General features: G+C 44.9%; 1 protein-coding gene across 1 annotated transcript; it reads right to left on the reverse strand.

Annotated features, from left to right (window-relative positions):
- Positions 1-1,693: 1,693 nt before the first annotated feature.
- MCCC2 (methylcrotonyl-CoA carboxylase subunit 2) lies at positions 1,694-73,394 on the reverse strand. Its single transcript, XM_075270846.1, has 17 exons — positions 73,179-73,394; positions 72,461-72,527; positions 70,191-70,275; positions 69,191-69,292; positions 67,204-67,331; positions 64,551-64,663; positions 61,192-61,305; positions 56,020-56,084; positions 49,547-49,646; positions 49,211-49,306; positions 38,148-38,220; positions 36,772-36,848; positions 28,851-28,917; positions 11,012-11,168; positions 10,424-10,538; positions 3,936-4,021; positions 1,694-1,904 (listed from the first exon to the last, which is right to left on the reverse strand). Exons 1-17 carry the CDS (start codon positions 73,308-73,310, stop codon positions 1,787-1,789), a joined length of 1,695 nt encoding a protein of 564 aa, XP_075126947.1. The 5' UTR covers positions 73,311-73,394; the 3' UTR covers positions 1,694-1,786.
- Between the last annotated feature and the right edge of the window lie 70,785 nt (positions 73,395-144,179).

Here is a 144,179-nt window from a genome sequence, read left to right on the forward strand (position 1 = left end):
CTATTCATTAAAACGTCAGAAATTCAGTCCTTATCTATTTAGAAAAGATAATCTCCGATAGTATAGTAAAAGTTTAACTCAGAGGTCGGTAAAAAAGTTGCTTCTGTTGTAGGTATGAGAGTGACCATGTAGAATCCAGATCAAAAATACACAAGAACTGGCTCACAATGCAGGTACCTCCACTCTTTCAGTGTGAACAACAGACAGCTATATGTCTTACTAGTACGCTTCACATAAATTAGATGCCAGAATCTACCTGAGTTTAGTCTAAATTGCTCAGACACTAAAGTAGTACGTCCTGCAGCAACAGTGTCAGCTGTAGTAGATGAATCCCATTCAATATACAACTCCTAGTAACAATGTTGCATCTTGGACACAGGACCCTACGTTATTCCCGTACTGGCATCTAATTGCTATGTTCCAACTTTCTCTTAACGCGTTTCCCTTAAAAGTTCATCAGGAGGTCACAATACTATAAGCGCTGCAAAGACCCATAACATACGGTAATAACCTCAATGGTAGGCCCCGTTACTTGTGAGGGATTCATGAGGTGCCATGAACTGCGGTTTATTATTGCATGCTATCGGGGGGGGGGGGGGGGGGGGGGGTTGTTTTTTCTTAACATTGAGGTCTATGGGCAACGGACATATAACGGACAGTAACTGATAGCCATCAGTTAGTTCGTTTGTATCCATTATGATTGGTGTCCGTTTTTGTTTTTTTTTTTAAACACCTTCTGAGTGGACACCAGCGTAGTGTGAACCCTACCTTAGGGAATCTTTGTTTAGTTAGCTGCTCAGACGAGCAGGATTTGTGCTATTTTTTTGCCTGAAGCTAAGGCTTGTTTATTTTTCTGCCAGTGTCTTTTTGCAAAATAAATGCACAGGCTAAAAACCTGCTGAACCTGATTTTGGAGTTGCAATCGCTGAGCCTACTCCCCCGACTCTACCAAAAACAGTCCATCTGCATTGGAGGCTCCATAAAAAAATGATGCTAAAACAGGGCTGCATGACAAATACGTAATGAACTCCAACTCCATCTCTAGGGTTTGAAACATTTCAGAAATACCAAGAACTTTTTCTAGGTGTTTCATACTTGTTTTCGGAATAAAATGAATACATTTTTTTTTTCTTTCTGTTGCCTGGACGAGTGCTGGACACCTACCCTCTATCCTTATACTGTATTATATCCACACATGACATGGGGTTTCCAGTCTGTGCTCCCCCTGTGGATGTGGAACACATTCTTTCAACCTTAAGCGGTGAGCAGAAGAGGAAAAAAAAAAAAAAAAATTTTGGTTGACGAACTCATTGGTGGAGGTTTATGAAGACCATTTTTTCAATGAGGTCTTCAGATCTATGGGCCTTTTAGGAAATTACAAGGGTTGGGCAAAAAAAAAAAAAAAACTATTAAAAATTGTGACCTTTCATGCCTTGTATAACAAAAAAAAAAAAAAAAAAGCCATACAAGGCATAATACAATTTGGCCCATTGTCATATTTCGGAATGTAGGCCGTCATTGTGACATCGTCTGTCAGATAATTATTAGTCTACTTACAGTTGTCTTTATAACACAAGACATCCAGTGGCAGAATCAATTCCTAATATAATTCCCGTCTTCTGATTCCAGCTGTCCTATACAGTACTAGTGATGCAAACTTACTATAAGTACAGGCAACAAAGCTGACAGTGAGTCTTGTATAAAAAGTTTATTTTACACAAAGAGAATATATTAGAAAGGTCACTGGTAAAGTTCTTGTAGTGGACACAAAGATTCTGGAGTGAAATCACATTCTAAAAACTCCGAACTGAGTCTTCTGTGTTGGTGCATTCAGCGTTGCGCTCAGACTGAGTCCTAGGACCAACCTGGTATCAGCAGGATCAATAATTCCATCATCCCACAACCTGTAGATACAGTGAAGACCGTTATATCACCAGCAACATTACAGGGCAAATACTGTAGTCACATATACACAACTGCACACAAGGATATGGTTATTTGCCATTGCAGAGAAAAGGAATTTATTGCCACAGCGTCTGCACTGCCTTATTCTGCTTAGTGTCTGCAAGCAATATCAGGTCCAATCTGCTGCTGTTTTCAGACATGCCCAGATGATGAATCTGCTGTATACTGCACAAGGAAGAGATATTAGCACCTCGCCCACACACTACGTCACTATTAATAAAGATCATGCCACGTATGAAAACCACAGTGCCAACTCTGATAAATATCTGATGGGACTGAACTACTGCTGTACCATGTGACTGATGAACGTCACAGGGAAGAAACTGCAGCGCTTGTGATCAGGAGGGATCCTGGGTTTTGGACTTCCAAACACATATATCCCACATAGATCATCTATACAAAAGCCCAGAAACACTTTTTCCAGCTTAGCTTGCCACTGCATTCATATTGGCATTACCGTGTATTTCAAGGTAAATTTGCATCTGCCTATGTATTTCACTTTACTAGGAGTCGACTAACTGCTTCTTTCATTATACTATGGGAATTCAGTGTCTATTTGGGAAAAACTATCAGAATTATTTAATGATCATCACAGTTAACACATTTTGCACACAGTATAAAATATTCATCGCATGGACTTTTCCAGAAACCCTCTGAAATAGAATGTAATTTAGTGAAATTGATCAGCCCATGTATACTACATAGGCAGAGTGATAAATGTTACCGGGACGGGAGGCTCCTAATGACTCTCATAAATACGCTGTTCAATGAATGTCGGCTCCTAATCTGATTTATAATTAAAAGACATGCAAATACTGAGCAAACACATTGCATGGAGATGGCAGTGAGCTGTGTTACCTACTGGGCTGGGCTTACTAACATCAAATGTGACCGTGTCACTCCATCACAGTATTCCCTACAGACACCTTCATTGGATTGGAAACCTTTTGTGCGTTATTGGAAGAAATACCAAAAGCTAAACCTGCTATACACAGTGGAGGTGGCAATTCTGTGACCGATCTATTATTCATCAGAATGCAATCTATCAGCTCATGAGGACATTGTGTAGTCTGTGAGACACTTTGTACCAGAACAACAATAGGTCATACCAGAAAACAATATACATTACACAATGGGGCAGATTTAACGTCTAAAAGTACAAAATACACTAAATAGTATTGGACTGTCTCGGATTGATCAAAGGGTCTAAAATGCTGTTAATAAATCTGCCATATTATGAGAATGAAGTCTAATTTCACATCACTTATTAGTTGGCATGATTTACACCAGAAATATGCACCAAAATTTGAAGCGCGGTGTCACATCGTAGGCCACACCCACTTTCTGGAGGACGCAGGGGGACTTTTGGGCTTCTGCTCTATTGAATGCTGGGGGTCCCAGTGGTTGGACCATCATCACAATGTCACTTACTCCCTATGCTTATAGAGGTTTCCCACTTTAGAAATGTTTTATGGCATATTTTATGGTTACACAAGATCCTTAAAGGTCTGACACCTGAAGTGTCTGTAATGACAAAAGCCCTTTAAGGTGCTTGTGTAACCGCAGAATGTGCCATAAATGTCTCTTAATGTACTATACATTAGGAAACCCCTATAAGGTTTATACATGGAACTGGAAGCAGCCGTTCACTTACAGCTGTAAATGCAGAGAAGTTTTTGAGGTTTCGAGAAATACCATACAAGAAATACAAAGATAAACTTAAAGATTCACGCCAGATTTAATGTGCCCACTGAAGGCATTAGGTTCTGACAAAATCAGACACAATCTACATGTTAATAGGACAATATTAACCAGTTATTACTTCTATAAAACTGTGAGTATTAGCCATGTATGTTGAATATGTGCAGAGTACCATCACCATTGGATCCAGTTCCAGTGATCTGCTAGACAGTAACTTTGAAGTCATCAACAATGTTTGACCCCCAGCGGGCATCCATGTACTATCTCACCTGGCACTGGAGTAGTAGGGATTCCCTTCCTCTTCAAATCGTTTGATTATTGGATCTTTAAGAGCCGCTTCTTCTGCTTCTGAAAACTGATAATAGAAGAAAAAAAACACACACAAAAATATAATCTCTCTTTCACAAAGCACGACACCAACCCCTCCCCCCCACCCACTTCAGATAAGAAGGGACATAGGACCCCATTACCGCCTCCATCTTGATAAATTCCTATACTGCCTATTAGATAAGAATTCTGGGGCATCTTTACATAGAATTCAGCATGGAGTCTCTCCTCTGCTATTCTGCATAGTAATGGACAAGATGGTGTTCCCATTGTCAATAGTGCCCTCAACACCAACATAACACAGACTGAACAACATGAAAATGGCTCCGGCAATTCCCATATTGACTAGCTGAATGGTAACACAAAGTTCTCAATGTATACATTTTCAGGATGAATAACAGAGGATTGCAATAACAAGTAAAGATGCTGCAGAATTGTTATTTTATGGAGGATTCATCAACCCATTTTAAAAATAGTGTGAATGTAAAGAACCTTGTAACATATCTTTTTAAAGAAATATGCTTTCTTCTATATTTGTATTTATATATGTTTTAAGTTGTACAATGCAGCTGAAATGCAATTATCTTAACACATACATGCAAAAAAACGCAATCACACCATTAAGGCTAGGTTCACACCTGCGCCCTGTCTCTGTTAGGAGGTTACAGCCCTGAATCCACTGAAAAAATGTAGAGAGAAAAGTGCTGCAAGCAAGCACCGCAATTTTCTGCCTTTTTTAGGCAGAAACCAGTGTAGACTATGGGAACCTTGTGTAACCGCTTTTTAAAGCAGATTAGGTTTCCATTTGTGGGGTCTCCAAGGGGCCCCCAGAAAAGCAAGAGTGAACCTAGCATAAAATATAGAACATCATGGAACAAGAATTAGGGGCATTAGGGGCTCACAATGTACATGTCTTTGGGGTATGGGATGGAAATCCACACAAACATACAAACTCCTTGCAGATGGTTTTTTGCCCTTGGCAGGATTTGAACCCAGGACTCCAGCGCTGCAAGGCTGCAGTGCTAACCACTGAGCCACAGTGTTGCCCCAACAGCTTTTTTATTACCCTACATTATGTGTTATCATTCATTCTATAACATGACACTAAATGCATATACTAGGGGTACTGATCAAGGTTTCACATTCATTTATAGAGATTTGGTAGCACTGACATATTTGGGAATAAATACCCATTAATACAATGAATGACTTTCATAACCATGGAAAAAGCAGCCCAGCAGTCTGATGCCATACAGAATATGACCCCAGGACAAACAATTACTACTGTAATATGAATCAAACATGCAGACAACATGTGACACTATCTATAATCTTACATAATGATATTAGTGCAGAAAATCACATTACTGTCACAGGCTGACAAACCAGGGGGCCACGTCATTGCAGGTTTAATAAGGCACATAAAACAGGAAAGTGTAATTGTAATGTTCTCACATTTGAAAATATATATACTATAGAGAGAGGAGTTTAATCATTTTATTCCCCCCAAAAAGTAATATTTCCAATATATCCACCTAGGTACATAGTATTAATTCCATTTTGTCTAACATGGATTGGGGGACAGAGATCGCACCTTCCCTCTGCTCATACGTAAAGGCTGCTATTGCCCTCGCCATTCGATGACTTCAACTTCTGAATCAGTCCCAGTTCAGATGCCAGGAACAGTCTGAACCCACTGACCCCAGACCTGACAGTATGGCGGGAAGTTACATCACATACTGGGAAGGAGTTAAAGGGAACCAGTCAGTCAGCATAAAATCCTAACAGACTCCCTATTACACACAAGTATGTTTCATTGTGAAACAATATGGAGTGTCACAGTACACAATCTAAGAGTAAGTTCACACGGGGTTTTTTGATCAGGATTTTTTTAAATCAATGGGAGCTGGTCAGTTCTTTTTTCCAGGAGTCATTTGTTCCCGCTCCCAGGAAAAGAAGCGACATACTCATTCTACAGGCTGTTTCTGCCCGAAGACACTCCCTCCTCCCGACTAAGCCCATTCATTTGGGCCTAATCCAGAGCGGAGTGCGCGACTGGATGCCAGTGCACTGCCCTGGCATCCAGTCGCAGCTACCCATATTTTGGACCGGAACCTGAGGCAGCCTCCGGTACAAAAAACCCTGTGTGAACTTACCCTAAGAATGAGCCAGGATAGAGGAGAATAGTCATAGAAGTGGCCCCGTGGAGACTTCTTGCCTTCTGGCTGGAATGACAGCTCTCTCCCGATACATAAATACAGAGAGCCCTGTAGCGGACACCTCTGTACCTATTATTTTTAGTATAGGCCATCAAGATCACAGTCCCAGCTATATCCACAGCTTGCCCTCTACTAAAAGAAATTTTCCCATCATTAAGTGATGACGATAACTGATCCTGAGTATAAAGCGGCCGCGGCTCTAGTTTAGCATTGTATTGCCACATTGTAGCTCTGTAGCCAAGCCCCAAACACAATATTAGAGGAAAAAGGCTGCAATAAACAGAATAGCAGAAACGCAACAGGTAAAATTCTAAGCAACATCCTTAGCACAAATTAATATCTTACACAAAACAAAGTATTTCAAAATCTTTTCATCCAGACCTGAAAGCCCATTATTATCTGATGCATCATATCGGATATATCAACATATAAGGACACTCTACCCAGCATTCAGGATACACACATAGTTCCCCAATATTCAAAGTGGTGGTGAGCAGATGGCGAAAGAAAAATAAATATTAGTTTTGAGCCGCTAAGACACATTTTTATGGCACAGCAGTACAATAAAATTGTCATCATGGATCTTATATTTATTTTGGGTCTAAGCACTCACTGTGCCAGTACAAGCGACACCACTTCACCCTCTCCAAGAGGCCGGGCACATATGTCTGTATTAACAATAATACAATCTGCTATGTGAGATTTTAAGGGTAAGATAAAGAAAGCCTATTTCCACTGAGCACAGTATATACTTCTATATACTGTAATCAGCAAGGCACAATACTTGTGACTAATGAACTTTTTGATGTCTGCAAACGTGCACAACCTCGAAAACCAACGCCTAGCCAAGTCATTTCTAGCAATCGATAATATGGGGAGTTCAGTAAGTGACCTGTGCCAGCCTTATGGTGTCCTAAAAGTCATAAACAGAGTCAGAAATTCTCATCACACTTCAACAAAAATAATGAACTTTTTTTTCCCTCTTGCCACTTTTCATAGTTCAAGATTTTTACCCATTTATGCCTACAGTTCCATTATTACAACTCAAAAAAATTCAACCTCAGGCATAAAAGGGTTAAAGAGGTGTGAAGCCTTTATAAAAAAAAAATTAGCACATTTCAATTTCAGGAACTTCAGCTTAAGACAGGTGTATGAAATGCCAAACTTCTTAAAGAGTTAATAAAAGCCCTATTTATTTTTTCATAAAGAGTGAAAGTGAAAGAAACAAAACTTTACTATATACTTCACTAAAGAAAAGTGCCTGAGTCTTTAACGATTACCATTTTCGCACGCAGTGGACCGCCACCAGATGCTGATGCAGGGTATTGGCCCTCCGTTGCAGCTTCCCACTGCTGATCAGGCTTAATCATCAGGGAATCTAGAGCCATGGAATATGCTGCAAGATGGAGCAGGACGCTTCTTTTTCCCACTTCCTGCTTAAGTCTCTACCTCCCATTGAAAATGACTTGTAAGTCTCCGTACGCCTATGTAGGCACACACTCTCCCTGATGTGTACGATTATCCCCTGACCCTGGTCTATAGTCTCTCACTCTGCCAAATCAGTATCCCTACGCTATGCTGAGGAGGTCCAAAAGACCGAAACAGCGCTGTCTATAGCTGGAAATCTGTTCCTTTTGGAATAGAAATACTAATTTGGCAATTAAATCCGCATCAAGTTAGTAGGCTTATTAACTGAGTCATGCATGATGTTAAGGAGGCTGCCCTCTAGAGGGCGGCATACAGAGGCACTGTTCTCCTAATTACATCCTAGAGAATAGATTTGCATATTTTTTTACCCAGAATCCCTAGCAGAGCAGGAATGACTTGTAAGTCTCTGTACGCCTGTAGGCACACACTCTCCCTGATGTGTATGATTATCCCTTGACATTGAAAACAATAGGAGGCAGATTTTGGGGGGAATCTGCCCTGGATTTGGCGGCAAAATCTACCCCCAAATCCCACCATGTGAACATGTGAGGAAGAACAGATAAGGCTGGATTAGAATTCCTGAAAAGACCTTGAAGACTCACCTCTTTAGGAAGGCTTACAATCTCCAATAACACTATTGTCACCACCCCACCATAGGAACAGTTTCTACCCTCATCTACTATCTCTATCCCCCTTCCCTCATAGACTGTAAGCCCTTGCGGGCAGGGCCCTCTATCCCACTGTGCCAGTTGGTCACTGTTAGTATTATAACCCTTAAGTGTACAGCACCATGGAATTAATATAATCTAACAGGAAAAAAAAAAAAGTTTAAAATTACACTTCAGGGTAGGACCAATATTTTAAATTGGAGGGTTCACTATGTTAGTGCAGAGCAGTAGTTCTCATGCACTGTACTTTTAATAGCAGCCATACTGAACCCTCCACTGGTTGTCCGATTCAAGTCTATGGGACAACCCTTGCGGTATTTCCTACGACCGCTATTAAAAGGGCTAAAATCAATGTCCATCCTATGGATAGAACAAATTTTAAAAACGGGATGGTCCCAGCTATTCACCACATTATAACTACATTATATAGAAAATAGTAAGGAAAAGCTTCACTCCAGAACTACTCCACAGCTGTTTCTGACAAGCAGTTAATATGGATATCATTTATTGTCAAACAGATAAATTTTAGGCTTTGTTCACATCTGCGTTCGGTATTCCGTTTGGGGAGTCGGCATGAGTTTATGAACTACTTTTCTGTCCGCATGTTCCGTGTGGACACCGCACAGAAAAGACACAGACCCCATTATAGTCTATGGGGTCCATGTGCTTTCATAAGCTCACCACTTGCCAATTCATTCAGTATTCCGTTCGGGGGGGGGGGGGGGGGGATTCCCATACGGACTCCCCAAATGCAGAGGTGAACCGGGCCTTATATGAAATACAAATATTGCAGGATGAATACAGGGACAATGGCTAAGAACAATATGGTTTGGTCAATCAAGCATTGTTTACAGAGGTTCATAAAATAAAGATATGTAAGGCAGGGGAAAGGAGTCAAACCACAAGGAGACATGACGTCCAGAAGCTGGGGAGCGACCTGAGGACAACCACGTCTGCCATACCAGCTCCATGTGTTCAGCCATGTGTAATCTAATAGAATTAAGCTCTTCACAAAGAATGGAGGCATTGATCCTGCCAGTTGCCATATTTTAAGTTAGGGAAGTATTTTTCCTCTGTTGGGGTAATTGGCATCTGCCTCTGAGTTTTTTCACATTCCCCCTGGAATAACTTGGTATATTTATCGGTGGAACTTGATGAGTTTGTGTCTTTATCCAACCTTAGATATTAAATTACCTGCTAAGTTAGTGACAGGAGTCCAAAATGAGGCAACAAAGGAGATAAGAAAGATAGCATGTAGTCTAGTTGGAACATATGATTTGAGGAGGATTTTCAAAGATCATTTCAAAAGGGACATCTCTCAACTACCCCTATAATGTTTCATAGCAAATTTACCATTTCTTTAGTTAAAGTTGGAAGGGGGCAATTCATGAAACTATAAAGTTGTAAGTTGTCCTGTGAAGGGGCATAAATTGCAGAAGATTCCAGGATAGAATATATGACCTAGGTACTGGGCCATACCATGATAAGAAAGTAGGTATGAAAACACTTGCTGAACCCTTATACTTTCATATTAGGGGGTTCATATTGAGCCCTAAAACTCAACAGTTATGCAACTTAAGCAGTACATCTGGATCTCCACCAGCGGAAATCTCCAGGGCACCGTTCCAAAAGGAAACGGTTGGTTCTGAAGGACCTGTGATCATGACATACCACATCACCTGTCATCATGAGTATTTTGTTTTTGCTACTCATCCTATCAGATGAGGTATATCCTTGGGTGTTTGAGACTTGGAGACAGGTCCTCTTTAAAGGGTCATTGGTACAAAGCATATCAACCCAGCTCTGCAGATAGAGGTCACCTAAATTTCCCCATATGAATCTTCGGTTTCCACTTTGTCAATATGCAATGAGCGGTTACTGTTGCTACAGACAGGCAAACAACAATGCCCCTGTCCAGGAATCAAGCCCCGGAGACTATCCACTTGACAGTACACTGGAAAATTCAGTGCAACTGTGGCAGTGTAAAGATATGTAAAAATGAAGGGGTTAAAGGATGACAGGCCCTCTTCTTAACAATTAATTAATTTTAAATATATATAAGAAATAAAAAGTGAATTAACCCATACATTAATACAAATTGGTGTCGTGTCTTACCGTTTTCCCCTCTCTTGCTTTCTGGTCTTTTGCAATTGTGGCTAAAACAGTAGCAGCTTGTTCCCCACCCATCACTGATATTCGAGCATTGGGCCACATATAAAGGAACCTGGGACTGAAATCAGAAGACAAAAAAAGTGTCAACTTTGCTTCATAAAGGATAATGGAAAACAGGTTGGTGAGTTGTTCGGGTAATGTGCTGTCTGGTAATAATTTCTTGTGTTCCCCTATAAATAACACTCCTGAAGCATCTTATTGACAACTTGACATTGTGTCGCTTTGTTGCCATTTCTCCTAAAATGTAAGAGTATGTTGACAACCGGGTATTATCATTCACTTTTCACTTTGTCAATACGGTGTGTTTTTACACAGTCTGGCACTATCAGCAATGAGTGGATAATGTCAGACTATGTAGAGGCACATCTCCATCTGGATGACAGTTTTACAAACCTGCAAAATTACAGAACATCTTGAAGGTGCGGCTGCTGTGCCATAAAGGTATGCTTGCCACTTATAATTCATAACCTGCAATGTTTTTACAATACACCGATTATTGCCTTTTTTAGTTGCACCATTAGAACCACTAACCTGTAAGCTCTGCCGCACATCCCATAATTGCCGGCACCATAGGAGCCTCCAATAAGTACAGTAATTTTTGGTACACTGGCACATGCAACTGCAGTCACCATCTTTGCTCCATCCTTGGCTATTCCCCCAGCTTCATAATCTTTACCAACCATGAAACCTGAAACACATATGTTCACCAGATATTAACTGAAGTCAGAATTAAGTGCAATATAAAATTCCCGTGAAACTCTGTCCGTGTGACCTGGAATTACTGGCTTGTACATTATACCAGGAGAGACACCGAGTATTACAGTCATCTATGTCAGTCCCTGCCTCACAATGTTCTATAGGGATTACAACATGGGACAGTAAATCAATGGGACTCATTGGCATCAGATTATTATAATGCAGGGAGTCCATTAGCCGGTATATTGTCCAGGCCGGAAAATCTGGCTCATACATGAAGTCTATTTTGCTGCAATCTATCTTGCCCTAATTTGACAAACTCTGCAGAATGTTTGAAAAATTTGGTTCATAACCACATATAACATGGAATGACTGACATATAAATGCAAAATGACGCAAAGTTTGGTCAAAATGAGCTCAACGAATTACAAACCTCAACACTCTTACTTTCCTGGTGGTCTGCACATTTCCTAGCTGAAGGTGGCTCCATCTTTCTTGATCCCCAGAATGGCTTTAGTCTCATTCTTAGACACCAGCATGACTCCCCTTCTTTGATTCCCAGCACAGAATCCCTTTAAATTGTGAACCTCAGCATAATTCTGCTCTCATTCCTCGTCCCCACTATGGTATTCATTTAAAGAGGACCTTTCATCAGATCGGGCACATGCAGTTGTATATACTACTGGAAAGCTGACAGTGCGCTGAATTCAGCGCACTATCGGCTTTCCCAATCTGTGCCCAGTGTAAAGCGCTATCGGTCCCGGTACCGTAGGGCTTTACAGTCAGAAGGGCGTTTCTGACACTAAGCCAGGGGCGCCCTTCTGCCCAGCAGCGCCTATCGCGCTGTGCTCTAAGACTGTGGAGGAACTCCCCCCTCCTCTCCTGATAACACTCGTCTATGGACGAGCTGTGTGAGCAGAGGGAGGGGGCGTTCCTCTCTGCTCACACAGTACAGCACGATAGGCGCTGCTGGGCAGGAGGGCGTCCCTGGCTAAGTGTCAGAAACACCCTTCTGACTGTAAAGCCCTACGGTACCAGGACCGATAGGGCTTTACACCGGGCACAGATCGGGAAAGCCGATAGTGCGCTGAATTCAGCGCACTGTCAACTTTCCAGCAGTATATAAAACTGCATGTGCCCGATCTGATGAAAGGTCCTCTTTAAATCAAAGCCCTCAGTTACCCCTCTAATTCATAGTCCATGATGGTGGTCCTGAGCATAGTATCCCTCCTGGATCACAGTAAGGCTACTGCTCTCATTCCTGATTCCTAGCATTGCTTCCCACACATTCCTAGACCCAAGCCTCCATTTCCATTTTACCTCCCTTTGTCACTAACCTGGACAATATTTGCTGACATTTAAATGGGACAATCTCCATCTTTACGGCCAACCTAGTAAACTCCCAAGAATACCTATTTTGGTTTGGGTATGCATAAAAACCATTAGTGTCCCAATTTCTTAGATTATCCTTAGATATGCCGGGCACCTCTGTTGCAGATTGTATTGACATATGACAAGGTCTCCTCGCTCCAGTGTGTTGCCGACGACTTTACTCCCTAGATTGCCTTTACAAGGCTCTTGCTCTTCCTTATATAGTCCAGTGATGCCGCACATCACGGAGCTGTGCCCACATTGGACTCACAGTTAATACAAGTCCAGGACAAAAAGTGGACATTAGTTGGAGAAAGGAGAAGCCCGCACAGAGAAAAATTGGTCATTGGAGAATAAAAAAAAAAAAAAAAAAAGAAAAAAACAACTTTTGAAAGGAAACCCCTTCCCCAAAGGAGTAATTTTCTGGAGAATCCTTAAAGGGTATTTGGAAATGGGTTCTCTGAAATGGAAAATGCATTTAATGTCTTGTGCTTATGCCTTTAAATCACTGCTTCGCAAAGTGGGCGATAATGCCCCATTGGGGGCGCTGGAGGCCTACAGGGGGGCGGTAAAGGACCCAGAGAAATTGGGGAGTGTTGAAGCGCTTTAGGGAGGCGATGGCTAATTTGTGTTTTTCTAATATCTTAAACTAAGATGAAAACCTACCTACCACACTACAACGATTATCTTGTTCTTATCCTTGTCCTGTTTGATTGTATAAAATAAATTACTTATCATGGCTTTTTTGTTAGGTAGTCCATGAGCTAGCAAATTTTAACAAGTTTTTGATAAGCACGATTTGAGCAATCCTGTATGAAGCAACAGGATTGTCGATACTTGTTCTAATTTGTGTGAACGTGGATTTAGTGCTGTGGCAATACTGCTAACCAAAAAGAGAAATCGTTTGCACGTTAAAGGTATGTTCACAGGGAGGAAAAGGTCGCGGAAACCTTTTCCACTGAGTGAACATTCCACGCCACTTGCTGCGACGGAATGTAGATGCAGCATCGGCATTGTTGCGGTATCCCACTCCTGTGTAGGCTCGAATGAATGGGCCTACACTGGAGCGTGTCTCGAGCCATGGAGGATTCAGTTGAATCCGCGGCAAGATAAGGCAGGCTGCTTCTTTTTTCTGCTACTAGCTAGCCGAAAAAAAGAAGCAAGCAGCTCCTATTGAAGTCAATGGGAGCCGTTTTTGACAGCGGATTTTGGAGGCGGATTCCGCTTCAAAAAACACCGTGTGAATATACCCTTACCGAATGCAGTGGCTTACAGCTGTTTTTGAGCATATTTGAGCCTGATATTAAGAAACATGTTAAAAATCATCAGATTCACCCTTCACATTAGGTTAGTTTTAAAATTTAAATTGAAATGTTTGTTTTAATTTGAATAAAAGTTTTTTTTAAAATATTATTTATAAAAGTGCGTTTTATTGCTCTCATAAGAACAGTCTTATTTAAAGAGGACCTTTCACCACTTTGCAACCTGTGCAGCTTTCTGCCCCATGTTATAGATGCAGCTGCATAGACTGTAGTGCACTTTGAATTACCTCCCTAGCCCCCCTCGTTTTGGAGCTGTGAGCCCCGTAAATTTTGGCGCCCTGTATGGTAATTAAGGCTTTAGTGTCAGAAGGGCGTTTCTGACGATAAAAAGAAAAGCTACGTCAGTCTGACACTGTCCAATTAGCAGTGGACAGTGTCGGAGCTGCTTCTCCTGCCTAATCTCGTGAGTTCTCGTGAGATCAGGCAAACGTCTCTTCACAGGGCTGCACAGAAGACCCGGAGAAGCGATCCAGGCTGAGCACTGAAGTGGATGAAGGAGAACTTCAGTGACATCTTCACAGGTAAGTGAAGAAACCCCTAAGCAATGAGCATAACTGCCCTGTACACCCTGTGGTCCTAGGTCTAGCCCCTATACAACGAGCATTAACCCCTATAGCCCCCTATACAACGAGCATTAACCCCTATAGCCCCTAGGCAATGAGCATTAACCCCTATAGCCCCTAGGCAATGAGCATTAACCCCTATAGCCCCCTGGCAATGAGCATTAACCCCTATAGCCCCTAGGCAATGAGCATTAACCCCTAGGGGGCTATAGGGGTTAATGCTCATTGCCTAGGGGCTATAGGGGTTAATGCTCATTGCCTAGGGGGCTATAGGGGTTAATGCTCATTGCCTAGGGGGCTATAGGGGTTAATGCTCATTGCCTAGGGGCTATAGGGGTTAATGCTCATTGCCTAGGGGCTATAGGGGTTAATGCTCATTGCTAGGGGGCTATAGGGGTTAATGCTCATTGCCTAGGGGCTATAGGGGTTAATGCTCATTGCCTAGGGGCTATAGGGGGTTAATGCTCATTGCCTAGGGGACTATAGGGGTTAATGCTCATTGCTAGGGGGCTATAGGGGTTAATGCTCATTGCCTAGGGGGCTATAGGGGTTAATGCTCATTGCTAGGGGGCTATAGGGGTTAATGCTCATTGCTAGGGGACTATAGGGGTTAATGCTCATTGCCTAGGGGACTATAGGGGTTAATGCTCATTGCCTAGGGGCTATAAGGGTTAATGCTCATTGCCAGGGGGCTATAGGGGTTAATGCTCATTGCCTAGGGGGCTATAGGGGTTAATGCTCATTGCCTAGGGGGCTATAGGGGGTTAATGCTCATTGCCTAGGGCCTATAGGGGTTAATGCTCATTGCCAGGGGGCTATAGGGGTTAATGCTCGTTGCCTAGGGGCTATAGGGGTTAATGCTCATTGCCTAGGGGCTATAGGGGTTAATGCTCATTGCCAGGGGGCTATAGGGGTTAATGCTCGTTGCCAGGGGGCTATAGGGGTTAATGCTCGTTGTATAGGGGCTAGACCTAGGACCACAGGGTGTATAGGGCAGTTATGCTCATTGCTTAGGGGTTTCTTCACTTACCTGTGAAGATGTCACTGAAGTTCTCCTTCATCCACTTCAGTGCTCAGCCTGGATCGCTTCTCCGGGTCTTCTGTGCAGCCCTGTGAAGAGACGTTTGCCTGATCTCACGAGAACTCACGAGATTAGGCAGGAGAAGCAGCTCCGACACTGTCCACTGCTAATTGGACAGTGTCAGACTGACGTAGCTTTTCTTTTTATCGTCAGAAACGCCCTTCTGACACTAAAGCCTTAATTACCATACAGGGCGCCAAAATTTACGGGGCTCACAGCTCCAAAACGAGGGGGCTAGGGAGGTAATTCAAAGTGCACTACAGTCTATGCAGCTGCATCTATAACATGGGGCAGAAAGCTGCACAGGTTGCAAAGTGGTGAAAGGTCCTCTTTAAAATGTAAGTCTGAACTTAGAAACAGGATAAGACTTTAGGGGGCACTAGAAAATAATTGGTTCTCAAAGTGGGCGGTAGAGGAAATAAGTTTGAGAACCTCAGCTTTAAATGAACATACAATGAGAATTTCTATAATTCCTATTTAACATCTAATAAATGACAAGTGTAATGTCTTCTTGATACACAATACAGGTCTCAGCTGTGTCGGGAATAGCAGCACAAGCTCTTCAATACGATTGACTATTATTAGAGATGAGCGAACAGTGTTCTATCGAACACATGTTCGATCGGATATCAGGGTGTTCGCTATGTTCGAATCGAATCGAACACCACGTGGTAAAGTGCGCCAAAATTCGATTCCCCTCCCACCTTCCCTGGCGCCTTTTTTGCACCAATAACAGCGCAGGGGAGGTGGGACAGGAACTACGACACCGGGGGCATTGAAAAAAATTGGAAAAAGTCATTGGCTGCCGAAATCAGGTGACCTCCATTTTAGACGAATAGTGGATTTCAAATCCGGGTCATATGAGAATGTGAACTTTGTGACTATGAGACAGGGATAGCTGTACAGGCAGGGATAGCTAGGGATAACCTTTATTTAGGGGGGAATGTTATTAAAAATAACTTTTTGGGGCTCTATCGGGTGTGTAATTATGATTTTTGTGAGATAAACTTTTTCCCATAGGGATGCATTGGCCAGCGCTGATTGGCCGAATTCCGTACTCTGGCCAATCAGTGCTGGCCAATGCACTCTATTAGCTTGATGAAGCAGAGTGTGCACAAGGGTTCAAGCGCACCCTCGGCTCTGATGTAGCAGAGCCGAGGGTGCACAAGGGTTCAAGTGCACCCTCGGCTCTCCTACATCAGAGCCGAGGGTGCGCTTGAACCCTTGTGCAGCCTCGGCTCTGCTACATCAGAGCCGAGGGTGCGCTTGAACCCTTGTGCACACTCTGCTTCATCAAGCTAATAGAATGCATTGGCCAGCGCTGATTGGCCAATGTATTCTATTAGCCTGATGAAGTAGAGCTGAATGTGTGTGCTAAGCACACACATTCAGCTCTACTTCATCGGGCTAATAGAATGCATTGGCCAGCGCTGATTGGCCAGAGTACGGAACTCGACCAATCAGCGCTGGCTCTGCTGGAGGAGGCGGAGTCTAAGATCGCTCCACACCAGTCTCCATTCAGGTCCGACCTTAGACTCCGCCTCCTCCGGCAGAGCCAGCGCTGATTGGCCGAAGGCTGGCCAATGCATTCCTATGCGAATGCAGAGACTTAGCAGTGCTGAGTCAGTTTTGCTCAACTACACATCTGATGCACACTCGGCACTGCTACATCAGATGTAGCAATCTGATGTAGCAGAGCCGAGGGTGCACTAGAACCCCTGTGCAAACTCAGTTCACGCTAATAGAATGCATTGGCCAGCGCTGATTGGCCAATGCATTCTATTAGCCCGATGAAGTAGAGCTGAATGTGTGTGCTAAGCACACACATTCAGCACTGCTTCATCACGCCAATACAATGCATTAGCCAGTGCTGATTGGCCAGAGTACGGAATTCGGCCAATCAGCGCTGGCCAATGCATTCTATTAGCCCGATGAAGTAGAGCTGAATGTGTGTGCTAAGCACACACATTCAGCACTGCTTCATCACGCCAATACAATGCATTAGCCAGTGCTCATTTGCCAGAGTACGGAATTCGGCCAATCAGCGCTGGCTCTGCTGGAGGAGGCGGAGTCTAAGGTCGGACCTGAATGGAGACTGGTGTGGAGCGATCTTAGACTCCGCCTCCTCCAGCAGAGCCAGCGCTGATTGGTCGAGTTCCGTACTCTGGCCAATCAGCGCTGGCCAATGCATTCTATTAGCCCGATGAAGTAGAGCTGAATGTGTGTGCTTAGCACACACATTCAGCTCTACTTCATCAGGCTAATAGAATACATTGGCCAATCAGCGCTGGCCAATGCATTCTATTAGCTTGATGAAGCAGAGTGTGCACAAGGGTTCAAGCGCACCCTCGGCTCTGATGTAGCAGAGCTGAGGGTGCACAAGGGTTCAAGTGCACCCTCGGCTCTCCTACATCAGAGCCGAGGGTGCGCTTGAACCCTTGTGCAGCCTCGGCTCTGCTACATCAGAGCCGAGGGTGCGCTTGAACCCTTGTGCACACTCTGCTTCATCAAGCTAATAGAATGCATTGGCCAGCACTGATTGGCCAGAGTACGGAATTCGGCCAATCAGCGCTGGCCAATGCATTCTATTAGCCCGATGAAGTACAGCTGAATGTGTGTGCTAAGCACACACATTCAGCACTGCTTCATCACGCCAATACAATGCATTAGCCAGTGCTCATTTGCCAGAGTACGGAATTCGGCCAATCAGCGCTGGCTCTGCTGGAGGAGGCGGAGTCTAAGGTCGGACCTGAATGGAGACTGGTGTGGAGCGATCTTAGACTCCGCCTCCTCCAGCAGAGCCAGCGCTGATTGGTCGAGTTCCGTACTCTGGCCAATCAGCGCTGGCCAATGCATTCTATTAGCCCGATGAAGTAGAGCTGAATGTGTGTGCTTAGCACACACATTCAGCTCTACTTCATCAGGCTAATAGAATACATTGGCCAATCAGCGCTGGCCAATGCATTCTATTAGCTTGATGAAGCAGAGTGTGCACAAGGGTTCAAGCGCACCCTCGGCTCTGATGTAGCAGAGCTGAGGGTGCACAAGGGTTCAAGTGCACCCTCGGCTCTCCTACATCAGAGCCGAGGGTGCGCTTGAACCCTTGTGCAGCCTCGGCTCTGCTACATCAGAGCCGAGGGTGCGCTTGAACCCTTGTGCACACTCTGCTTCATCAAGCTAATAGAATGCATTGGCCAGCACTGATTGGCCAGAGTACGGAATTCGGCCAATCAGCGCTGGCCAATGCATTCTATTAGCCCGATGAAGTACAGCTGAATGTGTGTGCTAAGCACACACATTCAGCACTGCTTCATCACGCCAATACAATGCATTAGCCAGTGCTGATTGGCCAGAGTACGGAATTCGGCCAATCAGCGCTGGCTCTGCTGGAGGAGGCGGAGTCTAAGATCGCTCCACACCAGTCTCCATTCAGGTCCGACCTTAGACTCCGCCTCCTCCAGCAGAGCCAGCGCTGATTGGCCGAATTCCGTACTCTGGCCAATCAGCACTGGCTAATGCATTGTATTGGCGTGATGAAGCAGTGCTGAATGAGTGTGCTTAGCACACACATTCAGCTCTACTTCATCGGGCTAATAGAATGCATTGGCCAATCAGCGCTGGCCAATGCATTCTATTAGCGTGAACTGAGTTTGCACAGGGGTTCTAGTGCACCCTCGGCTCTGCTACATCAGATTGCTACATCTGATGTAGCAGTGCCGAGTGTGCATCAGATGTGTAGTTGAGCAAAACTGACTCAGCACTGCTAAGTCTGCATTCGCATAGGAATGCATTGGCCAGCCTTCGGCCAATCAGCGCTGGCTGTGCCGGAGGAGGCGGAGTCTAAGGTCGGACCTGAATGGAGACTGGTGTGGAGCGATCTTAGACTCCGCCTCCTCCAGCAGAGCCAGCGCTGATTGGCCGAATTCCGTACTCTGGCCAATCAGCACTGGCTAATGCATTGTATTGGCGTGATGAAGCAGTGCTGAATGTGTGTGCTTAGCACACACATTCAGCTCTACTTCATCGGGCTAATAGAATGCATTGGCCAGCGCTGATTGGCCGAATTCCGTACTCTGGCCAATCAGCACTGGCTAATGCATTGTATTGGCGTGATGAAGCAGTGCTGAATGTGTGTGCTTAGCACACACATTCAGCTCTACTTCATTGGGCTAATAGAATGCATTGGCCAATCAGCGCTGGCCAATGCATTCTATTAGCGTGAACTGAGTTTGCACAGGGGTTCTAGTGCACCCTCGGCTCTGCTACATCAGATTGCTACATCTGATGTAGCAGTGCCGAGTGTGCATCAGATGTGTAGTTGAGCAAAACTGACTCAGCACTGCTAAGTCTGCATTCGCATAGGAATGCATTGGCCAGCCTTCGGCCAATCAGCGTTGGCTCTGCCGGAGGAGGCGGAGTCTAAGGTCGGACCTGAATGGAGATTGGTGTGGAGCGATCTTAGACTCCGCCTCCTCCAGCAGAGCCAGCGCTGATTGGTCGAGTTCCGTACTCTGGCCAATCAGCACTGGCCAATGCATTTCTATGGGGAAAAGTTAGCTTGCGAAAACGCAAACTGACAGGGATTTCCATGAAATAAAGTGACTTTTATGCCCCCAGACATGCTTCCCCTGCTGTCCCAGTGTCATTCCAGGGTGTTGGTATCATTTCCTGGGGTGTCATAGTGGACTTGGTGACCCTCCAGACACGAATTTGGGTTTCCCCCTTAACGAGTTTATGTTCCCCATAGACTATAATGGGGTTCGAAACCCATTCGAACACTCGAACAGTGAGCGGCTGTTCGAATCGAATTTCGAACCTCGAACATTTTAGTGTTCGCTCATCTCTAACTATTATATGAAGTGTTAGGCTACTTGATAGTAAAAGAGGAGTTTTTAAAATATCTGAAGAGCTCTAAGCATACTCCGATGGTGTAGGAAGAATTCTCTATAATAAGGCAGTGAGGGACAGGAAGAGAATGTACAAAAACCCCATAATAAAACCATACAATAAGCCTTACCACAATAGGCCGTGTCACTATGCTTGTTTTGTATATATTATATAATATATTGTATTAAGTATTTGGTGTAAGATTTCTCGTTTTGCCATGCGTGTCCCCACATGCCACTATTTGTTTAATTCTCCCCTCTACCCAATTTGCAGTATGTATGGTAATATGTATTTTTATTATGTAAATAAATATGCCTTATTCTTACTTGGTTGTGGGACTTTGTAAATTTCTGGAACTTTAACCATCTATATGTATAAAACTCAAATTCTGTAGTAGTCTGCCCTATACAAATCCACAGTTCTCGCCCGATTTGGGTGAAATTTGGCACAGCCCCTCTCCACCCACAGGAGCAGAATACTGCGCACGTTACATCTCGGTAGTGTCCCCCCACCACGAGATTGTGGCCCCTGAAGTTAGGCCCTATACATATAATGGGGAATTGTGAAAGTGCTGAGGGGAAAACAACAGCTGTGACTGACAGGCATGGATTATAGCGACGGCGCCAAAGAGTTGCTGCTAAAGGGCCTGCACCACCACACACAACACACAAACATTTTGCAAACACCATATAAACATCACACAGACACCAACCCACTAGCACAACACCACACACGCCACAACACACCACACAAACACCAGAGCACTTTAGACACACACAACACAAACACCACCCCACAAATACCACATGCACGCCCACACACACACACACTCAGATGGATGCACACTATACACACGGACGAACAGAGCACACGTAACTGCTGCACGCATAGACACTTGCACTGCACACGCACAAACACATGGATCACACGCTTACATACATGCATAAATATACATGGATCACACACGTGCATGCACACACGCATACATACCCATGGATCACATTCATGCACAGACACACACACACTTTCACACGCACTGACAAAACATGTCTGGTATCCTTAGTGGCTGCTTGCACACTATAGTATTCTTCACTGGCCTCCAGGCCATGGATTTGGCAGTTCCATAGACTTCTTTGTGCACAAAGCTGTGAATTTTGCAGCTCCATAGAAGTCTATGGAGATGTAGAATAATGTGCAAGCAGCCTTACTGAGCAGCAATATTGGTCAGGTGAAATCTGCCTGATAGTAAGATTGTCATTATTGATGTGAAATGTAGAAAACAGGGCACTCACCCGCCACGGGATACATAAAACATTCGTTTTTATTTCATCCTCTTTAAAAAAAGGTCAAACCTTGACCATCGGGGTACAGAAGAGGGAATGATGCAAAGAAACAAACAGCGACGATCGTTTCGTGCTTAGCGCACTTCGTCAGGCTGACGAAGCCTGGAAGCCTGACGAAGTGCGCTAAGCACGAAACGATCGTTGCTGTTTGTTTCTTTGCATCATTCCCTCTTCTGTACCCCGATGGTCAAGGTTTGACCTTTTTTTAAAGAGGATGAAATAAAAACGAATGTTTTATGTATCCCGTGGCGGGTGAGTGCCCTGTTTTCTACATTTCACATCGATATGTCACTGCCTGTCTAGGTTTTTTCACAGTGAGCACCACCCTGGGATTTAATTTATTCCATGGTTTTTTGGCCGTTACAGCCGGAAGATTTGCCAATACTGACACAAGATTGTGAATACAAGCGTTGTCGCAGTAGTGCCGCTGACTACTTTGTTCTTTGCAATATAAGATTGTCATTATTGCTGACTATACAGGAGCTTTCATCACTGAAGCTGCTGAGGTAAAGTGAAAGCTGAGCTCTTATTGGTTGCTATGGGCAACTCCACAAGTCTGCCTGTGAGGCGGTTTTCATTACTGAGATGTCAGCTCCTTCAGGTCATAGTATGGGTCCATTCATACGGAGGAAAATGATATGGAATTTCAGCGCTGAAAAAAAAGCCTCTCATTGACTTCAATGGGGGGGGGGGGGTGTTTCTGCTAGAACAGAGTTTTTTGGCGAGGAAAAAATCCGCTTCAGGAATTAAGAAATGGTTTTTTGAAGCGGTTTTTGGAGCATGTTTTGAGGGTTTTTTTTCAGCACAATGCATGGACCCTGAAAAAAACCGCTAGCGTTTTTTTCTGTGTGGTTTTTGCCAATTCTGTGTCCAAATCCCCAACGTGGATTTTACGCCACCCATTGACTGCGTTGGTTTTTGCAAGTGGAATCCGCCTGAAGGAAGCCTTTTTTTCCGCAAGTGGAAAAATAAAGCGAGTGGAACCCATAGAACTCTATGGGGAGGTGTTTTTCCACGTGGATTCTGACGCGGATTCAGCGCCAAAAAAGGAAAATTACGCGAGTGGAAAAAAAAGCTAGCCAAACCCATTGAATCAATGGGAGGTTTTTTTTCGACTCTGAAAATTCAGCGATAAATACAGCGTCATTTTCCTCCGTGTGAATGGACCCTAATACTCTGTGAGGCCTGCTCTGTATTTACTGTTCCTCCTATTATATCTCTTAGTGTCAGGAGTTGCTTCCAAGCGACATGCCCTTCAATTTTAAGTGTCTGCAGTTCCCAATCCATCTTGCATTTGCTATGACTTTAAAGCACGGGCTGGAAACGCAGCACTAAAAGCGCTGCAGGTACAACTGCGGCGTGAATGCATCGCGGTTTTTCCCACAGTGCTTAGAATAGAAAGTTCATGGAGTGTTCCTCTGTGGACTTTCTGTTACAATTATATCTACGGGGAAGCCACCGGTGTTTCCGTAGATATAATTGACATGCTACGATTTTCAAAACCGCAACGGTTTTGGAAATCTTAGCGTGTTCGTGCTGCGATTTTTTCCACAAAGTGGGGATGGGATTCATGTGAAGTATGCAAGTACTGTAAAATGCCACACGGGTAATTTGCGACATTTCCGGTCCGTGGGGCCCCGGCCTAAGGGTAAGTTCACACAGGGTTTTTTGGTCAGGATTTTGAGGCCGTATCCGCCTCAAAATCCTGACCAAAAAGACGGCTCCCGATTTGTTCCGACACCTGGAAAAAGAGGCGAGATATTCATTCTTCAGGCCATTTCATCTCGCGGCATCCGCCTGAAGACACTCCCTCCCAACTACGCTCATTCATTTGCGCCTAATCCGGAGAGGAGTGCGCAATTGGATGCCGATGCACCAATATGAAAAAAAATATATAATTTTTTTTAAAAAGTATTAAAAATTCAAATCACCCCCCTTTCCTTAGAACACATATAAAAGTAGTTAAATACTGTGAAACACATACATGTTAGGTATCCCCCGTGTCCGAAATCGCCCGCTCTACAAGTCTATAAAAATATTTTTCCTGTACGGTAAACGCTGTAGCGGGAAAAATAGTCAAAAGTGCCAAACCACCATTTTTTCACTGTTTTGATTCTGATAAAAATTTGAATAAAAACTGATCAAAGCAATAGCATTTCCCGAAAATGGTAGAACTAAAAAGTACACCCGGCCCTGCATAAAAAAGACGCCCTATGCATCCCCGTACACTGACGCATAAAAAAGTTACGGCTGTCAGAATATGGAGACTTTTAGGAAAAAATTTTTTAACACAGTTTTGGATTTTTTTTTTAAAGGGGTTAAAATGTAAATAAAACCATATAAATTTGGTATCCCTGGAATCGTACCGAAACACAGAATACAGGGGACATGTCATTTTGGCTGCACATTGAACGACGTAAAACCGAAGCCCGTAAGAAAGTCGCAGAAATGCATTTTTTCTTTAAATCCACCCCATTCTGAATTTTTTTCCAGCTTCCCAGTACATTATACAGAATAATTAATGGTGGCATCATGAAGAAAAATTTGTCCCGCAAAGATTAAGACCTCATATGGCTCTGGGAGCAGAGAAATAAAAAAGTTATGGGGTTTAGAAGGAGGGGAGTCAAAAACGAAAAACTAAAATAAAAAAATGCCATCGGCGGGAAGGGGTTAATTTGGAGAGCCCCCGTTATTCACATGGACAGTTGTACGTTGCTTGCTCTTCTGTGGGTAACCCCAAAAATCTTTTCATATACGGTATGCACCTGAAAGTAAAACCAGTAACATTGTTTACCAAAAAGCACCACAATAGATAGTTGTGTAACTGGAAACCAATTTTACTCTTTGGTCCTTGAACTACTTATAGATTACACTGGAGGGAGGGGGGAAGGGCTGCACTATGTGGTTAATTGGCTTTAAAGGTTTTATATGTTTGTGTAAGGGGCAGAAATTTTAATTTTTGATAAAAAAAATAGTTTTAAAAAATTGCTGTAATAGTTTATACTACATAACATGTATTGAATATATAAAATCAATAAAAACGTTGAAATTAAAGAAAAAGTTGTTGTTCACATCAATGTTATGACAAATTAGGAAAATGCCAAAATAATAAAAATTTTAAGTGGAAAAAAAAGATTTACTGTAGCGCTCTGAAAATGTCAATTTCACTGTGACACTGAAAATTTTACTTTAGCTAGCATAGCCAACACGTTAACATATTTTACGCGAGCGAAGCCGCAGGTATTCTACTAGTTGGAATATAAAGAACAGATACAGCTTTGTTATATGCCCTGTTTGTGATCTGATCAGATCCTGCTCAACTCTGATATTACTACCGAACTGCAGGTACTGCCTTGAAGATTCAGTAAAGTCCACCATTGTTATGTGGATTTAATAACTACAGCGTTCCAAACCTCATTACATCACCAAGCACAATGCCATGTGTTGGATGGAGTGGTGTAAAGCACGCAGTCACTGGCCCGAGGACCAGTGGGAACATATTCTGCGGAGTGACAAAATAGGCCTCTCTGGCAGTCTGAAGGACAAGTTTGTGTTTGTTAAATGTCAGAACATCATTAATTGCCTCATCAGTGACCTCACAAAAATTCCTCCAGACACTCCAAAATCTTGTAGAAAGCCTTTCCAAAAGAGTGGAAATCACTTTATCTGCAAAGTGAGGATCCATTCCATATTAATAGGCATGCATTCAAAATGGGAGTCCAAACATTTCTGTCCACATAGTGCAAAGTGCTCACACAGTAGTTGCTGAAAGTTGATAGAATTTATAGCTTCCTCACATTCATTGTAAAGGGTGTCTAGTGGAGGAAGGGGGGGAGGGTAAGGTGCAGGCTTGATGAATGAATAGAGAGAAGAGTCACTACTTGGGGAGGAGGGGTGGGGGAGGATAAAGAATACAAGGGCTCTCCAAGTTTGAAGATCAAGCTCTGCAGGCCAGGATCGCTAGGCAGGGTAGCTGGGATCCAGAAAAGTTCTCCATCATCAACCGACAGATATTTTGAGTATGTGTCTAATTTCAGGAAATGATGCTGTAAGCTCCGCTGAGGTAGGGAACAATGTACGTAAACAAACTCATTAGATATTGCTTAAGGGCACCATGGCAGTATATAAAGACATGTTCTACAACTGGTAGGTAGAGATGACCAAATTTTTCAAAAATTTTATCCGGCTGCTTCACTGAATTTTCCCAAACTATTTGACTCAAATTAATTTGAGGCAAATCGCATAAAAAAAAAAACAAAAAAAAAATCTATTTCCTGGCTGCAGAGAGCCTGTATAGTGGTGCAGAACACTGAGCCTTGCAGTGACACGCATAGGGAGTCTGCTGTGGTAGTGAAACAATACTGTGAGTCAGTATAACACACACATAACAGGTGTCGCTCTTACAGCCACTGCACACTTCCCTTATTTGGCCACTAACGGAGCCAAAAAAGCAATTAACTCAAGTGTGAACTCAGCCTTACAGGTCGATATTAGTGCCCGGTATCAAGAACCGTGTAGAGGCCCAAGATCCTGAAAGAGTGCACTCCTTTTACGCCGTCATCAGCTGATTCCTCGAAGATGTCTACAGTACCTGTTCTATTAATCGCTTATACAAGTCAAACCCGCCTGACAGAGTGGAGGCAGCGTCAGCAGTAAGTTTGTCTTGATGTCACTGATTATTTTGCCCTTCCTCTGATCTGTCAGAACAATAGTGATTACCACATTAGAGCTACTGTTCTCCCAGGCCACTTTATGGTGCCTCTGCATATGTTTACACAGGGCTGTGGTGCCAACAATGGCACCCTGGCCACACTTCACCTTCTGCCAACAGATTTGACATATGCCCATGTTCAACTACCTTGGTGGCTTAACAAAAAACTGCAACACTGCTGAATAGGTGATTTTACCCCCAACACTCCGCACTGACTGACTGCTACAGCCACTGTCTTAGTGTACCCATGCACCACTGCTTTCCAGACAAAGTAAGCTCCGGGGAAGCGAGTGGTCTACCTGGGCACGTTTAGATGCGGACCTCCCACTGCCTCCACCCTACTGACTCCAGGCCACGCTATCAACTTGCTGTCTCCGCCACTGCCTCCTGCACAAGCTGCCACCCTCTTCTCCCTATGATAATAAAGCCCCTTTGTCATCCGGCTCCCAATTGCAATCAGTTACACCATCATCAAGCATGTTACTGATGTCCTCCTCAATGGTCTCTGAGCCAGGAGCCTGACCGCTAACAACACCAGTTCCCACGCCACTCTCCTCTTCGCTACTTGCCCACCTACCAGAGGAAGCGACGGAAGCCTCCTACAGGTCTGGCTGGGAACTAGCTGCTAACTGTCCTGTAGTAGCTCACAGCATAGAGTACTTCTCTGGCTGAGGGAACAGAAAAGGACAGAGGTAGGTTGAGGATACATGAGGACACAGGGCCTGCTCCCGGGCCATGCCAACTAAGGGTTGTGTCTGATGAACCCACCGACTCTTGGACGGAGGTGTCTGAGGTGACTTGGGATGAAGTGGATGACCAAGTCAACCGTTTTACAACCGTTGTGTCTTGACCAGAAACCCGACCGCTAGCTGACTCTGGAAGCTCAGGCCTCTGTAAGTGACCCCTGTTGCCATGCCCCCTTACTCTGCTGCAACCTGTGCCAGAAACATGTAGGCTTGTGCCCCTCCCCTGTTGAAAGCCTGTCACTTCTCTATCTAACATACTGTTAGATCAAATGGGTAAATGAACAGATAACTGCTTTATAACAGATAACTGTGGAGTTTTGATTTTTCTACCACTTTCTCTAGCGCCTGCTGACGTCTCTCCCTGATCTAACAATGGAAAATGCCTGAATCTAAGATGGTGGAGTGTATTTATAGGGCTACGACATGACAAGGCTGGCTGCTGATTAGGAATGCGGGATCGCCTACAATGCCATATGTGCTGCCAGAGTTTCTTGCCCCATGTCCTAACATGTGCAGCAGCCATTTTTGAAAAAATTTGATCCGTTACCACAAAGTGTGAGGAAAATGTTTGTTTTTTTATATTTCCTACCCACTGGCTAACACGGTACGAGAACAAAAAAACTTGATAGTCTTCAGTAGTTGATACCTTTTTAATGGCTAACTAATAATGATGACAGATTACAACTTTTCGGACCTCTCGGATCCTTTCTCAAGTAAATTTACTTGAGAAGTCCGAAACGTTGTAATCTGTCATCATTATTAGTTAGCCATTAAAAAGGTATCAACTACTGAAGACTATCAAGTTTTTTTTTTTTTTATATATTACCACAAAGCGTGAGGAAATCCGGATTCAATGTGAATCAAATTTTTCCTGAAATTCGTATTGAATTCCACTTAGTCAGCTTCGATTCTCTGACCTCTACTGGTAGGGCATGCTGGAAGTGCTGTAATGGTTTTTCAATAGCTGTAAAATCATAAATTGATGGCCAAGGATTATAAAAAAACAAAAAAAAAAAAAAAAACATATAGCACTCATTCTTCTAACCCATGTGACAGAAGTTGCAGAATGCAGCCGTTCTACACTGTTTCTGTAACTTCTGTAAATTTGCAGAGTTGCTTCATTTTTCATTTTAGCTGCACTGAAACAAAGGATAAGTAGTCTGTAAACCTGAGCATCTCCTTCAATGATGGAAGCAATTGAGAAGCTCAATTTAAGCTTTGTTCATAGCAAAGCGTTACAGTTATGCCAGAAGGCTATTTTTTGTTATTGAAAATACTGAAAACCACCATAGAGCCATTAATTCCAGTGTGAACAGAGCCTTAGGATACGTATTCCATCTAAAGTCTAAAATCACACGTACATGTGGAGGCTGACAAGAAGCAAAATACAGCAGCCAAATTACAGGAGACAAAGCAAATGACACAACTGTAGTATAATAGGCTGAGTTGGAAGGATTTATTCCTGCCTGAATTTTTCAGCTGCTTTGCGCTATTCCAGCGTTGCCCATCCTACCAGATAATGGAACGTTAATAGAGCCAAAATGTTACATGTTATAACCTTTCTGGAATAAAGCCTCTCAAAAGGAATTAAAGTCTGCCGTGCTGTCTATGTAAGACTACGTGGAAGGATTTTTGTGCGTATATAGTCACCTGTAATGTTTTGCAAGAAAAGGAGGGGAATGTTTCTCTGACAGCACAGCTGAATGAAATGAGTTCCCTGTAAAATGAAGAGAGAAAATTGGTACAGTCACATTAACGTTATCATACAGATATAAAGGCAATGCATCGACTTTTATTAAAACCATTAATCTCAAGCACTAACAACTATGGATGTAGAATAAACTGTCCATAACATAGTTTAACCAGAACATAGTCATTTTTACCATTCATGGTGATACTCTCCTTTCCCTGCATGCAGAACCAATAGTGATGACTTTTTTTTTTTCTTAAACAATGTTTTGCACCATTTCTCACTGATATGAGGCTTTAATGGTGCTTTGTTAACCTTTTCGCTGCCAAGGGTCTCTGGAAATTTTGCACCTCCAGTAGCCAGAGCAATTTTCACAGTTTTGAGATGGACAAATCAAACCTAAATTGCAACATTAAAAAAGCATCCAACCCCCCATACCTATATATTTTCTTAAAGTAGACACCTGCAGCATTGTCAGAATGCCACTTGGTACTGTATACGAACAGGCACCTTCATGCAATTTTGATTTAAAGTGAATGTTTTATGAAAAAATGCAAATAAATGTATATTAGTTGTTAAAAGCGGAAACCAAACAAAAAATTAAATGCACCAAACCTCCTAAAAATAAGAGTTCAACATGTGCAGAGTTCATACATATCACTATGGCCTGAACCCGCATGCACGTGTCTTCAGAAAATCGCTAGAACTGGAAGGAACAAAATTCTGCTTTGAAGCTGGAAATGTTAAAAAAGTATCATCCTATAAAATGTAGGGATTACACACCATGAAAAGTAAGTGAACCCCTAAACCCTATATATTTTTTTGAAAGTAGACAACCTGAAGATTACAAATGTCTTAATGGGTCATCGATAGCCACATCCACCTTCATGCAACTTTGCGACCAACACAAATAATTTTTTGAAAAAATATGCCAAAACACATATTTGCACCTAAAACTCATGTTCAATCTCACATTCATATATAAAATACTTTTAAAATAATAGCTTATGGTGTATACAATGTGTATATATACTATATGTACCGCAAACATCAACTACAACAAGAGCTCGGACTCCCAAAAACACGAATACAGAAGACAAGCAGGATTTTGCTGTTGTTCACTAATATGTTAAAAAGCTATACTGCACCTACCAAACTGTGACTGTGATACCAAAATCTAACTTTTTTCAGAGTACACAGCATACCGTATATAAAAACACAATTTAATAGTTTATATATACAACCACCTTCATTCAACTTTGCCGCAAACAGAGATTGCTAGCAAAAATTGCGCAAAAATTCAAATTTGCCACTAAAGTGCGGCTCAAGAAATCCCTTTATGCAAACATAATGTACTGTCCATAAAACTGCAATATGTGAGGAGTTCATACATACCACATATGTATATATTTACAGGGGCGGGTGTTAAAGAATCGCCAAAATCGCAGAAATGCGCCATCCCATTTTGTGCATGCAAATTAAATAGGACTTTACATAAAAATGTTATTTTCCATCCCCCTATAAAAAATTTAGCAACCTATACGTTCATCTCTAGTGATAATAGTTATTACTATTATTTTAGTGTGTAACGGACATCACTAGAGACGTATTTTACTGTAGAAAGCTCAGGTATAGACAGGACAGGGATTGGGTGAAATGTAAACTTTATTTGCGACTTTATGTATATGTTGTGTAAGTGTTTGGTGCGACTTTTTTTTTTTGGCTTGCGACCTGGACAATGGTAAATGTCTGGGTCACAGTGCCAACAAACTTCCTGGTTATGTTCAGGAGGTATAACATAAGAATACCCCACTAGTAAAGCTCAGGGGGGAATTACATTATAACTGTATGTGACAATCAGAGACAAATGTATAGTATACGCTCTGATTGGCAGGAGAAGGGTTAATAGGAACAATAGAGTCCCTGCCACCCCCCTCCTGCTGTCACATACAAGTTATGCAGAGAGTCTGATCGTTTCTCTGTCTCTCTCTCTCTGCTGCACTGCTCCGTGTCCCTCTTCCTTTCTTGTTAGATCGCAAATTGCTTGCTTAGACAGGAGGGGGGGACACACTTTGGAGCTCTATATCTTTGGACTGCATCAACATATCTTGATGCTTTCAATTGCATTTTAAAGAGGAGAATCTCATCTTTAAAATGATATCAAGACCTCGATGATTGGATGTAGAGTTTTGGAGCAATTCACTGTTGAAACGCTGTCGGGAATTGAGATCTGCAGTTGGATCTCAATGCCAAATAGTGTTTTCAACAGTGAATGGCTCCAAGACTGTACATCCAATCATCGAGTTCTTTTTAAAGTTTAATTTTAAAGATGAGAGTCTCTTCTTTAAAATGCATTTTAAAGCATCAAGATATGTTGATGCAGTCCAGAGATATCGGCATTAGTAGGGAGGACGTACTAAGTATGTCCTCCGCTACTGAAGTGCCACCTTGGGAGCATGTACAGTGTACGTGCCTGGCAGCGAAAGGGTTAATGTCAGGGCTGTAATAGTATGGCGCTGTAAGACCATATTACTTCCTGCACTCGGCTGTGTTGGATGCCATGATCAATAGCAATAGCCGGGGGAAAATACCCTCTCTCCTAGACTCCTCGCGATAAGATTGTGGGTTCTGAGGGGTTGCCATGGCAGCCAGGAAGCTGAGCCGTGGCCTCCTGACTGCCTATGAAAAAATCCCATAGGAACTAGTGTGTGATGTTCTGCAATATTATGTATTGAAAGACATTGCACTAGGGATCTGAGATGTGAGCTTCATGTCCCCTTGTGGGACAGGCAAAAAGTAAGAAAAAACAAAACAAAAAAAACCCCCACAGAAACATAGTAAAAACACAGAAATATATAGGGGCAACACAGTGGCTCAGTGGTTAGCACTGCAGCCTTGCAGCGCTGGAGTCCTGGGTTCAAATCCCACCAGGAACAACATCTGCAAGGAGTTTGTATGTTCTCCCCGTGTTTGCGTGGATTTCCTCCCATTCTACAAAGACATACTGATGGGAGTGAAAAAAAAATGTACATTGTGATCCCTATATGGGGCTCATACTCTACATTTAAAAACAAAACAAAACACACAAACATAAATAAAAGTTAAAAAAAATAAAATAAAATAAAACACCTTTTAGGGTTAATTCACATGTAAATATCGTGTGGCTTATTTTGGCACCGGAAAAAAAAGCTTCCTAATTAGGAAAACAGCTTCAAAAATAGCAAGGTCATGTCACTTCTTTTTCTACTAGCAGAAAAAAAAAAGCTAGCTGTTCACATAGGGCTCCATTGTAAAGGGGCTCATTTCATTTTGCTCTTTTCACTCATCTCCCCCCTCCTCCCCCCTCACTCTTTTTTTTTTTTTTTTTTTACCTTTTCCTTCCTACCCTCCCGTCTGCCTCACCCCCCTCCTTTACCTTTCTCTATTTTCAAATTTTATATTGATATTGTTATTTCTGGCCTCTTTATGCTGAAGCGCATCTTTGCGCTTGGGCCTGATCCTGACTGTTTTTCGTATACCATGGACAGCTGTTATTCTATGGATGGTCATGGTCTTTGGTCTTATGCTCATTTTCTCTGCTGTTCTCCTATTTTGCCTATGGTACTGTTGTTGTTCTCTGTACTTTGAAAAAATTAATAAAGTTTAAATTAAAAAAAAAAAATCAGCCTCTTAGGCCCCGTGTGAACTCGCGGGTATGTTCACACAGTTTTTTGCAGGCGGATTTTGACGTGGAATCCGCCACACAATTCATCTGGCAAAAACACCTCCCGTTCATGCCCCATCTTCACGCGGATTCCACGATTCGAGACTCCCTCCTGACTAGGCCCACCCATCCGAGCCTAACCAGAAGCGGGATGCCGCTGCACTGCAGCAGCATCCCATCGCGGCTAGCTGCGTGAAAAAGCCACATTGTGGAAAAGGCTTCTGCTGTGTGAACTAACTAACGGGGATATAGAGTTTCAGTAAGCAGGGGTATATATTTTTATTTGTTTAGATTTTTTTTTCTACTTTTACATTTTATGCTCTTGGGAAGGGGTGGGGGAAGGGCATCATGGCCACTATCTGAACTATATAGACTGTATTCACTGAGCACTATATATATATACAGAGATTAGTAAGGCAGAGACTGTTATAACCCAGCTTTGTTTTCTCTGTGGCCAGCTCCTGTCTACACGACTTCAGGAACGTCCTCGCACAGTTATATGTGGACCCGCCAGACATTGAAGTCATCCAGTGGTCCACATAATATACATATACACCTGTAGATGTACCACCGTTTATCAGCAGGATTAGAGGCTTGCAGCATATTTCCATGCAGCCCTTCAGGTCCTTAAAATAAAATGGATTCTTTTATGGACTGGCACTCCAGAAGTGTTCATATCTCTGGATTCATTGTGATGCTAATACATCTTGCGCTGTGAAGAGCTGTGAGTTACTATATACATAATGGGTTAAGCTAATATTGGTCGCTGGTCCCAGCTCTTACAATTTGAGAACATGCTTGACTTGTTATAAAACAGGTGCACTATGCAGTGATAGACTTGACAGATGAACTTGCTACCGGCAAATTACATTTTCAGTAAAAGGGCACACTCAGCCAGAATATTAAAGTTTCATTGGGTGTATGGCACAGCTGTTCAGTGAACAAAACAGCACAATAAGTGGGGTGACATTGTGCTCGAGTCAATAGCATATGCTATTCTTCATTTAAGGGCTGGTCTCTAAATTGTCAGCTGAGTTGTCCAGTACCCTTAAGGCCTAAGCCATGGCAACTGGCATGAGAAATGAGGTTATAGAAGATTGTTGTATTGAACAGAAATACCTGAAAATAATATACAATATACCTTAAAGTAGGTTGCATTCATTTCCTTCTATAGGAATGTCTAGACATCTTAGTGACAGTCCGGCATCCCACACTGGATACCAATGACAAGCAAACGTCTACTTAGCTGCCAAGCTCTTCTAAATGGTCACCATCCATGGACTATTTTTTACCTGTCCAATTCTATTCGTAAGCTGTTCTTCTGTCCTGCTTCCAGGAAATTCATGTATTATACGTAGATAGCCTCACTTTATGAAAGAGACTCAACCCATTATTCCCAGTAGGAGATTGCCCCTTGCAGTTACTCATTTGGTAGTTTTCCCTTTTTCCTAATGAGTAATTCCCAAGTCACAAGAAAGTCCATGCAGGGGGTTCCTTGTCAATTTACCAAAAGCTTAGAATGCTATGGAATAAGTTGAGTAAGGCATGTTCACACCTGCTTATTTTTGTTCAGTTGTTCTGATCAATCATAGGATCAGAACAACGGACTGAAAAACTAACATAACAAATGATGCCAGCAGAGCATGTCTATATCCACCGTCAAAAACATTTTAGCTCTCTTCTGACTCGTTTACTTTTGAGATGGAAGGTCCTACATGTACAATTTTATCGTGAATGGCAGATTGTGGTTGAAGTGGGAGCGGCCTTTTCAAGGAGTGTGGTTATTACAAAAGTGAATAGCTATATTTATTACAATCCAAAGAAATAATAGTAAGCCTCAGGTTGTTACGGTACAAACTGTTGCACCAATTTTATTTATGCTACTCAGTAGACGTATTAAATATTATATTGATTTTATTTTTATTTTTTTAATGTAGATTGTGAGCCCCACATAGAGATCACAATGTACATTTTTCCCTATCAGTATGTCTTTGGAATATGGGATGGAAATCCATGCAAACACGGGGAGAACATACAAACTCCTTGCAGATGGTTTTTTGCCCTTGGTGGGATTTGAACACCAGGACTCCAGCGCTGCAAGGCTGCAGTGCTAACCACTGAGCCACCGTGTGGCCTCTTATATTGATTTTATTGTGCAATTTATTTTTTTTTTAATGGTTACAGCGATACAAAATCCGTCCGTTACTTAACCACTTCAGTACCGGGCCATTTTGTGGTCCAGGAGAAGACATTTTCTCATTCAACTAATTTTTGCATGTTTTTTCGGGGACACAGGGCTTTATTTTTATGTTGTTTTTATTTTCGAATGTGTTTTAATTTTTTTTTTATATCTGGGGAAAATATAAACAAAATAGGAGGGAAATTGTGTCTGGTTTTCACTTTTCTTTATTTATTATTTAATAACACAAAGTGCCACTGAAAAACTTTATAATATAGTTTTTCCTCTCCTTATGGTAATTTTTATTTTGTATGATGTTGTCGGGGGAGGGGCTATAATCTTTAATAACGGCATTTTATTGGCGTATTATTTTACTTATTTTGGTAATTATTTTATTTAAAAAATTTTTTAAACTTTATTAATTTTTTAATATTTTTTTTTCAGATGGTGTCCCCATAAGGTCATAAGAGACCTTTGGGGACATCGGATCACTTTTTTTTTGTATTGGAGGCTGATTTCTCCTGCAACTGGGGCTGGTATATTTAGCCCCAGTTGCAGGAGGAATACAGCCTCCTGCACGTTGTATATACGGGACAGAGAGCTGATCTGGGTCCTGTATACACAGCTATCGAGAAGGCAGGGAAAGGAATAAACCTTCCCTGCCAACTCTCTGGGAGCTCCGGCTGAAGTTACAGCCGGCTCCCAGTGAAAGCAGCTCTACAATCTTGTGCAGCTGCTGTGTTCTGACAGGACGTACCAGCACGTCCTGTCAGAACAAGGCAACCACTATCCGAACGTATATAATCTATGGGCGGTCCGGAAGTGGTTAATGATGGCCATTTCAGATAGTGTATTAGTAAAGAAATTATTATTAAAACTTTAGTAATAACATTTATTTAAACACACACTATTGTATTGCTTAACTTTAAAGTGGTTGTCTGGAGAGTTAAATTTACCTTCCTTCCTCCAGCAGACCCCGGGTCAATCTGCTCCCTCCATTCTCTCCTGTTTTCACAGGTAATTGCTATGGAGAGAAGAAGAAAGAAGGAAGAAAGAAGGAAGAAAGAAGGAAGAAAGAAGGAAGAAAGAAGGAAGAAAGAAGGAAAAAGGAAGGAAGAAAGAAGGAAGAAAGAAGGAAGAAGGAAGGAAGAAGGAAGGAAGAAGGAAGGAAGAAGAAGTAGTAATAGTAATATACTAGGGACTGTGTTTACTATAGTTAGCCAGCCTCCACAGCACAAGTAACTACCTATTAAATCAGGAGAGGAGGGACGGCGCCTAGTGACCTGGGAGAGGGGCTGCTTCTATTCACATGACCGAAGGTTGGAACCAACCTGGAACCTGCACATCCAGCATGAAGAACCTACCCAAAGGAGGAATGTAAATGTAACTCCCTGGGCAACCATTATTGGAAAAGAGTTGTTAACCTGGGGAGGTATTTATTTTACTTACTGATATAGCCACAACATATTCTGCAGCGCAAGGCAACAATGCCAACCCGCAGTACGTTTTCTAGCCTATTAAAGGGATGTAGTTGATGATCTATATTTATGCATAGGTCGATATCAGGTCAGTGGGGTTTCGATATCTGCCAATCCCACTAATCAGTTGTTAGAAAAGGTTGTAAAGCTTGGGCGACCATTGAGGCCTCATTACCGATTATCAAACACAGGGTCATACATTGTATTTTGTGAGGCTGTAGTCAGTATATGTGCTATTGCAGCTCAGTCATTCATTTGAACAGGCTGCAAGGCAGTAAGAAGATATTCATGGAATTACTAATGGCCCTTTGAAGACAACCATAAGGCTGATATAGACTCTTGGCAAAAACAAGTTTGACACCCCTGATCTACAAGGTCTTTAGCAGCAATATCTTAAGGCAACCCAAAGTGGATCATCTGTAACTCTTTAATCAACGCTTTCCCTATGAAACAGAATATCTTTGTTATGATTTAAACCTTTGGAGATGCAGTAACCACTGTACATATTACATAATACTTGCCTTTTTTGCAGATTCTGAGAAAAGGACACCATTATTTCCAATAATACCAACTGGGTAACCAAATATTCTTGCAAAACCTATGAGAAAATAAACAGAATTCATTTAACAAATATGCTACATTTTGCTGCTCTTACCAAGTATGCCATACATTGTTTCAAAGCCAATGGTGCCACATTCATATATTGTAGACTAGTTGAAGATTTTTGGTGTGGCCTTCATTCTGAGTCTACGCCTCAGTACAATAAACTTATGTCAGAGGGGTTTTCAAAACCCACCATCTACATGTAGAAGATTTTTTCCACAGCAGACTAAACAGTATTGTTTGGCTTTTAGAATAGTCAGCAAGCCTATTGTGTAGATTGGTTGCAAATGTTTAATGTGTATTTCACACACTGCAACGCAAAGATTGAATTCTCTGACAAAATCCGCGTGGAAGAAATGTAGGCGAGTCAGAAAAACTGCCATGTCTGAGCTTATCCTTAGAGTCATAATCCATAAACCAGATTAATTTCTTTAATAATCTCATAAAATGAAACTGTGGAAAACCATCAGACAACCATGAGAAGAAAATGGATAAAAGGAAAATAAATAAAATTAACAGCGTAGTTAAAGATAAATAAAATAAACTCGTTTGAAGAGGCTTCTCGACCATCAGATGTCCTAGCTGCCTTGTCCACTCTCAATCTTAAACTTTTCACGACATACGTAACTGGGATCTTTCCCCAGGACCCAGCCTTATAGATAGATTGTATGTTTCAGGTGACTCTTGACTTGTGTTTTTCCCCTATGTATCGGTGCCTCTGTCGCAGAGATATAGTCTTTTCTATCCTCATGCAAATGAGCTCTATGGAGCAACAAAGATGTTCCTGATGCTCCAAAGAGCTCATTTGCATACGGACAAAAACCCCCCCCCCAAAAAAACGAAGGTACCGATTCACAAGTGGAGAACACAGACGACCCTCACCTTTTAATCTGCAGGGCTGACTTGATATGCTGGGTCCTGGTGACAGACTCCAGGGTTTAGTCTTCACAATAGCCTGTACACCTCAGTTTTATTGTGTATGCCCCCATTCTGGTGTATGTGCAATGAAGCGGAGATGTACTTGGCATTACAGAACAACTGCACAGACACTATGTAAGTACAAAGGTTTTTTGTTGTTTATTTCAATAGGGGTGTGAACAGCTTTGCAATAGGGCTATTTCGGACACTAAACGCCTGGTCCATAATCACCTGTGGGTGTATTAGTGTCTCAAATAGCTCTGACAGGTTCCCTTTAAATGGGAAAATTCCCATTTGCAGAGAAAAGATAGACATCTTATACAAATCACATCCAACAATTACATAATACTGAACAGAAAGACAGACATCGCTGTACCTGTAACTAATGTGTCTCCATAAAGTGCTTTAAACTCATCAAATTTGCTTCCATCCACAACCCGAGCAATAACCTATAAAAACAGAGAAAATATGCAAAATTTTTCAACTCAGCAAAATAATAAGTTAAAATACAAAGGTTCATCACCACAAAAAAACGTCTACAATGTCACTACAAGACATTCTCCAAGAAGCTCATACCAACCACTTAGCAGCTAACATTACGTCTTGAAGGTCTACAGATCTTTTTACCTGACCACTGCTCCTGAGGTGAAGTGCTCACTCACTGCTTCTATCAAAGTGCTGGTTATAGGTAATGAAGTGAAGTGTATGGGACACCGCTGCAGTAACTCATACCTGACACCATGAAAGAGATGGCTAGCATGCACTGAAGCTCCACGTATGTAAAATACCAGGAGATATGCTCAAGCTCCAACAGCTGATCTGCAGGGGTTACTGACAGTCCTTAAAGAGGACCTTTCACCACTTTTGGGCACATGCAGTGTTATATACTGCTGGAAAGCTGACAGTGCGCTGAATTCAGCGCACTGTTGGCTTTCCCGATCTGTGCCCGGTGTAAAGAGCTTACGGTGCCGGTACCGTAGTGCTCTATGGTCAGAAGGGTGTTTCTGACCATTAGCCAGAGACGTCCTTCTGCCTCGCGGCGCCAATCACGCTGTGCTGTGGAGCCGGGAGGAACGCCCCCTCCCTCTGCTCACACAGCTCGTCCATAGACTAGCATTATCAGGAGAGGGAGGGGGGAGTTCCTCCCTGCTCCACAGCACAGCGTGATTGGCGCCGCGAGGCAGAAGGACATCTCTGGCTAATGGTCAGAAACGCCCTTCTGACCATAGAGCACTACGGTACCGGCACCGTAAGCTCTTTACACCGGGCACAGATCGGGAAAGCCGACAGTGCGCTGAATTCAGCGCACTGTCAGCTTTCCAGCAGTATATAGAACTGCCTGTGCCCAAAAGTGGTGAAAGGTCCTCTTTAAGCTAAAGTCATCAATTTTATAAAAGTGGATAATCCCATTAATACTGCCCCATATTATTAGTGCTAGAGGAGTACCTCCATTAAGAGTCCCATTAATATATGCACTTATCCTAAACAACGAGTAACATTGAATGTGCAACTCACTTGTCCCCCCTCCCACATCTTGTATTCCTTCTCCCACCAGTCATTTTTCCATCCACTCATTCGCACTACTGCTCAATGTGATGCCTCCTCCAGAGGTAACTACATCCACTTTAAATACTTAAAAGTGTACTTGCCATAAAATACCATCAAGCGTCCCACAATCTATGGCTATGTCACAATCCGCAGTTTGTTGACCACTGTACTGAAGAATTTGTTGGATCTCTATGCATGATAAGGACCAATGCATCAGAATTAACGCCTACACATATGTATTTCATAAGGGGACACACCATGCCAAACCACCTTCAAAAGTTTAAAAGCTAAAAAAATTAAATAAAATCACCGTAGACAACTCAGCATTGTCAATATGCTAGGAAGGAAATTGTCCCGAGATGTAATGGAGGATGGGGGGGGGGGGGGACAGATCAGAGAATCAGCAGAGAGTGTTGGCTACATGGGAGACCATGGAACTGAAACCGAGCATGTCCCTCATGGATAAAGTTTCCAGTAAAAACTGCACTGACAATACTTTTTACATCACCTACACCAATGATGAGACAGAGGATACTAATTTTGGGTTGGAGTGCTTCTTTTTAAAGGGGTTTTGTGGGATAATTGAAAAACTAATGAGGGGCCAGGGATGAGGTTAAATATAAAGTAATGACATTTACCTGTTTCCCCTTAGGTTTTGGCAGCATGCCCGCCCCATTCCCTCTAGTCCTCAGGTGACCAATGTGACATATCTGTCCTCAGTAGTCACATGTCTGCTACCAGTGAAGTCACTGCTTATAAGTCACCGACACCCCACAAGTGAATGGTGAAGCCACGGATTCACTATGGTGGTCGCCTGAGGAACTACACTTCTGGCTGAAACAGAGCGAGGATCAGAGAGAAAGGGTCAGTTCACACAGTTTTTTTGACACTGAATCCAACTCAAAAACAGCCTCCAAAAAACGCCTCCCAATAGAGTTCTATTGGGAGGCTTTTTTTTGAAGGCCGATTTTGAGGCAGATTCAGCATCAAAATCCTCGCCAAAAAAACTCCTTGTGAACTGACCCAAAAGAGGACATGCTATCCCGGTTGGGCTTTGCAGTCTAATAAAAAAAAGGTTTAAGGTTACTCTGCTGATCCCGTCATGGTCTACATCAGGGGTCTCAAACTCAATTTACGCGGGGGCCGCTGGAGGTAGTGTCTGGGTGAGGTTGGGCCGCATCAGGTTTTCCACAAGCTATGCTCGCGGCAGCAAATTTAGCTCCGCCCAATTTTAGGATGTCTCCGCCCATTCTTATTCATTTTTCATGTGCCCCCACACAGTATAATCCTCCTACAGTCACCCGTACATTATATGCCCCCACATTATAATGTTCCCTTCCAACTGTCCCACAGTATTACGTCCTTCTCCTGGTGCCCCAGTTTAAACTGGGGGAAACTAGAGGGGACATGAAACTTGGGCAGCTGGAGGGGGACATAAATCAGTGGGGGTAGTTGGAGGGGGACAGTAAACTGGGGGCAACTAGAGGGGGACATTAAACTCGGTAGGCTAGAAGCAGACATTAAACCGTAGGGGTAGCTGGACGGTGACAATAAACTGGGGATAACTAGAGGCAGACAGGTCCCCCTCCAGCTACTCCCACGGTTTACTGCCCCCTCCAGTTGTCCCCAGTTTAAGTACTCCCCTTCATCTACCCCCAGTTTCATCTCCCCCCACCATTTCTCCCCCAGTTTGATATCTCCCTTCATTTGCATCATTTTATGTCACCCCTCCATCTGTCCCCAGTTTCATGTCGTCCCTCCATCTGCCCCAGTTTCATGTGCCCCCTCCATCTGCCCCAATTTCATATCCCCCCTTCATCTGCCCCCATTTTCATGCTCCCCCTCATCTCTGCCCCCATTTTCATGTACCCCCTCCATCTGCCCCCATTTTCATGCTCCCCCTCATCTCTGCCCCCATTTTCATGTACCCCCTCCATCTGCCCCCATTTTCATGCTCCCCCTCATCTCTGCCCCCATTTTCATGTACCCCCTCCATCTGCCCCCATTTTCATGCTCCCCCTCATCTCTGCCCCCATTTTCATGTACCCCCTCCATCTGCCCCCATTTTCACACTCCACCTCATCTCTGCCCCTAGTTTCATGTTCCTCTTCCATCTGTGGCCCCAGTTTCATGTCCCCCCCTCCATCTCTGCCCCTAGGTTACCGACACACACACACTCCACTGTGCATCTCACATTCCTCTCAGTACTACATCTCTTCATATTCCAGCCGATACACTAAGACACGCCTCCCTAGTCACGTGACGTCTGACATCACACACAGGTCCTTGAGTTTTAAACTTCAGTAGTACTAGCTTTCCAACGATCACCCATCACTTTCTATTGCTGTTATAAGAGCGGGGGAGTGATTGGAGGAAAGTTTAAGTAAAACACTAAAGGGACATAGTGGGACATGCAGGGAGCTGCGCGGGGGCCGCAAACTATCGTCTCGAGGGCCGCAAGTTTGAGACCCCTGGTCTACATAGTACAGATGAAACAGGAAATGTCGCCTGGCGTGCTGGGCTTCAGTGGCTTGGGTGAGAACTGCAGCATATCAATGGACTTATATTTACACGAATCATAAACTGCCAATGAAATAAGTCATTTACAGGAGAGCTAAAGAGACTATAAACTTATTTTGAAACTGCTGTAAACAATTAATTGTAATTAATACTGTCATGACCTGTCGGTAAAGTAAATTAGGTGTTGTTCACATATAGCCAAATATGGAAGCAGAGGAGAAAATGAACAAAAGCTTTGAAATCCTCAAACTAGCTGAGGGAGCCAGTGTGGATGAGATGATATATTTCTGTCTGAACAGACTACACACCGTGCTATAGATTAATTCTAAATGACGCCATGGGACGTCAAGATGTTTTTGTTGTTTGCACCTTAACTTCAGTCATTTCCATATTAACCTTGCTATGCCGGGATTGCAAATGAAAAACAGCGGGATATTTTCACACCTAGTTATGAGCGCTGAAATAGCTTGGACAGTGCATGGCATACAAATGCGGTCACATGAAACTCACCATGGCACATCAGGTTTATACTAAATTCTAAAGGTTTTTGGGTCCCAATCTATCTTTAGTTAATAAAACATTATAATTTCTTAAAGAAGCATATTCATGTCCTCCGTCACACATGGTTTTATATACCACTAAGACAGCCGACAGTGTGCTGAATTCAGCGCACTGGATGGGTGGAGGGTACTCTCAAACCCTAAGGCCTAGTTCACACGGGGATTCTGCATGTCATATTCCGTCGCGGCTTTCCGCTCCGGAGTAGGCCCAAATGAATGGACCTAGTCTGGAGGGTGCTGTCGTGAGGCGGATGCCAGGGCTGAATCAGCCGCGGAATCTGCCTGAAGAAAGGGCAGCTCGCTTCTTTTTTCTGTGAGCGGCAAACTGGCAGTCTGCATAGACCTCCATTGTGAGGTGGATTATGACGTGGATTCAGCGCCATAATCCACCCCCTCTTGGCCCATGTGAATGGGGCCTTAGTAAAGGATACAGCCAGCTACCTTCAGGATACAACAAACCTATTAAATAAACTATCCACTAAAGGTCCCCTTCCAGATGGAACTATCCTGGCCACCATGGATGTAGAATCCTTGTACGTCAACATCCCACACCAGGACGGTGTAAACACCTGCCAGTTTTTCATGGAAAAGTGAGTTATGAATGCTGAATCTGTGGTGAAACTCACAAAATTCATCCTCATCCACGATTACTTTTCTTTTAGTGACTGCATCTACTTACAGAAGACCGGCACTGCAATGAGGATCAAAATGGTGTCACAGTACGCTAATCTTCTCATGGCCAAGATTGAGAGCAACTTCCTATCCACCTGTACCACCAGGCCTCTGGCCTACTATCGCTTTATTGACGATATCCTAATCCTTTCGAGTGGGTCTGAGGAACAGCTGATAACCTTCCATGAACAATTCAACCAGTTCCATCCCACCATTAACCTGACGCTCAATCACTCCTTCTCTGAAATTAACTTCCTGGACATCGTCATCAAGATACAGGACAACAAAATTGAGACATTGCTGTATTGGAAGCCGATTGACCGCCCAACCTACCTAAGATGGGATAACTTTCATCCAAAACACATATAGAACTCCATTGTGTACAGCCAGGATATCCGATACCATCGTATATGCTCAGATGCTGTGGATAGGGACAAACACCTTGGAGGCCTCAAAAACACATTCTTGAAGCAGGATTACCATCCAAGAACAATTGATAATCAAATCACCAGGGCCACCAAAATACCAAGATCGGATTTATTAAAATACAATACCAAACAGGAAAACATTTGGGTGCCTCTGGTCGTCACATATAACCCACACCTGGAGAGACAGAGGAATCACATGCAAATTACATCCACTACTGCAAAAAGACCACCGTCTAAAATCCATATTTCCAGACCTCCCTCTCCTGTGCTGTAGACAGCCACCAAACCTCAGGAATATGGCGATTAGCAGCTCATTGTCACCTCCAACCACAATAGGAACGTTTCCATGCAGACAGAAAAGGTGCAAAACCTGCCCTCACATACTGACTACTGATAAGATAAAGATCCTCAATTCTAACAAATACTACAAGATCCCAGGTAACTTCACCTGCAGCACACCTAATGTAGTGTATTTAATAACATGCACCAAGTGTCCCACTGGGGGCCTGTATGTAGGCGAAACTGGTGGTCAGAAACTTAGAATGCGGATGAATTCACACCGCCACATGATTACAGAGCAGAGAATGGACCTCCCCGTGCCAAAACACTTTTGCAATCAAGATCATAATATCACCAATGACATAAAAATTTTGGTTTTAAGAGGAAATGTCAAATCCAAGAAAGACAGAAAAGTTTATGAATATAAGCTGATGACTTTGTCTGACACACTCCAGGAGGGGTTGAATCTGTCACATGAGTTTATGGCCTTTTACAGGAACAAGCCCTCACATCACTAATCAAAGCATCCATAAAGCCACTCATTGAATTGATAAGGGCCATGTGAACAGATTATTTGTTTACTTGTATGTACCAATGACATTCCCCCCTGCCACCTAACATTCTATTCCTAGGTGTCTCTTTTTGCATAAATATGGATGCTTCAGAAATTGTGTTTAAACTATGCCTGAGGAAGGGATCTAAGAATAATCCCGAAAGCTTGCAACCTGTCAACATTTTTAGTTAGCCATTAAAAAAGGTATCAACTACTGAAGACTCTCAATTTTTTATATTTCATATCCACTGGCTAACACAGTACAAAGATATTTTTTCCTTATACATTACTAAACAGCTGATACTGGCACTAGGGTTTGGCTGTCAGCATTTTAAACATTTGACTTTGGAGTTTGTGGCATATTTGTGATAAGTTTTGTAGGGCTGGACCCCAAGTAAGTACACTATTTCTTGATACGGGACACATTAGCTCTGATAAAAGTACTATCCTATGAATACATGATAAATGTTCCTTGTGGGACAACCCCCTTAAATAAAAGAATTAAAATAGTATTCCTATTAAAAAGAAACATTCACCAAAATCAATAAAGATAAAACATTCAAATATTTTTTTTAATTCAATATGTAGAAAATCAATTTATTAGTTCTTTACAGTCAAGACTAAAGATAAAGTTTAACATTCATTGAAATATTTTAAAGGTAATCTGTCACAGTGAATATGGTGTCTGAAGTGCTGTAAGCATATTATAGAGCATGAGAAGCTTATATAGCAATCTGCTCAGCGGTTCCATCTTTCGAACATGTTGCCTGCAGATGGCAGAGCATACCCAGAGTGACAGATTCACTTTAAAAGAGGTTTGGTTGTCTTTCCCCAACAATGCAAAGGAAGAAACAGCTGGGAAATAAGAAGAACAAGAACAAAGTCAAACAAGGACGCATAAGGACTAACACCCCCTCATTCACAATGAGTCAAAGGCCATACAATGCTGCAGGTAAAACTTGGGTATTACTCTCAACATTGTACTGCAACTAAGAAGGGTTTCCGCAGTGTCCCACTATGAGTTGTCACCCCTAATGTGCCCATGATCATCCATGGGTGTCCACATTTATGTGGCACTTAAAATCATTGTTTACTGGCAACACCCTAATTTAATTTATATATATATATATAGGCCATGTGTAATATATATTTGGTGTGGAATGTATTCTCTAACCTGTTATATACATCAATGTGTAATTGGCTGATTGGGGTCTAGTGTGTTAGCCCATTGTATGCAAATACCTCTAACTAGTGAGGACCAGTGAGGACAATGGGTGGAGATAATCTGATTGTGTCCCCAAGAAGATGTTGGATGGTGCATTGTCCATAGTAGACAGGGAGTCTGCTCTCCTTGGTATAGGTGAGGGGGGAAGGATTTGTGACTCAGCCCTTCCCACCCACAGATATAGGATGTAACAGTCTTAGTATATAGTAGATAGCTGGCAGTTAGTATGTGTTAGCCGGCCTGTGCACAGCTCTGCAGAGAGCCAGGATTTAGTTACAGGACCAAGGAACCAAAGCTATCATTGGATTGGGACTTCTGTGGACTTATTGTTATTACGGTTGATGTGACCGCCGCCGGCTACTAACTTTGTGGATTACAATAAATTGCTGTTGTCTCCCGACCTCTTGCGTCCGTGTTGATTCAAAAGACCTTCCGGAGGAAGACGTATACTTTTGCTCCGTGACAACTGGTTGGCAGCGGTGGGATCAACAGCGGACAGCGAGATGGACTACAGCAGCTCAGCGATTAATGGAGCCACAACCTCAGAATACAGGAACTGGACTATGGCAAGTCTACAAGTAAGGGCCCGGGAACTAAACCTGAGTTACCAAGGAAGAACGAAAGATCAACTGATCGAGGCACTGGAGGAGATGACCCTGCAAAGCGACCGTGAGGAGGGCTGCCCCCAGGAGACAGTAGAGATACGGGAGCGGCAGGTACAGACCCAAAAGAGCAGATGGGTTGTTTTGTATGAGGAGGAATTGGCAGTGCTGGGGCTAGGAGCAACTGCGGAGCAAAGGAGTAGAGCATTACAGAGGGCTCAGGAAACGGAGAAGGAGGAACAGAGAATGGCGCATGAAAAGGAAAGAATGGCGCATGAAATGCGAATGGCTGAGATAACTACGAGGAATAATCAAACGTCGACCCCCAGCCCAACAGTGAGAGAACCACCATATGTCTCACATAAACACTTCAAGACCTTTGATGAAGCGGCTGGGGATGTTGATGGATATTTTCAGGACTTCGAACACCAGTGCCACCTGATGGAAGTCCCAGAGAAGGATTGGGTCCGGAATCTGGTGGGGCACCTACGAGATGGGGCTGCGGAAGCTCTCAGAGCCATGGACCCTAGTGATCAGCGGGACTATGAGGCCATTAAAAGAGCAGTGCAGAAGTATTATGCAGTCACTCCAGAGACCTACCGAGTTCATTTCTGCTCTTTGCCTTACAATGGGGGAAGCTCCTTTCACATGTTCGCCCACAAGTTGAAGCAAGCATGCAAGCGCTGGCTAGAAGGAGAGGGGGCTGTCACAGTCGATAAGGTCCTCCAAGTCATACTTAAGGAACAGTTCTTTTCCCAGTGCCCCGCTGAGATCCGTGAGTGGGTGCTGGAACGGAACCCAGCCACAGTTGAGCAAGCTGCTTCTCTTGCAGATGAGGGCCTGACCATCAAGCCGCAGTGGAAGAGGTTGTTTGCAGAGGAGCGGAAAACTACCACAGTCCGCCAGACACCCTTCAGCCAGCCACCCACCTTTCGTGCCCGGCCTCAGGATTACAATTCCCCCTCTACCCCTGCCCCAGCCCATCGGCCTCCAGCTATGAACAACCCTGTCCCTAGACAACGACCTACTGGAAGAATGCTAGAGCGCAGATGTTTTGGGTGCGGGCGGCCTGGACATTTGCAAGCTAGTTGCCCTGTTAACATGGGGGCACGGGCCACCATGGCATCCCGGCCTATTCACTACCTGGGAACCACCCCTAGGACAGAAAGTTTGGCCCCATTTCCAGATGACTCCATGAATGACCCATCTGTTCCACCTCCAGGGGTCTATGGGATTCAGCCTTCCGCCACACATCCCGCAAACCTTCAGCGGAAGCACTTGCAGGAGCTCCTACTGGATGGCCGAACAGTTGTTGGATTCCGGGACTCGGGAGCTTTCCTAACGGTAGCGGACCCCCGAGTTGTGCGACCCGAGGCCCTAGAGGAGGGCCCTGGCATTTCTATCTAGTTGGCCGGGGGTACTCGGAGACGTATTCCTAAAGCTACCGTGGAACTCGACTATGGTTATGGACCAAAACGATGCACAATTGGTGTGATGAGCGGGCTGCCGGCCGATGTTCTGTTAGGCAACGATGTTGGAAATCTACAGTGCCACTTTGTGGGAGCAGTGACCCGAAGCCAAGCTCAGAGACACGCCAACATAGATCCACCGGATTTTCTGCCAGATGCCAGCCCTTCAACCCTACAACTTTACCATTCAGTACCGCCGAGGGAACCAACACCAGAACGCGGATGGGTTATCCCGGCAGGAGGACATATGAGCTATAGAGACTGATGTGCATTCCCCAATTTACCTGTGTAGGCCAATTGTGTCATGCACATGTTTTGAGAGGGGGAGGGGTTGTCACGGGATGGTTAGAGTCTATACTATAGGCCATGTGTAATATATATTTGGTGTGGAATGTATTCTCTAACCTGTTGTATACATCAATGTGTAATTGGCTGATTGGGGTCTAGTGTGTTAGCCCATTGTATGCAAATACCTCTAACTAGTGAGGACCAGTGAGGACAATCGGTGGAGATAATCTGATTGTGTCCCCAAGAAGATGTTGGATGGTGCATTGTCCATAGTAGACAGGGAGTCTGCTCTCCTTGGTATAGGTGAGGGGGGAAGGATTTGTGACTCAGCCCTTCCCACCCACAGATATAGGATGTAACAGTCTTAGTATATAATAGATAGCTGGCAGTTAGTATGTGTTAGCCGGCCTGTGCACAGCTCTGCAGAGAGCCAGGATTTAGTTACAGGACCAAGAAACCAAAGCTATCATTGGATTGGGACTTCTGTGGACTTATTGTTATTACGGTCGATGTGACCGCCGCCGGCTACTAACTTTGTGGATTACAATAAATTGCTGTTGTCTCCCGACCTCTTGCGTCCGTGTTGATTCAAGGTATCCTCCGGAGGAAGGACGTATACCTTTTGCTCCGTGACAATATATATATAAATTATTTTTTTCAATTACACACAATATCTCTGTTCCTAGTGGAGAATTTGTTTTTCTCTAGCAAACCGCTCTTCATGTGCTCTATTCCTTTATGATCCACTAATTAAAAAACCTGAAGTTGAAATCACGTCTTTCATGTCCTTATTTTATAAACCACTAGAAAGCTGACTGTCTGCTTTCCGGGTATGTGCCCCGGTGGTGTGAGATGTCAACGCAGTTAGTTTCAGCATCAACATCTCCCAAGTGTCAGAAGGGCGCTCCTGATAGATCAGCACCATCGCTGGGCTGTGAGTAATGCCCCTCTCCTGACAGTACTCATCCATTGACTTGTACTGGGGTGGGGGCTTTCCTTACAGCTCAGTATCATCACTGGACTGTAAGGACCCCCATGACAGTACAAAGCTATGTTTAGGGTACTGTCAGGAGGGGAAGGGGGGCATTCTTCACATCCCAGTGATGACGCTGAGCTTTAAGGAACACCCTTCTGATAGTTGGGAGATGTTGATGCTGAAACTAACAACACTGATATCTACAGCTCAGGGGCACATAACAGGAAAGCAGACAGTGCGATGAATTCAGCGCACTAATCCGCTTGCTAGAGGTATATAAAACCGCATATCAAAATAAAGTATTCTTATAGGTTATTACCTCTCGGACATCAAAATTCTTCTTTAAATTGTCACCAACAATCCCGTAGAGTTCATCTGCAGGAAACAATGGGTCTTCAGGCTTTTCTATAGTCACCTTAATAAATGACATAAGAAAGAACAATAAGGAGATGAAAGTAATCTACAGCATTACAGTCAGAGTAAAGGATAGTCACATGTTTTCACATAACTTGTGCTTTTGTTTTTTTATTTCTCAAATCAGAGACATAGCTACAAATGAAACAAAAATGAAAGAACGTTCTATAAAATACCCATTTTTTTATTATAATATGTTACATTCACCAAAATACATGACAACAGAAGATAAATAACTTACATCAAGATTCTTTCTGTAGTTTAAGCTTCTTACTATTTTCCGAGCCAGGTGAAGGGCATGGTTGTCATCTACAGCATAGTGGTCAGTCACACCAGACTTTCTGAATTACAAAACAGAAGAAAAAAAACTGTAATAAGGCAAATATTGTGGATGTAATGCTTTACCTCTGTACTGGCAGGAAACAAACAATACAGGGTTGACTTTGTGAAAGAGGGAATGTTCCTTCCAAAATAATACATTTCCATCAAATCTGATGACAATCCCCATTCCATACATGTGATCAGGGTTTTGGCTATAAGTATCATAGCCTTGAGAAAAGAAGGGATGGGGGAGAGACATGGCATTTTTTAATATGTTAAAAGTATAAATAAGGTTCGAAGAACTAAACACAAGAACAAGGGGGCACAATCTGAAATAACTAAGGAGGTAAGATTTGAAGCAAAATTAGGAATTATTTCATTGAAAGATTTAAAGAGTAGTTGAGGTTTAGCGAAAACTTTCAGCATATCTGGTTGGGAAATCTTCAGTAAGCGAAGAGAACCCTCTCCCTCAAGTTACTAAAGTCCCAGACCATAGAAAGTTTCTGCATTCATGATTGTCGACTTGTAACCAATGGCAACAAATCAAACAATAGCCTAGCACCATGATGGTAAACCTATGGCACGGATGCCAGAGTTGGCACTCAGAGTCCTCTCTGTAGGCACCCATCTGTGAAACAGATTATACTGTGTGGGGCTAGTATGCAGCAGATTACACCATATGGAATCCACTGTGGAGCAAAGTATACTGTGTATTGGACACTGTGGAGCAGATTGTACTGTGTGGGGTCTCTTCACTAATTTATCACATAGTATCTGTTTTGTAGGAGACAAGTGATTATTATAGACCACCGTAACCATCCACAATTTTGAATGTGCACAGTATTAACCCCTTAGCGACCCTTGACGTAACTGTACGTCATGGGTCGCATGGAGATGTATGGAGCAAGCTCACACGCTGAGCTCGCTCCATACACGGCAGATGCCGGCTGTATCATACAGCCAGGACCTGCCAATAACAGCAGCGGTCGGTGCCCGAGCCGATCGCTGCTGTTAACCCTTTACACACTGCGGTCAAACGTGACCGCAGCGTGTAAACGGCGCCGGCGGCACGGGCGCCGCCATGTTTCGCCGATCGCCGCCCTCCTGAACGTCACATGAGGGCGGTGATCGGTTGCTATGACAGCCGGAAGCCTATTGAAGGCTTCCAGGCTTGTCTCTGCACTAGATCTATTAGACGATGCCAGAGGCATCGTCTAATAGAAGTGCTGGGATTTTCCTATTCACTGCAATACTGTAGTATTGCAGTGAATAGTATGAGCGATCAGACCCCCTAGGTTTCAAGGTACCTAAGGGGTCTGATCATAAATGTAACAGAAGAAAAAAAAAAGTTTTTAAAAGTATTAAAAAAATAAAAAAAATATAAAAGTTCAAATCACCCCCCTTTCCCTAGATTAGCTATAAAAGTAATTAAAGAACATTAAACATAAACATATTAGGTATCCCTGCGCTCCAAAATGCCTGAACTATTAGAATATTAAAACATTTATCCCGTACTGCGAACGGCGTAGCGGCAAAAAAAATAAAAATAGCCAAAAAGCGTTTTTTTCAACACTTTGCCGCCTATAAAAATTGAATAAAAAGTGATCAAACCATCAGATCTTTCCCCAAATGGTATCAATAGAAACGTCATCTTGTCCCGCATAAAAAGACACTACAACCAGCTCCATACATGGAAATATGAAAAAGTTACAGGTGTTAGAACATGATGACACAAATTTTTTTTTCTATTTTGCAAAGTTTATCATTTTTTTAAAAGTATCAAAACATTTCAAATACTATATAAATTTGGTATCACCGCATTCGTACTGACATGTAGAACACAGGTAACATGTCATTTGTACCAAACAGTGAACGCTGTAAAAATTAAACCCATAAGAAAATGGCACATATGCATTTTTTCTCCAATTGCACCTCATTCTGAATTTTTTTCCAGCTTCCCAGTACATTGCACAGCATATTGAATGGTGCCATTACAAAGTACAATTTGTCCCGCAAACAATAAGCCATCATGTGACTCTGTGAACTGAAAAATGAAAAAGTTATGGCTCTTGAAATGTGAGGAGGGAAAAACGAAAATGCGAAACCAAAAAATGGCCTGGTCCTTAAGGGGTTAAGGTTAAATTGCCATGTTGGCCCTTTGTGATAAATTAGTGGGTTTTGGGTTGCAGTTTGGGCACTCAGCCTCTAAAAGGTTTGCCATCACTGGCCTAGCATCACTTAGGTGGGTCTAAGGGCTCGTTCACACGGGGCATGTGACCGCGTATTTTGGTCCTGATTCTGATGTGGAAAGCCGCGTCAGAATAGGATCAAAATGCGCCTGCTGCGACTGTCGCAACTTCCTGCTCCGAAGTAGGCCCAAATGAATGGGCCTAGCCTGGAGGGTGCTGTCGCAAGGCAGACGCCGAGGCTTCTTTTTTCCGTGAGCCGGAACATACCGCTCACGGAAAAAAGGAAGCTAAAGGTCTACGTAGATCTCCATTTTGAGGTGGCAGATTCTGAGGTGGATTTAGCGTCAGAATCCGCCCCCTCTTGCTCCATGTGAATGAGCCCTAAGAAAAGGGCAGAGCAGAGGGAGGGGGCGTTCCTCCCGGCTCTCACAGCACAGCGCGATTGGCTGCGCTGTGAAGAAGGACGTCTCTGACTGTCAGGAACGCCCTTCTGACCATAGAAGAGCTACGGTACCGGACCGTAAGCTCTTCACACCGGGCCCAGATCGGGAAAGCCGACAGTGCGCTGAACTCAGGGCACTGTCAGCTTTCCGGCAGTATATAACACTGCATGTGGGCAAAATGGTGAAAGGTCCTCTTTAAGTTACACATGCCTGGGATAAACACATCTCACGTGTCTATCCTAAGATGAAAAGGAAATAATATAAGGGCAAAAGGCAGGCTATCAGCTGGCATACATTTCTCTTCCGGCACACAGCTTGGCAGAGATTGTGCCACAGATATGTAGAGGTGTGCACTATGTCATAAATGAGATGCATCTTCTGCTGACTAGGATTATGGTGTTAAACGCCAGTCTTCATAAATCTGCCCCAATGAGTCTTAATATTAACGTTATTTATAAAAATAAAAAAAAAATGAAAAATTAAAAAAATTGTATAAACGTACACAATGCTGATACTTTTACTAGAGTATACATAGAAACAACATACTGAAGCTTTGACACTTCACCCCTCAGTGGTTGATCAGTATATAAATACAGGGACTGGCAGGCTTGTGTATTTAGTTCCCTTGAACATTAAATCAAAGGTTTGGGCTAGAATTGAGATCTCCATTAATAATTCATTACATTTGCTGCACATTCCTTCATTTACACCGGACAACACAACAGATTGCTCTGGGGGAAATAGTAATTGAATTTACTGGTGACGACAGCCGAGTTCTAAGTTTCAGTGTAGAAAAACAGCAAGGCAATCGTCCAGACATTAAAAGGAGGGAGCTGTATAAAAGAATTATTACTTAATAATATATTATCACGTGCACGTAATGTTCTCAAACTATGGACCGTGCACTGACTTCATAAAAGAAGTCAAAACTAGATGAAAATGGTTCACAGTGGGGTAGTTACTCCAGGATACATTTATTATTGAAAATGGTTTCAGGATCTTCAAGATTTTTGGTTTAAAGCTTAATTAAACTTACAGACAACTTTCGATTTTCTGGCAGCATTTCTGTCATTAATACATTTTGTGCTTTATACCTTTAACAACACATTTTGGATCCTTTCTTTGAAATCCTGCATTCCCTCTTCCCCTTGCTCCTGTATTGACTGCTGTTTCTGCCTTTCACTGAATGTTAGGGTAACTGCACACAACTGAGTTTCCCGTGTGAATCTCTATCCATGTGATAGCCACATTTACCAGCTTGAACTTCACGTTGGGTGTGGGACTCCTAGCAGTAACGTTGTCTATGATGCTAGGAGTCCCTGCCTCCCCCTGCCTGTAGTTGGTACAGGGAGGTAGAGATTCCTACCATCAAAGATAACTAGAATGCTACGAGTCCCCCTCCCCGCATTAAGTTCAAGCTGGTAAATCTGGTTAATTCACGGGTCAAACTAGCTCAAGTTCAAGCTGGTAAATCTGGTTAATTCACGGGTCAAACTCGCTTGTGTCCAGCTACTCTTATTGTGTATGGAGTACGGGGCTGTGTAAGATGTAGAGAAAATGAGGCGAGGGTCACTACAAACAGTTATACCTTGGACATCATAAGCTGTACAAACTTGCTTTTGGTGTCATATGAAAGAGGAGATTCTCCTCTGCTGCCTAAATTATTTCCATATCCATCCATCCATCCATCCATCCATCCATCCATCCATCATATACTTCCTACAGCTCTTTTATATGAGACCAAAAGAACATTTGTATGTTTTAGAATGTCCAAGGTATAAGTGATTGAGTGACCCTCCCCTTATCTTCATTTTCTCTGCCTCTTACACAGCCCCATACAGTAACATTCAGTGAGAGGCAGAAACAGTTCTCAGTACAGAAACTAGGAAAAAAAAAGTTTAAAAATACCAGATTTCACAGAAAGTATGCAAAATATGTTAATACAGTCTACTCCAAAATTTATTTATGACACAAATAGTGCCAAAGGAAAAAAAATATATATCAAAAGTTGGCCGAACGTTTAGGTACACTTTAATGCAACAACTGAACTTTTAGCATTTTCACATGCAATAAATGAGGTTCTCCGCAAAGATTAAAAAAAAACCCTCAAAACACGTACAGCCAAGGCAACAAAGGAGTGACTCAAAAAGAATCACATTAAGATCATGGAGTGGCCTAGCCAGTCTCCAGACCTTAATCCCTTAGAAAACGTATAGAGAGAGTTAAAGCTCTGAATTGCCAAGCGACAGCCTCAAAATCTTAAAGAGGACCTTTCATCAGATCGGGCACATGCAGTTTTATATACTGCTGGAAAGCTGACAGCGCACTGTCGGCTTTCCCGATCTGTGCCCGGTGTAAAGCGCTATCGGTCCCGGGACCATAGCACTTTAGTGTCAGAAGGGCGTTTCTGACAGTTAGCCAGGAACGTCCTTCTGCCTTGCGGCGCCTATCGCGCTGTTCTGTGTGAGCGGGGAGGAACGCCCCCTCCCTCTGCTCACACTGCTCGTCCATAGATGAGTATTATCAGGAGAGGGAGGGGGCGTTCCTCTCCGCTCCACAGTACAGCACGATACGCGCCGCGAGGCAGAAGGGCGTCCCTGGCTAACTGTCAGAAACGCCCTTCTGACTGTAAAGCCCTACGGTACCGGGCCGATAGCGCTTTACACCGGGCACGGATCGGGAAAGCCGATAGTGCGCTGAATTCAGGACACTGTCAGCTTTCCAGCAGTATATAAAACTGCATGTGCCCGATCTGATGAAAGGTCCTCTTTAATAATTTAGAGATGATCTGCAAAGCGGAGGGGACCAAAATATCTCCTGACGTGCGCAAATCTCATCATCAACTACAAACAATGTCTGACCGCTGTACGCGCCAACAAGGGTTTTGCTACCAAGTATTAAATCTTGTTTGTAAGAGGGATCAAATACTTATTTCTCTCTGCCAATTGCAAATAAATTTATACAATGTGATTTTCTGGATTTTATTTTTGATACTCTCACTGTTAAAATTAACCTAACCTTAAAATTATAGACTGTTCATGTCTTTGTCAGGGGGCAAACTTACAAAATCAGCGAGGGATCAAATAATTATTTCCGCCACTGTTAGGGTTCTTTCATACCTGCGCTTGTTGTCCGGTATGTATATTCTGGGTTTCCGTCTTCTGCCCTAGTGCAACTGGACAGGGGACTGAAACCCAGCGGTCAGTTTTAAAACCCACTCACTTGAATAGTCTTGTAAAGGTGACCGTCTGTGTGTGTCTTCTACCGTTTTTTTTTTTAGCCAGACACAAAGTCAGACATACAAGACTTTGTGTCCGACTAAAAAAAACAAACAACTGGTTTCCCCGCAGACAGGCAGAGGACACACACCTTTGCAAGTTAAGTCAATTTAAACCCATTTAAGTGAATGGGTTTTAAAACTGACCGTCAGGTTTCCGTCCCCTGTCCAGTTTCACTGGGGCAGAAGACGGAAACCCAGAATGTACAAACTGGTCACTGGGCGCAGGTGTTAAGGACCTTAAAGTATCAGCTACATCAGCTCAGTAAGAGCAATGGGAGGGAGAAGTCAGACAGTATTTATAAGAGTATGCAGGTGGAGGAGACTCTTAGGACGGTATTCAGATGGATAATCTAGAAAACTAATACAGTAGTTTCTAAAATCGAGATCAAAAATAAGAAGTTATAAAGTACGAGGAGTAAAAAACATAACCCAAATCCCTCTTCTGAGGTAAGATAAATCAAATAAATATCTATGTACTTACCTACAATGCAAATCTGCCCCTCCTAAATCTTCAGCAGATACCTGTTCCCCAGTAGCTGCTTTCACCTGGTGCCAAGGAAAAAAAAAAGATGACAAGTTGGGACTTTAAGGATCTTTCTCCATCCCAAAAGAAAGCTATACAGCATCTAGAGATCTCCAAAAACACCACTTATGACAAGATCATCCCTCACAGCAGATTTCCTGTAATAGATTTTCAGTTCACCATATACAATGCACACCAGCCAACTTCTTTGAGAGGCCTACACATTTATTCTTTGAGAGGCCTACACATTTATTTTTCCAAAAGTATTTCTGTTACAAATAAATAGGCAGAAGAATAAACAATCAGATCAAAACAAAGTAATGCCATCAGAGAACCAAAAATACGAGAAGACAACTAAGCAACATGAAAATCAAAACATAAGCAGGTAACATCCAATAGGGAAAGCTGGGTAGTAGGGGTCAGAAACCAAACCTATCGCTGCAGGAGTTCCCAAGTCATACCCAGCCTGGAAAACACCTTTAGGCCGGGGTCCCTTGGTGGAGTAAACGCAAAGATTTTGCCGCAGCGTTATACAGTACCTGCAAAGTGACTGGGTTTCTGGCTAGTCCCATCCACACATTGCAGAAAAATATTTGCAGCTGACATGCTGTGTTGTTGTAAATCACAAATGTCAATTATACCTATGGAAACCCCAGTGGTTTCCAAATAGGTAGAATGGAAGCAGCGGATTTCACATAAAGTCCACAGAACTGCAGGATACAGTCTATTGTTTGTTCTGTATCAGGGAGTGCAAAAAGTAAATATATGAAATAATAATAATAATAATAATAATAATAATAATAATAATAATAATAAAAAACAAATAAGTGAACAAAAGTGTCTAACAAATGCCAATGCCTGAAGATAGAATAAAAACTCTTAAGAATACCATAAAATATAGAAACTCCAAGAGTTAAAAATAAATGAAAATAAAAGAATTGTAATAGTGATGGCTCTACTTGCCATGGACACCTGGAATACAGATATACTGCAGAGTCTGCATTACACCCAAGGTGTCTTATGTTTTTTTTCTTTTATCTGCTCCAGTTAATGCTTTTAAAGAGGACCTTTCACCTCCTGGGGCACATGGGGTGTAATACACCACTAGAGAGCCAACAGTGTGCGGAATTCAGCGCACTATTGGCTTTCCTGTTCTGTGCCCCCGGTGAAGAGCTATCAGTGACAGTACCATAGCATTTCACTGTCAGAAGGGTGTTTTTGACAGTCAGTAAGGAACGCCCTTCACATTGTCTATAGCGCTGTACTGTGAGAGGGAGCGTTGTTTACTGCCCAGCGATGACGCCCCCCCCCTCCCCTCCCCACCACCACACACACACACACACACACACACACACACCAGTACTGGTCTATGGACAAGTACTATCAGGAGGGGAGGAGGCGTTCCTCACCCCTCTCACAGTACAGGGCTATAGGCACTACTGTGAAAAAGGGCGTTCCTGACTCATTGTGAGAAACGTCCTTCTGACAGTGAAGAGCTACGGTATCGGCCCCGACAGCTCTTCACCGGGGGGCACAGAACGGGAAAGCTGATAGTTCACTGAATTCAGCACACTGTCGGCTTTCTAGCGGAATATAAAACTGGATGTGCCCCAGGAGGTGAAAGGTACTCTTTAATAAATGTCCACCAGTGACTACTATTGCAGTGTGACTGCTCTGAATATTCCAATACAGTAGGGTCATAGTTCATAACCATGAAAATTTTCAATGCACTGATCCTCAAAAGGGAGTATAAATAAATGAGGGGGATCTTATGCAAATACACCTAAAAATGGAATTGTGGATGTTTCCTGTTTGACCAGGGACAGGCTTTCAACTGTCCTGAGAATGGGGATGCAAAAGTTGAGAGGTATGCAGTATATGGCCATGAATCAGAACTGTGCTACCCAACGTGAGAGTATAGGATATGACAATGCGTATGGCATATAGCATGGGCCCAATACTGTACCCATGTAAAGCGCAGATCTCATTGTAAGATGGAGATTTGTTAGATTGCACGAATGAAGTAAAGCGAGAAAAAACTTGATAGACTGCTATAACTGGAAGCGTAACTAGATGAAGACTGCCATGTTATGCCTGTATTCAGATTCTAGGAACGTGGGTTTAGTCAGCTATCATGTGAGTAAATGTAGTGATGTTTTTCACAACTATCTATATGATTATTATTATCTAGAAAATGTCTAAAAACACTTCTTACTGTCCAACTTATTTCTTTCTACTCTTTACCATCTGCCTGCAAATTCCATCTACAGTAAAAATGGGAAACCGCGGCCTGTGACTAAAATAGAAAGACCTGGTGGCAGATGGTGAAGATGGGGGACAATCAAGCATTATTACACTTAGGCGAGTCATGTAAAACAGATGAAATCTGTCAATTACTTCTGTAAGTTCTCTCTACATTACTTTCCCATTTCCACCTACCTGCTAAACTAAATAGAGCAGGTATTCAGGACTCTAGGAAAGAGAAGTAACAATACCTGTGACAAGACAATGGTGGATGAAATTAAGGTATCCCAGCACTAGTTATAATTCAGAAATTAATAGAAAAATTTACACACGACGACAACTGTGCATTTTTATTTATTTTTTTTTGTTTTCAGTTTGGGAAGAAATGTTATTTAATGTGATTGTTCCAACATCCTCCTACTAACATTATAAATGTGAAAGTTTGTGTGTTTCGATGTTTGTTCCTCAATCACGCAAAAACGGCTGAACAGATTTGAATGAAATTTGGCACATAGATAGATTGTAACCTCGATTAACACATAGGCTACTTTTTATCCCAGTGATTGACATGACTTCACGACTTATAAATTTATATTCACGTACTATATTGCACAGCTCTCGCAGCAGTTATCTCAGCTTCTGATAAAGCCAGGTCTGTTATCTTTCTGTGTAAACACTTGGCTAACCCTCAGTCCATTCTGTACATGCATTTGCATATTATCTGATCTGCTCCCGACAGTGCTGACACACTGGATGGGAAAACACCTTTAACCTAAATTGGCAGTTTGCTACTTTTAAACATGCAGGGAAAAAGAAAATCTAATTTGTTGCAAAACTCAAACAAAAAGATAGCTATGAATGTGGCCAGAAGACAACAGAGTTCTCCTCAAGCAGAGCTGATGGGGATCATCGGCTCCAACAACATACTATTAACAACTGCCGAAACAGCGGAGTAGGCGGATTATCAACGCCAACAACATACTCATTATATGGCTTCCCAGTGAGCTGCTGAGATGTCAGGAGAAATACAGGCACGGCGTGAGGAACAAGTTCAGCAGCAGGATAGCTTAAGAGCTGCCGAAACGCCGGAGCAGGCAAACCATCGACTGCAGCAATTTGCTGAATAGCGGTGGACCATATTCGCCAACAACACACAGACGAAGTTGAGGGCAGAGGCTAGTAACAACATACAAACTAGCCACAGGTTAGGAGATAAGTGTCTAACCATGGAGCGTCCCACTGCTGAGAGACCCACCTGTAATAAGAATGTGGACCTGTGTGCCTTGTTTAAAACATAGTAAAGCATGCTTATGTTTCAGTTACATTCAATCTCTGCAAGACTGGTGGAAATAGTAGAGAAAAGTGCTCGGCTATTTTCAGTCTTAAGACTTTAAGGGTTAAAAGAATACAAGTGACCATCTCTCCACTGTAATGGTGAATACAGGACCCTCATTCTAATTGTTAATGGTCCCAAAAAAATATATATATATAAATAATTTATACTTCACCATGGCTCATTCATTTTTTTATTTTTAACTATTTGACAGAGTGTGTTATGGCATACAATTTAAAATCAATAAAAAAGACATATACAAGAACATGAAATGTAATGAATGACAGACAAGTTCTTTTAGTATATATCCTCAGCCTGCCCAAGATTGGATAAGAGCACGATCCTTTGAGGTCCTATTACTGCTTTACATCAATGATCATCTCTCTGCAAGTTTAATTGAACTGAATGCAGAAATCAATTTTCAGTTCGCTGCAGTGACCCAGCGATTTCCCTAGAGCCCAGAGCGATGCGGGACACGTGCGGGAGGCAGGGGCTGGAGCGGCGCCTAATTAACACTTGAAAACAAATTCCACTAGAAAAGGAAATGGATCAATAGGATCCCTGCATATTTATCATTGTAAGACAGCTATAGATCCGAATGGCATTTACCATGCATAAGTTTCCTTTTTCACCATCTTTACTACAGGGCAGGTGGTCTGCAGAGAGCTTAACTTCTCCATGTCTAAATCCGGCCACATAACATAGCATAGTGTTTTCATAAATGTGACTTTTGCAATGATAAAATGGGCGCCAATGTAATCAGACTGTTTACCGAGTGTATTTTACCATCACAAACACCATACAAATAAACAGAATAGTTTCCGAAACAGGTAGAGAAAAAAAAAAAAAAAACACAGCTCCTCAGGAAAAACATTTTTTTATTTTTTTTTACACAAATCCCGTTCCCCTAAAAACATACATTTTGTAGTAAAATACTGCAGTGACCAGAATGTACAATAAATGAGATCTAGCCCTAATATAGTTATCTTTTATACTGAATGTTTATTCCCACACGATCAGTTGCTTATATGGGCTGCGGCACTTCACTATATATCAGTCACAGCGCTGTATACTCTGTAGTGGCTGTTACTAGTACTGCAGTTTTCTGCAGCCAAGTCTCAGTGAAGGGCAATACAAGGCATAACCACTACAAAATGTTTAAAGAGAAAGTTCAGGAAAACCTGTATATATAGCAAGAGTTTCAATAATTTCCATGCTAGAAAGAATTTGTATCAGGGATGTTATCTCAGAACAAGAACTGTCATAAGGTACATGAATACAATCAGGATGCTGATACAAAAAAAAAAAAAAATATATGCCATGAAACTCTGCCTAGTCCAGAGGTTTGCATATACTATTTGTAGTCTATATGAAAGATATACAATTAGGAATCATTTAGGCATTTTAATCCATATATCACAGAGTTAATATTTTACGTTATACAATCAAATTTTCTTGGCCTAAGAATCATACAAAATATGAAAGGATATGATGGAAACACTTTACCACCAAAATGTTTAAATCATTTTGTGCTAATATGTATGTTTACTTACCAATGGAGGTCCGCCTAAGAAAATGGTTCCCTGTTTTCGGACAATGATACTTTCATCGGCCATAGCTGGTACATAGGCTCCTCCTGCTGTACAGGATCCCATCACTACTGCAATCTGCAAGTAAGAACAGTATAAATATTACTGAACATTATGAGTAACAAAAGCACAAAAATATATAAAAATGTACCACAAAACTCAACCTCGACTATAAAAAAAATCATATTTCTGAGCATTAGAATTTGAGTTTTCAGCCATACCGACTGTTTATATGTCCGATGTTGTCCTAATTTTTGTTTGTCTCTGGTTTTATATACAAAAAACTTTTTCAATTTAAATCTACATTTAAAAAAAAAAAAAAAAAAACTCGATATCCTGCAGAGCCCAGGAGACGAACTATAAAATCCTCTCCAGGTGGTACAGAGTTCCGGTTCTCCTCAATGCTATTTATCCCTCCGCATCCGATAGGTGTTGGAGATGCCTCTCTGCTCAAGGCACGATGGCCCACATTTGGTGGGGATGCCCCCTCCTGCGTCCCTTCTGGGCTGGGGTTAGGCGGGTTATTCATCAGGTAACAGGGGTAGATCTGAAAGATGATCCCGCTCCTCTTCTCCTCTCCTTGTTCACGCGCAAATTTAGAAAGTCAATCCGTAGGCTCTTGGGGTTTATGTTGGTAGCTGCCAGATCTGTTATCCCCAGACTCTGGAAGTCTCAGACCCCTCCCACACTCCTTTCCTGGCTGAAGGAATTCCTGCATTTACGTACTATGGAGAATTTAATGGCCCAGCTTCGCCCTGATGAAGGGCATCACCGTCAGACTTGGCTGCTCTGGGACTACTTCTACTATTCCGCCGACTTCCGATCCCTCTTTCCCTCTGTACCCTTGTGAGAATGCTGTCTGTCTGTGTTTTTGAGTCTTGTTTACATGTTTCTTTGCATTTGTTGACATTGTTACTTGTCAATCTTATGTTTTATGCTTTTGTATATTTTGGCTCTGCTGCGTCAGAGATTTTGCTTGCCCCCCTTATCCCCTCCCCTCCCTTGGCCCCCCTTTGGACCTGGAATGTTGCCCCTGGTCTTTTTCCCTTCCCTCCTCCCCTTCCTGTTGCCCCTTTTCCCTTTGTTGTAAAAAATTCCTTCGAAAAATTTTCAATAAACTTTAATGTTAAAAAAAAAAATTAAATAAAAAAAAAAAAAAAAATTGGCATTTTACATGCTCCACCAAAAAGAGAGGACACTGGTTGTGGTAAGGCTATATGGACCCATGCCTAACAAAGCTCCATAGCTGTATGCACTGGGCAGTATATAAAAGGGCTCCACCAGAGAACATGCCATACATTGATAAATGCTTCATTTTGTGATGCCTAATAAAAGTAGCAGTAATGCTTTGGCAAGGTAACCATAATATTAGCCATAAGACCGATGAAGCAAAAATATTTTGCAGACTTAAAATTTTGGTAGGTCTTATAGTACAGAGCATCCTCTAGGCCTATCCTGCAAGAGCAAAGAGTTGGACAGATTCAATATAAAGTTGCATCGTTTCAGAACAACTCATCATATTAGGAGATCAACCAATCCTGCCATAGGAAGAAACACTTTTTGATAACTTGAAGAAAAAAAAAATTGTCTGACCACTGTATAAGCAATGCCGCCCCTGCTATTTCTTGTGTCAGCCCCTCTACCTGATAGAATGTAAGCTCTTGTGAGTAGGGCCCTCAGTCCCATTGTGTGAAGTGACTTTCTTTATAATGTATCTTTTTGTCTGAACTTGAACCCTACAAATTGTACAGCGCTGCAGAATATGTTGGTGCTATAGAAATAAGATGTATTATTATTATTATTAACTTTCCTGTGGTATTTCAGACTCCTTGATCAGCCTTTTTTCCTACAGGTGCATGGTGTACACAGTCCCTGAAGACATTTGTGAATCCACTCTGCTACCAGCTGGGGATTTCTAGATTTAGGGGGCTCAGATCAGTGCCTGGTTTTCCCCACTCCCATTTGTGACTCACGCAAAAGCCGGTCTACTATTACTACTACCACAGCCTGCATCTCAATGCTATTCCTATTCTTTGCAGTCTTCAATCCCACTACTACTTAGATCCCTGCAGTCATGCACTCCCTTCTAGCCTCTCCACTCCAGAAACATACTTTCATCGGTACCGCTAAAATCCAATGCAGACCCCATTATTCCCAGTGTACATTTTACTCAGTGTCCTCCAATAAAGAACATTATTCATAAACAGAGAATTCCTCTGATATGATTTCCATCACTTGGTATAATCTTAGTATGTTCTAGATCTCTGAGGTGACGCTGGGTTCACACCAGCGTTCGATCTCCGTTCTAAGGTTTCTCAGAACTGTGTGTCCGGTTAAAAAAAAATTGTTTCGCTGCTGAGAGCATAAAACGCTCACCGGCGCTCATAGCCGGACACTTTTCAAACCCATTCAAATGAATGGGTTTGAAAAATGCCTGCAGGTTTCCGTCTCTTCGTCCAGAAGATAATTCCAGCAAATGATCCCGTACTTTAAAACTTAACTTTAAAATAGCCTATGAGTAAGGGGCTATTTTAAGGTCCGAAACGCGTCAGCCAGACGCTATCTTTTTTGGCATTTCCATCATGAGCATTTTAATGTGAATGGAGTGTACCATTTTCTGAATGACTTTACGATAAAAGTTAAGTTTTAAAGTAGGGAATCGTTTGCTGGAATTATTTTCTGGACAAAGTGGTATATTCACCTCAGGCTGAGAGGTTGCTACATCCGTGCAAACTCCCTCTTTATCAGCAACTACAGAATGGACACTATATTTATACCCCATCAGGACACGTGAGTGAGCTGACGCACAAATGCATTTTTTCTGGTTTCCGTCTCTTGCCCAGTTTCGGGCAGGAAACGGAAACCTGCAGAATGGAGACTGGACTCAGATGTGAACGAGCCCTGAGCTGGATTTATCTACCAGTCATCTCTGTTACTGTATTCTTTCCTTCCACAGCTCTGTATTTCAATAACATTTCTTTAATTTTCCCATCAACAGATACTCAAAAGGAAATAAGACTATTAATATATAAGGTGCATTTCACTAAGAATTTCCTGGTCTCCTCTATGGAAATATAAAAAAACTTTTTGTTTTTTTTTATATTTCCTACCCACTGGCTAACACGGTACGAGAACAAACATTTTCCTTATACTGGTCTCCTCTACTGAGTGTTCAGCTTCTGGTGTTGTGAAGTACCACATAATATAACATTTCTATGCTACTGCAGAACTGGATTATATCAGATATCGGGTTAAAGGAATTTCACTGTATATGCAATGTTACATGAAAATGGAGCCGAAAGCAAACTTAACACTGAAGTCACCTGAGAAATTCCTTGCGATGACATCTTCGCCTGGTTGTAGAAAATTCGACCAAAATGGTCACGGTCTGGGAATACATCTGCCTGGCGAGGTAGATTTGCTCCCCCAGAATCCACTGCGAATAAAATTCATGTGAACATGAGAAGCTTGAGGGGATAGGACACATATTCAGGTTTTTTGTGAAAAGGGAATTGAAAAAATCTGTCCTTTCCATGTTTCGCAACCTTTAATATATATCCACATCTGTTCTTTGCTTCAAGAACTGCATAAGAAAACCTGAATGTGTGGCCTTACTATAAGGCCACACGTGTTAATGCAACAATTTTGGCTGTTGCAGAAATGAAGTGGGAAAGAAAAAGTTGCACTTCCCAGTCCCAGCAAAACCAATGATATTTAACTCCAAGAAAATAATGCAGCAGTGTATGTTTTTGAGATAATACAGCAAGCTCATTTTATCACATGAAACAGTGACCTTCCCTGTTGCCTTCTATGGAGTGAGGAAAAAACAGAGGGGGCAGATTTATTACTAATACTCTCTTCATAAATTGGCGGCACCAGAATGAAGATTTAAGCTAGTTAGGAAATGGTGTAGATGTCCATTATAACTCAAGCCAGAAAACTGTCGCAAGCAGGGTGTAGAATGGAGGTTGTGACACACATCTGACACAAGTAAGCGCCTTGCACCAAATGTGCGCCAGAATATGATCCCTCTACGCCACAAAGCTGGGGATAAATCTTCCCCAGTCTGTCTCTTTATCGCAATTTTAGCCCTACTGATTTCTAGTAATAATCTACAATGGATTTTTTTCATTTCAAACTGTATCTCATGTGGATGTACCTTGAGGGATAATTCATTCAGATTATAATTGTAAATTGTTAACTGCATGATACTGGGTAGGAATCATATCCCGATAATGAAGTGCCATCACGCATTTGTCCTTATAGCCACCATTTAACTAATTGCTTTGCAGACAGAGCTCTGGGTCTTCAAACTATAAGTGTTACACCTGACATTAATGTGAGCTGAGCTACAATGCCCAACCACTATACACTATATCCTCTCACTTGGCCTTTTATACAATGTAAGCTCTCGAACAGATTGTAAACTCTCAGGAGCAGGGCCCTCACTCCTATTGTTTGATATGGCAATTTCACATTATAATGTCAAAAATTGTCTGTTCACGTGTCTTCTGATTTCTAAAGTGCTGTGGAAAATGTTGGCACTATAGGAATAAAGTTATTATTATTATACTGTCAAGTCTGAGAACATGAATCAAGATTCTTATACTTTATATTGTAGAAATACTAATTTTTCCTTAATGAGGTTGCATGGATCTGAGACAAAGGATCTTGAAGCCCAGAGGGAGCTTGTTTACCCTGCCTCGTGGTGAAGTCTTCAGGTTACAGCAAGGAGGTGTCTGGCTGGACATTGAAGTTTGGAGCCAATGGGAGATGGACAACTCAGGAATGCCAAAGGGGGCAGTAACCACTCCTTTCTTTGTCTCTAAAGTGTGTGTACTTTCAATAAAGAGCCAGTGATGCTGAGGTGGGCAAAGAGCATGGCTGGTTTGATACGGAACTCTGTGTCTGTCTCATTATTAGCGATTTGTGCACAAACATGCTCATTTAATTTGGACTGACTGATTAATCCAAGATATAGTCAATTCGACTTTGATAATACGGCACATAGAGCTATCTGCTTTCAGCTCTGTACACTGTGTATATAGTATAGGATAGTGACAAAATTCCCAAAAATTGCTGATCTCAATGGGGAGTGTTGACAGCTGACTACACACAGAAGATATTTATGGGTTATCATAAGGACTGGCCATAAAAAAATACTGGAAAACCCCTCTTATCCCCCTTGCACACGACCATATGAATGGTCAGTGTGCCATCACTTCTATGGGCCCCTACACATGACCATGAATTACACGGTCCCATGTGTGGGCCGACAGAGCCGTAAAATATGGATCAGGTCCTATTCCTGTCCGATTTTGTGGCTCCTATTCATTGAATGAAAGGGGCTGTGGAAGCACAGAATCCGCGTGTCCCTCGTGTGCTGCCCGTACCATTCACATGGTCGTGTGCAACAGGCTTAAAGCTGATGCCATACATTGCAGAAAAACTGTTATTTGTTGCAGATTTTGGCAAGGCTTCTTGAGCCATATAAAAGGAAGCTCTTATACGTTGTATAATCCTTTCTACTATATCCACTCCTAGTTTTAACTCAAGAAAGCCACAGAAAAATCTGCAATGCCAAAAGTGGATTTAGCAAAAGTGAGAAATATAAATGCGTCCTTTATATTTCCTATTCCTTTTGAAGTTATTCTTGGCTTTGGCTCAAAAAACAACATTAAAAAGAAAAAAAAAAAGGCCGCTTCTCAGCAATATGTGGCTTCAAGGATATTCCCACCTCTTCCATCTATGGCACATTCATGGTATTTGCCATAAGCGTTGGCTAGATCCAAAGCTGCAGAGCCAGAGTTTTATAATTTACCTGTACAGTTGGGCTCAGTTTAAGAATAAAACCAACCTGAAATTATTCAGCAAAGAGTTGTGAAGCTAGAATGGCATGGTGTTATAAAATACACAGAGGTGTTCCAAGGAGTCAGACATGGCAATGAACTGTTTCTAACTATAAATCGCTCTTACCTAAGTATACACAAGGTAAGTGGTTCTGCATAGCAATTTCTTGTGCTCGGAGGTGCTTCTTCACGGTGATAGGGTAGTAGGTGCCTCCTTTCACAGTTGCATCATTGGCTATGATAAGACATTCTATCCTGTGGGAAAGAATAGCGGCAAAATCACTTTCACATCATAATAGTCACATCACAAGATCATGGTAACCTTTAGAGCTTTTCCAACATAGACGCTAAAGGAATATTATAACTTATAAGTTTATGAACCCAGCCTTGAACTAACTGTTCCAATGCCCATATCTATGTCTCGAATGGCAGCCCCATCTTTTAGCAAGAGCAGCCCTCATTTTAGGCCTGCTGTAAGCAAAATGAACACTCACTGGCTGCACTCCAGTGACAACTGCTTATTGTGTTGGTTGGGGGGGGGGGGGATTTGTGCAGGAACCATTCATATGAACAGGGAAGAAAACTCATTTACAGAATGAGATTATCTTAGATCATCCAACAGAAAGCAAAAAGTATTTCACACAATTGTTACAAGTGCATATTAAAACAATTTACCTGCAAAGAACATTTATCGCAGTCTCTGAATTGAGATCGGTAAAGACTTTCTAATAAGCTCAGTATACAGAGAGGAGATGCTGCCGTGGCCATTTATATTTACAGTATACAAAAATAATAAGCTGTCCATATATTGCATCCATTTGCAAGTCATATAAATCGTTCACATAATCTCGCAATAGTTTGCAAAACAAAGTTTTCAACTTTAAATAGACAATGTAGTAAAAAGTATTAAAAGAAGTTTTCCCATGACTACAGCCATGTTTAAAAGGGATTCTACCACTAAAACACATTTTTTTCTAGTTAACACGTCGGAATAGCCTTTAGAAAGGCTATTCGTCTCCTACCTTTGGAAGTGCTCTCCGCCGCGCCGTTCGCTCAACATACCGGTTTGTACCAGTATGCTAATTAGTTCTCTCGCAGCGATGGGGGCGTCCCCATTGCAGCTCGAAAACCGACCGCAGCGCCGCCTCTATGGTCTTGGGTGTCCTCCCCTTCCTTCTTCAGCGTCCTGTCGGACGCCTGCGCAGTACGCTCTGTTCGGCGAAGATTGCCGAACGTACTGCGCATGCGCAAAATTGCAGTGCCCGCACTATGGCTGGGACCGCAATTTCGCGCTTGCGCAGTACGTTCGGCAATCTTCGCCGAACAGAGCGTACTGCGCAGGCGTCCGACAGGACGCTGAAGAAGGAAGAGGAGGACACCCAAGACCATAGAGGCGGCGCTGCGGTCGGTTTTCGAGCTGCAATGGGGACGCCCCCATCGCTGCTCCTGCAATGGGGGACACCCCCATCGCTGCAAGAGAACTAATTAGCATACCGGTACAAACCGGTATTTTAAACGAACGGCGCAGCGGAGAGCACTTCCAAAGGTAGGAGACGAATAGCCTTTCTAAAGGCTATTCCGACGTGTTAACTAGAAAAAAATGTGTTTTAGTGGTAGAATCCCTTTAAATTTGTGGACAATTGAATCTTAACCATTTTTACCAAATATAAATAATTAAAATTTTGTGGCGTTTTAAATATTTTCTCTAATCTTCTTAGCGGTGACATCTGTAGTCTTCAGAGGTTTCCAATAGATATGACCATGAATGCAGGAACTTTCTATGGTCTGGCACTTGCCATGATTTCCTTATTGTCACAGAGTTATTATCTTGTGTATGCAATGTCCTTGACTGCATGCAGTTTTCCTGCCAGCCGTATTTCTGACAAGTGCCAAACCATAGAAAGTTTCTGCGTTCCTGATCATAACCACTGGCAACCTATGCAGACAGCAGACTGTCACCACTAAGGGTATGTCCACACATGATGGAATTTGCCACGGATTTTGTCTCTGAATCCAGGACAGATTCCGCCTGGAATACTTCTCAATTTTGATACATTACAATAAACATAAATCCACAGAGCATGCTGTATTTAAGATTTATGGAATCTGCTTACCCAGATACACGGCCAATGCCAGTGATGAGACCTCCAGCTGGAACCTCTTCATTACCATACAACTGGTAACCAGCAAACTGAGAGAATTCCAGGAACGGAGACCTAATACAATAATAATATAGTCAGTGTTTGGAATCAATTAAATAGGGCTGAGCTGTACTACTAAACACATCCTATTGGGAAGACTAGCACTGCATAGCATGCAGAATAGTGCAACAGACTGTGATTCATGAGAGAGACAGGAACAGAAATCTTGACAAGCCAGAAGCAAAGACCACTGTAAACTTAACATAAGGCCGTTTTTAGCTAACATAATACAGAACAAGGACCAAAGACCATGTCAGTATATATGGTTTTGTCTCAGTCTATAGAGCAGGTGGTGTGATTGTTGCTAAAGAAACAGTTCTAGAGTTGTCCCAGAATTACCTCTACAGATGATAACGATTTTCCGTGCTACTGTTTTCCTCATTACCCTTCTCTTGCAGGTGGGTTGTAGTTTCTATACTGTGATATAAATGTACAATGCAACACTCTTGTGTGCTCTGGAGCTGAAACTGTCCCATCCAAGCAAAGGGAGAGATTCATCAAACCTGGTGTATTGTACACTTGGCTTGATGTCTGCGCTGGCAGAGGATGTGCTTAATACACATTATAAACTAAGCAAATTCACTGGGAGTGAGTGTGTGTGTGTGTGTGTGTGTGTGTGTGTGTGTGTGTGTGTGTGTCTCAGATGAAATCTACACCATCTCATAGCTGGCATAGATTTCTGTCATCATTCACAATGCAAAAGTGGCATAAATGATGACTGTGGTGCCCCTGGTGGGTTTCTCCTATGCCCTGCCCACTCTGTGAACACAGCATCACACTATTTTAGTGGTGCAAAAATGTAACAGAGAATATGAAATAATTCCCACATGGTTTCTTAACAAAAATGTGAGATTCCTACAAATCATTTATGTGACTCTGGCCATTTTCAAGTTGTCACCCTAAATCTCCTTACCCAGGATCTATAAGTCTGTCGATTCTTTCTCTTGGTAGAAGTTTCCCTCTAGATGTATGTAGTGTTCGAGCTTTTTCTCCTCCTCCTGTAATAAAACATTAAAAAAAAAAAAAAAAAGCAATAAAAACAAAGCAAGAGATATTGCAAGGTGATCAAGGTGCTGTATTCTTAGAAGCTAGTAAAGGAATAGCTTTGCTGAGTACTAGAAGTAAACTTCGGAAAACTCCATTACTGATACAAAGAAGCTTTCCAGATTTTCTGGATGATTTCATTTCACTTTAGTTGAACTTTGATAAGACTGAACTATTCTCTACCAAGTGAGCCCGGCGGACTACTTTTTGTAATGTAAATTCATTATACCAGCAGGTTCATTTCTCTCATTTGCTCTGTATTAAATACAATGTAATGTTTCTTAGAAAGATTAATCTCACACTGTTAGCAGTCAGGTCAAAGTGTTCTTTAATGAAATTACTGAGGCAGATCTACAAACTAAATGTCTAAGGGTGAATTCACACTACGTAAACGGCAGCTTATTCTGAACGTAAAACACGTTCAGAATCAGCGGCGTATAAAGCAGTTCCCATTCATTTCTATGGGAGCCGGCATACGAGCGCTCCCCATAGAAATGAATGGGCTGCTTTTTTCACTATGAGCACTCCCATTGAAGTGAATGGGAAGTGCCGGCGTGTACGGCTAGCTCTGCTCATGCCGAGCCGTACACGCAGCGCTTCCCATTCACTTCAATGGGACTGCTCGCAGTGAAAAAAGCAGCCCATACATTTCTATGGGGAGCGCTCGTATGCCGGCTCCCATAGAAATGAATGGGAACTGCTTTATACGCCGCTGATTCTGAACATGTTTTACGTTCAGAATAAGCTGCCGTTTACGTAGTGTGAATTCACCCTAAGACTGAGACCCCACGGTGCAGAAACGCAGCTTTTTTTGTTGCAGATTTTGTTGCGTTTTTTTGAGCCAAAGCCAAGAATGGATTGAGCAGACCGGGAGAAATATAAGAGCTTCCTATATATTTCCCATTCCTTATGTAGCCATTCTTGGCTTTGGCTCAAAAAAACGCAACCAAATCTGCAACAAAAAAAGTTGTGTTTCCGCAATGTGGGGCCTTAGCCTTAGACTGGCTTCACATGAAACAGATTCACTCTGTGAGATATGGACTGGATGTATTACTTATTTCCTGGACCGAACCCGGCTCAGGATTCAGTCTGGATACTACAGCAAACATCTAGTCCTTACGTCACAGGCCAAATCTGTCTGTTTGAAGACAGCCTGAAGATAGAACAGTACTGATTTTTTTTTCTCATAACTCCAGTTGAGAACTTCAAGAAACATTTATTTCTATACCAAAAATCAAGTACATAACATGTGCATGGTGTGTTACATAATCCTATTCATATAAGATGAAATGTTCCTTTCCTTAGGGCTAGTTCACACAGGGCTAGTGACCGTGTATTTTAGTCCTGATTTTGGACGGGAAGCCGCGTCAGAATAGGACCAAAATGCGCATGCCGCGACTTTCGCGGCTTCCCGCTCCAGAGGAAGCCCAAATGAATAGGCCTAGTCCAGAGGATGCTGTCGCGAGGTGGACGCCGTGGCTGAACTAGCAGCGGCGTCCGCCCGAGGAAAGGGCAGCTCCCTACTTATTTATGTGAGTGGGAACACACAGCTAGTGCAAAAAAGAAGTCTAGCGTTCTACATACATAGGTCTACATGCATTTTGAGGGGGCGGATTTTGAGGTGGATTCGGCATCAAAATCCACCCCCTCTTGCCCCGTGTGAACGTGCCCTTAGGCTGCGTTCCCACGGAGTAACATGCAACGCATTCAGACACGTATACACGTGTCAGAGTGTGAGCACTCAAAAAAGATCCCATTCACTTCAATGTGTGCCGGCTTACGGGCACTACATATTGAAATTAGAGATGAGCGAGTACTGTTCGGATCAGCCGATCCGAACAGCACGCTCGCATAGAAATGAATGGACGCAGCCGGCACGCGGGGGGTTAAGCGGCCAGCCGCCGTCAAAGCGGAAGTACCAGGTGCATCCATTCATTTCTATGGAGCGTGCTATTCGGATCGTCTGATCCGAACAGTACTCGCTCATCTCTAATTGAAATCAATGGGTTAAAAAGCCTCCCATCACACTGACTTTTCCCAGTGTACTGTGAGGTTATAAGAGTACAACTGTGTGGCTCTCGCCTTATTTTGTACTATATATGAAATGATTAGACTTCCAAATACACTAGGAATACTTACCAAACCGTATCTTCTCTGCTTTGTCCTGCAGCTCAGTTACTAATGCCTTCATTCTATTATAACTCTCCTAATGAAAATAACAAAAAGGAAACATTATTTTACAGAGTCTGAAATAACATGATTATTTGCAGAATGAAGTCATACAAAGATATTATATCACCGTCATCCCAGTGATGTTTAGAGGATTGTCCTTCACTAAGGCTATGTTCACACTACAGTTAGAAGCCCTTTATGGTTGATGGGGTGTGACACATAGGTATAGTATAGATTTCAGGAGAGATGTGTCTAGTATATATGGCTTTGTGCTTGTGCCCTAACTACTATGGGCATCAGTGAAGAAACCTATGAAAGTAAGAAGTCGTCCATCTTCAACCATAATGCACTGCAATGTTAGATGGAACTGTGAGGCTAGTGTGACTGGTGTCTTACAGTATATTATCAGTATGGTACCCTGTAATGGACATTTATTACCGCACACACCTGACAGCACAGAGGCATACAGATACCTGTCACTTATATGGCTGCAATGTGTGACACTCCAGCTGTTGTGAGACTACAACCCCCAGCATGCACACAGCTAGTAAGGGTGGGAGGTGTAGTGAATATCCCAGCCTGCTGCCCCCTATGTACAGGACACAAGCACTGCACACCTGTCCTCTAATATGACTGTCCAGGTTCCCCATTAGTCTCTATGACCCTGAGCCAGTGACAGGCCTACCTGGTAAGCCGGGGAACTAGAGTCTGGTGTGGAGCCGACTGTGGCCACTTTATCTCCGTGGTAGAGTCGCCGGAGAGAGCCCATAGAGCAGCCTCTCAGGAGAGCCCACCGGGCCCACATTGTATACTGCATGGATATACGGGGACCGGCACAAAGACACAGCCCAGGCCGCTCTGTGCTCTCCCTGACCGGGCAAGTGCTGAGGAGAGGACGCTGGTGGTCACACCTCCCACCTGACAGGGGCGCAATGTGACTGGATGGAGGCGCAGCTGCACACCCACTGCCTGCACCAACCAGCCCCGGCCTGCCATCACTTCCTGCCCGCCCTCTCTCTTCTCAGGGCGCCTCTGTAAACAGTGTGTAGGACGTATATAGGACGTATATAGGGTGCATATAGGACGTATATAGGACGTATATAGGACGCATATAGGACGTATATAGGACGTATATAGGGTGCATATGGGATGTATATAGGTGTGCATATAGGACGAATATAGGGTGCATATAGGACGTATATAGGGTGCATATAGGGTGTATATAGGACGCATAGGGTGCATGTAGGACGTATATAGGACGCATATGGGGTGCATATAAGGACGCACATAGGACGTATATAGGGTGCATATAGGACGTATATAGGGTACATATAGGACACATATAAGGTGTATATAGGACGCATAGGGTGCATGTAGGATGTATATAGGGTGCATATAGGACGCATATGGGGTGCATATAAGGACGCACATAGGACGTATATAGGACGCATATAGGGTGCATATAGGACGTATATAGGGTGCATATAGGACGCATATAGGATGTATATAGGGTGCATATAGGACGTATACACACCTCCCAACTTTAGAAGAGTAGAGAGAGGAACAAAATGTGCGGCGCCACAAATTTAGCCCTGCCCACTTTTATCTTGACTCCGCCCATTCTCTTTCATTTTCATGTGTCCCACACAGTATAATCCTTCTACAGTCACCTGTAAGTTATATGTTCCCCCTCCATCACTCCTTCGGTTTCATATACCCCCTTCATCTGTCCCCAGTTTCATATACCCCCTTCATCTGTCCCCAGTTTCATGTCCCCCCCCCCTCCGTATTTGCCCCCAGTTTCATGTCCCCCATCTCTGCTCCCAGTTTCATGTCCCCCATCTCTGCCCACATTTTTATGTCCCTCTATCTTTGCCCCCAGTTTCATGCTGTTCTCCCCCCCTTCATCTGCCCCAGTGTCATGCCGTTCTCCGCCCCCCCTTCGTCTGCCCCAGTGTCAAGCCGATCTCCCCGCCCCCCCCCTTCGTCTGCCCCAGTGTCATGCCGTTCTCCCCCCTTCTTTGTCTGCCCCAGAGTCATGCCTTCCCCCTCTTCATCTGCCCCCAGTTTCATGGGCCCCCATCATTATGTTCCACCTTGATGTTTAACACAAAAAAACACTTATACTCACCTTCCAACGCTCCCCCGCCGCTCTCTCCGCAGTCTCACTCACATAGTTGTAGGCGCGATGTGACGTCATCACATCGCACCTACACATGCAGGAGCCGGAGCGCAGTGTTAAAGCAGGAGCTGAGCTGACCTGTGACAGCTCCTGCTTTAATCGCCTATGTATTCAACTCATCGGCGTCCTCCAGACGCCGTTGAGTTGAAACCAGGACATACCTCCCGCCGACCGAGACCGCAGGACAGGACACTGAATCCGTGAATGTTCCACGGAATCCGGGACAGTTGGGAGGTATGACAATGGGTGTATCTGTGAAACAGCTGTAGGGCCAAACTGCTCATTATACCCCATGATATGTTCTGTGAAGGGTGCAGTTTCCAAAATGGGGTCAAGTTTGGGAGTTTCCAGTGTTCCAGCAAAATCTGCCCTCCAAAAGCCAAATAGCGCTCCTTCCATTCCATGCCCTGCCATGTACCCATACCGCAGATTATGGCTACATATGGGGTATTGCCGTGTTCAGGAGAAATTGTTTAACAAACTGTGGGGTACTTTTCTCTTTTAACCCCTTGCGAAAATGAAAACTTTGAGCATAAAGTGACATTTTAGTAATTGTTCATTTACACATCCCAATGTTAATAAAATCTGTGAAAAGACTGAGGGTTTAAAATTCTCACTATACCCTTTGATGAATTCTGTGAGGGATGTAGTTTGCAAAATGGGGTCATGTTTGGGGGGTCTCCTTTGTATTGATACTCTAGGACAGGGATAGGGAACCTTCGGCTCTCCAGCTGCTGTGAAACTACAACTCCCATCATGCTCCATTCACTTCCATGGGAGTTCCAAGAGCAGCAGAGCAAGTATGCATGCTGGGAGTTGTAGTTTTGCAACAGCTGGAGAGCCGTACGTTCCCTACCCCTGCTCTAGGGGCTCCGCAAATGAGACATGGCACCTGAAAACTATTTCAGTACAATCTGCTTTTCAAACACCCATGTGCTTTTCAAACACCCACACTGCCATGTGCCCAAATGTCACTTTACACCCACATTTGGGGTATTTCTGTGCTCGGGAGAAATTGCATAATAAAAGGTGAGATAAATTTTCTCCTTTAACCCTTTGTGAATATTATGTTGGAAGGTGAGTATAAGTATTTGTGTTAAACATTGAGGGTAACGTAATGTAGGGGGCCTATGAAACTGGGGGCATATAGGGGGGAGGAGAACGGCATCACATTGGGGCAGATGAAGGGGGGGACAGCATGACACTGGAGCAGATGAAGGGGGGAAGGAACGGCATGGCACTGGGGCAGATGAAGAGGGAGAGAACGGCATGACACTGGGGCAGATGAAGGGGGGGACATGAATCTGGGGCAGAGATGGGGTGGACATTAATCTGGGGGCAGAGATGGGGGGACATGAATCTGGGGGCAGAGATGGGGGGGGGCATGAATCTGGGGGCAGAGATGGGGGGACATGAAACTGGGGGCTGAGATGGAGGGGGACATGAAACTGGGGGCAGATAAAGGGGTTATATGAAACTGTGGGAGAGATGGAAGGGGGAATATAATTTACAGGTGACTATAGGAGGATTATAATGTGTGGGGGCACATGAAAAATGAATGGGAATGAACGGAGTCAACATAAAAATGGACGGAGCTAAGTTTGGCACGCACGCCGCATATTTTGTCCCTCTTTCAGCTTTTCAAAAGTTGGGAGGTATGCTGTGACATCACAATGGGTGTAGAATGTGTAAAGTTCTCAGTGTCGGCCATCTTGTGTCACTAGAGCTTGACAGCTTGAAGAAGACAGACGATCAGGTAAGTAACTCTTCACTTAGTGCTGACTCCTTCACACATTGTGTTGTTGGGCAGAGGAGGGAGGATCGGAAATTTTTTGTAACTCAAATTTTTATTGAAAATTTTTCCTGTTTTATACAATAAGAAAAGACAATTACAAGAAACAAGGCGAACATCCGCCCTGCGAACAAAAAAGCACACAGTGCAACACAAGAAAAAATAAAAACAAAGAAAGCAACATAGAGAAAAAAACAAAACAAAAAGGGGGGGGAGGAGGAGGGAGTGGGTTAGTGGGACAGGTGGGTGGGGGAGAGGACTAAACATAGAGGGTGAAAGGGTAGGTAGGGGTGAGTGTGAGCAGTCAGGAAACCAGCGAGAGCGCTCGTCAGGTCAACCATACCACAGCCAGTTGGGAAGGGCTCGGGAGCAACCACCGGTCAAATACTTGAAATGAACAACAAGAGTATCAATCAGAGGAGGGGTCAGAGCCCAGGAGCGTCCGGTACTCTGCAGACTGTTGAAACCTGAACCAGTAGAACCAGGTTTTGATGTACGCCTCAGTCGTACCATGCAGGAAAGACGTGAGATTTTCCATGTGCATTATCTCGTTGACCTTCGAAATCCAGAGGGAGAGAGGAGGAGGATCCACTCGTTTCCAAAAAAGGGGGATACAAGCCCGGGCAGCGAAGATCAGGAATCTAAGCAGGGAACGCTTAAAGACCTTTACAGAAGACTCACAATGATTAAGGAGGAACAAGGCAGGGCCCAAATGGTGAGAAGTTTCAGTAAGCTGGAGGGTTATCCGTTTGACCCCCTCCCAGAAGGACAAAAGGGCAGGACAGGACCAAAAAATGTGTAGCAACGTGCCTTCCTCGTCGCCACAGCGCCAACATAATGGGGAGACCTGAGGGAACATAGCATGGAGTCTCGTAGGAACCCTATACCATCGGGACAAGATTTTGTAGCTGGCCTCCTGGTGGCGAGAGCTGATGGAGGCAGTATGAGAAAGGCAAAAAATACGCCTACGCTGTTCCTGAGAGAGGGAAAGGGATAAGTCAGATTCCCATTTCAGCAAGAACGGTGGAACAAAGTCCTCCGGAGGTTCAACCAGGATCTGGTAAGTGAGCGAGAGGGAGTGGCGGAGGGGGCCAGCGCCAACACAAATCTTCTCCAAGGGGGTAGGTTCGACACGGAACTCAGTAGGAGCAGGGAGAGAATGCAAAAAGTGACGAAGTTGCATCCCCCGCCAAGCATCCAAAGGGGGCAACTCAGGAGGGGCCTGGGAGTTCAGAAGTGTATTCCATCTCCCTGCGTCCTGGAAGTGACAGGCACGAAAAATCCCATGACGGCGCCAATTACGGAAAACTCGATCAAACATTCCAGGTGGAAAGGCAGGATTGCCCAGCACTGGGAAGAAAGCGGAATCCTTAGGGAGGAGAGTGGAGCGAACAAGGCCCCTGGAGCAAATCCGAAGCGTGGGACCAAGGGTAGGGTGAGAAAAGAGAGATGACAATGAGGAGGAGTCCAACCATGGGGCAACCTGCAAAGGGATAGGAGAGAATGCCTGTTCGATGTAGACCCAAGGTTTAGAAACAGCATGCCTACACCAGTCCACGACACGAGTCAGGTGGGTAGCCAAATAATAGGACTTCAGGTCCGGAAGCGATAAACCACCACATCTCTTGGGACGAAAGAGAAAAGCCTTACTCACTCGGGCGGGTCTGCCCGACCAGATGAACTTCAGTTGGATGGAAGTGAGGGATCTAAGAAAAGACAGAGGAATGTGAATGGGAAGCGTCTGCATCAAGTAGAGAAGACGAGGGAGAATGTTCATTTTAAAAATCGCGCATCTCCCGAACCAGGTAAAGGCTCCAGTGGACCATCGAGTACAATCAGCCCTGATAGACGCCAGAAGTGGGGGGAAGTTGCAACGAAAGAGATCTTTCGGATCCGGAGTAAGATAAACCCCCAAATACTTGAGAGAAGTGGGGGCCCAATGAAAAGGGAAAGATTGACTCAATGAGGTGGCCGCTGAGGAAGAAAGGGTCACATTAAGGGCTTCCGACTTCGAAAAGTTGATTTTAAAGTTTGAAAGGGTCGAGTAAGCCTGAAAGGCGAGCATCAGAGCCGGAAGAGAGACATGCGGGGAGGAGAGAAAAAATAGCAAGTCATCTGCATACGCCGCCACTTTATATAAACGGGAAGAATGAGCAGCACCTGAGATGTTCGGATCGGCTCGAACCTGGCGGAGGAAGGGTTCAAGAGTCAAGACGAAAATGAGAGGCGAAAGGGGGCAACCTTGCCTAGTGCCATTTCGGATAGGGAAGGACTGGGACAGTAAACCGTTCACCCTGACCATCGCTGTAGGGAGAGAGTATAGAGCCATGATCCAACTCATCATGCGGTGTCCAAGACCAATATGTAACAAGGTCTCTTCCATGAACCGCCAGTTGACCCTGTCGAAGGCTTTCTCGGCGTCAGTTGAAAGAAGCATGAGAGGAGAGCCCGATCGTTTAGCCCCATACATGAGGTTGATAGCTTTGGTAGTATTATCTCGAGCCTCACGGCCGGGTAAAAATCCAGCTTGATCCGGGTGAATAATATTTCCTAGCAAGGGCGATAAACGGGTCGCCAGGATCTTGGCTAAAATTTTTAGGTCAACATTGATTAGCGAAATGGGGCGGTAGTTAGAGCACAGAAGAGGGTCTTTTCCCGGTTTGGGGATAACTGCTATGTGAGCACGCAGGGAGTCACGACAAAGGGCTGAGCCATCGGTAAGAGAATTGAAAACTTTCAACAGTCTGGGGCGGAGTTCAGGGCCAAGTTTCTTATAGTATGCCAAGGTAAGGCCGTCTGGACCTGGGGCCTTACCCGTTGCCATACTGGAGATAGCTAAAGAAATTTCCTCTTCAACAATAGGAGATTCCAAGGCTGTCAAGTCCTCCAAAGACAACGACGGGAGACCAGAGGAGGAGAGATAAGAACGAATGCGATCTCGGAACTCCGTGTCAGGGAGAGGAGAAGGGCCAGAGTCTACAGAATACAAAGAGGCATAGTAGTCCCGAAAGGCAGCCGCAATATCAAGGGGCATGTGTAATCGAGTACCCTGGGCGGAACCGATGCATGGAACGTAGGTGGAGGACTGCTGAACCCGAAGGGCCCTAGCTAGGGAACGCCCGCTCTTATTTCCAAACTCATAAAAATGACGTCTGCATTTAGCTAGAGTACCCTTCACCCTATCAGTGACGAGCGTACGCAATTCTTCTCGGGCGCTGGCAAGCTGGGAATAAACATCAGGAGTGATTTGGCGCTTATGAAGGAGTTCCAACGAGCGGATCCGCTGCAGCAGAGATTCAATACAAGCCCGGCGTTCCTTGTTTAAGCGGGAACCATGTTGCAACAGAATACCCCGGATAAAACATTTGTGAGCCTCCCACACCATTGGAGGAGCAATCCCCGACAATTCCTCCCTCTCAAAGTATTCCCCCAAACGGGTCTTAATGTCATCCAGGATGGTTACATCATCAAGAAGTGATGCGTTAAGCTTCCACTGACGCTGGAAAGGAATAGGAGAGGACAAGGAAACAGACAAAGTAACTAAAGCATGGTCGGAGAAAGTAATGTTGTCGACTTCCGCAGCCAACAAAGAATGGAGATGTTGGTGACGGATAAAGAGGTAGTCAATACGAGAGTATCGGTGATGGACCGGAGAGTAATAGGAGTAATCCCTATCCAATGGGTGGAGTAACCTCCAGGAGTCCACAAGCTGGTGGGAATGAAGGTCCCTCTTAACCCTCCTGATGAGTGAGTAAGGGTGAGAAGAGACGCCAGCAGAAGAGTCCAATGAAGGGTCCAGGACCAGATTAAGATCACCCCCCGCCACCAGGAAGCCCTCCACAAAGCCGTCCAACAGCCCTAAGTAAGAACTAAGGGCACGACCCTGTCCCGAGTTAGGTAAATACAAAGAAACAAAAGTAAAAAGTTGAGAGGAGATACGACCCTTTACCATAACAAGTCTCCCCTCAGAATCAGTGCGAGTCTCCAAATGTTCGCAAGGCAGGGAGCGAGAAATCAAGATACTAGTCCCTCTGGATTTCGGATCAGGAGAGGAGCTATGATATGCATGAGGAAACCAAGCATTAGTCAACTTGTATGGCTTGGTAGAGCAATGGTGAGTTTCCTGCAAAAATACAACATGAAGGTGCTTACCTTTGAGCAGATTGAAGAGTACGGAGCGCTTCTCCGGACTATGAAGGCCTCTCACATTGAGGGAGCCAACGGTGATGGAGGAAAGGCGATCAAGCGGAGGCATGGAGGGAGACGGGCTTTCCCAGCTCACACCCTAGGAGCAGAGAGAGAAAGAAAAAAAAAAAAAAGGGGGGGGAGGGAGGGGAGAGGGCGAAGAATTGAAGAGGGTAAAGGGAGAGGGAAAGAAAAAAGAGAGGAAAGTAACAGGGTAGAGGAAGGAGAGCAGTAAAGAAAGAGGGGGGGGGGGAAGAAAGGAGAAGGAAAAAGAACCAAGAGTAGAACAAATCTAACTACCCCTAGACAAATGGGCCAGGGGCACAACAACAGACAGGAAGGATTGAGGGAGTAAGAAAAGATGGGGGGGAGAAGTGGGCCCGCAAGCACCACGAGTGTACCTGGTAAGGAAAACCCTATGCCCCTACCCCCAACAAAATGTATAGGGATAGGATGCACAGGGCTACAAAGTGACTCTAAGGTCCAAATAACAATATTGTATAAAAACACAGCAATATCAACAAGGGCCATCTATAAAGCCCAGCAGGCACAGGATCAAGAGGAACAGAGTAGTCACAGAACAAAATAAAATAAACATAGTGAAAATGTCCACCAACCGCGAAACAAGTCCAAGACCACTCAACATAAAAGGATATCAACACTGTCCTGTGGGCAGATCAAAGACCGGTGGCATGAGGGATCATGCTTCAATGGGGAGGATCGGAAATTTAGGATTGTTCCATCAACACTGCCAACATCTCAGCTAGACCTCTGCATAACGTGATTCTTGCTGTGATTGTCCGGACAATTCTTTGCCAGACAGACAATTCTTAGGAATGTTCTTCAGCCTTATTCTATGAACATGAGCACACCCGGGGAATGGGTATTTACCCCTACAAAATATGAATAACACATATGATAAAAATATTACAGCCCTCAAAACCGCACATACAAAAAAAAACTAAAATGTGTCTGGTCTTGGACCAGAAATTGGCCCAGTACTGAAGTGGTTAATAGCCCCCTGCATATTACTACTGCCACCCAAGTGCTGGTGTGAGTACTGCAACTCCGACCCATTCACTTGAGAGCAACAATAATGCAGAGAACATGTGTAAGGGTCTTCACGTACACTATAAAGAAAGCGGGGTACCCATGGAAACCCACATACCCCAATAGACTATAACGGGGTCTGTTGGGTTTCGGCCTGAAAAGGACAGAAAATGCGGAGAGAAAAGCTCTGATTGCAGCGTTTTTTCTCCGCATTTTTAAGCGTGTTCATGGACGGAAACCCCGAATAGAGTTCCAGCGCTAGTGTGAACCTAGCCTTAGTTATAAAGCATGGAGAACTGAGCAGATGTTACAATGTAAAATGAATAGACAAATTGGTGTTTCACATTTCACTCCTCATAAAGGGTTAATACCAGGGAATGAGTTAGTAACATGTATATTATACTGCAATAAGCAAGACCTCATACAGCAATGTCTATAGAGATAGGCCTTAGTGCTAAAACACTGGTTGGTACTTAAGGGGTTAAATCCTCAGGCTGCATGAGTCACCATGGTAACTGCAGCCACAGCCAATAGGATTGCAGGACAGGAATTTGAAAATTCAGTTGTCTGCAGTCAGTTAGTAGATGAGAGAAGACGGACGTGCACATGCCCACTCTGCAGCCGGGAGGACTCTGGTAAGTGACCGGGATCTGATCCTTATACTGAAGATCTTAAGACATGACCGATCATTACACAGACTGTATTACAGGTAACACTAGGGGGCGACTGTTACTAACTGACCAGTATTAGTCTCTGTTCACATAAGCATCTCTCCAGTGGTGTAAATAGGAAAGGAGGGGCCCCGTGGCGAACTCGACTGACCCCTCCTACGCATTCCTGTGCGCTCTATTATCCCCCATAGTGGCCCCCGCACACAGTATTATCCCCCATACTGGCCCCTACACACAGTATTATCCCCCATAGTGGTCCCTGCACACAGTATTATCCCCCATAGTGGCCCCTGCACACAGTATTATCCTCCATAGTGGCCCCTGCACACAGTATTATCACCCATAGGGGCCCCTGCACACAGTATTATCCTCCATAGTGGCCCCTGCACACAGTATTATCACCCATAGGGGCCCCTGCACACAGTATTATCCTCCATAGTGGCCCCTGCACACAGAATTATCCCTCATAGTGGCCCCTACACACAGTATTATCCCCCATAGTGGTCCCTGCACACAGTATTATCCCCCATAGTGGCCCCTGCACACAGTATTATCCTCCATAGTGGCCCCTGCACACAGTATTATCACCCATAGGGGCCCCTGCACACAGTATTATCCTCCATAGTGGCCCCTGCACACAGTATTATCACCCATAGGGGCCCCTGCACACAGTATTATCCTCCATAGTGGCCCCTGCACACGGTATTATCCCCCATAGTGGCCCCTGCACGCAGTATTATCCCCCATAGTGGCCCCTGCACGCAGTATTATCCCCCATAGTGGCCCCTGCACACAGTATTATCCCCCATAGTGGCCCCTGCACACAGTATTATCCTCCATAGTGGCCCCTCCACACAGTATTATCCCCCATAATGGCCCCTGCACACAGTATTATCCCCCATAATGACCCCTGCACACAGTATTATCCCCCATAGTGGCCCCTCCACACAGTATTATCCCCCATAGTGGCCCCTGCACACAGTATTATCCTCCATAGTGGCCCCTGCACACAGTATTATCACCCATAGTGGCCCCTGCACACAGTATTATCCTCCATAGTGGCCCCTGCACACGGTATTATCCCCCATAGTGGCCCCTGCACGCAGTATTATCCCCCATAGTGGCCCCTGCACGCAGTATTATCCCCCATAGTGGCCCCTGCACACAGTATTATCCCCCATAGTGGCCCCTGCACACAGTATTATCCCCCATAGTGTCCCCTGCACACAGTATTATCCCCCATAGTGAGGGGCCACTATGGGGGATAATACTGAGTGCAGGGGACACTATGGGGGATAATACTGTGTGCAGGGGCCACTATGGGGGATAACACTATTATGTCCCACTGTGGACACCCATAAACAATTATTATACTCTGTCTCTCTATCATTTATATAACAAATAAGAGACATTTCCATTCATATTTCAGTCATTTTTAATACGATTTCTTCCCCTGTCCAGTAACATGAGTTGTCATCAGTTATCTCCGCTCAGTCAGGTTTAGGATGTTATAGGGCAGGCAGAAGAGCGCAGTCAGCTCTGCTATACTACATAGGTATAACAGTGAGAGCCTGACGTCCTGATATTATATTTCTACCATTATAACCAATGACATCTGTCCTGCCTTCTATTTCCATCCATTTGGAACACAAGTCATAGTCTGTCTTCACTTAGTACATGTTGTAGGAAATGCTCTCAGCACATACACCAAATATGTCTATGGGGGACAGATAAAGCATGGCTGCCGTATACTTGTAGCCATTTTATAGACAGTAGGATTATTTCCGCTGTGCAGCCAGCAGGTACTATGTACACTGTGCAATACGGATTTTTACAATGGTGGTTGATGGGTGATATATGTACCTGTGAGACACCCAGTTACAAGGGTTAGAGACAGCCACTAGATGTTTATATTAGAAGTATTTCTAGACATGTGTGTCACACAAATGCCACAAACGCAATATGAACAGAGTCTTAGCACTAGTCGTATGGCGCACATTTATAGCTTTTCTCCCTGTATTTCAATTATCACTTCTATCATAGACTTTATTTGTAGCTGACTTACATGGTTTTATCTTTGCTGCTACACAGGACAAAGAACAAGAATTGCATCAGAAGAATCCAGGTAGTATATATGTAATATCTGTGTAAGTGGTGTCCAGTTTTGTATCAGGTATGTATATAAAAAGCATGTGAATGGTATGGTATGTATATTATATATTAATACACACTTAAGGAATGACAACAGTGGCACGTGGGGTACAACAACATCATGATGCTTGCATCTAAGCATCACGATATCGGTGTGACTCACTCAACCACTAAGGCCCAATCACAGGCCTCAGTGGTCCCCAGGGCTGCCGACATCATTTAGAAGGCCACAATAGGCCCGAACAGGATGCCAAGGGTCAACGATGGTCGATGGAGAGGAGGAGTCGTCGATGGAGAGGAGGAGTCGTTGATGGAGAGGAGAAGAGGAGTCGTTGATGGAGAGGAGAAGAGGAGTCATTGATGGAAAGGAGGAGTCACCACGATAGGCCCGAACAGGATGCCAAGGGTCGTCGATGGAGAGAGAAGAGGAGTTGTTGATGGAGAGGAGGAGTCATTGATGGAGAGGAGGGGGAGTCATCGATGGAGAGGAGGAGGAGTCGTCGATGGAGAGGAGTAGAAGTACAGAAAGGAGAGGTAGGAGGTGAGGAGCAGTGGGCGGAGAAGAGTGGAAGAGTAGGAAAACAGGAGGGGTAGATGTAGAGGAGAAAAAGGTTACGAGGATAAGGGTTGAAGGGAAGGGCATTGAGGAGAAGGGATTGAGGGAAGGAGAGATAGAAATAGATAAGGAGTAGGAGAAGAAGATGTGTAGCTGGAAAAGAAGAAGCAGAGAGGAGAAGTTTTAGATGAAGAGGAGAGAAGGAGTCGTCAGAAGAGAGGAGGAGTCGTCAATGAAGAGGAGTGGGGAGGAGGAGTTGTCGATGGAGAGGAAGAGAGGAGAGGAGGAGTCGTCGATGGAGAGGAGTGGTGAGAAGGAGTTGACGATAGAGAGGAGGAGAGGTCGTCGATGGAGAGGAGGAGTCGTCAATGGAGGAGAGGAGGAGTCATCGATGGATAGGAGGAGTCAATGGAGAGGAGAGGCTGTTGATGGATAGGAGAAAAGGAGTCCTCAATGGAGAGGAGAGGAGTCGTCGATGGAGAGGAGAAGAGGAGAGGGGGAGTCGATGGAGAGGAAAGGTTGTCAACAGAGAGGAGGAGAGGAGTCGTCGTTGATGGAGAGGAGGAGAGGTCGTCGATGGAGAGGAGGAGTCGTCGATGGAGAGGAGAAAAGGAGTCGTCGATGGAGAGGAGGAGTCAATGGAGAGGAGAGGCTGTTGATGGATAGGAGAAAAGGAGTCCTCAATGGAGAGGAGAGGAGGAGTCATCAATGGAGTGGAGGAGAGGAGTCGTCGATGGAGAGGAAAAGAGGAGTTGTTGATGGAGAGGAGGAGTCATTGATGGAGAGGAGGAGGAGGAGTCGTCGATGGAGAGGAGTTGAAATACAGAAAGTAGAGGTAGGAGATGAGGAGCAGTGGGCGGAGAAGAGTGGAAGAGTAGGAAAACAGGAGGGGTAGATGTAGAGGAGAAAAAGGTTACGAGGATAAGGGTTGAAGGGAAGGGCATTGAGGAGACGGGATTGAGGGAGAGATAGAAATAGATAAGGAGTAGGAGAAGAAGATGTGTAGCTGGAAAAGAAGAAGCGGAGAGGAGAAGTCTTCGATGGAGAGGAGGAGTGGAGAGTAGAGGTTGTCGATGAAGAGGAGGGGAGGAGTCGTCAGAAGAGAGGAGGAGTCGTCAATGAAGAGGAATGGGGAGGAGGAGTCGTCGATGGAGAGGAAGAGAGGAGAGGAGGAGTCGTCCATGGAGAGGAGTGGAGAGAAGGAGTAGATAAAAGAGAGGAGGAGAGGTTGTCGATGGAGAGGAGGAGTCGTCAATGGAGGAGAGGAGGTGACATCGATGGAGAGGAGGAGTCAATGGAGAGGAGAGGCTGTTGATGGATAGGAGAAAAGGAGTCGTCAATGGAGAGGAGAGGAGGAGTCATCGATGGAGTGGAGGATAGGAGTCGTCATCAATGGAGTGGAGGAGCCATCGATGGAGAAGAGGAGAGGGGGAGTCGATGGAGAGGAAAGGTTGTCAACAGAGAGGAGGAGAGGAGTCGTCGTTGATGGAGAGGAGGAGAGGTTGTCAATGGAGAGGAGGAGTCGTCGATGGAGAGAAGAAGAGGAGTTGATGATGGAGAGGAGGAGGAGTCGTCGATGGAGAGGAGGAGTCAATGGAGAGGAGAGGTTGTGGAGAGGAGTGGCGAGTAGAGGTCGTCGATGAAGAGGAGAGGAGGAGTCTTCAGAAGAGAGGAGGAGTCATCAATGAAGAGGAGTGATGAGAAGGAGCCGACGATAGAGAGGAGGAGAGGTCGTCGATGGAGAGGAGGAGTCGTCAATGGAGGAGAGGAGTCATTGATGGATAGGAGGAGTCAATGGAGAGGAGAGGTTGTTGATGGATAGGAAAAAAGGAGTCGTCAATGGAGAGGAGAGGAGGAGTCATCGATGGAGTGGAGGAGAGCAGTCATCAATGGAGTGGAGGAGTCGTCGATGGAGAGGAGAAGAGGAGAGAGGGAGTCGATGGAGAGGAAAGGTTGTCAACAGAGAGGAGTCGTCGTTGATGGAGAGGAGGGGAGGTCGTCGATGGAGAGGAGGAGTCGTCGATGGAGAGGAGAAGAGGAGTTGTTGATGGAGAGGAGGAGGAGGAGTCGTCGATGGAGAGGAGGAGTCAATGGAGAGGAGAGGCTGCTGATGGATAGGAGAAAAGGATTCGTCAATGGAGAGGAGAGGAGGAGTCATCGATGGAGTGGAGGAGAGGAGTCGTCGTCAATAGAGTGGAGGAGTGGTCGATGGAGAAGAGGAGAGGGGGAGTCGGTGGAGAGGAAAGGTTGTCGACAGAGAGGAGGAGAGGAGTCGTCATTGATGGAGAGGTCATCAATGGAGAGGAGGAGTCGTCAATGGAGAGGAGAAGAGGAGTTGTTGATGGAGAGGAGGACGAGGAGTCGTTGATGGAGAGGAGTTGAAGTACAGAAAAGAGAGGTAGGAGGTGAGGAGCAGTGGGCGGAGAAGAGTGGAAGAGTAGGAAAACAGGAGGGGTAGATGTAGAGGAGAAAAAGGTTACGAGGATAAGGGTTGAAGGGAAGGGCATTGAGGAGAAGGGAGTGAGGGAAAGAGAGATAGAAATAGATAAGGAGTAGGAGAAGATGTGTAGCTGGAAAAGAAGAAGCGGATAGGAGAAGTCTTCGATGGAGAGGAGGAGTGGAGAGTAGAGGTCATCGATGAAGAGGAGCGGAAGAGTCGTCAGAAGAGAGGAGTCGTCGTCAATGAAGAGGAGTGGGGAGGAGGAGTCGTCAATGGAGAGGAAGAGAGGAGGAGGAGTCGATGGAGAGGAGTGGCGAGAAGGAGTCGACGATAGAGAGGAGGAGAGGTTGTCGATGGGAGGAGGAGTCGTCAATGGAGGAGAGGAGGAGTCATCGATGGAGAGGAGGAGTCAATGGAGAGGAGAGGCTGTTGATGGATAGGAGAAATGGAGTCGTCAGTGGAGAGGAGGAGTCATCGATGGAGTGGAGGATAGGAGTCGTCGTTGATGGAGAGGAGGAGAGGTCATCGATGGAGAGGAGGAGTCGTCGATGGAGAGGAGGAGTCATTGATGGAGAGGAGGAGGAGGAGTCGTTGTTGATGGAGAGGAGTAGAAGTACAGAAAGGAGAGGTAGGAGGTGAGGAGCAGTGGGCGGAGAAGAGTGGAAGAGTAGGAAAACAGGAGGGGTAGATGTAGAGGAGAAAAAGGTTACGAGGATAAGGGTTGAAGGGAAGGGCATTGAGGAGAAGGGATTGAGGGAAAGAGAGATAGAAATAGATAAGGAGTAGGAGAAGAAGATGTGTAGCTGGAAAAGAAGAAGCGGAGAGGAGAAGTCTTCGATGGAGAGGAGGAGTGGAGAGTAGAGGTTGTCGATAAAGAGGAGGGGAGGAGTCGTCAGAAGAGAGGAGGAGTCGTCAATGAAGAGGAGTGGGGAGGAGGAGTCGTCGATGGAGAGGAGTGGAGAGAAGGAGTAGATAAAAGAGAGGAGGAGAGGTTGTCGATGGAGAGGATGAGTCGTCAATGGAGGAGAGGAGGAGACATCGATGGAGAGGAGGAGACAATGGAGAGGAGAGGCTGTTGATGGATAGGAGAAAAGGAGTCGTCAATGGAGAGGAGGAGTCATCGATGGAGTGGAGGATAGGAGTCGTCGTCAATGGAGTGGAGGAGCCATCGATGGAGAAGAGGAGAGGGGGAGTCGATGGAGAGGAAAGGTTGTCGACAGAGAGGAGGAGAGGAGTTGTCGTTGATGGAGAGGAGGAGTCGTCGATGGAGAGGAGAAGAGGAGAGGGGGAGTCGATGGAGCGGAAAGGTTGTCAACAGAGAGGAGGAGAGGAGTCGTCGTTGATGGAGAGGAGGAGAGGTCGTCAATGGAGAGGAGGAGTCGTCGATGGAGAGAAGAAGAGGAGTTGATGATGGAGAGGAGGAGGAGTCGTCGATGGAGAGGAGGAGTCAATGGAGAGGAGAGGTTGTGGAGAGGAGTGGCGAGTAGAGGTCGTCGATGAAGAGGAGAGGAGGAGTCTTCAGAAGAGAGGAGGAGTCATCAATGAAGAGGAGTGATGAGAAGGAGCCGACGATAGAGAGGAGGAGAGGTCGTCGATGGGGAGGAGGAGTCGTCAATGGAGGAGAGGAGTCATTGATGGATAGGAGGAGTCAATGGAGAGGAGAGGTTGTTGATGGATAGGAGAAAAGGAGTCGTCAATGGAGAGGAGAGGAGGAGTCATCGATGGAGTGGAGGAGAGCAGTCATCAATGGAGTGGAGGAGTCGTCGATGGAGAGGAGAAGAGGAGAGGGGGAGTCGATGGAGAGGAAAGGTTGTCAACAGAGAGGAGGAGAGGAGTCGTCGTTGATGGAGAGGAGGGGAGGTCGTCGATGGAGAGGAGGAGTCGTCGATGGAGAGGAGAAGAGGAGTTGATGGGGAGGAGGAGGAGTCGTCGATGGAGAGGAGGAGTCAATGGAGAGGAGAGGCTGTTGATGGATAGGAGAAAAGGATTCGTCAATGGAGAGGAGAGGAGGAGTCATCGATGGAGTGGAGGAGAGGAGTCGTCGTCAATGGAGTGGAGGAGTGGTCGATGGAGAAGAGGAGAGGGCAAGTCGGTGGAGAGGAAAGGTTGTCAACAGAGAGGAGGAGAGGAGTCGTCGTTGATGGAGAGGAGGGGAGGTCGTCGATGGAGAGGAGGAGTCGTCGATGGAGAGGAGGAGAGGAGTCGTCGTCAATGGAGTGGAGGAGTGGTCGATGGAGAAGAGGAGAGGGGGAGTCGGTGGAGAGGAAAGGTTGTCGACAGAGAGGAGGAGAGGAGTCGTCATTGATGGAGAGGTCATCAATGGAGAGGAGGAGTCGTCGATGGAGAGGAGAAGAGGAGTTGATGGAGAGGAGGAGGAGAAGTCGTTGATGGAGAGGAGTTGCAGTACAGAAAAGAGAGGTAGGAGGTGAGGAGCAGTGGGCGGAGAAGAGTGGAAGAGTAGGAAAACAGGAGGGGTAGATGTAGAGGAGAAAAAGGTTACGAGGATAAGGGTTGAAGGGAAGGGCATTGAGGAGAAGGGATTGAGGGAAAGAGAGATAGAAATAGATAAGGAGTAGGAGAAGAAGATGTGTAGCTGGAAAAGAAGAAGCGGAGAGGAGAAGTCTTCGATGGAGAGGAGGAGTGGAGAGTAGAGGTCATCAATGAAGAGGAGCGGAAGAGTCGTCAGAAGAGAGGAGTCGTCAATGAAGAGGAGTGGGGAGGAGGAGTCGTCGATGGAGAGGAAGAGAGGAGAGAAGGAGGAGTCGATGGAGAGGAGTGGCGAGAAGGAGTCGACGATAGAGAGGAGGAGAGGTCGTCGATGGGAGGAGGAGTCGTCAATGGAGGAGAGGAGGAGTCATCGATGGAGAGGAGGAGTCAATGGAGAGGAGAGGCTGTTGATGGATAGGAGAAATGGAGTCGTCAGTGGAGAGGAGAGGAGGAGTCATCGTTGGAGTGGAGATTAGGAGTCGTCGTTGATGGAGAGGAGGAGTCGTCGAAGGAGAGGAGGAGTCATTGATGGAGAGGAGGAGGAGGAGTCGTTGATGGAGAGGAGTAGAAGTACAGAAAGGAGAGGTAGGAGGTGAGGAGCAGTGGGCGGAGAAGAGTGGAAGAGTAGGAAAACAGGAGGGGTAGATGTAGAGGAGAAAAAGGTTACGAGGATAAGGGTTGAAGGGAAGGGCATTGAGGAGAAGGGATTGAGGGAAAGAGATAGAAATAGATAAGGAGTAGGAGAAGAAGATGTGTAGCTGGAAAAGAAGAAGCGGAGAGGAGAAGTCTTCGATGGAGAGGAGGAGTGGAGAGTAGAGGTCGTCGATGAAGAGGAGAGGGGGCGTCGTCAAACAAGAGAAGTGGGGAGGAGGAGTCGTCAATGGAGAGGAAGAGAGGAGAGGAGGAGTTGTCGATGGAGAGGAGTGGAGAAAAGGAGTCGACGATAGAGAGGAGGAGAGGTCGTCGATGGAGAGGAGGAGTCGTCCATGGAAGAGAGGAGGAGTCATCGATGGAGAGGAGGAGTCAATGGAGAGGAGAGGTTGTCGATGGATAGGAGAAAAAGAGTCATCAATGGAGAGGAGGAGTCATCGATGAAGTGAAGGAGAGGAGTCGTCGTCAATGGAGTGGAGGAGAGATCGTCGATGCAGAGGAGGAGGAGTCGATGGGGAGGAGGAAAGAAGAGGAGAAGGAGTCGATGAATAGGAGGAGGAGAGAGGAAGAGTCGTCGATAAAGAGGAGAGGAAGAGGAGTCGACGGAGAGGAGGAGTTGTCGATGGAGAAGAAAGATTGTCGATGGTGAGGAGAAAACGATTCGTCAATGGAGAGGGAGAGAAGAGAGGAGGAGTCGTCGAGGGAGAGGAGTGGAGAGAAGGAGTCGACGATAGAGGAGGAGAGGTCGCCGATGGAGAGGAGGAGTCAACGATGGAGAGGAGGAGTCAATGGAGAGGAGAGGTTGTCGATGGATAGGAGAAAAGGAGTCGTCAATGGAGACGAGAGGAGGAGTCATCGATGGAGTGGAGGAGAGGAGTCGTCAATGGAGTGGAAGAGTCGTCGATGGAGAGGAGAAGAGGAGAGGGGGAGTCAATGGAGAGGAAAGGTTGTCGACAGAGAGGAGTAGAGGAGTCATTGTTGATGAAGAGGAGGAGAGGTCGTTGATGGAGAGGAGGAAAGAGGAGGAGAGAGTTGATGAATAGGAGGAGGAGAGAGAGGATAAAGAGGAGAGGAAGAGGAGTCGATGGAGAGGAGGAGTTGTCGATGCAGAAGAAAGATTTTCGATGGAGAGGAGAAAACAACTTGTCAATGGAGAGGAGGAGAGGAGGAATCGTCAAGGGAGAGGAGTCGATGGAGAGTAGAGGAGGAGTCGATGGAGAGGAAAGGTTGTCGATGGAGAGGAGGAGAGGAGAAAAGGAGTCGGCAATGGAGAGGAGGAGAGGAGTCGTCATCATTGGACATGCTTGACCCCATCAGCTGCTTTTGTGGCTTTATTAAGATGGGTTCCTACACTAACACTTTACATATAGGGCAGGAGATAAACTTCTTAAAGACTCACTGTTACAGTACAGTTTCTAAGAACTTGATTTCAGAGAGCTTTTCTATAGGGGGAAGGTCAGCATGGGTCAGTAAGTAAAGTCTTAGTGTAGGGACCCATCTGAATGAGGTCGCCTTGACGTGGCAGATGGGCTCGCACAATTGAACAAACTGTGCGCCAAGAACCTCACATTTAAGTTAGCAAATAGAATTTACAAAATTCACACAAGAAGGGGAAAGGTATGCTATGGACGTTCATTGCAATGCAATTGTGAATGTGACCTCTTCTAGTTGTGTAACTATGTAAAACTAGCATCAACAATCCAATACAAGTAATAACGTAGTGCTGTTAAATTCTGAACATTCATAGACTGATAAAAGAACTAAACACCAGTTCCACCTATTTCTAGTGTCAAGATCTGGGGTTGCTAGGTGATTGGCACAGACACAGACTCCAAGATGTCAGTCCAAAGTGTAGAGTTTTATTCACTCCAACAGTCAGTGGTACATGCAGCAGCAAAGTAAAGTATAAAATAAAAACCTGCTAGTTTGGGCTCTAACTAAACAAAAGTTGGTTGCCTCACCTATAATAATAACCAGTTTGAATCATCAGGAACCTCTTAGGTAGTAACAAGCTCGTAGTTAGTCTGCTAGGAGAGCATATAAGCCTGCGGTCACACTAGCGTTCTGTGACCATTTGGTGACTCCATCCCTTATTCCACCTAAAATATGTGGAGGTTACAAGCAGGACTTTACTGTTTGCCAATTTTAGGGAGAAATGCATTGGACCACATTCTGATTTACAGAGTTTGCAGGTAACCACTTTTTAAGCGGATAGGGTTTTCTGTATTTCCACAAGTGGACCCAAAGAAGAAAACCCGAACGCTAGTGTGAACCTAGCGTAACAGTCAGCATTTAGGGTGTGCAATACAATATGAAGACAGATTTTCCTTAGCAATGCTAAATTACGTAATATACTTTATTAACCTACCGCATTTACTTTTAGTAAAAAATGGCCTCTAAAGTTTTCCCTAGTAACGTTTTATCTAAGCTTTTCCAGATAGAGTAAACCCTGTACTCACTGTGTATTGCCAGTATGCTCAGGTATAGCAGTTGCCAGAAGGAGGCCGTACTTCTAACTACTGGAGTTCTCAGCTTTCATATGATACAAGCAGGGCCGATTTTAGACAAAATGTGGCCCTTGGCAAAATTAAAAGTGGGGCTCCAATTTCTGACATACCAACAAGAGCGTCATATTTAGTCATTTCAGAAGTCAGCACTGCACTTCCCGCGGCATTGATATAATCTTAAAAGATTAGGAAAAAAAATTGTAAACATATATATATATATATATATATATATATATATATATATATATATATATATATATAGTTGTGAAACTACCATATGCATACCACTATACTGGGGGGATTATTACCATTATACGGACAATCACCAAACAAAACACATGATGTAAAGACCTCTAATACCTCTATACTAGGCCCAGGGGCGGATCCAGGGCCGGGCGAGCCGGGCAACCGCCCGGGGCCCCCGCTTAGCGGGGCCCCGCGGCCCGGCCCTAACAAAGTGTTCCCGGTCAGCTCGGCATAGTCGGGCAAGTGCCGGGGCCCCCCGGCACTTGCCTGTCACAATTTCAGCTCATCGGCGTCCGTCCACCGATGAGCTGAATACATACGCGATTAAAGCAGGAGCTGTGAGATCAGCTCCTGCTTTAAAGCTCCGGCCCGGCTTGCGTGTGTAGGCGCGATGACGTCAACACATCGCGCCTACACACGCAAGCCGGGCCGGAGCTAAGCAGGAGCTGAGGTCACAGCTCCTGCTTTAATCGCGTATGTGACTGGAGAGAGGAGCGTCGGGGAAACGATGGAAGGTGAGTGATAGAAGGTGAGTGTAAGTGTTTGTTTTGTATTAAATATTAATGTGGAACATAATGAAGGGGGCCCATGAAACTGGGGGGGGGGGCAAATGAAGGGGAGGGGGGGACGGCATGACACTGGGGAAGATGAAGGGGCTGGGGAGAGAACGGCATGAAACTAGGGACAGAGATGGCGGGGGCCCAATGAAACTGGGGGCAAATGAAGGGGAGGGGGGAACGGCGTGACACTGGGGAAGATGAAGGGGGTGGGGAGAGAACGGCATGAAACTGGGGACAGAGGTGGAGGGGGCCCAATGAAACTGGGGGCAAATGAAGGGGAGGTGGGAACGGCATGACACTGGGGCAGAGACGGGGGACATTAAACTGTGGGCAGATGAAGGGGGAGAACGTGATGAAACTGGGGACAGAGATGGAGGGGGGACATGAAACTGGGGGCAGAGGAAGGGTGTATATGAAACTGGGGGAGAGATGGAGGAGGGGCATATAATTTACAGGTGACTGTAGGAGGATTATACTGTGTGGGAGCACATGATAAATGAATGAGAATGGGTGGAATCAACATAAAAGTGGGTGGAGCCAAATTTGCCGCACATTTTACCCCATCTTTCTACTCTTTAAAAATTGGGAGGTATGGCGTTGGTGACGCCACACTCCTGCATGACGTCACTCACTTCATCTGCGACGCACAGTGTCTCGACTCCCCCACCTCCTTTACTAGGGGGCCCACTGAGGCTCTGTCGCCCAAGGGCCCATAAAAACCTGGAGCCGGCCCTGGGTCAGCATGTCCCGATTTCAACTCATCGGCGTCCGTAGGACGCCGATGAGCTGAATACCTAGGCGCTTAAAGCAGGAGCTGTCACAGCTCAGCTCCTGTTTTAACGCTGAGCTCCGGCATTTGTAGTCGCGATGTGATGACGTCACATCGCGCCTACAATATGTGTATGAGGGAGAGAGCTGCGGGGGAATGAGGAAAGGTGAGCGCGTGTGTGTGTGTGTGTGTGTGTGAGAACAGCTTGACACTGGGGCAGATGGAGGGGGAGAGAACAGCATGACACTGGGGCAGATGAAGGGGGGAGAACGGCATGACACTGGGGCAGATGAAGGGGGAGAAAACAGCATGACACTGGGGCAAATGAAGGGGGGGGGAGAACGGCATGACCCTGGGGCAGATGAAGGGGGGAGAACGGCATGACACTGGGGAAAATGAAGGGGAAGAGAACGGCATGACACTGGGGCAGATGGAGGGGGAGAACAGCATGACACTGGGGTGGATGGAGGGGGGAGAACAGCATGACACTGGGGCAGATGAAGGGGCGAGAACGGCATGACACTGGGGCAAATGAAGGGGGACAGAATGGCATGACACTGGGGCAAATGAAGGGGGGGAGAACGGCATGACACTTAGGCAGATGAAGGGGGGAGAATGGCATGATACTGGGGCAAATGAAGGGGGGGATGGCATGACACTGGGGCAGATGAAGGGGGGGAGAATGGCATGACATTGGGGCAGATGAAGGGGGGGAGAATGGCATGACATTGGGACAGATGAAGGGGGGAGAACGGCATGACACTGGGGCAGAGACGGGGGGGGACATGAAACTGTGGGCAGATAAAGGGGTAGAATGGCATTAAACTAGGGACATAGATAGAGGGGGGAACATGAAACTATGGGTAGATGAAGGGTGTATATGAAAATGGGGGAGAGATGGAGGGGGGACATATAATTTATGGGTGACTGTAGGAGGATTATACTGTAGAAGAAGAAACATAGCACGTAAGAGTCAGACAAAACAGTATATCTAGCAAAGTGCATATGACTCTAGATCAATGACCCCGTAATGTCAAACATGTCCTGACCAAAAAATATCCAATACAAACAAAAAAATGGACTCAAAGAGTCCAATAGATCAAGACATTCAACATATGAGAAAATATATTTTATTATTGAAAATCTCTAAAATACACATAACTATGAAAAATACACACATAGAGACCAATGGTATACTGTAAAAAACAGGGCAGCCCAACAGAGACAACCTATAGCACAATCACCATAGAAGACTGATAAAAGCATATAATCAATATCCTACATATATTGTACACATATGTATAAGGAATCGGGATCAAAAGACCCCCACAATAAGGATAGCTGAAAAGAATGTTGTAGGGAAGAAAAATCCACCTGAACATATGTTCGTCACAATAGAGCAGCTGTTGCTATGCAAAAATACTATCCATGTGAAAGCGGCTCAGTGAAAGATGTATTGAGATATAAAGTCCCTATAAAAATATGCCCATAATCCCAAGACAGCTTAGCTATCCCTCAGTCTCCAACGCATGTCCTAACTACATGTGTTTATCAGCATAACTTACCCATGGCTAGGTGATGAACGAGGTGCTAGTATAGGGCCCCAATGTATGGGTGAAGCCCACCCGACGCGCGTTTCGGCACGTGACACCGGCCTTCTTCCGGGGGTGGAGTCATGTAGGCATGTCTGGATATATATATACCTATCCCCCTTCTATTGTTAAAGCCTCACATGATCCGGTAGAGTGTTAATTGAATTACCTATAACTCAGCTGGGACCGGAAACCTATTCTCCGTCATAAGCGGCGCATGCCCACTGCGCACGACTTACTCCGATCACGTGACCAAACGAATTTAACCGAGGCGTGGCTGGAGAGCCAAGCCTCGCTTCCATCCGTGGCACGCAAAAGGCCAGTCTACAGAGGGCATGCGCTCTAGACAGGTAAGGAGAAGGGAATAGCTATAAATAGCCGCGATGTAGTCTGAGAGGGAGAGAAAAATGTGAAAACAGTGTAAAACAATATACCTCATCCATCAAAAGATATATGCATAAAAAGATGCCTAATAAAGTGATGTGAGGAAATATATATGTATTACCAAGAAAAAAGACATAATGTGAAAAGAAGTGTGAAAAAAAAAGTGTGAAAAAATATATATATATGTTATGCATATGAGATTGTCTCATAAACCTAATCGAGTGAAGTGATATATATAAATATATGAATATTAGCAAAGAATAATGCAATAATAAATAATAATGATAAAAGGATATATAAAAACATATATAGGCTATACAGTGACAATAGTTTAATAGATGAACAATGTGACAACACATGATATAGTGTACATAGCAGAAAATATACAACATGATAATTAAATAAAAAATAAATAACAAAAAGAAATAATTATGAAAAGTGAAAAAAGAAAAATGATGACAAAAGTCCAGTGATGTCATGAAACAGTAAATTCATATAAATTCTTGATAGAAGATCCTGATTGATCAACATAGTTCTCCCTCCTCTCAGTCCCATCGCAGATGGCATACCAAAAATAAACGTATGACTAAATAAAGAAAGCAATAATTAGAAAGCAGAATACCAACAGACATACATTTAAACACAACACCAAATATTAAAACCAAAATACCAGATGACAAAAAATAACATAAATTACAAAATAATAAAACATTAAAAACAAAAAACAAGGTTTGTTTCAGTGACGAAAAAGCACTCAGTTCCGGACAAGATCAAAGAAAGGCGCCAAAATTCATTGTCTCGTTAAGTCCCTCTGGGACCATAGTTCCCAGGGTCCAGATCCATCGTGACTCCATCTGTGCCAGACGTTTTTTAAAATCCCCTCCTCTTACATTAGATGTGATGCAGTCGATACCACGAACCTGCAATAAACTAGGGTCACTATTGTGGAAGGCCGCAAAATGTTTTGCCACAGGCTTTATCCGATCTCTCTCTCCCTCTGGATTAGTCATGATGTCCCGTACATGTTCTCTTACTCTGACCTTCAGTTCCCTTGAGGTGAGACCGATATAAATTTTGTTACACGGACAGGTAGCATAGTATATGACCCCTTTTGTTTGACAGGTGATACGTTTCCTGATCTGATAAGTTCTATCACCCTTAGAATTAGAAAAACAATTCGTCCTAATAATATTCGGGCATGCGACACACCGGCCACATGGTACACAGCCAGTTGGTGGTGGACCTACACCAAAAATGCCAGTTGTTTTGGTCTCATAATGGCTGTGTACCAAAATGTCCCTTAAATTTTTGGATCTTCTAGGTACCATACTCGGATAGGGAGTGACGTATTTTGATAAAATTGGGTCGCCCGTAAGTATAGGCCAAAATTTACCTAATATACCACGCATCTCCTCCCATCTTGAATGGTACTGAGTAATCAAACGGGTCTCTTTTATTCCATCCTTAATTTTAGGTCCATGGGAATTATAAAGAAGGTGCGATCTAGGTGTACGTTTGGCCCTATTATATGCTTTCTTAAGCATCCTATTGCTATATCCCCTTGATATAAAACGTTCTTTCAGGTCATGAGAAAATTTCTCAAAGCCTTCAGCTGTGGAACAATTGCGACGCATCCGCAAAAATTGACCGGTAGGGATCGCCCTAATAACATGAGGTGGATGAGAGGAGGATGCCATGAGAAGAGAATTAACTGATGTCTCTTTCCTGTATGTTTCAGATTGTAAATTATGCTGGGAATCCCTAAACAGGCTCACATCCAAAAAGTCTATCCTGGATTTATCGCAACGGTAAGTTAAATGTATATTAAGATTGTTCTGGTTGAGGTCTTCAATAAAAGATCCCAACTGTTGTTCAGTACCCTCCCAGACGATCAGGATATCGTCGATGTACCGCATCCAGGATAAGACGCGGCACATCGACGAGTCCCGATCGCCTGGGAGGAGGTCCCTCTCCCACAGCCCCAGGAACAGGTTGGCATAAGACGGAGCACATGCCGCCCCCATGGCTGTCCCCTGGAGCTGCAGGAAGAGGGACCCCTTAAAGGTAAAAAAATTATGTTTAAGTACAAATTCCAGAAGAACTAATAAAAATTCACATAATTCTGGAGCCAAATTGCTCGCATCCAGAAAAAACTTTGTGGCTCTGAGACCATCTTCGTGTCGAATGTTGGTATACAGCGATTCAACATCGCAAGTGACAAGTAGTGTGTCATGGTCCAAAGGTATTCCATCAATCTTACGCAACAGGTCACCTGTATCTTTCAGGTAAGATGGCAATTCACTTACCAGTTGCTTGAGATGATAATCAATATATTGACAGATCTTCTCAAATGGCCCATTAATGCCTGACACTATAGGTCGACCCGGTGGAATCTGGGGATTTTTATGAACCTTCGGCAATAAGTAGAAGGTCGGAATGGAGGGTTCGTCCACCCTAAGACACTCGAACAATTCTTTCGAAATAACACCTCTATCAAGAGCTGAAATTAGAATCCTTTCCAATTCACTGCAAAAAGACAACATAGGGTTGAATGTCAATTTTCTGTAATTATTGGACGCACGTAGTTGTTTGAAAGCCTCAATCTCGTACATCTCTATGGGCCATATAACAACATTCCCCCCCTTGTCTGCCGCCTTGATAACCACATCTGATAGTTCATTTAAAGATTTCAAACTAGCTCTCTCCTCCCGTGTCAAATTGTCATTTATTATCCCACCATCCATTTTCTCAAATTCTTTGGATACTAGTTTTACAAAAAGGTCAACTGGCGGATATAACGACAAGGGGGGGAAATTTTTAGATGTCTTACGTATCTTGTTGGGTACATCTGATGATGAAGAGCTACTACCTACATTAACTATATCAATCTCCTGAGATGGTACATTTCCCTCTTGATATAGGTCCTCCAATGTATCTAAAGCTTCCAATTCTCTATCAGAAAGCAAAGGATCAGAGAGGGTACTGATTGTATTCCCTTCATCCTTGTGAAACATTTTTCTGAATACAAGCGACCTACCAAACAAATGTAGGTCTTTAGTGGCCAAGAATTTGTCAAAGCCTGCACTAGGTGAGAAGCTAAGACCCCTAGATAGTACTGCTAACTGAGAGTCAGACAGTATGTGCTTAGATAAATTAATTACCTGCAATTGTTTATTAGATTGATGAAAACTCCTAGTATCAGGTTGTCTTTTAGCTGGAAATTTGGCCTGAACTCTCTTTCGTTTACTACTGCCATTCAGTCTGGTATGAGCATCTGAGCTTGTAGACGCATTAAGTTCCTCAGTTGCCGCTTATGATGGAGAATATGTTTCCGGTCCCAGCTGAGTTATAGGTAATTCAATTAACACTCTACCGGATCATGTGAGGCTTTAACAATAGAAGGGGGATAGGTATATATATATATCCAGACATGCCTACATGACTCCACCCCCGGAAGAAGGCCGGTGTCACGTGCCGAAACGCGCGTCGGGTGGGCTTCACCCATACATTGGGGCCCTATACTAGCACCTCGTTCATCACCTAGCCATGGGTAAGTTATGCTGATAAACACATGTAGTTAGGACATGTGTTGGAGACTGAGGGATAGCTAAGCTGTCTTGGGATTATGGGCATATTTTTATAGGGACTTTATATCTCAATACATCTTTCACTGAGCCGCTTTCACATGGATAGTATTTTTGCATAGCAACAGCTGCTCTATTGTGACAAACATATGTTCAGGTGGATTTTTCTTCCCTACAACATTCTTTTCAGCTATCCTTATTGTGGGGGTCTTTTGATCCCGATTCCTTATACATATGTGTACAATATATGTAGGATATTGATTATATGCTTTTATCAGTCTTCTATGGTGATTGTGCTATAGGTTGCCTCTGTTGGGCTGCCCTGTTTTTTACAGTATACCATTGGTCTCTATGTGTGTATTTTTCATAGTTATGTGTATTTTAGAGATTTTCAATAATAAAATATATTTTCTCATATGTTGAATGTCTTGATCTATTGGACTCTTTGAGTCCATTTTTTTGTTTGTATTGGATATTTTTTGGTCAGGACATGTTTGACATTACGGGGTCATTGATCTAGAGTCATATGCACTTTGCTAGATATACTGTTTTGTCTGACTCTTACGTGCTATGTTTCTTCTTCTATATTTATGTCTTACTGTGGTTTTCACAGAACCTCTTAGCACTACCCCGATGGATTTCAAGGCCAGGGAAAGAACTTGGCTGACACACCTGGATACTATATTTAAAGATGACCATACTGTATCAGGTTTTGTAGGTGTGAATGGCACTCAGGAAATTCAGGACAAAATCAAAAATTTATTACATAAAAGGACAAAAATTTGGTGGAATCGGGCCTTTTTACAAAATTATGTGAGACGTAATCTGGTCCCTAGGGGCTTGAGAATACAAGTATTCCCCTCATTTCCCATTGCTGATATGGATTTTATACAGAAATGGGAATCAGCATGCACTACCTGTAGTATAACATTCATGCAACTACTGGTGGAGTATAATACTACATCTATTGATGTTTTGGATAAAGAAGTGGAAGAGTTACAAAAACAATTACGTTCCCAATCAACACCTGAATCACTCACATCCTTTGACCGATTTCTAAATGAACAATTCGGTATTTGGGAAAAGGCTATATGTGAAGTCAAATCAAAAAAGTTCAATCGGGATAGTGCTGACTTTCAGTCTAAAAATGTCTACCGCTGGCATCAGAAACGGTTGAGAGATAATGGAAGGACTACCTCCCAATCTTCTTTTTCATCAACTGAGGAACTTAATGCGTCTACAAGCTCAGAAGCTCATACCAGACTGAATGGCAGTAGTAAACGAAAGAGAGTTCAGGCCAAATTTCCAGCTAAAAGACAACCTGATACTAGGAGTTTTCATCAATCTAATAAACAATTGCAGGTAATTAATTTATCTAAGCACATACTGTCTGACTCTCAGTTAGCAGTACTATCTAGGGGTCTCAGCTTCTCACCTAGTGCAGGCTTTGACAAATTCTTGGCCACTAAAGACCTACATTTGTTTGGTAGGTCGCTTGTATTCAGAAAAATGTTTCACAAGGATGAAGGGAATACAATCAGTACCCTCTCTGATCCTTTGCTTTCTGATAGAGAATTGGAAGCTTTAGATACATTGGAGGACCTATATCAAGAGGGAAATGTACCATCTCAGGAGATTGATATAGTTAATGTAGGTAGTAGCTCTTCATCATCAGATGTACCCAACAAGATACGTAAGACATCTAAAAATTTCCCCCCCTTGTCGTTATATCCGCCAGTTGACCTTTTTGTAAAACTAGTATCCAAAGAATTTGAGAAAATGGATGGTGGGATAATAAATGACAATTTGACACGGGAGGAGAGAGCTAGTTTGAAATCTTTAAATGAACTATCAGATGTGGTTATCAAGGCGGCAGACAAGGGGGGGAATGTTGTTATATGGCCCATAGAGATGTACGAGATTGAGGCTTTCAAACAACTACGTGCGTCCAATAATTACAGAAAATTGACATTCAACCCTATGTTGTCTTTTTGCAGTGAATTGGAAAGGATTCTAATTTCAGCTCTTGATAGAGGTGTTATTTCGAAAGAATTGTTCGAGTGTCTTAGGGTGGACGAACCCTCCATTCCGACCTTCTACTTATTGCCGAAGGTTCATAAAAATCCCCAGATTCCACCGGGTCGACCTATAGTGTCAGGCATTAATGGGCCATTTGAGAAGATCTGTCAATATATTGATTATCATCTCAAGCAACTGGTAAGTGAATTGCCATCTTACCTGAAAGATACAGGTGACCTGTTGCGTAAGATTGATGGAATACCTTTGGACCATGACACACTACTTGTCACTTGCGATGTTGAATCGCTGTATACCAACATTCGACACGAAGATGGTCTCAGAGCCACAAAGTTTTTTCTGGATGCGAGCAATTTGGCTCCAGAATTATGTGAATTTTTATTAGTTCTTCTGGAATTTGTACTTAAACATAATTTTTTTACCTTTAAGGGGTCCCTCTTCCTGCAGCTCCAGGGGACAGCCATGGGGGCGGCATGTGCTCCGTCTTATGCCAACCTGTTCCTGGGGCTGTGGGAGAGGGACCTCCTCCCAGGCGATCGGGACTCGTCGATGTGCCGCGTCTTATCCTGGATGCGGTACATCGACGATATCCTGATCGTCTGGGAGGGTACTGAACAACAGTTGGGATCTTTTATTGAAGACCTCAACCAGAACAATCTTAATATACATTTAACTTACCGTTGCGATAAATCCAGGATAGACTTTTTGGATGTGAGCCTGTTTAGGGATTCCCAGCATAATTTACAATCTGAAACATACAGGAAAGAGACATCAGTTAATTCTCTTCTCATGGCATCCTCCTCTCATCCACCTCATGTTATTAGGGCGATCCCTACCGGTCAATTTTTGCGGATGCGTCGCAATTGTTCCACAGCTGAAGGCTTTGAGAAATTTTCTCATGACCTGAAAGAACGTTTTATATCAAGGGGATATAGCAATAGGATGCTTAAGAAAGCATATAATAGGGCCAAACGTACACCTAGATCGCACCTTCTTTATAATTCCCCTGGACCTAAAATTAAGGATGGAATAAAAGAGACCCGTTTGATTACTCAGTACCATTCAAGATGGGAGGAGATGCGTGGTATATTAGGTAAATTTTGGCCTATACTTACGGGCGACCCAATTTTATCAAAATACGTCACTCCCTATCCGAGTATGGTACCTAGAAGATCCAAAAATTTAAGGGACATTTTGGTACACAGCCATTATAAGACCAAAACAACTGGCATTTTTGGTGTAGGTCCACCACCAACTGGCTGTGTACCATGTGGCCGGTGTGTCGCATGCCCGAATATTATTAGGACGAACTGTTTTTCTAATTCTAAGGGTGATAGAACTTATCAGATCAGGAAACGTATCACCTGTCAAACAAAAGGGGTCATATACTATGCTACCTGTCCGTGTAACAAAATTTATATCGGTCTCACCTCAAGGGAACTGAAGGTCAGAGTAAGAGAACATGTACGGGACATCATGACTAATCCAGAGGGAGAGAGAGATCGGATAAAGCCTGTGGCAAAACATTTTGCGGCCTTCCACAATAGTGACCCTAGTTTATTGCAGGTTCGTGGTATCGACTGCATCACATCTAATGTAAGAGGAGGGGATTTTAAAAAACATCTGGCACAGATGGAGTCACGATGGATCTGGACCCTGGGAACTATGGTCCCAGAGGGACTTAACGAGACAATGAATTTTGGCGCCTTTCTTTGATCTTGTCCGGAACTGAGTGCTTTTTCGTCACTGAAACAAACCTTGTTTTTTGTTTTTAATGTTTTATTATTTTGTAATTTATGTTATTTTTTGTCATCTGGTATTTTGGTTTTAATATTTGGTGTTGTGTTTAAATGTATGTCTGTTGGTATTCTGCTTTCTAATTATTGCTTTCTTTATTTAGTCATACGTTTATTTTTGGTATGCCATCTGCGATGGGACTGAGAGGAGGGAGAACTATGTTGATCAATCAGGATCTTCTATCAAGAATTTATATGAATTTACTGTTTCATGACATCACTGGACTTTTGTCATCATTTTTCTTTTTTCACTTTTCATTATTATTTCTTTTTGTTATTTATTTTTTATTTAATTATCATGTTGTATATTTTCTGCTATGTACACTATATCATGTGTTGTCACATTGTTCATCTATTAAACTATTGTCACTGTATAGCCTATATATGTTTTTATATATCCTTTTATCATTATTATTTATTATTGCATTATTCTTTGCTAATATTCATATATTTATATATATCACTTCACTCGATTAGGTTTATGAGACAATCTCATATGCATAACATATATATATATTTTTTCACACCTTTTTTTTTTTCACACTTCTTTTCACATTATGTCTTTTTTCTTGGTAATACATATATATTTCCTCACATCACTTTATTAGGCATCTTTTTATGCATATATCTTTTGATGGATGAGGTATATTGTTTTACACTGTTTTCACATTTTTCTCTCCCTCTCAGACTACATCGCGGCTATTTATAGCTATTCCCTTCTCCTTACCTGTCTAGAGCGCATGCCCTCTGTAGACTGGCCTTTTGCGTGCCACGGATGGAAGCGAGGCTTGGCTCTCCAGCCACGCCTCGGTTTCATTCGTTTGGTCACGTGATCGGAGTAAGTCGTGCGCAGTGGGCATGCGCCGCTTATGACGGAGAATAGGTTTCCGGTCCCAGCTGAGTTATAGGTAATTCAATTAACACTCTACCGGATCATGTGAGGCTTTAACAATAGAAGGGGGATAGGTATATATATATCCAGACATGCCTACATGACTCCACCCCCGGAAGAAGGCCGGTGTCACGTGCCGAAACGCGCGTCGGGTGGGCTTCACCCATACATTGGGGCCCTATACTAGCACCTCGTTCATCACCTAGCCATGGGTAAGTTATGCTGATAAACACATGTAGTTAGGACATGTGTTGGAGACTGAGGGATAGCTAAGCTGTCTTGGGATTATGGGCATATTTTTATAGGGACTTTATATCTCAATACATCTTTCACTGAGCCGCTTTCACATGGATAGTATTTTTGCATAGCAACAGCTGCTCTATTGTGACGAACATATGTTCAGGTGGATTTTTCTTCCCTACAACATTCTTTTCAGCTATCCTTATTGTGGGGGTCTTTTGATCCCGATTCCTTATACATATGTGTACAATATATGTAGGATATTGATTATATGCTTTTATCAGTCTTCTATGGTGATTGTGCTATAGGTTGCCTCTGTTGGGCTGCCCTGTTTTTTACAGTATACCATTGGTCTCTATGTGTGTATTTTTCATAGTTATGTGTATTTTAGAGATTTTCAATAATAAAATATATTTTCTCATATGTTGAATGTCTTGATCTATTAGACTCTTTGAGTCCATTTTTTTGTTTGTAGAGGATTATACTGTGTGGAATCACATGAATAATGAATGAGAATGGGCGGAGTCAACATAAAAGTGGGCTGGGCCTAATTTGCTGCGGCATGCTGCGCGTACGGCCCCACCAAAGTCAATTGCCCAGGGCCCCGCAAACCCTGGATCCGCCACTGACTAGGCCCAGGTAGCCCACTACCTCATGGAGGTAGCCACCGTGTTGAGGTATTCGTGTACTGCACAGACCTCTATCCTAACAAGCATTAGATCAAGTAAAGGGGTTTTGCAGACCCCCGAGTATAATGATCGGCAGACCGGGAGAGGTAATAAACATAAAAAATACAGTTACTTACCTCTCCACGATCCTGCCAGGCCTCCTTCCTGATGTCCTCTCTGACGTCTCTGATGTCACATGAACCCGGCCTGCGTCCCAGGTCATGTGACATCTGACGTCATTTCAGAAGAACGGCAGCGGAGAAGACAGCATAGGAGCTGGGGGACAGGTAAGAAACAGTAATTTTTTATGTTTTTATTCCCCCGGGTCTCCGATTATTATACTCTGGGGTCTGAAAAGACCCCAGAGTATAATAATCGTTTATGGGTGTCAACTATGGGATATAATAGTGTGTGCAGGGGCCAGTAAGGGACAAAATACTGTGTGCAGGGGCCAGTAAGGGACATAATAGTGTGTGCAGGGGCCAGTAAGGGACATAATAGTGTGTGCAGGGGCCACTATAGGGGATAATACTGTGTGCAGGGGCCACTAAGGGACATAATACTGTGTGCAGTGGCCACTATGGGGCATAATACTGTGTGCAGGGGCCACTAAGGGACATAATACTATGTGCAGGGGCCAGTAAGGGATATAATAGTGTGTGCAGGGGCCACTATGGGGGATAATACCGTGTACAGGGGCCACTAAGGGACATAATACTGTGTGCAGGGGCCACTATGGGGCATAATACTGTGTGCAGGGGCCACCAAGGGACATAATACTGTGTGCAGGGGCCAGTAAGGGACATAATACTGAGTGCAGGGGCAGTAAGGGACATAATAGTGTGTGCAGGGGCCCGTAAGGGACATAATACTGTGTGCAGGGGCCACTATGGGGGATAATACTGTGTGCAGGGGCCACCAAGGGACATAATACTGTGTGCAGGGGCCACCAAGGGACATAATACTGTGTGCAGGGGCCACTATGGGGCATAATACTGTGTGCAGGGGCCACTAAGGGACATAATACTATGTGCAGGGGCCAGTAAGGGACATACTAGTGTGTGCAGGGGCCACTATAGGGGATAATACCGTGTGCAGGGGCCACTAAGGGACATAATACTGTGTGCAGGGGCCACTGAGGGACATAATACTATGTGCAGGGGACAGTAAGGGACATAATAGTGTGTGCAGGGGCCACTATGGGGGATAATACCGTGTGCAGGGGCTACTAAGGGACATAATACTGTGTGAAGGGGCCACTATGGGGCATAATACTGTGTGCAGGGGCCACTAAGGGACATAATAGAGTGCGGAGGAAGGGGCTGGTCGAGGTCTTCGACATCGGTGTCAGTTGGGGGGGCATGTCTAAAGTTCGCCACGGGGCCCCGCCATTCCTAGTTGTACGTGCATCCAAAATAAAAAATGCATTCATAATTACACGCATCCTCCAATCCATTTCTGCACTGAGACAGCCTTACCTCTCTGTATAGAAAGCGGCTGCAGCTATGACGTTACATCACCTGGACCACTACAGTCAGTCACTGCTCTAAGCTGAGATGGGTGATTGTTTACAACGGTCTAGTCAACGCCAAGCATCTCTGTACACAATCTGGATAGTGACGAGGGAAGGATGCAGGTACAGCTGGGTTCACATCAGCATTTCAACTATGTTCGGGGTTTCCATCCCCAAATCCGCTAGAAAAATGCGGAGAGAAAAGTCTACTAAGCCTTAGCTGAGCTTTTCTGGCTTATATGAAGGGGTGAATCCAGTATCGTTCACAGTTGTATCATCAAAGCCTCAGAAATGATTTCCACATCACTAATTGTTCATTTTCTGTAAGTGGGTTATACTCAAAGGGTCATGGCTGCTAGATCCATGCTCATGCTACAGCAGTACTGAGTGCCCTATAACGTAAGGCCTTCATCTCCTCCATGGTCCCTACCATCATGTAGCTGCATCAGTCCCTACAGGAAACAAACCCATCATACAGTCAATAAATAGCGCCCTCGCTTTATAAAGTAATAGGAAATACAGACTATATAATGCACACCTCCCAACTTTGAAGAGTAGAAAGAGGGACAAAATGCGCACTGTGGCAAATTTAGCTCCGCCCATTCTCATTATAATATTATCATTCTTATTATAATTTTTCATGTGTCCTCACACAGTATAATCCTCCTACAGTCACCCTTAAATTATATGTCTCAGGGGCCACATGGTGGCTCAGTGGTTAGCTCTGTAGCCTTGCAGCGCTGGAGTCCTGGTGTTCAAATCCTGCCAAGGACGAAAAACCATCTGCAAGGAGTTTGTATGTTCTCCCCATGTTTGCATGGATTTCCATCCCATATTCCAAAGACATACTGATGGGGGGGGAAAAGTACATTGTGAGCTCTATGTGGGGCTCACAATCTACATAAAAAAAAAAAAAAATTATATGTCTGTAAGAGGTGCAGGTGACTGGCAACAAACTCACTCAGACAACGGAATAAAACAGGAACGGCTTTACTTGTTATGATTCTTGAACACAGCAACAGGCTCTTGAACTATTGCAACAGGTAAATCATATACAGGAGGGACATAGTCTCTATAAGAACTTGGGTATGTAAAGGAGGGGTATAGTTACAGCTTTAGTGGCACTGTGTCACTTGTTACAGTCTCTCAATGTGCTTTGCTTACTGATCCTGCTGGAGGGCACTGGATTCCTCTGGGGCTCATGCTCTGACTCTCCAAGGTAGTACCTTTCTCCTTATTGCAGTGGGGAAGCTGGCTGCACACTTCTGTGTCTTTTCTGCACTTCTATCACGTGCTCTGCACTACAGTTACTTGCACTGCTCTGTGTTGCTCTCCTTCTTCAGTGTTTACTTCAGCACTGCTGTGCTTCACTGGGCTGTTCTGCTTGGCTCTGGTCACTGTATGACAGCACTGTCGCTTTCTGTTGGCAGACACTGCTTCTGCTCTCCAGCACTGCAGTCTTCTTCCCCTCGAAACACTGTGTGTCCTCCACTTCCTGTGCCCCCAGCTTCCACTTTCCCAGGTCACTCTATTGTCTCTAGCTGAGAACTGGCTCCCTCTGCTGGATTGGGATGATTGCAGCAAGCCTCCATGTTCTAACAATGCAGCCGTACCTCCTGACATTACATGTCCCCCCTCTATCTCTCCCACAGTTTCATATAACCCCTTCATCTGCCCCCAGTTTCATATCCCCCATCTCTGCCCACAGTTTCATGCTGTTCTCACCCCTTCATCTGCCCAAGTGTCATGCCGTTCTCCCCCCCCCCCTCGTCTGCCCTAGTGTCATGCAACCCCCCGCCTTCATCTGCCCACAGTTTCATGGGCCCCCTTCTTTATGTTCCACAAAACACTTATACTCACCTTCCAACGCTCCCCCACAACTCTCTGCGCAGTCTCACTCGCATAGTTGTAGGCGCGATGTCACGTCATCACATCGCGCCTACACATGCAAGAGCCGGAGCGCAGCGTTAAAGCAGGAGCTGAGCTGTGACAGCTCCTGCTTTAATCTCCTGTGTATTCAGCTCATCGGTGTCCTCAACTAAGCGTTTCTGCAACTATAATTGACATGCTGCGTTTTTCAAAAACGCAGCTTTTCCGCATTTTTTTTTTTCCGCAGTGTGGGGCTAGGATTAGACAAAATTTCATTCACTATGCTGGTACTGTAAAACGCAGTGTTTTTTTTCGCTGCGTTTCCGCAATGCCCAAGAACGCTGCGTTTCTACCAAGTGGGGCCTTAGCCTAAGGGAAGAAAATCTGCAGATAAAAACGCGATGGAAAAATGCTGCGGAAAAAACTTAATGAATTTGCTGCGTTTCACTATATGAGGCCTAATTAGCCTAAAACCAGCAATTGTAGCTTATAAACCAGGTTCAGGCTGAGGCCCCACGTTGCGTAAACGCAGCTTTTTTAGTTGCAGATTTTGTTGTGTTTTTTTCAGCCAAAGGCAGGAGTGCATTGGGCAGAAGGGAGAAGTGGTCATTCCTAGGTCTGGCTCAAAACAACACAGCAAAATCTGCAACAAAAGAAGCTGTGTTTCCGCAACGTGGGGCCTCAGACTGGGTTTTTGGGACGGATTTTGACGCGGAATCAGCGTAAGAATCCAGCTCAAAAAAACGCCTCCCATTGAATTGAACGGTTTCCTTTTTCCGCAGTTTGTTCCTGTTTGCAGAAAAAAGAAGCAACCTACCCTTTCTTAAGGCAGAATCCGCCGCGTGACACTCCATCTGTCTAGGCCCATACATTTGGGCCTAATCTGGAGCGGAATGCCGTGACTGGATGCCGGTGCGCTGCATGCACTGCACTGGCATTCAGTCATGGCTAGCTGTTTTTTGGACCGGATTCTGAGGCGACCTCCGCCTCAAAATCTGGTCCAAATAACCCCCCGAGTGAACCCGTCCTTAGTGTCCAGAGTCTTGGACTCTATAACTTGTTAGTAGAATGGCTGCTTAATGCTGCTTCTTATTCTTATGCAGATAAGTCAAGACCCCATGCCTTGTGGGACTGAGTTTGTAGCAAAATGCCCTAAGATGTTTTTGGTGCTGACAGACTCCATTTAATAAGACGAATTTACCACATTTTGTAGCTGTCTGTCAAAAGTTTACCCTGTCTACCTAATAGACATCACTAGTAAATGTGGGCCTATGTACCTTGAAACAGGCCTAAAACATAGAAGTCTCCTGATGAGAGGTACGTCTCACCACTGACGATGAAGAGCGTATCAGGCGTTGTACAAACCACAGAAAAGTAAGAATAAAACATCACTAGAATTTATTTTTTTTACATATTGTACATTTTATACATAATTACAGATTTTCAAATAAAATATAAATCTAAAAATTACAGAAATGGAACATAAATGGGGCAAGATAAAAAAAAAATCTTTCAAGAATTTTCATTAGGAACAAATCATTAAGAAACACAAACCAAAATGAATCAATGTGAAATGTGGGTTTGGAAAGCAAATACAATACACAAGAACAGCAAACTGTATAAACTTCAACCAAAGACGTTCTCCTTTAAAAATGGACAGGAAAAAAAAGGATCTTTTTACCTAAACATGAGATGATTGTTGGCGGATCTGATATCTAGGATGTCTGCCAGCTAAGCCCAGGTAAGAAGTATAACAAACATGAATCTGGGGGCAGAGATGGGGGGACATGAATCTGGGGGCAGAGATGGGGGGACATGAAACTGGGGGCAGAGATGGGGGACGACGACATGAAACTGGGGGGAGAGATGGGGGGACATGAAACTGGGGGCAGAGATGGGGGGACATGAAACTGGGGGCAGATAAAGGGGTTATATGAAACTGGGAGAGATGGAGGGGGGGAATATAATTTACAGGTGACTATAGGAGGATTATAATGTGTGGGGGCACATGAAAAAATGAATGGGAATGAACGGAGTCAACATAAAAGTGGGCGGAGCTAAGTTTGGCACGCACGCCGCATATTTTGTCCCTCTTTCAGGTTTTCAAAAGTTGGGAGGTATGTTTGTATTCGGTAGGCAGGCGCCAGATGGCACACGGAGGTTCATAAACCTTGTTCAGAAAGCCGAAAGAGATGGTGCGCCTTCTTTGCTTCTGGCTTTGGATGCTGAGAAGGCTTTTGATAGGGTCCACTGGGATTACTTAGACAGCCTTTTGGATAAGTTTGGTATGGGGTCAGTCTTTAAATCTGCTATTCTGGCTCTGTACTCCCACCCGTCGGCTCGGGTGCTCTCATCGGGCTTCTTGTCTGAGCCCTTTTGGATCTCGAATGGTACCCGCCAGGGTTGTCCTCTTTCCCCTATTATCTTTGCGCTGGTGATGGAACCCCTGGCGGAGTCCATTCGGACGGCGGATAATATTGAGGGTATTACTGTGGGCCGCCAGCAACATAAAATTGGTTTATATGCTGATGATGTTATACTTGCCCTGACTTCCCCTGGTTCTTCCTTGAGTGCTGCTACGGAGGTTCTAAAGAGATTTGGTGAAGTTTCTTATTATAAGGTAAATTCCTCCAAATCACAGATATTGCCTGTTATCATCTCTCCCTCGTTGAGACGGGATCTCAGTTCTCAATTCCCTTACCAATGGAATGACTCCCATATAGCTTATCTTGGTATCTCCCTGACGGCCCCTAGTTCTGATCTGTTCTCTGCTAATTATATCCCCCTTCTGACCAAAATCACTTCTCTCCTTGCCTCCTTCTCACAACCGATGTTGTCTTGGGCTAGCAGAATTGCCATTGTCAAAATGATGGTGTTACCCTTAATTTTGTATATGTTTCGTACAGTCGCCATCCCCCTCCCTGACTCATATTTTACTAAGCTTCAGTCTATTCTTTCCAACTACATTTGGGAGGGTAAGAGATCCAGGGTCCGACTTAAGGTGATGACGCGCCCTTGGTCCCATGGGGGTGCGGGTGTCCCGGATGTTAGAAAATATTATATGGCATCTATCCTTGATCAACTTAAGGTCGGGTGGGATGAGACTTCTAAATGGCGTTGGGCCGAAATCGAGGAAAGCCTTCTAGATGCCCCGCTTATGAGTATTTTACGCCCTAAGGATTTGAGCCCACCCATCACTTCCCCCCCTTACTGAGTATTAGGGCCTCAGTGTCTGCTTGTTACTTTTTGTCATACACCTCCAGGGAAGACCTGGTCCCTTTGTCAAAGCTACCCATATTATATTTGACCTCTTTTCTCCCCCAGCTGCGACTCCGTGGATGGGTCTCTAGGGGCCTCTATAAAGTGGCTCATCTGTATACTGATGACGGGTTTAAGTCGTTCTCCATGTTACAGGAAGAGTTCTAGCTCCCTAAAACGGACTTCTTTAAATATTTGCAGTTGCGTCATTTCTTTCAATCCTACGAGCCCTCTAGATTAACCTTTCCTAGGCTAGCCTTAAAACTGTGGAATAGGTCCTCGCCTGTTAGAGGTGGGTTATCTGTGTTTTACGGCTTTTTCTCTGTCCCCCCCGGAGCGGGTCAAGCCTCTTCACCTGCTCCGTTGGGAAGCGGATCTTGCCAGAACCATCCCTCTGTCGGACTGGTATACGGCAGCTGGGTTTGTTAAGCGCGTATCTAAAGGGGCGGCACATTGGGAAACGGCTTTGAAAATTATGCTGAGGTGGTATAGGACTCCGACCCAAATGGCGCATATTGATTCTTCTTGTTCCAGACTCTGCTGGAGGGGGTGCGGCCAAGTAGGTTCATTCTTGCATTTGTGGTGGGACTGCCCACCGGTTCGAGCCTTCTGGATAGCGGTATTTCATTTCATGTCCACCATAGCTGGTTTTGATATTAGTCCTTCTCCTGGTCTCGCCCTTTGTTTCTTAGATGTTGGTAGTTTTCCCCCAGAGATGCAGGTCATTCTGGGTCAGATCGTGCTCGCAGCTCGGGCCATGATTGCTCGTCAGTGGAAGTCCGCTCTTTGTTTGACCTTAGCTGAATTATTTCACCATGTGAACTTGGCATGCACTTTGGAACGTCTGTTGTCCAACAAAAACCATACTTACGCCAAGTTTCGATCCCAGTGGTCTCTTTGGATTTCGTATCTTGAGTCTAATAAGGGTGTTCTTTCTCCTCGGCCTCAGGCTGCTCCCATGGGGACCCCTTGATCACTATCAGCCTACTATGTTGCTATCCCAGGTGGCTTTATTTTATTTTATTTTCTTATTTTATTTTTTGGATGTATTTTGTGTTTCTTTGGTATTGTATTCAGGTATGTGGCTATGTTGTTTATGTCATTGTTTGGTTTTCTCGTTCTTTTCTGTTCCTATTCCGTCTCCCCTATTTTTCTTTTTCCTTTTCTGTTCCTCTCTGGTTGTGTTCCCCTTTTCATTCCTTTCCTGCCTTCTCGTAGAATTGGTGTCTTTGTAGCGTTTGTATATCTGGTCCTTTGGTCTTTGTTTGTTTGGTCACGTTTGTGTCATCCATGTATTTGGGTTGCAGCCCGAAGTTCCAGTTTGCAATTCCTATTCTACTGATGCCGATTCTTCTTATGTTTGTAATTGCTTTTTTATTGTATTGTAAAAGTTTTCTTCTTTTCAATAAAAATCATATTTAAAATAAAAATAAAAGTTGGGAGGTATGCTGTGACATCACAATGGGTGTAGAATGTGTAAAGTTCTCAGTGTCGGCCATCTTGTGTCACTAGAGCTTGACAGCTTGAAGAAGACAGACAATCAGGTAAGTAGCTCTTCACTTAGTGCTGACTCCTTCACACATTGTGTTGTTGGGCAGAGGAGGGAGGATCGGAAATTTAGGATTGTTCCATCAACACTGCCAACATCTCAGCTAGACCTCTGCATAACGTGATTCTTGCTGTGATTGTCCGGACAATTCTTTGCCAGACAGACAATTCTTAGGAATGTTCTTCAGCCTTATTCTATGAACATGAGCACACCCGGGGAATGGGTATTTACCCCTACAAAATATGAATAACACATATGATAAAAATATTACAGCCCTCAAAACCGCACATACAAAAAAAAACTAAAATGTGTCTGGTCTTGGACCAGAAATTGGCCCAGTACTGAAGTGGTTAATAGCCCCCTGCATATTACTACTGCCACCCAAGTGCTGGTGTGAGTACTGCAACTCCGACCCATTCACTTGAGAGCAACAATAATGCAGAGAACATGTGTAAGGGTCTTCACGTACACTATAAAGAAAGCGGGTACCCATGGAAACCCACATACCCAATAGACTATAACGGGGGTCTGTTGGGTTTCGGCCTGAAAAGGACAGAAAATGCGGAGAGAAAAGCTCTGATTGCAGCGTTTTTTCTCCGCATTTTTAAGCGTGTTCATGGACGGAAACCCCGAATAGAGTTCCAGCGCTAGTGTGAACCTAGCCTTAGTTATAAAGCATGGAGAACTGAGCAGATGTTACAATGTAAAATGAATAGACGAATTGGTGTTTCACATTTCACTCCTCATAAAGGGTTAATACCAGGGAATGAGTTAGTAACATGTATATTATACTGCAATAAGCAAGACCTCATACAGCAATGTCTATAGAGATAGGCCTTAGTGCTAAAACACTGGTTGGTACTTAAGGGGTTAAATCCTCAGGCTGCATGAGTCACCATGGTAACTGCAGCCACAGCCAATAGGATTGCAGGACAGGAATTTGAAAATTCAGTTGTCTGCAGTCAGTTAGTAGATGAGAGAAGACGGACGTGCACATGCCCACTCTGCAGCCAGGAGGACTCTGGTAAGTGACCGGGATCTGATCCTTATACTGAAGATCTTAAGACATGACCGATCATTACACAGACTGTATTACAGGTAACACTAGGGGGCGACTGTTACTAACTGACCAGTATTAGTCTCTGTTCACATGAGCTTCTCTCCAGTAACGAACAGTGCCCCCCCCCCCCCTGGCTGACACCGACGCCGAAGACCTCGACTGACCCCTCCTATGCATTCCTGCGCGCTCTATTATGCCCCATAGTGGCCCCCGCACCCAGTATTATGTCACTCAATGGCCCCTCCACACAGTATTATGTCCCATAGTGGCCCCTGCACACAGTATTATCCCTCATAGTGGCCCCTACACACAGTATTATCCCCCATAGTGGTCCCTGCACACAGTATTATCCCCCATAGTGGCCCCTGCACACAGTATTATCCCCCATACTGGCCCCTACACACAGTATTATCCCCCATAGTGGTCCCTGCACACAGTATTATCCCCCATAGTGACCCCTGCACACAGTATTATCCCCCATAGTGGCCCCTGCACACAGTATTATCCCCCATAGTGGCCCCTGCACACAGTATTATCCCCCATAGTGGCCCCTGTACACAGTATTATCCCCAATAGTGGCCCCTGCACACTGTATTATGCCCCATAGTGGCTCCTGCACACAGTATTATCCCCAATAGTGGCCCCTGCACACAGTATTATCCCCAATAGTGGCCCCTGCACACAATATTATCCCCCATAGTGGCCCCTCCACACAGTATTATCCCCCATAGTGGCTCCTGCACACAGTATTATCCCCCATAGTGGCCCCTCCACACAGTATTATGTCCCATAGTGGCCCCTGCACACAGTATTATCCCCCATAGTGGCCCCTGCATACACTATTATGCCCCATAATGGCCCCTGCACACAGTATTATCCCCCATAGTGGCCCCTGCAGACAGTATTATCCCTCAGTGGGCCCTCCACAGAGTATTATCTCCCATAGTGGCCCCTGCACACAGTATTATCCCCCATAGTGGCCCCTGCACACACTATTATGCCCCATAATGGCCTCTGCACACAGTATTATCCCCCATAGTGGCCCCTGCACACAGTATTATGTCCCATAGTGGCCCCTTCACACAGTATTATCCCCCATAGTGGCCCCTGCACACACTATTATGCCCCATAATGGCCCCTGCACACAGTATTATCCCCCATAGTGGCCCCTGCACACAGTATTATCCCCCATAGTGGCCCCTGCACACAGTATTATCCCCCATAGTGGCCCCTGCACACAGTATTATCCCCCATAGTGGCCCCTGCACACAGTATTATCCCCCATAGTGGCCCCTGCACACACTATTATGCCCCATAATGGCCCCTGCACACAGTATTATCCCCCATAGTGGCCCCTGCACACAGTATTATCCCCCATAGTGGCCCCTGCACACAGTATTATCCCCCATAGTGGCCCCTGCACACAGTATTATCCCCCATAGTGGCCCCTGCACACAGTATTATCCCCCATAGTGGCCCCTGCACACAGTATTATCCCCCATAGTGGCCCCTGCACACACTATTATGCCCCATAATGGCCCCTGCACACAGTATTATCCCCCATAGTGGCCCCTGCACACAGTATTATCCCCCATAGTGGCCCCTGCAGACAGTATTATCCCTCAGTGGCCCCTCCACAGAGTATTATCTCCCATAGTGGCCCCTGCACACAGTATTATCCCCCATAGTGGCCCCTGCACACACTATTATGCTCCATAATGGCCCCTGCACACAGTATTATCCCCCATAGTGGCCCCTGCACACAGTATTATCCCCCATAGTGGCCCCTGCAAACACTATTATGCCCCATAATGGCCCCTGCACACAGTATTATCCCCCATAGTGGCCCCTGCACACAGTATTATCCCCCATAGTGGCCCCTGCAGACAGTATTATCCCTCAGTGGCCCCTCCACAGAGTATTATCCCCCATAGTGGCCCTTGCACACAGTATTATTCCCCATAGTGGCCCCTGCACGCAGTATTATCCCCCATAGTGGCCGCTCCACACAGTATTATCCCCCATAGCGGCTCCTGCACACAGTATTATACCCCATAGTGGCCTCTGCACACAGTATTATCCCCCATAGTGGTCCCTGCACACAGTATTATACCCCATAGTGGTCCCTGCACACAGTATTATACCCCATAGTGGTCCTTGCACACAGTATTATCCCCCATAGTGGCCCCTGCACACACTATTATGTCCCACTGTGGACACCCATAAACAATTATTATACTCTGTCTCTCTATCATTTATATAACAAATAAGAGACATTTCCATTAATATTTCAGTCATTTTTAATACGATTTCTTCCCCTGTCCAGTAACATGAGTTGTCATCAGTTATCTCCGCTCAGTCAGGTTTAGGATGTTATAGGGCAGGCAGAAGAGCGCAGTCAGCTCTGCTATACTACATAGGTATAACAGTGAGAGCCTGACATCCTGATCTTATATTTCTACAATTATAACCAATGACATCTGTCCTGCCTTCTATTTCCATCCATTAGGAACACAAGTCTTAGTCTATCTTCATTTAGTACATGTGGTAGGAAATGCTCTCAGCACATACACCAAATATGTCTATGGGGGACAGATAAAGCATGGCTGCCGTATACTTGTAGTCATTTTATAGACAGTAGGATTATTTCTGCTGTGCAGCCAGCAGGTACTATGTACACTGTGCAATACGGATTTTTACAATGGTGGTTGATGGGTGATATATGTACCTGTGAGACACCCAGTTACAAGGGTTAGAGACAGCCACTAGATGTTTATATTAGAAGTATTTCTAGACATGTGTGTCACACAAATGCCACAAACGCAATGTGAACAGAGCCTTACCACTAGTCGTATGGCGCACATTTATAGCTTTTCTCCCTGTATTTGAATTATCTCTTCTATCATAGACTATTTGTAGCTGACTTACGGTACATGGTTTTATCTTTGCTGCTACACAGGACAATGAACAAGAATTGCATCAGAAGAGTCCAGGTAGTATATATGTAATATCTGTGTAAGTGGTGTCCAGTTTTGTATCAGGTATGTATATAAAAATTATGTGAATGGTATGTATGGTATGTATGGTATGCCGACAAAATTTAGAAGGCCACAATAGGCCCGAACAGGATGCCAAGGGTCAACGATGGTCGATGGAGAGGAGGAGTCGTCGATGGAGAGGAGGAGTCGTTGATGGAGAGGAGAAGAGGAGTCGTTGATGGAGAGGAGAAGAGGAGTCATTGAAGGAAAGGAGGAGTCACCACGATAGGCCCGAACAGGATGCCAAGGGTCAGCGATGGTCGATGGAGAGGAGGAGTTGTCGATGGAGAGGAGAAGAGGAGTTGTTGATGGAGAGGAGGAGTCATTGATGGAGAGGAGGAGGAGGAGGAGTCATTGATGGAGAGGAGGAGGAGTCGTCGTCGATGGAGAGGAGTAGAAGTACAAAAAGGAGAGGTAGGAGGTGAGGAGCAGTGGGCGGAGAAGAGTGGAAGAGTAGGAAAACAGGAGGGGTAGATGTAGAGGAGAAAAAGGTTACGAGGATAAGGGTTGAAGGGAAGGGCATTGAGGAGAAGGGATTGAGGGAAGGAGAGATATAAATAGATAAGGAGTAGGAGAAGAAGATGTGTAGCTGGAAAAGAAGAAGCGGAGAGGAGAAGTCTTCGATGGAGAGGAGGAGTGGAGAGTAGAGGTCGTCGATGAAGAGGAGAGGAGGAGTCGTCAGAAGAGAGGAGGAGTCGTCAATGAAGAGGAGTGGGGAGGAGGAGTTGTCGATGGAGAGGAGTGGTGAGAAGGAGTCGACGATAGAGAGGAGGAGAGGTCGTCGATGGAGAGGAGGAGTCGTCAATGGAGGAGAGGAGGAGTCATCGATGGAGAGGAGGAGTCAATGGAGAGGAGAGGTTGTTGATGGATAGGAGAAAAGGAGTCGTCAATGGAGAGGAGGAGTCATCGATGGAGTGGAGGAGAGGAGTCGTCAATGGAGTGGAGGAGTCGTCGATGGAGAGGAGAAGAGGAGAGGGGGAGTCGATTTAGAGGAAAGGGTGTCAACAGAGAGGAGGAGAGGAGTCGTTGTTGATGGAGAGGAGGAGAGGTCGTCAATGGAGAGGAGGAGTCGTCGATGGAGAGGAGAAGAGGAGTTGTTGATGGAGAGGAGGAGGAGTCGTCAATGGAGAGGAGGAGTCAATGGAGAGGAGAGGCTGTTGATGGATAGGAGAAAAGGAGTCGTCAATGGAGAGGAGAGGAGGAGTCATCGATGGAGTGGAGGAGAGGAGTCGTCGTCAATGGAGTGGAGGAGTCGTCGATGGAGGAGAGGGGAAGTCGATGGAGAGGAAAGGTTGTCGACAGAGAGGAGGAGAGGAGTCGTCGTTGATGGAGAGGAGGAGAGGTCATCGATGGAGAGGAGGAGTCGTCGATGGAGAGGAGAAGATGAGTTGTTGATGGAGAGGAGGAGGAGTCGTTGTTGATGGAGAGGAGTAGAAGTACAGAAAGGAGAGGTAGGAGGTGAGGAGCAGTGGGCGGAGAAGAGTGGAAGAGTAGGAAAACAGGAGGGGTAGATGTAGAGGAGAAAAAGGTTACGAGGATAAGGGTTGAAGGGAAGGGCATTGAGGAGAAGGGATTGAGGGAAAGAGAGATATAAATAGATAAGGAGTAGGAGAAGAAGATGTGTAGCTGGAATAGAAGAAATGGAGAGGAGAAGTCTTCAATGGAGAGGAGGAGTGGAGAGTAGAGGTCGTCGATAAAGAGGAGCAGAGGAGTCGTCAGAAGAGAGAAGGAGTCGTCAATGAAGAGGAGTGGGGAGGAGGAGTCATCGATGGAGAGGAAGAGAGGAGAGGAGGAGTCGTCGATGGAGGGGAGTGGAGAAAAGGAGTCAACGATAGAGAGAAGGAGAGGTCGTCGGTGGAGAGGAGGAGTCGTAAATGGAGGAGAGGAGGAGTCATCGATGGAGAGGAGGAGTCAATGGAGAGGAGAGGTTGTCGATGGATAGGAGAAAAGGAGTCGTCAATGGAGAGGAGGAGTCATCGGTGGAGGAGAGGAGTCGTCAATGGAGAGGAGAAGAGGAGAGGGGGAGTCGATTTAGAGGAAAAGGTGTCAACAGAGAGGAGGAGAGGAGTCGTTGTTGATGGAGAGGAGGAGAGGTCGTCAATGGAGAGGAGGAGTCGTCGATGGAGAGGAGAAAAGGAGTTGTTGATGGAGAGGAGGAGTCAATGGAGAGGAGAGGCTGTTGATGGATAGGAGAAAAGGAGTCGTCAATGGAGAGGAGAGGAGGAGTCATCGATGGAGTGGAGGAGAGGAGTCGTCGTCAATGGAGTGGAGGAGTCGTCGATGGAGGAGAGGGGAAGTCGATGGAGAGGAAAGGTTGTCGACAGAGAGGAGGAGAGGAGTCGTCGTTGATGGAGAGGAGGAGAGGTCATCGATGGAGAGGAGGAGTCGTTGATGGAGAGGAGAAGAGGAGTTGTTGATGGAGAGGAGGAGTCATTGATGGAGAGGAGGAGGAGTCGTTGTTGATGGAGAGGAGTAGAAGTACAGAAAGGAGAGGTAGGAGGTGAGGAGCAGTGGGCGGAGAAGAGTGGAAGAGTAGGAAAACAGGAGGGGTAGATGTAGAGGAGAAAAAGGTTACGAGGATAAGGGTTGAAGGGAAGGGCATTGAGGAGAAGGGATTGAGGGAAAGAGAGATATAAATAGATAAGGAGTAGGAGAAGAAGATGTGTAGCTGGAATAGAAGAAGTGGAGAGGAGAAATCTTCGATGGAGAGGAGGAGTGGAGAGTAGAGGTCGTCGATAAAGAGGAGCAGAGGAGTCGTCAGAAGAGAGGAGTCGTCAATGAAGAGGAGTGGGGAGGAGGAGTCATCAATGGAGAGGAAGAGAGGAGAGGAGGAGTCGTCGATGGAGAGGAGTGGAGAGAAGGAGTCAACGATAGAGAGAAGGAGAGGTCGTCGGTGGAGAGGAGGAGTCGTCAATGGAGGAGAGGAGGAGTCATCGATGGAGAGGAGGAGTCAATGGAGTGGAGAGGCTTCTGATGGATAGGAGAAAAGGAGTCGTCAATGGAGAGGAGAGGAGGAGTCATCGATGGATTGGAGGAGAGGAGTCGTCGTCAATGGAGTGGAGGAGTCGTCGATGGAGAAGAGGAGAGGGGGAGTCGATGGAGAGGAAAGGTTGTCGACAGAGAGGAGGAGAGGAGTCGTCGTTGATGGAGAGGAGGAGAGGTCATCGATGGAGAGGAGAAGAGGAGTTGTTGATGGAGAGGAGGAGTCATTGATGGAGAGGAGGAGGAGGAGTCGTCGATGGAGAGGAGTTGAAGTACAGAAAGGAGAGGTAGGAGGTAAGGAGCAGTGGGCAGAGAAGAGTGGAAGAGTAGGAAAACAGGAGGGGTAGATATAGAGGAGAAAAAGGTTACGAGGATAAGGGTTGAAGGGAAGGGCATTGAGGAGAAGGGATTGAGGGAAAGAGAGATAGAAATAGATAAGGAGTAGGAGAAGAAGATGTGTAGCTGGAAAAGAAGAAGCGGAGAGGAGAAGTCTTCGATGGAGAGGAGGAGTGGAGAGTAGAGGTCGTCGATGGAGAGGAAGAGAGAAGAGGAGGAGTCGTCCATGGAGAGGAATGGAGAGAAGGAGTCGACGATAGAGAGGAGGAGAGGTTGTCGATGGAGAGGAGGAGTCGTCAATGGAGGAGAGGAGGAGTCATCGATGGAGAGGAGGAGTCAATGGAGAGGAGAGGCTGTTGATGGATAGGAGAAAAGGAGTTGTCAATGGAGAGGGGAGGAGGAGTCATCAATGGAGTGGAGGATAGGAGTCATCGTCAATGGAATGGAGGAGTCATCGATGGAGAAGAGGAGAGGGAGAGTCGATGGAGAGGAAAGGTTGTCGACAGACAGGAGGAGAGGAGTCGTTGATGGAGAGGAGGAGAGGTCATCGAGGAGGAGTGGAGAGTAGAGGTCGTCGATGAAGAGGAGAGGAGGAGTCATCAATGAAGAGGAGTGGGCAGGAGGAGTCATCGATGGAGTGGAAGAGAGAAGAGGAGGAGTCGTCGATGGAGAGGAGAAGAGGAATTGTTGATGGAGAGCAGGAGTCATTGATGGAGAGGAGGAGGAGTCGTCGTTGATGGAGAGGAGTAGAAGTACAGAAAGGAGAGGTAGGAGGTGAGGAGCAGTGGGCGGGGAAGAGTAGGAAAACAGGAGGGGTAGATGTAGAGGAGAAAAAGGTTACGAGGATAAGGGTTGAAGGGAAGGGCATTGAGGAGAAGGGATTGAGGGAAAGTGAGATAGAAATAGATAAGGAGTAGGAGAAGAAGATGTGTAGCTGGAAAAGAAGAAGCGGAGAGGAGAAGTCTTCGATGGAGAGGAGGAGTGGAGAGTAGAGGTCGTCGATGAAGAGGAGAGGAGGAGTCGTCAATGAAGAGAAGTGGGGAGGAGGAGTCGTCGATGGAGAGGAAGAGAGGAGAGGAGGAGTCGTCGATGGAGAGGAGTGGAGAGAAGGAGGCGACGATAGAGAGGAGGAGAGGTCGTCGATGGAGAGGAGGAGTCGTCAATGGAGGAGAGGAGGAGTCATCAATGGAGAGGAGGAGTCAATGGAGAGGAGAGGTTGTCGATGGATAGGAGAAAAAGTCATCAATGGAGAGGAGAGGAGGAGTCATCGATGAAGTGGAGGAGAGGAGTCGTCGTAAATGGAGTGGAGGAGTCGTCGATGGAGAAGAGGAGAGGAGGAGTCGATGGAGAGGAAAGGTTGTCGACAGAGAGGAGGAGAGGAGTCGTCGTCGATGGAGAGGAGGAGTTGTCAATGGAGAGGAGGAAAGAGGAGGAGGAGTCGATGAATAGGAGGAGAAGAGAGGAAGAGTCGTCGATAAAGAGGAGAGGAAGAGGAGTCGATGGAGAGGAGGAGTTGTCGATGGAGAAGAAAGATTGTCGATGGAGAGGAGAAAACGATTCGTCAATGCAGAGGGAGAGAGGAGAGGAGGAGTCGTCGAGGGAGAGGAGTGGAGAGAAGGAGTCGACAATAGAGAGGAGGAGAGGTCGTCGATGGAGAGAAGGAGTTATCAATGGAGGAGAGGAGGAGTCATCGATGGAGAGGGGGAGTCAATGGAGAGGAGAGGTTGTCGATGGATAGGAGAAAAGGAGTCGTCAATGGAGAGGAGAGGAGGAGTCATCGATGGAGTGGAGGAGAGGAGTCGTCAATGGAGTGGAGGAGTCGTCGATGGAGAGGAGAGGGGGAGTTGATGGAGAGGAAAGGTTGTCGACAGAGAGGAGGAGAGGAGTCGATGTTGATGGAGAGGAGGAGAGGTCGTCGATGGAGAGGAGGAGTCATCAATGGAGTGGAGGATAGGAGTCATCGTCAATGGAATGGAGGAGTCATCGATGGAGAAGAGGAGAGGGAGAGTCGATGGAGAGGAAAGGTTGTCGACAGAGAGGAGGAGAGGAGTCGTCGTCGATGGAGAGGAGGAGAGGTCGTCGATGGAGAGGAGGAGTTGTCAATGGAGAGGAGGAAAGAGGAGGAGGAGTTGATGAATAGGAGGAGGAGAGAGGAAGAGTCGTCGATAAAGAGGAGAGGAAGAGGAGTCGATGGAGAGGAGGAGTTGTCGATGGAGAAGAAAGATTTTCGATGGAGAGGAGAAAACAATTCGTCAATGGAGAGGAATCGACATCGTTGGACATGCTTGACCCCATCAACTGCTTTTGTGGCTTTATTAAGATGGGTTCCTACACTAACACTTTACATATAGGGCAGGAGATAAACTTCTTAAAGACTCACTGTTACAGTACAGTTTCTAAGAACTTGATTTCAGAGAGCTTTTCTATAGGGGGAGGGTCAGCATGGGTCAATAATTAAAGTCTTAGTGTAGGGACCCATCTGAATGAGGTCGCCTTGACGTGGCAGATGGGCTCGCACAATTGAACAAACTGTGCGCCAAGAACCTCACATTTAAGTTAGCAAATAGAATTTACAAAATTCACACAAGAAGGGGAAAGGTATGCTATGGACGTTCATTGCAATGCAATTATGAATGTGACCTCTTCTAGTCGTGTAACTATGTAAAACTAGCATCAACAACCTAATACAAGTAATAACGTAGTGCTGTTAAATTCTGAACATTCATAGACTGATAAAAGAACTAAACACCAGTTCCACCTATTTCTAGTGTCAAGATCTGGGGTGATTGGCACAGACACAGACTCCAAGATGTCAGTCCAAAGTGTAGAGTTTTATTCACTCCAACAGTCAGTGGTACATGCAGCAGCAAAGTAAAGTATAAAATAAAAACCTGCCTGTCTGGGCTCTAACTAAACAAAAGTTGGTTGCCTCACCTATAATAATAACCAGTTTGAATCGTCCTCCTCCTAGGGAGTCTGCTAGGAGAGCATATAAGCCTGCGGTCACACTAGCGTTCTGTGACCATTTGGTTACTCCATCCCTTATTCCACCTAAAATATGTGGAGGATACAAGCAGGACTTTACTGTTCACCAATTTTAGGGAGAAACGCATTGGACCACATTCTGATTTATAGAGTTTGGGTAACCACTTTTTAAGCGGATAGGGTTTTCTGTGTTTCCACAAGCGGACCCAAAGAACGGGAACCCGAACGCTAGTGTGAACCTACAAACCTTACCAAACAAAACACATGATGATTTACCTCTAATACCTCTATACTAGGCCCAGGTAGCCCACTACCTCATGGAGGTAGCCACCGTGTTGAGGTATTTCTGTACTGCACAGACCTCTATTATAACAAGCATCAGATCAAGTAAAGGGTTTTTTTCGGCCAATTTTTTATACTGATAATCTATCCAATGGACAGGACATCAGTATGCCAGTATATAATCGGTCAGGGTTATACACCTGAACCCCACACAAATCAGCTGACTTAGCAGCTTTCTGGTGCCAGACGCTGCTTGTGGACAAGATTCTGCGCCACTCCTATTCAAGCAATAGGAGCTGTGCTGTAATTACCCATAACCATCACTATACAGTGGATGGCGCTGCTGTGCCAGTCCTATTACTTGAATAGTTAGTGGTGTTGCATTCTGTCCACGACCAGTTATCATCACATGGAGGCCGCTAGAACAGTCGGCCCCGATAGATTACATACTGATGTCCTATCCTGTCCCGACAGATCACATTCTGATGTCCAATGCTGTCGACAGGTCATCAGTATCAAAAATAAGTTTGTGGTTGGAAACCCCCTTTAGAATAGTTATTAAATAATAGTGTTTTCTGCCCGCAGTAATAAGTAATAAGTCCTCCTTATAATTCCCCCCCCCATATAGTACTTCCCCTAACCTTAATAATAAATTCTCCTTATATATAGACCCCTTATTACCGTTAATAATAGTTCTTCCATTATATATATATATATATATATATATATATGGTACTTATTTATAAGGAGGAACTATTATTATTAGTGGGGAGGATAATAAATCTCTAGTTTTATTAACTCCTTAACGACCTTGGACGTACAATTACGTCCTGGGTGTCTGGATAGCAAGCGGACGGCATCGGTAAGAGCTAACACCCTTTTCTGCAACCTCCCGTCGAAGCTCAACTCAGGTTTTAACCCCTTGGATACTGCAGTGCTGACTTGTTCTCAGCGGACAGCTTTTGTCTGCTGAGTATTTTGTTACATGCTCAGTATTGGACTGGCTTTTTTAGGAATGGCAGGTAGGTTTGGCAGTGGGACCTGTCATTCCACCCCCCTCCAGTCCACACATTGTGGATGTTTCTGCAGCATGTCAGCTGTTGTGGATTGTTCTCATCAGTGAGGTTTAAAAGGTCAACTCCAGCAGCAAGACTTAGGACAGAGCTGGGCTGCAGTCACACTTGTACCTTTCGATTTTGCTATTGAATCTGCTATTATAGGTGAGGTAACCTATTTATGTGTTTAGTCAGAGCCTAGATGGGCAGGTATTTATTGCTGCACTACCGTTTTGTTTTGAAAATAAAACTCTACTTTGGGTTTGGACTAAGGGCTAGTTCACAGGTGGTGACTCTCACCTCCATCTCCACCTTTGCAACTGGTACATATGTTCTAGGAGAGCTTTAGAGCTTCTTTTCTATCCAAAAAAAAAAAAAAAAAATGTACATTGTGAGCTCTATGTGGGGCTCAAAATCTACATAAAAAATAAATAAATTATATGTACCCCCTCCATCTCTCCCACAGTTTCATATAAACCCTTCATCTGCCCACAGTTTCATGCCGTTCCCCCCCTTCATCTGCCCACAGTTTCATGTCTCCTCATCTCTGCCCACAGTTTCATGCCGTTCTCCCCCCTTCATCTGCCCCCAGTGTCATACCGTTCTCCCCCCCTTCGTCTGTCCTAGTGTCATGCAACCCCCCGCCTTCATGTGCCCCCAGTTTCATGGGCCCCCTTCTTTATATTCCATAAAACACTTATACTCACCTTCCAACGCTCCCCCACAGCTCTCTGCGCAGTCTCACTCGCATAGTTGTAGGCGCGATGTCACATCATCACATCACGCCTACACATGCAAGAGCCGGAGTGCAGCGATAAAGCAGGAGCTGAGCTGTGACGGCTCCTGCTTTAATCGCCTGTGTATTCAGCTCATCGGTGTCCTCAACTCAGCATTTCCGCAACTATAATTGACATGCTGCGTTTTTGAAAAACGCACTTTTCCATAGGTTTTTTTTTCCGCAGTGTGGGGCTAGGATTAGACAAAATTGCATTCACTATAATGGTACTGTAAAATGCAGCGTTTTTTTTCGCTGCGTTTCCGCAATGCCCAAGAACACTGCGTTTCTACCAAGTGGGGCCTTAGCCTAAGGGAAGAAAATCTGCAGATAAAAACGCAATGGAAAAATACTGCGGAAAAAACTTAATGAATTTGCTGCGTTTCGCTACATGAGGCCTTATCAGCCTAAAACCAGCAATTGTAGCTTATAAACCAGGTTCAGGCTGAGGCCCCACGTTGCGTAATCGCAGCTTTTTTTGTTGCAGATTTTGTTGTGTTTTTTTTTCAGCCAAAGGCAGGAGTGCATTGGGCAGAAGGGAGAAGTGGTCGTTCCTATAGACGCAAAACAAAAGAAAAAATGCAGCCCACTTACTTGTGAATCTTCTTCTGCTCTCTTTAATGAGAGTTCTATGAAATCCCGTGGATCTCAGGACGGAGGAAGCACGGAATTCAACCCCACCGGCTATGGGTCATATTACAAAGGTATCCAATGAAATAAAAAATTCCAGCTTTCATCCACGGTCCTTATAAAACGTAGCGTTTATTCCAATATTAAAAAACATGTTCACAAGCAGTATCGTCTCGTAAGTATTTCCATCCCTTACATAGACTCGCTGACGCGTTTCGAAGACATATAGTCCTCTTAGTCGTAGCCTATCTTACTTTTACCCTAGGTGGCTATAAATACCTTCCGGTATAATCACCGCCATCTGTGGTGCCTGAGAACTACCATTAAAAACAAAATTAACCCCTTATGGATCCTAAAAACCACATATGTCCTAGAATGGAGATTCATTATGACATTTACCATACATAAGTGTGTGTTAGTAACAATACAGACTCTATACTCATTCTTATTGCAGATACGAGAAGATATGCTAGTGCGAAAAAACACTTAAATAATAACAACGTTCAATTATCAAAACCATAACATGCTCAATATCCATACATATTGTATTCAGCAGTAGGGTGATGCACACAAAAGGAATATATTCGTATCTTTATATTTGCCTCCACTGTTCTATATATAGTTCACAGATTTCAAGTGTCAATTATTCAAGATCCCCGTCTGGGGTTAAAACCACTATCTTTGATAACACGGTCATATCAAGTGTGAAGGACGGATCATGTGACAAGGAAGCATTATAACAGGCCATAATGTATATACATAACAACTCCAATAACTCGGGGAGTTAAAACTTCCCAAATGATGGACCTAAAATGATGTATCCCCATTATACGTCGTTAATACTCAATTTTCTTCTATGCACTTCGTACAACCCTACTTTAAATTATGCGCATGCGCACTAACACTATTTTTAGCGCATGCGCCCTAAAAAAGATGCTCGAAACTGTTATACCCCAATGCGCATGCGCATTAGAGAATCGAACCTTCAACTGGCATAATGCACCATAGGAAAAAACCCGGGACTACACTCATCAGAACTCATGAGCACCTATCCCCATATCTATACTGGTAAGTACTAATATGTGTAATCCAGATCGTTTCTGCGGTTTAGTCCATTTGGAAACCTAACATTTAGTTTTAAAATCCAAAAAGCCTCGCAGATTTTCAATTTGTGTCCCCAATTCCCTCCTCTCAGGGGTCTCATAACCTTCTCTATGATTTTAAAAGAAAAGAAGGATAAATCCCTTGAGTGTTCCGAAATAAAATGTCTGGACACTCCTGTTTTTTTATTTGAATTCGGATTACGTATACTCTGAAGGTGTTCCGAAATTCTAATTTTGGCAGACCTAGATGTGCATCCTATGTAGCTAAGATTACATGCATCACATGTAATCATGTAAATAACATATTCTGTTGTGCAATTGCAGAAACTTCTTATGTCATACTTCCTGACTCCTGATGCATCCGTAAATGTAGTGCCTTTCCTAGCATATTGACAGATTTGGCACCTACTGAGACCGCATCTATGGAAGCCCTTAAGGGATAACCATGTATCTTTATTTGCCTTGTTTTTTCCTTGTTCTATGTACATGCTAGGGGACAAATAACTACCTAAAGATTGCCCTCGCTTGGCCACAAAATTGCAGCCTTCCGACAAAATGGATCTCAATTTATCATCCTGGTTTAATATGGATAGATTTTTTTTGATGATGTCCACAATTTCTCCATATTCATCACTAAATCTAGTTGTGAAATACACTCCTTTTCCTATTTTCTTTTGTTTTTTTCTGATATAAGAGAGCTGCCCTCTCCTTCTTTGAGACAATGTTTTTGCCCCTGTCGGTCATCCATTTGGTATAACCCCGATCTCGTAATCTTTTCGTTACCTCCTGGGCTTGAGTTTCATAAGTTCTGTTGTCTGTGCAAGCTCTCTTTATCCTGGTGTATTCCCCTACAGGTAGAGATCGTATAGTATGCTTGGGATGGGAGCTGCTTGCATGCAGCAAGGTATTTCCCGACATTTCCTTACGTATGTACTAGTAATAACCCTACCTTCCGATGCCACTCCTGTGAGTGTAACATCCAGAAAGTTGATACTTTCTGGTTCTATTTCATATGTAAATTTGAGACCATGTGGATTATCATTGATGTACTTGATAAAGTCTGATATGATTTCATTGTCTCCTGTCCATACTATAAGCGTGTCATCAATGAACCTCCCATACCATTCAATGTTCCTTCTGTACGGGTTATTACTGCATAGAATGAATTCTTCCTCCCACCAGGAGACCACCAAATTTGCTAAAGATGGGGAGAATTTGGCCCCCATTGGTGCCCCACAAGTTTGGATGTAATACTGGCCATTAAAGAAAAAATAGTTATGACTCAATAAATATTCTATCACTTCCACTATGAATTGGCACTGAATTAGGGGGCAAACTAGAGTATTTCTTTAGATGATGTGTTACTGCATGGATGGCGACATCGTGGGGAATGGACGAGTACAAAGCGACAATGTCACAGGAGAGCCAGGTGTGCCCCCTCCTCCACTCAAACGAATCAAAAAACCCCAGCACCTCTTTGGTGTCCCTTAGATATCCGGGACACCTAGTTACCAACGGTTGAAGAATTTGGTCAACCCATTGACATATTTTCTCGTTAAGGGAGTTGATTCCTGAAATGATAGGTCTAAGTGGAGGAGGGAGCACACCTTTGTGGACCTTTGGGAGCCCATAAAATATGGGCACTATTGGGAATTGGTTTTTCAAAAAATTTACTTCCCTTTCCGAAAACATGCCCACTGTAACCCCCTCCATCAATAATCTGTCTAGTATTCATGAAAAATCCATAGTTGGATCACATGATATCTGTCTGTATGTTTTAGTGTCATGTATGATGTTATAAACTGAATCCACGTAATCTTTAGTATTCAAGACCACAATAAGACCCCCTTTGTCCGCCATTTTTTATTTCATTGGATACCTTCGTGGTCATTCCTAGGTTTGGCTCAAAACAACGCAGCAAAATCTGCAACAAAAGCAAAAGAAGCTGCATAATCAGCGTAAGAATCCAGCTCAAAAAAACGCCTCCCATTGAATTGAACGGTTTCCTTTTTCCGCAGTTTGTTCCTGTTTGCAGAAAAAAGAAGCAACCTACCCTTTCTTGAGGCGGAATCTGCCGCGCGACACTCCCTCTGACTAGGCCCATACATTTGGGCCTAATCTGGAGCGGAATGCCGTGACTGGATGCCGGTGCGCTGCATGCACTGCACTGGCATTCAGTCATGGCTAGCTGTTTTTTGGACCGGATTCTGAGGCGACCTCCGCCTCAAAATCCGGTCCAAATAACCCCCCGAGTGAACCCGTCCTTAGTGTCCAGAGTCTTGGACTCTATAACTTGTTAGTAGAATGGCTGCTTAAAAGCTGCTTCTTATTCTTATGCAGATAAGTCAAGACCCCATGCCTTGTGGGACTGAGTTTGGAGCAAAATGCCCTAAGATGTTTTTAGTGCTGACAGACTCCCTTTAAAAAGACGAATTTACCACATTTTGTAGCTGTCTGTCAAAAGTTTACCCTGTCTACCTAATAGACATCACTAGTAAATGTGGGCCTATGTACCTTGAAACAGGCCTAAAACATAGAAGTCTCCTGATGAGAGGTACGTCTCACCACTGACGATGAAGAGCGTATCAGGCGTTGTACAAACCACAGAAAAGTAAGAATAAAACATCACTAGAATTTATTTTTTTTACATATTGTACATTTTATACATAATTACAGATTTTCAAATAAAATATAAATCTAAAAATTACAGAAATGGAACATAAATGGGGCAAGATAAAAAAAAAATGACAAAATCTTTCAAGAATTTTCATTAGGAACAAATCATTAAGAAACACAAACCAAAATGAATCAATGTGAAATGTGGATTTGGAAAGCAAATACAATACACAATCCCCCCATCTCTGCCCCCAGATTCATGTCCCCCATCTCTGCCCCCAGATTCATGTCCCTCCATCTCTGCCCCCAGATTCATGTCCCCCCATCTCTGCCCCCAGATTCATGTCCCTCCATCTCTGCCCCCAGATTCATGTCCCCCCATCTCTGCCCCCAGATTCATGTCCCTCCATCTCTGCCCCAGATTCATTTTCCCCCATCTCTGCCCCCAGTTTCATGTCCCTCCATCTCTGCCCCCCAGATTCATGTCCCCCCATCTCTGCCCCCAGATTCATGTCCCCCCATCTCTGCCCCCAGATTCATGTCCCCCCATCTCTGCCCCCAGATTCATGTCCCTCCATTTCTGCCCCCAGATTCATGTCCCCCCATCTCTGCCCCCAGATTCATGTCCCCCCATCTCTGCCCCAGATTCATGTCCCCCATCTCTTCCCCCAGATTCATGTCCCCCCATCTCTGCCCCCAGATTCATGTCCCTCCATCTCTGCCCCCAGATTCATGTCCCCCCATCTCTGCCCCCAGATTCATGTCCCCCATCTCTGCCCCCAGATTCATGTCCCTCCATCTCTGCCCCCAGATTCATGTCCCCCATCTCTGCCCCCAGATTCCTGTCCGCCCATCTCTGCCCCCAGATTCATGTCCCCCCATCTCTTCCCCCAGATTCATGTCCCTCCATTTCTGCCCCAGTGTCATGCCGTTCTCCCCCCTCCCTTCCTCTGCCCCCAGTGTCATGAGCCCCTTCATTCCACCTCAATGTTTAAAGAGGACCTTTCACCATTTTGCCCACAGGCAGTTCTATATACTGCCGGAAAGCTGACAGTGCGCTGAGTTCAGCACACTGTCGGCTTTCCCGATGTGGGCCCAGTGTGAAGAGCTTACGGTCCGGTACCGTAGCTCTTCTATGGTCAGAAGGGAGTTTCTGCCACTCAGTCAGAGACGTCCTTCTTCACAGCACAGCCAATCGCGCTGTGCTGTGAGAGCCGGGAGGAACGCCCCCTCCCTCTGCTCGCAGTACTCGTCCATAGACGAGCATTATCAGGGAGGGAGGGGGGAGTTCCTCCCGGCTCTCACAGCACAGCGCGATTGGCTGTGCTGTGAAGAAGGACGTCTCTGACTGAGCGTCAGAAACGCTCTTCTGACCATAGAAGAGCTACGGTACCGGACCGTAAGCTCTTCACACTGGGCCCACATCGGGAAAGCCGACAGTGTGCTGAACTCAGTGCACCGTCAGCTTTCCGGTAGTATATAGAACTGCCTGTGGGCAAAATGGTGAAAGGTCCGGATTCAACTCGGATCCGGCGTCCCTAGGCTTGTGCGGGCCACACAAAATTGTTCGGGGGGCCGCATGCGGCCCGCGGGCCGCAAGTTTGAGACCCCTGGCCTAAACCTATTGCTACATACTGTATGGAAAGTGAACAGCGTGGCTCCTAGAAATGTTACCATTACCTATAGCCGCGCTGTCCTGGAAGATCTGATCTGCAGAGGTCCTGGCTGTTGTGGACAGACCATCAATATTACAAAGATGGATAAACCCTTTAAAGATTTGTCCAGGAATTGGAGCGACCCATGTGCTGGGAGGGAGGTGTAAAATAAAAAAATAAATAAAAAGCGCCTTCACCTGTTCCTGTTGTTCCGTTGTCCGCTGCCAGTGTCCTTTCAGTCTCGCACCGATGCCTCCATGCTGGGAGTCCTGCACCTCATGGGACGACTGAAACCAATTAGGTCTCATTTCTGGAAATCCTGTATCCAACAGACACAGGCGGGGACAACGGAGTGCTGGGGACAAAAGCTCAATGAAAAACACTGTGGAAAAAATATATTGGGATTCACTGCAATTTTTTCCCACAATGTTTTTTTAGCTGCATCTCGCAGTTGCGCCTAATCCTTAAAGAAGACCTATCACGATCTGGGGCACATGAGGTTTAATACACCGCTAGAAAGCCAACAGTACGGTGAATTCAGCACACTATTGGCTTTCATGTTCTGTGCCGGTACCGTAGATCTTCATCGTCAGAAGAGCGTTCTGACAGTCAGTCAGGAATGGCCTTCCTCACGGTAGCGTCTATAGCGCTGTACTGTGTGAGGGGTCGTTGCTTACCAGCCAGTGATGACGCTGAGCGCCTATAGCGCTCTCACAGTACAGCACTATAGGCGCTGCTGTGAGGAAGGGCGTTCCGGACTGACTGTCAGAAATGCCCTTCTGACAGTGAAGAGCTACGGTACCAGCATCAATAGCTCTTCACTGGGGGCACAGAATGGGAAAGCCAAAAGTGCGCTTAAATCATCGCACTGTCAGCTCTCTAGCAGTGTATTAAACCGCAAGTGTCCCAGGAGGTGAAAGGTCCTCTTTACCATCTCAATATACTGTACACCACACTATAAGGATAAGGCCTAACACAGCGTCCCACAGCAAAAAAGTTTTTGCAGAAACTCCACAGAGGTTTCCGTTTCCGTACTCGTTTTGTACACGACACAGGACTGGGAGCAGAAAGCTTCATCCACTGTATAGTTGCCTGGCAGATTCACTGCAGCTCAGCTCCCATTGACTTCAAAAAGTGCTGAGATGCAGAGAAGGTGGCGACTGATATACAGTGGACAGAGCTTTCTGCTTCAGGCTCCGTATTGTGTACAGGACTGGTACCAGAAGTGGTTCCATACAGCTGATCGGTCTGAGGGCTGGGTGTCAGTCCCCTATAGATCAGGCATTTATAGCCTATCCTGACGATAAACCATAGAAAATTATACCTGGACAACCCCTTTAAATTTCCCCCCAAATGCCTCACACTTTAAAGAGGTCGTCCAGCATAATTTTTTTTTTTTTTTTTGTTTAGAATTAGTCCGGGGAGATGAAAAACAAAACACACATAAAAAAAACCACACTCATGTGTTCCCAGTGCTCCGGTCCTGCAGTTCTGCTGGTAGTTACATGCCAGACTGGACCGCACTGGGAGACACTGAGACAGGCAGACTTCCCCCTGCACACTCCGATCGGCAGTGTGCTTAAAAAAATAGAAAGTGTTTTTAAGGGCTCGTTCACATCTGCGCCCGGGGTCTCCGCTTTCAGGTTTCCGTTTCCTGCCCGAAACTGGGCAGAAGACGGAAACCTGCAGGCATTTTTCAAACCCATTCAAATGAATGGGTTTGAAAAGTGTGCGTCCGTGAGCACCTGTGAGCGTTTTGTGCTCACCGTGGTGAAACGTTTTGTTTTTTTTAACCAGACACAGAGTCGAACAAGCAGGACTTTGTGTCTGGTTTAAAAAAAGAAAAACGGTTTCACCGCAGAGAGCATAAAACGCTCACCGGCGCTCACAGCCGGACTCGAATCGACAGGTTTCCGTCTACTGCATGCAAAAGATGGAAGCCTCAGAATGGAGACCAGACGCTGGTGTGAACCCAGTGTTAGCTGTGTTTTGCTCAGTAGGGCCTAATCCTTAGTGGCCCCTGCACACAGTATTATCCCCCAGAGTGGCCCATGCACACAGTATTATGCCCCAGAGTGGCCCCTGCACGCAGTATTATGCCCCAGAGTGGCCCCTGCACACAGTATTATGCCCCAGAGTGGCCCCTGCACACAGTATTATGCCCCAGAGTGGCCCCTGCACACAGTATTATGCCCCAGAGTGGACCCTGCACACAGTATTATGCCCCATAGTGGCCCCTGCAGAGTATTATACCCCATAGTGGCCCCTGCACAGAGTATTATGTCCCTCAGTGGCCCCTGCACACTGTATTATGTCCCTCAGTGGCCCCTGCACACAGTATTATGCCCCAGAGTGGCCCCTGCACACAGTATTATGCCCCATAGTGGCCCCTGCAGAGTATTACACCCCATAGTGGCCCCTGCACAGAGTATTATGTCCCTCAGTGGCCCTTGCACACAGAATTATGCATCACAGTGGACTTCCCGAAAAGGGAAGATGTGAACCGGGCCTAATACATATAACATACATTGATACACATACATTCATATACATACACACACACAAACCAATCTACATATATACAGGACTCACACAGTATATCAGACACTTTACATAAATATACACACATTAAATATACATATTTTACCCCAAAAATGTACTTATCCGCCAGAGTGGCCCCTGCACACTGTATTATGCGCCATAGTAGCCCCTGCACACAGTATTATGTCCCTCAGTGGCCCCTGCACATGGTATTATCCTCCATAGTGGCCCCTGCACATAGTATTATCCCCCATAGTGGCCCCTGCACTCAGTATTATCCCCAATAGTGGCCCCTGCACACAGTATTATGTCCCATAGTGGCCCCTGCACACAGTATTATCCCCCATAGTGGCCCCTGCACACAGTATTATGTCCCATGGTGTCCCCTGCACACAGTATTAAGTCCCTCAGTGGCCCCTGCACATGGTATTATCCCCCATAGTGGCCCCTGCACATAGTATTATCCCCCATAGTGGCCCCTGCACACAGTATTATCCCCAATAGTGGCCCTGCACACAGTATTATCTCCAATAGTGGCCCCTGCACACAGTATTATCCCCCATAGTGGCCCCTGCAAACAGTATTATGTCCCATAGTGGCCCCTGCACACATTATTATGTCCCACAGTGGCCCCTGCACACAGTATTATGTCCCACAGTGGCCCCTACACACAGTATTATCCCCCATAGTGGCCCCTGCACATAGTATTATCCCCCATAGTGGCCCCTGCACACAGTAATATCCCCAATAGTGGCCCCTGCACACAGTATTATCCCCAATAGTGGCCCTTGCACACAGTATTATCCCCAATAGTGGCCCCTGCACACAATATTATCCCCAATAGTGGCCCCTGCACACAATATTATCCCCAATACTGGCCCCTGCACACAGTATTATCCCCCATAGTGGCCCCTGCACACAGTATTTTCCCCCATAGTGGCCCCTGCACACAGAATTTTCCCCCATAGTGGACCCTGCACACTGTATTATGCCCCATAGTGGCTCCTGCACACAGTATTATCCCCAATAGTGGCCCCTGCACACAGTATTATTCCTCATAGTGGCCCCTGTACACGGTATTATCCCCAATAGTGGCCCCTGCACACTGTATTATCCCCCATAGTGGCCCCTGCACACAGTATTATCTCCCATAGTGGCCCCTGCACACTGTATTATGCCCCATAGTGGCTCCTGCACACAGTATTATTCCCCATAGTGGCTCCTGCACACAGTATTATTCCCCATAGTGGCTCCTGCACACAGTATTATCCCCCATAGTGGCCCCTGCACACAGTATTATCCCCCATAGTGGCCCCTGTACACAGTATTATCCCCAATAGTGGCCCCTGCACACTGTATTATGCCCCATAGTGGCTCCTGCACACAGTATTATTCCCCATAGTGGCCCCTGCACACAGTATTATCCCCCATAGTGGCCCCTGCACACAGTATTATCCCCCATAGTGGTCCCTGCACACTGTATTATGCCCCATAGTGGCTCCTGCACACAGAATTATTCCCCATAGTGGCCCCTGCACACAGTATTATCCCCCATAGTGGCCCCTGTACACTGTATTATCCCCCATAGTGGCCCCTGCACACAGTATTATCCCCCATAGTGGCCCCTGGCATAACATACATTTACACACATACATTCATACACAAAGACACCAATCTACATATATACAGGACTCACACAGTATATCAGACACTTTACACAAATATACACACATTAAATATACATATTTTACCGAAAAAATGTACTTACATTTGGCTGTGTCCTGTTTGTCCTGTCTGGCAATGGAGAGAGCTTTTCATGTACAGCAGCCGGCAGACTTCCCCCTGCACACTCCGATCTGTGTGGGGAGGGGCAGCACAGCTCCTGCTACATGACAGCAGTGTGCAGGGAGCAGACACACTCGCAGTGATTGGTACAGGGGCCCATTTTGGCATGGTCAGGATCCCGATCGGGCCCCTGAAGATCCCGATCGGGCCCCTGACAAGTGCATTTAGATAAAACTAATAGTCAGGCTCGGGGGCCCACCGGGGGATTCCCCAATTCCCCGGCAGGCCAGTCCGACCCTGTACAGGTGACTATAGGAGGATTATAATGTGTGTGGGCACATGAAAAAATGAATGAGAATGAACGGAGTCAACATAAAAGTGAGTGGAGCTAAGTTTGCCACGGCACGCACGCACGCCACATATTTTGTCCCTCTTTCAGGTTTTCAAAAGTTGGGAGGTATGCTGTGACATCACAATGGGTGTAGAATGTGTAAAGTTCTCAGTGTCGGCCATCTTGTGTCACTAGAGCTTGACAGCTTGAAGAAGACAGACGATCAGGTAAGTAGCTCTTCACTTAGTGCTGACTCCTTCACACATTGTGTTGTTGGGCAGAGGAGGGAGGATCGGAAATTTAGGATTGTTCCATCAACACTGCCAACATCTCAGCTAGAGCTCTGCATAACGTGATTCTTGCTGTGATTGTCCGGACAATTCTTTGCCAGACAGACAATTCTTTGGAATGTTCTTCAGCCTTATTCTATGAACATGAGCACACCCGGGGAATGGGTATTTACCCCTACAAAATATGAATAACACATATGATAAAAATATTACAGCCCTCAAAACCGCACATACAAAAAAAAACTAAAATGTGTCTGGTCTTGGACCAGAAATTGGCCCAGTACTGAAGTGGTTAATAGCCCCCTGCATATTACTACTGCCACCCAAGTGCTGGTGTGAGTACTGCAACTCAGACCCATTCACTTGAGAGCAACAATAATGCAGAGAACATGTGTAAGGGTCTTCACGTAGACTATAAACAAAGCGGGAACCCATGGAAACCCACATACCCAATAGACTATAACGGGGGTCTGTTGGGTTTCGGCCTGAAAAGGGCAGAAAATGCGGAAAGAAAAGCTCTGATTGCAGCGTTTTTTCTCCGCATTTTTAAGCATGTTCATGGACGGAAACCCCGAACAGAGTTCCAGCGCTAGTGTGAACCTAGCCTTAGTTATAAAGCATGGAGAATTGAGCAGATGTTACAATGTAAAATGAATAGACGAATTGGTGTTTCACATTTCACTCCTCATAAAGAGTTAATACCAGGGAATGAGTTAGTAACATGTATATTATACTGCAATAAGCAAGACCTCATACAGCAATGTCTATAGAGATAGGCCTTAGTGCTAAAACACTGGTTGGTACTTAAGGGGTTAAATCCTCAGGCTGCATGAGTCACCATGGTAACTGCAGCCACAGCCAATAGGATTGCAGGACAGGAATTTGAAAATTCAGTTGTCTGCAGTCAGTTAGTAGATGAGAGAAGACGGACGTGCACATGCCCACTCTGCAGCCGGGAGGACTCTGGTAAGTGACCGGGATCTGATCCTTATACTGAAGATCTTAAGACATGACCGATCATTACACAGATTGTATTACAGGTAACACTAGGGGGCGACTGTTACTAACTGACCAGTATTAGTCTCTGTTCACATGAGCTTCTCTCCAGTAACGAACAGTGCCCCCCCCCCCCCCCCCGGCTGACACCGACGCCGAAGACCTCGACTGACCCCTCCTATGCATTCCTGCGCGCTCTATTATGCCCCATAGTGGCCCCCGCACCCAGTATTATGTCACTCAATGGCCCCTCCACACAGTATTATGTCCCATAGTGGCCCCTGCACACAGTATTATCCCCCATAGTGGCCCCTGCACACAGTATTATCCCCCATAGTGGCCCCTGCACACAGTATTATCCCCCATAGTGGCCCCTGTACACAGTATTATCCCCAATAGTGGCCCCTGCACACTGTATTATGCCCCATAGTGGCTCCTGCACACAGTATTATCCCCAATAGTGGCCCCTGCACACAGTATTATCCCCAATAGTGGCCCCTGCACACAATATTATCCCCCATAGTGGCCCCTCCACACAGTATTATCCCCCATAGTGGCCCCTGCACACAGTATTATCCCCCATAGTGGCCCCTCCACACAGTATTATGTCCCATAGTGGCCCCTGCACACAGTATTATCCCCCATAGTGGCCCCTGCATACACTATTATGCCCCATAATGGCCCCTGCACACAGTATTATCCCCCATAGTGGCACCTGCACACAGTATTATCCCCCATAGTGGCCCCTGCACACACTATTATGCCCCATAATGGCCCCTGCACACAGTATTATCCCCCATAGTGGCCCATGCAGACAGTATTATCCCTCAGTGGGCCCTCCACAGAGTATTATCTCCCATAGTGGCCCCTGCACACAGTATTATCCCCCATAGTGGCCCTTGCACACACTATTATGCCCCATAATGGCCTCTGCACACAGTATTATCCCCCATAGTGGCCCCTGCACACAGTATTATGTCCCATAGTGGCCCCTTCACACAGTAAAATCCCCCATAGTGGCCCCTGCACACACTATTATGCCCCATAATGGCCCCTGCACACAGTATTATCCCCCATAGTGGCCCCTGCACACAGTATTATCCCCCATAGTGGCCCCTGCACACAGTATTATCCCCCATAGTGGCCCCTGCACACAGTATTATCCCCCATAGTTGCCCCTGCACACAGTATTATCCCCCATAGTGGCCCCTGCACACAGTATTATCCCCCATAGTGGCCCCTGCACACACTATTATGCCCCATAATGGCCCCTGCACACAGTATTATCCCCCCATAGTGGCCCCTGCACACAGTATTATCCCCCATAGTGGCCCCTGCAGACAGTATTATCCCTCAGTGGCCCCTCCACAGAGTATTATCTCCCATAGTGGCCCCTGCACACAGTATTATCCCCCATAGTGGCCCCTGCACACACTATTATGCTCCATAATGGCCCCTGCACACAGTATTATCCCCCATAGTGGCCCCTGCACACAGTATTATCCCCCATAGTGGCCCCTGCAAACACTATTATGCCCCATAATGGCCCCTGCACACAGTATTATCCCTCATAGTGGCCCCTGCACACAGTATTATCCCCCATAGTGGCCCCTGCAGACAGTATTATCCCTCAGTGGCCCCTCCACAGAGTATTATCCCCCATAGTGGCCCTTGCACACAGTATTATTCCCCATAGTGGCCCCTGCACACTTTATTATCCCCCATAGTGGCCGCTCCACACAGTATTATCCCCCATAGCGGCTCCTGCACACAGTATTATACCCCATAGTGGCCTCTGCACACAGTATTATCCCCCATAGTGGTCCCTGCACACAGTATTATACCCCATAGTGGTCCCTGCACACAGTATTATACCCCATAGTGGTCCTTGCACACAGTATTATCCCCCATAGTGGCCCCTGCACACACTATTATGTCCCACTGTGGACACCCATAAACAATTATTATACTCCGTCTCTCTATCATTTATATAACAAATAAGAGACATTTCCATTAATATTTCAGTCATTTTTAATACGATTTCTTCCCCTGTCCAGTAACATGAGTTGTCATCAGTTATCTCCGCTCAGTCAGGTTTAGGATGTTATAGGGCAGGCAGAAGAGCGCAGTCAGCTCTACTATACTACATAGGTATAACAGTGAGAGCCTGACATCCTGATCTTATATTTCTACAATTATAACCAATGACATCTGTCCTGCCTTCTATTTCCATCCATTAGGAACACAAGTCTTAGTCTATCTTCATTTAGTACATGTGGTAGGAAATGCTCTCAGCACATACACCAAATATGTCTATGGGGGACAGATAAAGTATGTACACTGTGCAATACGGATTTTTACAATGGTGGTTGATGGGTGATATATGTACCCGTGAGACACCCAGTTACAAGGGTTAGAGACAGCCACTAGATGTTTATATTAGAAGTATTTCTAGACATGTGTGTCACACAAATGCCACAAACGCAATGTGAACAGAGCCTTACCACTAGTCGTATGGCGCACATTTATAGCTTTTCTCCCTGTATTTGAATTATCTCTTCTATCATAGACTATTTGTAGCTGACTTACGGTACATGGTTTTATCTTTGCTGCTACACAGGACAATGAACAAGAATTGCATCAGAAGAGTCCAGGTAGTATATATGTAATATCTTTGTAAGTGGTGTCCAGTTTTGTATCAGGTATGTATATAAAAATTATGTGAATGGTATGTATATTATATGTTAATGCACACTTGAGGAATGACAACAGTGGCACGTGGGGTACAACAACATCATGATGCTTGCATCTAAGCATCACGATATCAGTGTGACCCACTCAACCACTAAGGCCCAATCACAGTCCTCAGTGGTCCCCAGGGCTGCCGACAAAATTTAGAAGGCCACAATAGGCCCGAACAGGATGCCAAGGGTCAACGATGGACGATGGAGAGGAGGAGTCGTCGATGGAGAGGAGGAGTCGTTGATGGAGAGGAGAAGAGGAGTCGTTGATGGAGAGGAGAAGAGGAGTCATTGAAGGAAAGGAGGAGTCACCACGATAGGCCCGAACAGGATGCCAAGGGTCAGCGATGGTCGATAGAGAGGAGGAGTTGTCGATGGAGAGGAGAAGAGGAGTTGTTGATGGAGAGGAGGAGTCATTGATGGAGAGGAGGAGGAGGAGGAGTCGTCGATGGAGAGGAGGAGGAGTCGTCGTCGATGGAGAGGAGTAGAAGTACAAAAAGGAGAGGTAGGAGGTGAGGAGCAGTGGGCGGAGAAGAGTGGAAGAGTAGGAAAACAGGAGGGGTAGATGTAGAGGAGAAAAAGGTTACGAGGATAAGGGTTGAAGGGAAGGGCATTGAGGAGAAGGGATTGAGGGAAGGAGAGATATAAATAGATAAGGAGTAGGAGAAGAAGATGTGTAGCTGGAAAAGAAGAAGCGGAGAGGAGAAGTCTTCGATGGAGAGGAGGAGTGGAGAGTAGAGGTCGTCGATGAAGAGCAGAGGAGGAGTCGTCAGAAGAGAGGAGGAGTCGTCAATGAAGAGGAGTGGGGAGGAGGAGTTGTCGATGGAGAGGAGTGGTGAGAAGGAGTCGACGATAGAGAGGAGGAGAGGTCGTCGATGGAGAGGAGGAGTCGTCAATGGAGGAGAGGAGGAGTCATCGATGGAGAGGAGGAGTCAATGGAGAGGAGAGGTTGTTGATGGATAGGAGAAAAGGAGTCGTCAATGGAGAGGAGGAGTCATCGATGGAGTGGAGGAGAGGAGTCGTCAATGGAGTGGAGGAGTCGTCGATGGAGAGGAGAAGAGGAGAGGGGGAGTCGATTTAGAGGAAAGGGTGTCAACAGAGAGGAGGAGAGGTCGTCAATGGAGAGGAGGAGTCGTCGATGGAGAGGAGAAGAGGAGTTGTTGATGGAGAGGAGGAGGAGTCGTCAATGGAGAGGAGGAGTCAATGGAGAGGAGAGGCTGTTGATGGATAGGAGAAAAGGAGTCGTCAATGGAGAGGAGAGGAGGAGTCATCGATGGAGTGGAGGAGAGGAGTCGTCGTCAATGGAGTGGAGGAGTCGTCGATGGAGGAGAGGGGAAGTCGATGGAGAGGAAAGGTTGTCGACAGAGAGGAGGAGAGGAGTCGTCGTTGATGGAGAGGAGGAGAGGTCATCGATGGAGAGGAGGAGTCGTCGATGGAGAGGAGAAGAGGAGTTGTTGATGGAGAGGAGGAGTCATTGATGGAGAGGAGGAGGAGTCGTTGATGGAGAGGAGTAGAAGTACAGAAAGGAGAGGTAGGAGGTGAGGAGCAGTGGGCGGAGAAGAGTGGAAGAGTAGGAAAACAGGAGGGGTAGATGTAGAGGAGAAAAAGGTTACGAGGATAAGGGTTGAAGGGAAGGGCATTGAGGAGAAGGGATTGAGGGAAAGAGAGATATAAATAGATAAGGAGTAGGAGAAGAAGATGTGTAGCTGGAATAGAAGAAGTGGAGAGGAGAAGTCTTCGATGGAGAGGAGGAGTGGAGAGTAGAGGTCGTCGATAAAGAGGAGCAGAGGAGTCGTCAGAAGAGAGGAGTCGTCAATGAAGAGGAGTGGGGAGGAGGAGTCATCGATGGAGAGGAAGAGAGGAGAGGAGGAGTCGTCGATGGAGAGGAGTGGAGAGAAGGAGTCAACGATAGAGAGAAGGAGAGGTCGTCGGTGGAGAGGAGGAGTCGTCAATGGAGGAGAGGAGGAGTCATCGATGGAGAGGAGGAGTCAATGGAGTGGAGAGGCTTCTGATGGATAGGAGAAAAGGAGTCGTCAATGGAGAGGAGAGGAGGAGTCATCGATGGATTGGAGGAGAGGAGTCGTCGTCAATGGAGTGGAGGAGTCGTCGATGGAGAAGAGGAGAGGGGGAGTCGATGGAGAGGAAAGGTTGTCGACAGAGAGGAGGAGAGGAGTCATAGTTGATGGAGAGGAGGAGAGGTCATCGATGGAGAGGAGAAGAGGAGTTGTTGATGGAGAGGAGGAGTCATTGATGGAGAGGAGGAGGAGGAGTCGTCGATGGAGAGGAGTTGAAGTACAGAAAGGAGAGGTAGGAGGTGAGGAGCAGTGGGCAGAGAAGAGTGGAAGAGTAGGAAAACAGGAGTGGTAGATATAGAGGAGAAAAAGGTTACGAGGATAAGGGTTGAAGGGAAGGGCATTGAGGAGAAGGGATTGAGGGAAAGAGAGATAGAAATAGATAAGGAGTAGGAGAAGAAGATGTGTAGCTGGAAAAGAAGAAGCGGAGAGGAGAAGTCTTCGATGGAGAGGAGGAGTGGAGAGTAGAGGTCGTCGATGAAGAGGAGAGGAGGAGTCGTCAATGAAGAGAAGTGGGGAGGAGGAGTCGTCAATGGAGAGGAAGAGAGGAGAGAAGGAGTGGTCGATGGAGAGGAGTGGAGAGAAGGAGGCGACGATAGAGAGGAGGAGAGGTCGTCGATGGAGAGGAGGAGTCATCAATGGAGGAGAGGAGGAGTCATCGATGGAGAGGAGGAGTCAATGGAGAGGAGAGGTTGTCGATGGATAGGAGAAAAAGTCATCAATGGAGAGGAGAGGAGGAGTCATCGATGAAGTGGAGGAGAGGAGTCGTCGTAAATGGAGTGGA

The sequence above is a fragment of the Leptodactylus fuscus genome, chromosome 1, assembly GCF_031893055.1.
Source record: "Leptodactylus fuscus isolate aLepFus1 chromosome 1, aLepFus1.hap2, whole genome shotgun sequence".
Classification (NCBI taxonomy): domain Eukaryota; kingdom Metazoa; phylum Chordata; class Amphibia; order Anura; family Leptodactylidae; genus Leptodactylus; species Leptodactylus fuscus.

What these genes read in the sequence shown, in the direction of transcription:
- MCCC2 (XM_075270846.1), bottom strand. Translation starts at nt 73,310, where the DNA reads ATGCAGTATACAATGTGGGCCCGGTGGGCTCTCCTGAGAGGCTGCTCT. An exon ending in GGCATTGGCCGTGTATCTGG is followed by an intron (nt 67,332 to 69,190) that starts GTAAGCAGATTC and finishes TCTTTCCCACAG; the next exon opens with GATAGAATGTCTTATCATAG. An exon ending in CATCGCAAGGAATTTCTCAG is followed by an intron (nt 61,306 to 64,550) that starts GTGACTTCAGTG and finishes TCTTACTTGCAG; the next exon opens with ATTGCAGTAGTGATGGGATC.